Source organism: Juglans regia, chromosome 10, assembly GCF_001411555.2.
Source record: "Juglans regia cultivar Chandler chromosome 10, Walnut 2.0, whole genome shotgun sequence".
In the NCBI taxonomy this organism is placed as follows: domain Eukaryota; kingdom Viridiplantae; phylum Streptophyta; class Magnoliopsida; order Fagales; family Juglandaceae; genus Juglans; species Juglans regia.
In genome coordinates this window covers 37,178,568-37,322,369 of record NC_049910.1, presented here as the reverse complement: position 1 = coordinate 37,322,369, position 143,802 = coordinate 37,178,568, and the positions used below count along the sequence as shown (strand labels likewise).

Sequence of the window (143,802 nt, the reverse complement as noted above, 5' to 3'; positions counted from 1 at the left end):
TTGAAGTCATTATGATAAAATTTTAATAAAAAGGGTTGATTAAAAATTCTCACCTACAAGATAATTTGTACTTTTAGTGGTGTGTACGTGTCTGCTCTATTATTATTATTATGCCTTTTTCACCTAAGGGACTCTCTCCATCCAGATCTAGCTGTTCTATAATGATCAAGTCCATGGACAGCATTGATTAGAGGGCAGGAAAAGTTCTGCTGCGTAGAAATTGCCGTGTAAATGCATCATTGATTAGGGTTTGGCTTCCATCCTATTAAAAATTTATTGGATACTGTTAAAAAGTGAATAAACAAGATTGGTATTATGTTGGATATGTTAACAAATAGGTTTAAGTGGCTTGGATGTGGGTGTTTGATGAATATGATTAGAGTTGTGAACCCCCGTTTGATTTTTGTACCCCTGCCTTGAGGGTTTTCAATATTCCGTTTGGTAGTGAACCGTGAACAACTCGATCTGATACCTAGTTTGCATTTTACAACCAAGTTTGTGCAGAAATCTGTTTCTCAAAAGTAAAAGCATCAAGGTGTATAATACAACCGAAACTTTTGCTTGTGAACAAGATAATTGGTTGAACTTTCTAAGCCATCACACTTACAAAAGAGACTAATGGTTGCCAAAATTACAAGCCTGATGACCCCAAGGAGGGTGTAAACACTAGACAGCCTCAGCCTCTTACACATCTAAAACAAAAGCAGTTATATTGTAGTAAATACACACTCAAACTCCTAATATCAAACAGCAATCTAGTATAATACTGCAGAAGCAAGCAGATTATTGAGCAGAGCAGCCACTAGAAGTTACCAACACCTAATGCAACAGCCGTGCATTATAGCAACTAGGAAAGGCCAATCCCTTGCGGTACTCGTAAAATAAAGTACATCAATACAACTAGCAAACACATAAACATCCCAGCACAAGCAACAACTAGTAGTGCAGCACCAACAAGTAGCACTTGCAGCAACAGATTGCACACCAAGCAACAACCAAAACTGAACCAGGAAAATCTAACACACCACGTTATAGTAAAGAGGCTCAGTTATGAAAAAAATACACCTTCCACGACCCCCATTTACCTGCAAGAGTTTTATTTTCAAGTGACGCAGAAAAACCTAGGAGCATGTTAACTTTTGTAGACGCTATGAAATTCACTGCCAGTGATTTCCAGTAGTACTAACACCATTTTCCTCGCCTATCTCCTCAAACCATCGAACTCCCTCTCTCCCTCTCTCCAAATGGAGTGAATCGAGGCTGCTAATATAAAGTGAACAACTCACTCTGGAGTGACTTACCCTTAAAGTTTCTAACTATCCATTGGATGGTAAACACAATTGAAACCAGATCGATGAAAAATAAAATTAGAAATGGAGCCCTTTGTAAGTGGAAGTTCCCAACCCAAGAGCTGGTGTTCTTACAGTCTATGGCAATTTGATTTTCTCAAAGATATCATATAGTTAAACAAAACAATTAACTAGTATCTGTTCTAACTCTAATTTAGAATGCAAGTTACAGTTTAACCACTCCTTAAGATATAACTATTACGATGGATGAAAAATAGGTGACATTACACAATCTTAATGAGTAGATCTTCAAGGAAGAGGCAAATTGTAGAAGGGTGGTTGGTTGATGGGCTAAGCGGCAATTCTAGTAGTTTGAGGTTCAAATTGCAAAAGTGGCTGTGGTTTGATGCATAAAGTGTAATTTTTCCATCATATTAATATAACTCCATTGTTGAAATACAAGATATCAAATAGCAACTAAGTAGCAGAAGTACATTGACCTATACATCAAAAAGCATTAGAAAAACAATTATGGAAGAGGTGTACGAGATTTAAGTCCTCCAGTAAGCATCAAATCCAATGAAAAAGAGCATGTCAAAGTTTTGTTCTCCCAGATCCCAGCATAGACAGAAGATATTACAAGTGCAGCATTTTGAGCTATAATATCATATGAGATTGAATTCTTAGAAAAGCAGGCTGGCCCAAGCAGCAATAAATGCAAAGCCTCCAAATGGAGCTAAGGTAGAATACTTTCTGTCCTCAAGGAACGCAACGACGTAACACCTACAAAACCCAAAGCATTTCCCAACGATCAATATTGACCTTGAAATCATAAGCAGTCCTTATGAATACTTCATTGAAATTGTTCCATAAAACAGATCATGGATTTATAAACACAGTCGAGCCAACTAAGACATTGGCTTCAAATTTATGCATACACACACACAGTGGGAAAATAAAGTCTCTTATATTCAGAAAAATATGTAAGGATCCTGATATTGCTGTTAAGTCAAAGGCGGCTAAGATGAATTGACACATTTGGAAATGATGTTACTCCAAATGGACTCAGAAAATATCTGCTTTCTTCTTTATACAAATTGACTCAGACATTATAATTGGACATTATTTTTTGTTTCTCAATACTATTTTACTCCTATGCAAGCAAATGCTCCATGGGATTCAGAAGCAACCTCATTATGAATGCACTACTGCACTACAATCACTTTGGAAAGAAAAAAGAGGATTTATACTCGATTACCATATTTGTGATTCCACGAGCAAACTTAACAAATATATATAAGAAATCTTCAACGTCAAGATTTTGATCAAAAGGGAAGTATACTTAAGTCAGAAGACTGTTTATATGATTGGAAAAAAAAAAAATCCATGTATCATATGTTTTGTTTTGTTTTGTTTTGATATGTGAGTAAAGGGTGTAACGGCACTTCTCCTCCCCCCAACAAAAATAAAAAATAAAAATCCAAGAGCGGGTAATCAGCACTTTTCTTTTTTTGATAAGTAGCAGGTAATCAGCACTTACGTCCCAGAGAATGCAATAATTCCGGTTGTCAAAAGCCCTCCAAACTGAAACAGCCGAGAAGAGAAAAAAAAAAGGTTCATACACTTCTTTTATAAACACTGAATATAAAATGTTAGGCAAAATAATACACGTGAAAATTTGCATGGTTCACATATGCAAAAATGTAGAAATCAAAATTTAAAAGATACATTGGATTTTGGACCCAAAGCGGAAACATTTAATACCTGTACTAATCTCAAAGAAATACTTCAACAAGGGCAAATTAATTTTTTTTTTTATTAGTACAAGGGCAAATTAATTGGGAAAGGGAAACTCACGATGTTGGGGTTTTTGGTAATAGGGGCAGAAACCAAAGCAGCAGTGTGAACCAAGTGGTATAGAGAAGCTGTATGCCAAACCTTCCCAACATTCGAATAATATATCAATATCAAAATCAGAACAGGAGAAGCACACAACAGAAACACAATACCAAACTCTACCATGAAATCAGACTAAAATAAAGATGGTTAGTCAATGGAATTAAAAAAAAAAAAAAGAACAAAAAGTAAATCGAAGAGGTAAAATATATACCTCTTTGTAAGTTGGGTTGGCGGGCTTGAAGACATGAGCACCATATGTGCCCAAACCAAGAGCTGCCACTCCTGTTTGCAGCAGATAAAAAAAAAAAATTGAGAGAGAGAGAGAGAGAGAGAGAGAGAGAGTAGGCGGAATTACCGGAGAGGGCAGCAACTTTGTGCCAGAGTTGAGGATTCATTAGATTATTCTTCTTCTTCTCCACTCGATTAATTTGCTTTGCCTCTCTTAGGGTTTTCCTCTCTCGTTGGGGTTCATGCCGCAGCCTCATGGACGGCTTTTTGCGTTCTCCAGCACAAGTTTTAAACGACGTCGTTTACAACTTACGAAGGCACTCTCCTTGTAAACGGTCAAACGGCTTGTAGCTCAGACGTACAGAGATACGGCTAACGACCTGTAGCAAAATGAAGGCTCGAAGCTAACCCGATTGTGGCCCAAGCCTCCGCAGTTTGATGCTGGTTTTGTCTTATAAAAAGGGATTAGAGATACAAAAAGATAACATAAAGTAAATTCACAGATGTGATTTCATAAAATCTATTAGATCTATTTTATAATAAAAATAACTTTATAATCTGATGTTATCACATCAATTTGTTAATTTACTTTATATAATCTATTTATGACTAAAATATTTTCTTATAAACAGCATCCTCAAAGTTCTATAGAGGCTGCTGAGATACTTTGGAAAGAAACTCAAAAGGAATTCATTTCTTAAGAAAACGATGCATGCTTTGAGAAATCCAGAGTACTCCTTAACATGCGCAACACTATCGTTTGGACTTACGTCGCATTAGCAATACATGCTTGTAGACAACAGTCATTTGAATTGACAATAACAATAAATGTTTGTAAACTACATATTAGAATTCAGTTCTTGATTTGCCCAGTACGAGTCATTACGTGTTACAGCGATCCTCGACAATAAATGTCTGTAAACACTGCACCCCCCCCGGTAAAAACCATCTGGGGTTAATGTTGCATTGGCCTCTAGTCAAGTGTGATACACATATTTGTACAGTTAAATCTAAATTTGTCTAAAGAATGCTGAAATAGAACTCCAAACAAATCTTCCTTTCCTCCTTGCCTAGCATGTTATGCGTTTCCTCCTGTGGCAGCATGAAGCAGCTCGTCTGGAGTTGCAGCCGGGTCCAGATCCCAACACTTCCCTGGCAAATTATTCCTACCTTCCTTGAGTGGACAAGATGGCACCTGGTGCGAAAAGCGTAACATCTCTCTTCTTCGGATCCATCGAATGGCATTTTTGTCTGTATTTCTTCGGTATACTGTCTTGAATCCAGCCAACTTCACAAGGGGAGTTACACAAACACCAAGCTCTTCAGAGTAATTCTCAAGAATCTCCACCATTTCATATTGGTGCCTCACTTCATCTGGGGTTGATCTACTCCAGTCTGCTGACCAATTCCGATAAATAGCCCAAATATCTCCACTTCTTGGGTATATCCGAACACATCCTCCCCTACCAGCTTTTTCCTGGCTAAGAACATGAGAGAAAATATTTACACGGTCTACAACATCTGAGTTCCAAACTCTGAAATTTCCACAAGATTTGGTAAACCCACAATCCAACCAGTTCACTAAGCCAAACTCACTATCCGTTTTAGAGTTCAAATAAGTGATATGAATCTTGAATGGTTCAACTGAGATGACCTCCCGGATCAGACAGTACAAGCGAGGCATACCATCTTCTTCATCATATAAAGCCCATATTTGTTTAGGCTTGAAGCATTCTTCTGATCTATCTTTGTCAAAATCATGGAAGTCAGGGTCAGGGACTGTAAGTGAGATTGGTCGGGGTTTCTTTGGCTCTAATTGATGACCAAAAGTGCCCAAATCAGCTTTTTTGGGTGTATATTTGATCCCTCCAGATCTGTCAACTTCTGTCTGTGCTTCTGCCTTCTGCTTAACTGGGGTAGCTGCCTGGGATGCCAACTTTATCTCTTTCAGTTTCTTCTTAATTTCTGTACGTGCCTTTTCAATCAACAATTTTCTAGCATCAAATGCAGGTGGAATAGACAATCGCCTAGTAAGAAGTTCACTCGGATTGTTAGGCTTGGGATCATGTCCATTACTTGCATTATTTCCATCAGCCAATCTTGCTTCTGATGCAGATTTTAAACCCTTATCTTCATACCCATTTCTAAAACTGGCGTCCATAACCACCTTCCTTTTCTTTTCAGCCCTACCAGCTTTAGATCCTGGAGGTTCGCTGCAGCCACCGGATGAGTTTATAGTAGCAACAGCATTTTCCAAGGAATGTTTTCTATTCGCTCCTGATTTAACCTTTGCTCTTGCTTGATTAACATTTCCATTAGCCTGATAGACATCAGTGGATATGGTAGATGGTCCATTAGGACCCACAATTCCAGCAGAAGTTCCAGAGAAAGAGCTCCACTGGAATGACACATTTGAAACGTACTCATATCCATGTGCAGAATGAAATCCTGAGACCCCATTCCCTGTAACAAAGGCAGGGTTGGCTGGGATATAAGTTACCCCATCAAACCCATGACTTCCATACCCATTACCAGGCACATGTGACCAAGGAGAATACGGGAAGGAACCATTTGCTGGGGCTGTCCCAGTTTCCACAGCAATGAAAACACTGCGACAGTTCTTACAAGAGAGTCTTTTATTCACATACTTCCGAAGATACTCGTACTGAACTTTACAAGAGGTACAAACGGTCCAGAAAGTGTCAAGTCTTCCATGAGAGTTCGGCGAATTGGAACAATTGTTGAAACCTGGAACCCCTGTAGCATGAATCGGAGCTAAGTTTGTCTGGTTAACCCCAGGTGCTAATTGTTTGTTTCTCTTGCGATCATAAGAGCTTCTCTTAGAAATGTCAGACAGTAACGTCCATGCATCAGAAACAAGTCTGAATGCCCCGTCAGCTCCCACACATTTGTTCTTATCAGGGTGGAGCAACACTGCCATCTTCTTGTACTGTTTCTTCACTGCATTTTTATCAGCGAAAGGCTTCAACCCAAGAATTGAATAATAGTCCAACTCACCGTTGCATTTAGCTTCAGAAGCAACATAAACTTCAAATGTGGTCAGCATTTGAGATATACCCTCCAATCCCGGATACAATGTTTTGGCCTTTAGTGCATAATTCTTCGCACCTGCAAAGTCTTTCTCTGCAAATCGCTTCTCAGCTATGTCTTTAGCCTTAAGAGCCTCCTCTATGTTCGCTTCCATGTAGGAACCCAAATCACTTCAAGACCAAGCTCTTGAAACAAAAGCTACGACCAGCCCAACATACTTAACCACGCAAAATGCCCAATTCTTGGGTCACATCATTTTCATCTCTGCAAATATTTGCTAAAATTCTTCAGGTTTCCGTTGATATCAAGCTTCTATAGGTGTCTAAGTTAGAATTGTAGTCAACCAAAGCATACATTACTCATGTGGAAAAACAAGATTGAAAAAAGAAATTATTTAGAAACAGTTTCTTATGCTTTAAATATAGCCAATAATCTTCACTGAAAAATTACACTTTATTTTACTACGGGAAAAAATCGAGGAAAAGAACAGATAGTGAAGTAAAACCCTCAAATATCAGTTTTTAAGAATGGGTACGACTTGTTTTTTTTTTTTTTTTTTTGATGAGTAAGAATGGGTACGACATCAAAAAAAGAAATCTCCAAAATATGATATTACTTCACTTTTTTTTTTTTCAATTTCCTCAGCAACCAAACATTCTGAGCTCGAAATCCATAACCCCAATTATTAAAACCCACAAAAGAAACAGAAAGATGCTCGGCTCTCCAAATCAAGACCCTAATCGTTCTTAAGCAACTCAGATTCAAAGCACACCGATAGAATTCTCTAGAAAAATAAATATTAAGCCCATATTGAGCTCAAAATTTTTTTAGAAATATAAAATTGGAGTGCACAGTAACAATTAGCACGAAAATTGAAGACAAAAAAAAAAAAAAAAAGAATTCGGACACTCACTGAAATTTGAGCAGCAAATGGAGGTGCAGGCGATCCAGATCGCCACGTGTATTTAGGAGCTCGAGCAAAAGAGAAAATGAAGACGAGCTACTGGTGAACTTACTGTAGCAAGACACTAACACACATATAGAGAAACCCCATTTTCAATACATGCGCGCGCGCGCACAGATTGAAGGGTACCAAATGGGGAAGGTAAGGGTTTTGTGCAATAGAAAATTGAGGAGTGGGAGAACCGGGTTGATGGGGTTTCCGGATCCGGGTCGGAGGGTGGATCCGTCCCTGACGATAAATTGAAGGTGGCGTCGGATCGGCGATGGGGGGAAATGCGGGCGCTGGGGGTTGGGGGTGGGGGTGGGGGTGGGGATAAGTGTGATTTTTGTGGTAATAAAAATAATATGGTGATTTTCGGTGGGGAGTAAACGGCTTGTTAAATTTTAATGGGACTTTAATGAAGGGTTGGTGCTAATGTGCGCTGTGGTGAGTTATGGCCATTGAGCTGCCAATCTTTTTTGAGTTTGGTGGTAGTTAGAAGTCAGAAGTGGAATTTGTGGTTAATTATTTACTTATATTCTGTAAGGTGAGTGTTTGATCTTATTTTATCTCATCTTATTATTATAATTTTTATAAATTTTTATATAGAATATAATAAAAAAATTTAATTTTTTTAAATCTCAAAATAATAATAATATTAAAAAATAATTTTATAATAATATTTTATTTAATTTTCATCTTTCATCTCAACTTATTATTTAAATCTAACTTAAATATTTGTGCGACAGACAAGTAATTATTCAAGATCACTTCACTCACCAATTAAGGGCTAGCTAGAGTGATCAAGTGCTTGATCTCTTTGTACGGATAGAAAAGAATTAGGAAATTGGCTTTAATTTGTAAGTACGTAATGGAAACATCATGCATGATCAAAGACTAGCATTATTAATTAAGCGATTCAGTGGATGGTGTTGTATTCCAATATTACAAATTAATTAAGTAGGGTTTATGATCAATTTGTTTAGCTAGCAGTACTGATCATCATGATGGGATATATTCTACTACATTTTTTTAATGTACATATTAATTCGTATTTGTTAATTTGGTATCGATCTGCACGATCATATATGGTGTCTCACGAAGGAGTACTCCGTCCTGTGGTTTAAGCAAAGAATATTATAAATTGAGATATTAATATTAGAGCTGTGATAAAGTAGGATCTGATCCCTTTGAGGCATATATATATATATATATATATATATATATATAACTCTCTGTTAATGCATACCGGACTCGGCTAGCTGATGATCAGACTACTTATACAAAATTGTACGTCCATGCATGCATGTGAATAAGCTAGGCCATGTTTTCACTGTTAATTAATTAAGAATCTTCGATGATCAGCAGCATGCTTAATTGGGATATTAATGGAATGACATGGCAGGCTAGCTATATATATATATATATATATATATATATATACTAAATGGCAACGAAATTAATAAGAGACCCGGTCTTCTAAAATTATTGAGAAGTGATCATGAGATTTTCTAGAGATCATTAATATTGTTGGGTCAAGCATGCACTTTTTTAGACATGCCTGCATGTTTTTACGGGAGTTTGTAAAAAATCATGACAGGGTCCACTGGAATTATATAAAGATGTTGGGAAAGAAAGCGATTTTTGTGAGATGTAAACTATTTTTGTGCAGAAAGTTATAAAATAATAAAATTTATTTATTTTTATTAGTTTAAATTTTTAAAATAAGTGATAATTTTACGTGTCTATATATATATATATATATATACATGTTCTAGGATTTAACATTTTTTCAAACTAATTAATTAATCCGCCGGCCATGCATGAGATTGAAAAAGTTTCACAAATTATATATATATATGATCATTAATTCTATCCAAGTTCTAATTAATATCAGTTCAGTTACAGAAAACATACGTTAATGTGGCATATATGTACGTACATATCACGCCAGAAAACTCGGAAATTTGGTTTTGATCTACATTGGAAAAAGAAAAAAAAAAAAAAATTGTCATTGCCATCGGCTGATCCTTAATTAGCTAGCTAGGAACTGATCTTTCGATCCCCCCCCGGGGAATCACTGTTCATAAAATAGCTCATAAACATGATCATCAGATCACACATGATTTATTAACGCATATTGCCAAAATCTAGCTGCTCTCATTAACACCCAAAATCTCTAACGCTGGCCTCCAACTTCTGATCTACTATATATACATGCATGATATTTCTCTCGATCGTATTATATCTATGAGGAAAATATATATTTGCATATTATCAGCAAGCTGCATGCATGCATGTACACTTTTTTTAAAAAATATAATGATCAGTCGATGGAGATGCATGCATATACGCGGCATCATGTTCAGTCCCAACCAGCAATTTTCTGGTCTATATCTGAATATATATAATATATATTCTGATCAGCGGTACCGAGCGTAACAACCGACAGCTCATTCATCCATTTGCTTAACTAGTACTGCTTTATAAACAAATTAGAAATTTGGAGAAAAGAGATTATTTCATTTTAATTTATATCAATTCTAGCTGCAGCTTCCATATATAGTATATATGGGACCAAATAAGAGGCAAAGACAAAGTTTATGATGCTAATTATCTCTAGTCTAATAGAGACAAAAGGCAAGAGAATTTTACCGCCGGCCAGCCAGTAGTATTGATTAATGGCACTCTGATCAAGTACCTTCACTATCGACGACATACGTAGTACCAGGGCTCACGGCCAGCTAATTAGTTTCTATATTTTCCGGTACTACTACTGTCCTCATGACCGACCATATACATTTATTTCTTACATGATCTCCAAATAAATTCTTCTTCAAATTATTTTCCACCAAAGAAATTAATAACAAATATATAATTAAGAAAACAATATTGTTTTTTTTCTAAATAATGAATATATATAGTGAAAGTCGCAATAAAAATAATTAATATAACAATATTTCCATTTATTTATTATTATTATTTTGATAGATTAATGATGGAGTACTACTAGGTCAGACGTTCACGGGCTTGCAGAGGAACATAAGCGACGATGGGGAGGTATCACCGAGCAGTCTTCTCTCGTAGTAATCGACGCAAAACAAAGAGAGGGAGAGTTGCACCTCGTCACGAGTCCAGACACTGCTCCTGACCAGGTCCGAGTGGAGGAGACGACTCAGGACGGGTCGGACGCACACCATGTAGAGCTCCTTGTAACCTCCGAGAGCGACTACGATGGTTCGCAGGGATGATGGGGGTGGGGAGGAGACGTGGCGGAAGCAGAGGTGCTCCCAGATAGAGTCACTGCGGGCAATGGTGCACCAGAGGCGGCAGACGCTGGAAGCGACGCCAAGGGACGGCCCATCCAGGTGCTTGAGGATCTCTATTAGGATGTCTATATGGTCGTTGATGCAGAACTTGGGTTTTTTCTCTCTATCTTCTGCTTTCATCTGCTGCATGGCTTCGTGTGGCCGTGGTGATGGTCGAGGTTGGTGCCGCATCGTTAACATGAATAAGAGAGCTAGTTAGCTAGCTAGATTGAAGTTCTGGGTGTGTGTGTGTGTGTGTGAGTGAGAGAGAAAGAGAGAGTAGTGAATCCTGTGAGAGAGTAATGTTATATAGGAGAGTGCCAGATCGCGTACGTTATGTTTAAGGTGTTTGAACTTTGTAAGAGTAAACTGGCTTAAAGGGATTTGACTTGAGAGAATTAAAGAGAGATAGAGAGTGTGTTAATTTTCTTTTGTATTTCTCTCGATCTGTTGAATCAACGACGACATATAGATCAGGAGATCATGAGATCATGAGCTTTTCAAAATTAGGAAAAAAGAATTAGTAGTTTTAGTTTTTTCATTAATTTGTTCAGTTGATATATATATATATATATATATATATATAAAGAAAAAGAAACAGTAATAATAAGAAGAATATATAAGATAGAAGGGATGGGGGGTGGAGTTGTCATGTGGCAGTACTGTGGGCATCGTGGGGAGAGAAGGGGCCAAAGGAAAAGGTCCAAGGCAAAGAACTGGAACCAATGTTTGCTTCTTCCTTTTGTTGTTTTCAAATATAGTTTTGTGAGTTGAGCGGATTTGCTGGTTGTTGTTTTTTATTGCTTTGGTTTTTGCTCTTGTTTGCATCTTTCCAAGACTCTCGTTTTAGGGCCATTCTGATACTAAAAAATGATCACTGACTTGGGGGTGTGAAATGTGAATGTAGTTTGGCTGTCTGTGCATGGATGCATCTTCAATCTGCAAAGTCTATTTTGTATTCTTTGCAACAAGGAGGTGGACCAATGTATATAATCTATATATCTATTTTATGTAAAGATCGAGAACTAGATTAATAATTATAATATGCATTCGAAATTTAAGACTCTGCAGCTAGCTCGTGATGATACACTATGACCATGAAATCTCTCTCATTTCTCTCTCTCTCTCTCTCTCTCTCTCTCTCTATATATATATATATATATATAGTTATCATGTTTAAAATTAAAGCAATAAACTTTCTCTAATTATGACTAAATTACTAATCCATGTATAATATTGCTACATATATCTTATAATTATGGCATTTCCTTCCTATCAAAATAAGCTATACTTTTTCAATTAACCTGCATATGATCAGAAACGATTTGTACACCAGTTAATTGACTTGTTAGGGTAAATAGAAGTCAGATACAAGCTGTGTCTCTACACCTAATTCTAATTTTAAAAAAAATAATGTTGCTTATCATTCCATAATATGATATTAGATGATTGGAGACTATATATTATATTGTACTTATGAATCTATTCATCTAATATCACATCATGAGATAATGAGAAGATGATAAAAAAATAGATGATGAATAGATTTTTTCAATACGTTATATCGCACCTCCAATATTCGATCGTATGAACTGTTTCATCTTATATATTTAACTGGGAACGACTACTTCTTAATTTACACCAATCAATTAAGCAGCTTGCATTCATTAATCATGTCGGGCACAAAGATCTAGTAGCTAGTTCTAGATCTAAGTAATTAACTCTTGAATATTTTAGCTAGTCTCCTTTCTACATGCTTACCATAAATTGTAATTTACTCGATCGTGAGTCCGTGACTTCTTTTAACAGATATACGTACGTAATATATAGATAAAAAACCCATCGCATCAGATTACGAAAACTCTTTGTATCGCCTGGGAGACTAGTAGAAATTAAAGTCGACCAAATCACAATTTAATAATCTGAAAAACTAGGGAAAGGAAAAAAAAATAGAAAATAGTGTGTCGGGCACACGGGTCACCAACCAAAGTTAAAAACCAAACCAAAGTAAGGGCTTTGAGAAAATGGTCAGGAGCGCAGTATACGTACCCAGGTGGTTTGTCTCATGGAGTTGGAGGTTGGCCCAGAAAGGAAACCCCACCGCCACCTCCCCAAGTAGTTTGAACTTTGAAAACAGAGCGATATTGGAGCATATATATATATATATATATATATATATATATATAATATCATCACTAAGAGACGAGTGGGGTCTGAATTGACGTTAGATTTACAAAAGCTTGTGTATTTTAGAGTAGTGAGTAGTAGTACTGCATGCATGCATGCATGCGTCATGGGGAGTTGTTTTGTAATGTGTTGGACACATCTGGTCTGAGATGGCACTGTTCCCTATTCTTGCTGATCAGAATTTCATAATTGAAAGATTACAAGAAGAAACCCGTAAAGTTCGCAAAGATTTTCACATTTTCACTCACTTCCCCGACGACTTTCACAAATTTGTAGTACTTTTTTGTTGTCAAGTGTGCCTATCTAACAGCTAGCTTAGCCATTTCCATTGAGTTTTCATCATTTCCATATATAGCCTACATATAATATATATATATATATATATTCATTTATATATAATAGCATATATACATGCACCCAATAATGATCTTCCACCTTGATGATCTATGATCACCTTGATCTTTAACTGATCATGACAAAACACATCATCCATCTTTTTTCTTTTTACTTAAATTAATTGGTTGGAATGAGTTCCTGTTCTGCATATATGCATGGTACATTTTTATTTTTTGAGGCTGACCTAATTAAAATTAAGAATTTCGATAATCTTCGGATTAACATGTGCATATATGTTGAAGCAAGCACCGATCAACGTACATACTTCAGTACTGAGTTTACGTACTTAATTATGATATTTTCTTTGGTTTTTAAGGTATAAATTTGAGATTTGTACAGGATTAATTAGTGTAGCTCAGGGGAGCTGGTCAGGGTTAAATACGCTAGCTAGCTTTTGTTTGATCAAAATCTCAAGACACGTAAAAAATTAATCTTTTTGTCATAGCAGCTTGCACATGATGATCATGATCATATATACAAACTAATTATTAGATAACCTAAAGAAAACAAACAAGCAGCTAGCAAGTAGATAGGTAGAATACATGCATGCAAACAGAAGACGAATTGGAAGAAAAACAATGAAATTCAGCCAAAGTTGTAAATCAATCTTCCCTAACTGCTCTCTTAGCTAGAAGCGAAGGATTTTGGAATCTCATCATGAATTAGGTTTCAATATTTTCTGATCTAGAGTCTTGTTCTTGGATGGAGTATCGTTTTGTTCGGCATTCCTTGTTTTATACATATATGCGCTTCGTTTGAAAATAATTACATTAAGTTTCTGATTTAAGATATCGAGTGATTAATTATTATACACAAATACAAACAAAACCTTGTGACAATTAACTCTGACATGGCACGCTTGCCCATGCATTACATGCAATTTTTTCCAAACTATCTAATCCATGCAGGTAACTTAATATAATACGTGCATGACCGGTTAATTAGCAACATTTGTGATTCCCTGGCTTGTGTTAACTCGTCTCAGACCGGATACATTGTGAAGGCTTTGTAGATCGGTGCCAAGATTAATCTTTTTATAAGATTGATGTTTTGCTTATATATTAATAACGCTATATATATATATATCTTACTTGAGTTTTCACAAATAATAAAGAAGTCTTAGATTTATAACGAAATTTTGCATAAAAAGTTTTTTGAACTAGCTTGACTTAATGTAATACGTCGACATATATATATATATATATATATATATATATATACAATAAATTTTTTTTATAATTCGACAGATCACATTAATGGTCTGTTTGGAATTGCGTTAAGAGTAGTAAAAAGTACTTATATAGTCTCAAAAACTCTTTAATGATAAAATTAGATTACTTGGTTGTTATATATATATATATATAAAGGCTAATTAAGTACATGGCTACATATCTTCTAGATGGCCGTATACATAGTACTCCAAAACGAGTATCATATTATTCGACTATCAATCAAATGGGTTTATCCTATGGGAGATCCCGAGCATGTAAAGTGTAGTTAAAATTGGTCAGATCCCGTGGGAACTTAGCTCCCTAGCATGTCATGATCCACCCTCAATCAAATTGATCTCATTAGGTGGGAGCTTGACTCTCGAGCATGTAATCCAACCCCGATCAAGATGATTAGATTACGTGAAATCTCGGTTCCTAAGCATGTGATTAGACCTTCGATCAAATAGATTGGATCACGTGGGAGCTTGACTTCCGAACACAAGATCTGAACTTCGGTGAAATATATTGTATCATGTGGAAGATCAGCTATCGAGCACGTATCCGACCTCCAATCATTGAGCTCCTTTCCCGTTGGGCGAGCAAAGAGATCTCGAATCCTACAACAAGCAACAAAGCTCGAATTCCGGAGTGAGCAACACAACTCGCACTAACCGACCAAAAGTGCTCTTACAATGGGCGAGCAACAACAACGAACACTTTTCTCAGATGTGAGCTAGCCCTCACATACAAGAGGAGAAGTGATAGAATTGAAGGTATGCTCATCTCGTTTTTAAAACACCATGGGAGGTGGTGTAAACTCAAATTGATATAGGATATCTAGGTCTAAGTTCTACATTGATTGCATTGAAGTAATGTCTTAAGATGATGAATCTATATAAATATGGAAGAAAAATCTTAATATCTTCTTTGGCCTAGGGAAATATTAGTTATTCTATTTCAAATCATATATTTACGCTAATTTTTGCCTTATTAGTCAATATTTAGTTTCAAGTTTTGGAAGTGATTATGATTTCAGTTTTGGCCAATTTTTTTGTAGGATTCTTGTTTATTTATATATTTATTTTTCATACAATAATTTAGATTTTCTCATTTTTGGAAAAACATTCATAATTTCAAACTTTGTAGCTATTTAAGTCCGGCTTGTGGGCTTCATTTGTTTTTCGAATTTTAGTATTAATCAATAGTATTCAGATTTTTCTCTGTGTTTTGGGCAAATCTCTTATCTTCTCTTATTCGATCATCTGTTGAAACTAGCCATCATAATTAATCTAAATTATGTCCGGCATCAGTAGACAAGTGCTTGGACTCAGGGATGATCAAACAATGTTCACACCTTGATGTGTGCAAAATTGCTTGAATCCAAGGCAAGCAAGGAGCACTCACAAGGGTGTGTCTGCACCTTGTGTGAGTAAAAGTGTGCTTGGAGCCCTAGACGAGCAACCCCAGGCAAACAAGGACTACTCGTACCTCATATGAGTAAAGTGTGTTTGCACTTGGGCGAGCAACGAGTAATCAAAAGTCCAGGGTGAGCATAGATAGTTCAAACCATGGGGTGAGCACCAACAGCTCAAACCCTGGGGCTAGCATAGATAGCAAAAATACTCGCTACCTCTATTCCTAGGAGTGTGCACAGGGAACTCACACTCCAGGTTGAGGAAATATTGCTCCAACCTCGAGGGCAACCAAAGACTACTCGAACCTAACTGAGTAAAAGTGCTCGCACCTGGGGTAAGGAAATGGTACTGTCCCACTGAAGCGAGCAACAATTCATGCACCTCTCAAAGGCGAGCATTAAAAAAAATAAATGTAATGTTGTTTACTAAGTGCTAATCTTGAGGCACGCAAAAGTAAAAAGTGTTCGCCGCCCAAAGCGAGCAACAACATTCACACCCATGGAACAACCTCTTTGGTGGCATTATATGCTAGGGAATCGTGCCCGATGCCATAAGAGCTCGCACAAATTGTATTAGCGACATGAGATCTAATGCTTGTATGGGAGCTCGGCTCCCAATAATGTAAAACGTACCTCAGATTACGTGAGAGCTTGGCTCACGAGTATGTAAAGTGTACTAGATCGCTAACAGTATTTGATCAAGTCCACGTCAGAAATTCCTACAATAAATCTCCATCTCAGAACCATCAAGCCAACAACACAAATACCCACAAAAAATCTCCATCTCAGAATCATCAAGCTGATGACAAGAATATCCACAATAAATCTCCATCTTGGACCCAGAATAACCGTCATGGGTCATCATTGTAAAAATGAATATATTTTTGGTTATTTCTCTATATTTCCATTTCTGTTATGGCCACGGATCACATTGACACGGTCGTTCATTGTCGACCATGGCTAGTTGATGAGCAAACATGGATATGCAATTTCTTTGGTGAATAAGAAGTTTGAAGCAGAAGGAAGAGAAAGAATAGAAGAATGAAGAACAAGAAGATGGTAGATAGATGGTAGGGAGTGCGAATGAAGATGAAGCTGAAGCTGATTCTAGAGATTTTTGATTGACATTGGCTGGTTTGATTTAGATCAGGGTTGTTTTTGTCTAATTTGATTTTTTGTAAGGTTATTTTAGTCAATTTAGATATGTGAAAGCAGCATATTAGCCTAACCCGGATCACTTGTAGAGGCATCTTGGTCGGATCAACAAAAGTAGCAAAAACATTTTAGTCCAATATGGAATTTGTAGAGAGATATTTTGATCCAATTCATCACATAACTTATTATATTGTAAGGACTAAACTTGCTCATTTAGTATAGATAGTTAACATCAATCAGTCTACTCATTCATTATGCATACCTCTCTGTTGCCTCAAATCATTATTGAGTCATTATATATAGAGGTCTTACACCACGCACCTACAAACGTCTTTTTTTTTTCCCTAACCTAGACACGCTTGTTTCAAAAGCTCCAAAATCATTGCGAAAAGAACACACCAAGCGGCGCTCTTCTCCCCTCCCCCAAATATCCCTAACAGTGCTAGTGTACCATTCTCAAATCGACAATGCTAGCATCGTCCTCCACTGCTTTTAGCCCTCCACTTGAAAACAACATGCATCTTTTTTTTTTTGGCTGAATGTGTAGATGCTACTTCACCAAAGCAATGAGATGGTCTTCCAGATTTGCTCTCACCCCCACCAACAGTAGAAAGTCCCTCAAGAGACCACTGGTCATGCTTCATTGGATTGCAGTAATTTTAACACCACCATGAGAAAGGGTAGAGGCGAAAATTATAAGATAGCTTGGATCACAACTACGGCAATCTTAGGGACGTTGAGAGGCAAAGAAGGCTAGAAATGACTACGCTTTTCACGTCTCTTAGATCCTCACTTCCACTTGAATTAATCAAGGTGAAGATTTAATCGGTATTTTCTTGTTCTTTGTACTTTTTATAATCCCTACTCGGCTACTCCCTAGCTCTTGAATTTATCAAGATTAATGAAGATATATTTCGTTTTGGCCTTCTGTTATACTTTTTATGTATTAACGATGTAATAGCAAAAGTAAAATAGAAAGGACAATACGTGACCATAGGTAGATGATGACAATGGAAGCTACAGGGTTTCCATTGATAATAACTTAGATTTTCGAGAAATCCAAACCTCCCACAAGAACATGACAAATTAGCTCAAATTTCACATGAGGAAATCACCGATTCCCCTTTCCCCCCTTATCTACATGATCCTAATAGAAATACAAGTAAAAGACATAAAGGTCCTTACAACCCAGCTGTTAAAGCAGATCGTTTAAAGCCATTAATCAAAACTACAGCGTTTTACATTATTTTTTTAAACTAAAACCAAGTAACAAAAAAAGAAGCTTGAACGACGCCACATGTCCCTTTCCTCCCACACATCATTTCGACGTCCCTTTTGAAATGCCCCAAAATCCCATTTTGCTCCTTAATTGCCCCAACTCCCTTCGATATCTCTTATTCTCGAATCAAGCCTCCAGCTTTCTTTTTTGTCTTGTCATCGACCCACACTCAACACCCTAACAAATCCCACACACTTACAAGACCTTGCCCACAAGGTGTGGGTACAAGGCTCTGAGATCCTAGAGTTTCTCCCAAGTGTTGTCTTCCATGGAGGCTCTCGTCCATTTCACCAGGACCTCGGTCACGGCACGGTGGTTTTGTTGCCTCATACGGCACTCAACTATCTGATCAGGCTTAGGTAAAACTTACATTTTTTCGTTTGTGGGTGGTAGAGTAGGTAAGATCTGAACTTTTTCATCAATTTTTTTATTCAAGCAGGACACATGAAATACGAGGTGGATCTTGCACATCAGTGGCAGCTCAAGGCGGTACACGACGAATTAGATCCTCTAGATCACTTGTAAGGGCCCATAAAACCTAGGGGCCAACTTCAAGTTGTGGCGCACGACGATAGTCTTCTGTCAGTAGGGCTGAAGACGTAGGTAAACCCAATCACCTACACTGAACTCTCTCAGTTTTTTTCCTGTCAGCAAATAATTTCATACGATGAGCTGATTTGAGGTTTTTCTTTAAAAGTTCCAGTATTTGTGATCTGTTTCGTAACACCTTGTCCATTGCATCATTGTTTGAGGTCCTGGGTATGTAAGAAATGAGTCTTGGGGGAGGGTACCCATACAAAGCCTTAAAAGGTGACAACTTTGTTGAGCTATGGTTGCTCAAATTGTAACACCATTCGGCTAATGATAGCCACTACACCCAGGTCCTTGATTTATGCCCCACATAACACCTCAGATAACCCTCCAAATTTTTGTTCAAACCTTCAGTTTGGCCATCACTTTGAGGGTGATAGGTAGAACTGAAGTTTAATGTTTTCCCTTGTAATTTAAAAAAACTTTTCCATAATAAACTTAGGAAAACAGAATTAGGGTCAGACACAATTATTTTGGTAGAAGTATGCAGCTTGAAAACTGCATCCATGAAAACTTGGGCCACGTCTTGGGCTATATAGGGGTGTAAGAGGGCCATAAAAGTGCCATACTTAGTGAATCTATCAACAACAACCAGAATCACTAAGGCCTGAGGCCTTTTTGAATTGGGTAGACCCTCTATAAAGTCTATAGAGATGTCTGTCCAAGCTTGCTTTGGTATGGGCAGTGGCTGGAGTAGCCCTGTAGGAGGAATATTTTCATATTTAACTGCTTGGCACACTTCACATTCCTTCACCCACCTTTTAATATTAGATTTCATACCAAGTAGTAAAATTCTCTTTTAGCCAGCTGATAAGTTTTGAGGTACCCTGTGTGGCCAGCCATCGGATTAGTGTGGATATAATGTAGCACCTTTTTAATGGAAGGTGATCCTGAAACCAATATCAACCTTCACTTCTTTAGAAGTAGCCCTTGCATGATAGAAATTTCCTTAGGAATCTCCTGTTATACCCCTGCCTTGGCAAAAATATCTATGAACTCTTTTGACAACAGGTAATTCAGCTTCAATTCCTTTACCCAATCTGGTTTTGAAAGTGAAATTTGAGTAAACACTGCTTCTACCTAATAATCACCCCTTCCTTTTAAGAAAGAGCATCAACCACTTTATTCTCTTGCCTCTTCTTGTACCCAATCTTAAATTCGTACCCCCTCAACTTAGTAAGCCACTTTTGTTGTGCTTCCGTGCCTACTCTTTGTTCCAGTAAAAATTTCGGCACTTACTTATTAGTTTTGACTATAAATGATTGCTCCAACAAGTAAGGTCTCCACTTTTGGACAATCGTCATTAAAGCCAACAACTCCCTTTTATAGGTGGTTAGGAGAAGAGCCCTCCACTTAAATACTTCGCTTAGAAAAGCTATAGGTTGTCCATATTGTATTAGGACAGTCCCTATTCCCGTACCACTAGTATCGCACTCAATGGTGAAAGGGCGAGTAAAATCTAGAAGTTTCAACACCGAGGGCTGAGTAACCACTTCTTTCAACCTATTAAAGGCATGTTCAACATATGAATTCCACCAAAAATTATTCTTTTTAAGCAAAATGGTCAATGGAGTTGCAAGCAATCCATACCCCCTAATGAATTTTCTATAGTAGCCTGTTAGTCCTAAGAACTCCCTCAAGACCTTAGTATTCTTTGGTGAGGGCCAATCACTCATAGACTTAATTTTATTTTGTTTCTACTCATACCCCCTCATGAGAATGATGTGCCCAAGGTAATCAACCTCCCCCACTCCAAAGTGAAACTTAGACAACTTTGCATAAAGTTGGTGTTGCTGCAGTACTTCCAGCATCTGTTTTAATTGTTGTAAGTGCTCATTCTAGCTCCCACTATACATCAAAATGTCGTTGAAAAACGCTTCTTGAATACTTGGTTCATAAGCCCTTAAAAGGTGGACGGCATATTGGTAAGCCCAAAGGGCATTACCAAGAACTCGTAGTGCCCTTCGTAAGTTTTAAAAGCAGTTTTCTCCATGTCCTTGTGTACCACCTGAATCTGATGATATCTCAATCGTAGGTCTAACTTTGAAAACACTTTCGCCCCACACAATTCATCCAATAATTCATTTATCACCAAAATGGAGAATTTATCTTTTATTGTGTGCTGCTTTAGTGCACGGTAATCAACACACATGCGCCAACTATCGTTGGCCTTACGTACTAGCAGTACGAGTAAGGAAAATGGGATGGAACTAGACCTAATCACTTTTGTTTTCAGCAACTTTGTCACTATCTTCTCTATCTCGAGTTTTTGGTAATAGGGGTACCCTTTTTTTGACACAATTTTATGGTCATGGCTCCTCAAACACCCCCTTAAGTTGTTTCAACAACACACTAATTTCAATGTTTTGCACAATCACATTCTCCACTTATTTCTCCACTTGAATTTGAAGCAAAAATCCTCTTCTCTTAGTCATTAAGGCCAACATTGCTTTGCTACTACCCTAAATAGAGATTGGTTGGGGTTCCAACCCTTTAAGATCCACCTTATGACCATCTTTTTCAAATTGCATAGATAATTTTGAAAAATCCCATACAATGGGACCAATTTTCTCCAACTAATTTATCCTCAATACAATATCACACCCTCCCAATTCAATAAGATAAAGAGAGGGACATAACTATATACCTTGCACTTATAGGGGCACCAAGTCACAATGACCTTCACTTTGAATAATTACTCCATTTGCCACCCTCACTACTAATTTATTGGACTGATTAGCCTTTAGATTAGCTCTTTTAGCTACTGATGGGTCTAGGAAACTGTGTGAGCTTCCTGAATCTACTAGAATCACCACTTGTTCATCAATAATCATTACTTTCACTCTCATAATACTCGGGCTATGGATTCCATAAATGGCGTTTAAGGAAATCTCAGGATTTCCCTCAACTCTAGTAAGCATCAAGCTGTCATCCTTTGATTGATCCTCTTATTCCCCACACTCGGTTTTCTCCTCTTCCATGTCCTCATAACTTTGCAATAGGTAAATTTTGGGTGACTTACAAATATGACTTGGGCCATTTGTTGTCGCAATTATAGCATAAAACCTTCCGAGGTTTTTCATCCATTTGCGTCGAGAAAATCCTTCGTGTAAGAGTGAATGGTTTAGTACACTTAATATTGCCTTCAATGGAATGCTCCCCCCCCAAAAAAAAAAAAAAAAATCAAAACCAGCCATGAGTAAAACACTCATTTCTCCTCCTGTTTTTAGCCCCTTTCACGTGCTAAGAATGTACCCTTCTTCAATCTTCTCAAGTCCAAACGCTGCATTTAGAAACAACTTAGTTTGTGCACTTCGGAAAAGCCTTTGAGCTTGTTTGAGAGTTCCTCAAACTGAGCTTTGTACGCAGCCGCCATAGAGGTTTGCTTAAGCCTTGTCAAGGCTTCCATTGGGTTGTTGAACACTATGGGTCCGAATCGAATTAGAAGTGCCTGTGTAAAAGTTTCACAGTCGGTGAAATGACCACTATCCCAAGCGTCTTAGTCCCAAGCCATTAATAATTTCTGTAATGGATGAGTTTGGTGAAATTCAAAATAATGATTGACTTTAAATACCCAACCTGCTGGGTTTTCTCCTTCGAACTATGGAAAATCAATTTTGACTCCCTTGGTTAATGCTTTTCTTTGCTCATTCTTCTCACTATCTCTATCATTTCTATTTTCAGGAATCTACTCCAAGAGTGTACGAAGCATTTCAGAAATCTGGTCCACTCTCTCAGCCAATTGTTGAAGGGCATGCTCCTGGTCTTCAGCCTTGCACTGTTTGTTCTCCTGTTTAGATCTAGAGTTATCGGCCATGGGCACACTGGTTGGGTGAATTCCTGGATTGGTAAATACAGTATGGCTTCGGTTGATGGTGGATGGATGGATCTGTATGGTAGTTGGTTAAGGTTTACCGTATGTGGATGGGATGGCTCTGTAGTATCAATATGGGTGTGTATTGGGTTTATATTTAAGGGTTGGTTTATAGTGTATGAAAGGGAAGGACCGTAGGCTTTAAGGATACCTCTTGTTATGCTTTTTCTGTACTGAAAATGAAATAGCAATAATAAAATAGAAAGGATAATACGTGACCACAGGTAGATGATGACAATGGAAGCTACAGGGTTTCCATTGATAACTTGGATTTTCGAGGAATCCAAACTTCCCACGAGAAGATAACAAATTAGCTTAGATTTCACATAAGGGAATCACTAATTCCCCTTTCCCCCCCTGATCTCATGATCCTAACACAAATACAAGTAAAATACATAAAGGTCCCTGCATCCCAGCTATTAAAGCACAACGTTTAGAACCATTAATCAAAACTACAACGTTTTACATTTTTTTTAAAACTAAAAGCAACTAAAAATAGCAGCTTGAACGACGTCGCATGTCCCTTTCCTCCCATGCACCGTTTCGACGTCCCATTTGAAATGCCCCAAAATCTCATTTTCTTCCTGAATCAAGCCTTCATCTTTCTTCTTCCTCTTGTTATTGACCCACACTCAGAACCCTAACTCTTCTATATATTCACACGTTTGTACTTTTGTAAAAGTTCATGGATGGGTAGAATTTTGTCCTGAAATTAAAGCATGACTGTTACATATTTTTTCTCCTAAATTCCTGGAATTCTCTCTCTTTCAAAGCATGCACCCTCTATACGTGAGAGTATACACTCCATGGCTTTCTAGGGAAAGCGTTCCAAATTGGATCACCTAAAAAGAGGCTGAGAATTATATTAATTAAAGACTTGCAGAAGAAGATCAAAGAATTGATTAGCTAAAAAAGCATTCCAAGATCAATGAACGCCCTTTCAACAGATCCTGATCTATTGCAAGGAGGTGGGGAGAGGAGAAGCTCGGGGGAAGAGACCATGGGAGAGTAGATTCGCACGGTGGGGGGCGTTGTGTTGGGAGAATGAGGCCTTACAATTTGTGTGACCCAATGTTGCGTTTTGATTTAAAAAACAAAAAGAAATTAAAAGTCAAGATGACAGTGAAAGATTTCAAAATGAGTGTTTTTATTTCTTATTCTTATATCATATTTTATTTTATTTTATTAAAATTAAAAAAAATATTATTTATTCATTATTTATACATCATATATTTAATAAAATTTTTAATATATTTCTCCATAATTTTTATACCATCCACCGACTTCTCGTAATCTATATTTAATTATATATAATGTGGGGTCCGAGTTGATATGATTCATCGGCCGGGTGGTGAGACACGGTTGGGCCACGCGGGACGAAGCCGGAGTGCCTTTAGGATGGACATGTAAATAATTCTATTGTTAACAATTTATTTTACATAAATATTTGAAATGAATGATCACTTTTATTTTAAGAGAAGAAGGGTACCGAAAGGACACAACCTTCGTCCCCACAACACAACAAAAGCACACATCATTTTCCAATGATAATTTTAACAAATTAAAGATAACTCATTCTTAATGGTTCTTTTTTTTTTTTTAATGTAGATTAAAAAAAATCAATTATTAGTTGATTTTATGGGATATATAGTTGATCCCATAAAATAAGGCTAGACCATATATTTTATTTAATAAGGATGGTGCTACTACACATTTGATGGAATTTATTTTTTCTTAATTCAAATTTAATGATATGTTTTTATATATCATTAACTTGATGATTAAAAGTAAGTTAGTAATGGTGGGGAAGATCGGAAAGCGAGTGATTACTCTACTCATACTCAGTTTAAGGAGAGACCCAATAATGCATCTAATCCATCGTCAATTATTCAGTCCCCTTTAATATCACACACACACACAAGACAAGACAAGACAAGACAAGAGCGCCCAAAATCAAACATCGAATGTAAAAACTTCATACCCCAAATTTTCAGTCAGACTCGTACTGACCATTCCTCTCTCGGTAAGCTCTTTCACTTTCCTCTTTTATGTTATTTTTCTCTTTTCAGAAAAATGAAATTGATGTATAAGGAATATAGTTACACTCGGATCTTACCACTTCATCTCACTCCTATACCTGTTTTGATTGTTATCAGTTACCAGTTTTCTCTCCTTTCATTCTGTTTTCAGGGGAATTTAGCAGAGCCCATGTTACTATCCTATCTTTAATGTTTTTGGTCATGCGCTATAATTCATTTGTATTTTGACGTGTTGAGACTTTGTTTGGTTGCAAATGATTTAGGCGTTTTTGGGGGATTGTTTTCGGAGATGAGCAAAGAACACCCACCGGAGACTCTTGATTTCTTCATTTGGACTGTTGAGGTATTTATCACCTCTCTCTTTCTCTCTCTCTCTCTCTCTCTCTCTCTATGATTCTGATCATTCGGGCCTTCTGTTTCCAAGTAGATCCTGTTTAATTTTGATATGTGATTTGGGTTTCTCGGATCATATGCTAGAATTGCTTGTTTGGGAGGTTTGATCATGTCTGTTACTTGGTAAATTGATTCGCCTTGCTTGATTGCTTGTGTGTACAGTTATTGATTTTCGAAATTCTGGCTTTTTTAGTTAGTCTCTTTGTTTAAGTTTTCTGCTATTTTGGGTTCAATCGGGACTTACTATTAGTTGAGGTTGTGGTTAGTATGTTGGTCGTTTCGATGGTTATGCTGAATGGAGCAAGTATGAACTGGGAAGTTTCAGTTTTGATTGATTATCCTGATGTTATAAAGTCTGACTTAATTAATCTTACAATGGAAAGGATATTGTATTGATTGCGTTTCTATTAACAAGGCTAAACTGTACTTTTGGTCACTGAATGCACTGTACTTTCTCGTTTAGTCCCCAGATTGTATGACGTTGTAATCTTTTTTTCCTGGAAAAAAGCTTTAATTTTGAGCCATGTAGTTTTTCCATGCAAAAAGCTGATGAGCCCAAACAAGGAAGATTTGGATCACCATAAGGGGGTGTTGAAAATTCCTGCAATTACCCTAGAAGAAGATTTCTGTAATTTTCATTTAGTTAGAGAGCATCTATACATAAAGAGCCGAACTGCAGGTCTTCGTGTCTCCTAGCTGAAACAACGGGTTGGGAGAAGGAATTTTCAACATATGCCATTCTGAGCCGACTGGTCAGACTGACAGATTTTCAACTCGAGTAAGAAGATCATCTTGGTTCACAACAGAAATCGGAACACCCCTACAAATGGGAAGTGCAGTGAATGAAGAAATGTAGCAAATCCAAATTAGCAGTGATGGCCATCTCTTTTATTCAGATATCTGTATCATTCACTTCATCATCAATGTTAAGGATTTGTGATGACACGTGGTCTGCAGCCCTATGGATTTCTTATAAAACAATGGGATGAATAGAAACATATGCATCTTCTTTGCCATTCTCAATTCAAAATAATTTAGCTGAACACTATTTTCTGATAGAAATGAACTTGGAAACATATGCATCTTTGCTGCCATTCTGAAGACTTGGTGACTCATTTATTACTTTAAAAAAATATAGAAGCATCAGGATATGTGGCTAACTGACATGCATTGTGCGAAATTCTATTTCTGTTTTTTCAGGATGTTGGTTTGTGGTTGGAAGAGATAAATCTCGGTAGTTACCGCCAGATTTTTAAAGAAAATGGTGTCAACGGAGAATACCTGGAAAGTATGTCCATGTTTACCACTGAGCAGATCCTTCGGTTTATAAGACGATGCCACATGAAATGGGGTGACTTCATCACCCTGTGCAAGGAGCTCAGGCGGATTAAAGGTCTGTGGGGTGTGTGTGTGTGTGTGCGCGCGCGCGCGCACTAACAGAAAGAGAGAATATTAGGAATAATGTTCCTTACTTTCATTTACTATTCATGGGATATTTATACAACAATAAAGAGAATCAAAGCCGTTACATCACAGTAGAGAAAATGTCTACAGTTCTCTACAATTATTCTAGAACTTTACTAGTTTCTGAATTTAATTGATCTAGCTTAATACACTCCCTCGAGTCCAATGGGGTATGGGTATCTAACACAGTGAGACTCGATCTAAAATGAAAGAATTTATCTGAAACTAGTGGCTTGGTGAAGACATCCGCTATTTGATCCTTAGAGCTGAGAAAAGAAATAGTGAGGCTCTTAGAAGCAACTCGGTCTCTGATGAAATGGAAATCAACATCCATGTGCTTTGTTCTTGAGTGATAAACAGGATTTGCAGCCAAAAAGGTGGCTCTCATATTATCACACCATAATATTGGGGCCTTAGACAAAGGAATGCCGAGTTCCGAAATTAAAGTTTGAACCCATATGACCTCGGCAGCAGAGGAAGCCAGTGCTTTATATTCAGCCTCTGTACTTGAGCGTGCCACAGTACGCTGCTTTTTGGAGCTCCAGGTACAAGGTTTTTGCCAAGGAAAATACTATAGCCACCTGTAGAACGACGATCATCTGGGCAACCTGCTCAATTAGCATCTGAGTATGCTTGCAACTAAAGTGAGGATTTAGAGGAGAAAAACAATCCAAAGTTAATTGTGTGCTTAAGGTACCGTAGTATCCTTTTGACTGCACTCCAGTGAGGCTGTTTAGGTTTGTGCAAAAACTGGCACACTTTATTTATAGTGAAAGAGATATCAGGCCGTGTGAGAGAGAGATATTGTAACCCACCCATTATGCTACAGTATTGATGAACATCATCGTGATCAGGTGAATAAAAAATAGAGAGCTTAAGAGAAGCAGCCATGGGTGATGAAATAGGCTTGGCATGAAGCATCTGACTACAAATTAAAAGGTCTTTAATATACTTCCGTTGAGAAAGTAGTAAACCAGTAGGCAAGTAATCAACCTCAAGACCAAGGAAAAAGGAAAGTTTTCCTAAGTCTTTAACAGGAAAGGCAAGTCCCAAATCAGAAACCAATTTATCAGTGGCAGAGGGCAGTGAAGAGGCAATAACAATATCATCCACGTAACAAGCAAATAAATGTGGATATCACCTTGATGAAGGATGAATAGGGAAGGGTCAGCTTGTGATGCAGTGAAGCCATAGCCAATGAGCCATGAACTAAGTTGAGCAAACCACGCCCTGGGTGCCTGCTTGAGGCCGTAGATTGCTTTCTGCAATTTGCAGACGTAAGTGGGATGAACTGGATCAATGAAACCCTGTGGCTGCTGCATGTACACGGTATCATTGAGTGACCCGTGTAGAAATGCATTCTAAATGTCTACTTGCCACAGCATGAGAAACAACAAGAGCAATAATCAAACGGATGGTGGGCATCTTTACTACTGGACTAAAGGTATCCTCATAGTCGATTCCTGGTTACTGGTGGTAGCCCTTGGCTACCAAATGGGCCTTGTGTCTGTCAATGGATCCATCAGCTTGAAGTTTTGTCTTGGAAGCTACAGAGTAGCTTGAAGGAGGGTCGGGAACAGTGACTTGAACAGTGAAACATTTTCGTGAAGGATACGGTACAATTTCGTCTGTGGGTAGACGAGGACGAGAAGATTGAGTGTGAGCGGGTGATGATGGGTGACCGAGGAGGTATAGGAGATGATGAGGGAATCATGGGAATAGGAGGCGAAGGAACTGCGAGATAAGGAGATGAGAGATTAGGGTTAGGTAATGGAGAAGGGGAAGGTGCAGAGGATCGATTTGGAGATGGTGGAAGGGAAGAAGGTAGTGGGCCTGGACCAAGGATAGAGGGAGTTAGAAGAGGAAGATGGGCAGTGTGTTTGTTTACTGGGCTTTGGAGTGGAGTGGGCTGGGTGTGAGGTTTGCAAAATGGGAAGGAAGATTCGGCAAAATGCACATCATGAGAAATGTATAGCCGTTGAGAATTAAGGTCCAAACAACGATACCCTTTATGGGTTGGGCTGTAGCCTAGAAAGACGTAGGAGATAGAACGGAAGTTCATTTTATGATTGTTGTAGGGCCTTAAATTTGGCCAACACTTTCACCCAAAAACCTTCAAGAACTTAGTCAGGGTTGTGATTGTGGACCAAGAAATAAGGAGATTTGTTATTTAAAGTTGGGCTTGGCAACAAATTAATGAGTTATACAGCAGTTTCAAAAGCCTCGGCCCAAAAGGTCATAGGAAGAGAGGCATGGGCCAAAAGGGCGAGCCTGGTTTCAACGATGTGGCGATGTTTGCGCTTAATGAGCCCGTTTTGTTGGTGTGTGTGTGGACAAGAACGACGATGAGTGATTCCCAATTTTTGACATAATGGAGTTAGGGGCTTAAATTCCCCTCCACCATCAATTTGCAATGTTGTAAGTTTGGATTGGAACAATCTTTCAATATATGGCAAGAATTGGAAAAGATATTGAGAACATCAGATTTAAGCTCAATGGGAAATATCCAAGTAAGACATGTGAAAGCATCAACAAAAGACAAATAATATTTAAAACCAGTTCTGGAAACATAAGGGGCCGGACCCCATAAGTCAGCAACAATTGATTGAAGAGGCCGTGTATATTGGGCCTGACTAGGCCGAAAGGGCAATTGATGGTGCTTAGCAAGTGGGCAAGCAGAACAAAAAAAAGTAGACTCGTTGGGAAGAAACTTCAAACGGTTGGAGTGCAATATCTGGGAGACGATTTTGAGAGACGGATGGCCTAATCGATGATGCCAGTTTGCCATGGAGGTTCGTTCACCAACTTGAACGGAAGGAGAAGAACTAGGAGACAATGAGGACGATGCCGGAGGAAAAATGTAAAGACCGTTACGACTGGGACCGGTGAGGAGGATCTTCCCACTCAGTTTGTCCTTTATCGAGAAGGTGTCATGAAATTCAAAGAAGCATTGGTTGTCAGCACATAATTTACAAATGGAAACAAAGTTCTTTGTAATCGACGGAACATGGAGAAGATTTTGAAGAAGAAAAAAGGAAGAATTAGAGGAAAAAGAAGAGTTACCAAAGTGCTGAATTGGCAGAGTTGTGCCATCTCCGACACAAATCTGGTCACTGCCCGCGTACTGTTCCAACGTAAGGTTGAGATTACTGAGGTCATTTGTAATGTGATGCATTGCAGCAGAATCTGGATACCATGATTCATCAGAGAAGGAGCTCGGAGAAGTAATATTCGCCTAGAAGGATGGGGGAGCCTTGAGCTGAGAAGAGTGATCAAAATGGTATTTGCATTGTAGTGCGACATGCCCTTGCTTGTTGCATACCTGACGGGTGGGGCGAGCAGGACTGTAAGATTGTTGTGAAGGACTGTAAGGGCGTCCACCACCACGATTGTTGCCAGTCCTACCACGGCCATTTCTGCCTTGTTTGCCACCACGGTTTGGATCTTGTCCTCGGAAGGAACGAACACCATTAGCAGAGGAAAAATTAACAGAGGGTTCGGAAGATGAGTTATTGTTCTTAGTAAACAAGTGAGCTACCCAGCTTTCATGAACTAAGAGCATTTGGTATAACTCATGAGATGAGAGAGGATCAGTCCAAGTGGTAAGAGATGTCACAAATGATTCAAAGGAAGCATTGAGACCAGTAAGCAAATAGGGAACAAACTCCTTGTCAGGAAGAGGACTGCCTGTGGCTGCTAGTGTATCAGCGAGAGCACGTACCTTGCCAAAATATTCAGTGATATTCTGGGTTCCTTGTGAGAGATGAGTAAGTTGAAAATGGATGTGAAACTCCTTGGCTTGCAATTGTGAAGAGTACATTGCAGCAAGAGAATTCCAAAGCTCCCGAGAGGTGTTTGATGAGAGAACATGACTGGCAATGGAGTCCGAGATGGAGGAAAAGAGGATGCTAAGGGCCAACTGATCGGTACGTTTCCAAACCGTGTATTATGGGTTGGTTGTGGTGGGTTGATTTGGTAAGAATTCAAAAGGAACTGGGCGTGAGCCATCAAGAAGGTAGAAGAGGTCCTGGCCTTTGAGGTAGGTGCTGATTTGCACCTTCCAGAGTGGGTAATTGTCAATCGTGAGCTTGGTGGTCACGATATGGGAGAAGGACGAGTTATGGAAGTGGCAGCGGGCAGAGATGGGGAAGGGGTGGGGTTGGTGACTGCCATGGATTAGAGAGGATCAGAGAGAGACTGCTAGTCGTGTTGCTCTGATACCATAACAGAAATAGAGAATATTAGGAATAATGTTCCTGACTTTCATTTACTATTCATGGGATATTTATACAACAATAAAGAGAATCAAAACCGTTGCATCACAGTGGAGAAAGTGTCTACAGTTCTCTACAATTATTCTAGAACTTTACTAGTTTCTGAATTTAATTGATCTAGCTTAATATGCATGTCTTTTCATTGGGGGGCAAGATGCATGCTCACAGATGTTAGGTTGGTATTGTGTTGGGGGGAGAGACACAAAAGGTGGGGGTGGAGGTGCCACGTGGTACAAAGGATGCTGGCATCATACTTTTGATTAAGGGCCTAAATGAACAAATTTCTGTGCTCGACTAATGCTTTGTATAGCAGTTAGCAGTTTACTGGGTAATTCTTCTACATTACTCCTGATATCTATAGGTGGGTACTTTTAGTTTTTCCAAAATTAGAAGCAGAGTAATATTTAATTTTCTTCTTTTTTTATTTTTGAATTTGTGGGATTTGTATCTCTTTAAAAAAGTCTGGTGTAACTGGTTCATTCATCTCAAGCTCCAAACTTTTCACTGATATGGCACACACCAATATTAGGCATGGTATTAAATTCTCATTCAGCTCCTGTGTTAAAATTTTGTTATTGTACCATTGTTCTTCTTAAAATTTCATTATTCTCCCTTTTATAATGAAATTGATATAGATTTTTCTAGAGGAACAAAAGTTGTGTGCTGAATAAGAGCTTTGTTGTGTCATCTCATAGTGTAATCTAGTTATGAGTTGTATATAATGAAGTCTACTACATCTCCAGTGGCTTGCTTAAAAGGGGATCAAAAGGTCCGCCGGCCATGGTGGGCTCCTTCTTGCCTCTCGATACTCTTTATCAAGGTGGTGAGACAGAACAGACAGTCACGAGTTGTTTCCTTGAAGCTGGAACAGTGATGCAAGATCTGCTTTATGTGTATGTACTTTATGTGTATTTTTTTCCTTTTGTCGGAAGAATGAAAGATAGGAAAGAATTTTTTTCTCTTTTTCTTTTTGTCTTGAACCTGACAGGATTGCTATTTGTTCTCCTATGGAGAGCTATATTTTAAATACAAGCCCTTTGTGTTAATTTATGTTGGTTTTATAGTTGTACCTCCTTTCCTAATCCGTGGATAAAAATAAAAAAAGGAATGCCATGTTTTAAGAAATCAACGTACTTCCTTTCTCTAACGGTATCAATATTCCCCTGATCAGGTTTCACTTTTCATATTACTGGGAAGCCCTCTTTAATATATGGAACATAATTGATGATTGTAATTTCGTTCATATCTAAATTTATTTCTACCATTCATTGTTTAGTAATATTAAAAAAAGAGTAAATTAAAAAAAAAAATTGTGTTTGTGCTGATGGGAATGGTTCAATGTTGGACTACCAATGGACGGACTTTTTTAAAAAATAATAAAAAAAAATTAAAAAAATTCTGGAACAGACTGTAATTATGCTCATCTTTTTTTATTTTCTGTGGAGTAAATATACATTACAGTCTTGAGTTATACCTTTTTTGGTTTCGATTCTCTTTGCTTAGGGAAAAATAAAAAATGATAGTTTAGCAGGATTATCTCAAAAGTAGAAACAAAAATAGAGGAAAAACAATTCTTTGTTACCTTTAGGAATAATTTATCTATATTAATTGATGTCTTTCAGCATGTGTATGTGAATTTCTCTTGAGTTTGCATATGAAGCATTTGCCGCTGTTACCCATATTTTTCTTGCCAGGAGGGTACTTGTTCATGATTATGTATTTAGTGGTGTCAATTGTGCTCGAAGGCCACACTCCAATTCCTGCTATTGTGTTTGGTGCTTCATGCCTAGCTGAATGTTAGCTCATGTGTCTTGTTCTGCTATAGCTGTTGAGGGAGATAGTTGTATCGAATTGCAATTACTCTCACAGAAGATTTTCATGATCGGCTTTTCTTCTCTTTCACCTTTTTTTTTTAATAAGAGTATAAAGAGAGAGAAAATTCAATGTAAGCAAGTCAAAATACAAATAGTGACTTGTTCTAATTTGGCCTTCCCCCCCTGAAATATGCAGGATATTTGGAGCTATTCTGAAAAGATTATTTTTATTTTTGTTCAATGATCCTTTCCTAGATTGTGACATGGTGATATATGAAGGATAGTCGGAGTGGTTGATAAGAAAGTTTGGCCATTTTCGATATTTGAAGCTTCTGTGAAATATGAAATTAGTTTGTTTTCAATAGATAGGAGCATGGTGATATAAGATAGGTTTTGATGTATTTTTATCATGTTTTATTTAATGTAACATACTATTTGTAGAAAATTAATAAGTCTTTGTGACCCTCAGGATTGGGGTAGATCGACCAAATGCAGTTTGTGGTTTTAGCAGTTAAGAGTTTGGTTCGTGAGCATCTATCTGTATCCTTAGTAACAGAACATCTGTATAATTTATTTGTGGTCAGTGTTTCTATAATGTTTTTGTGCCATATTCACTTCAAAGCAGCTAGCTACATGTAATTTTACTCTTCCCTAGTGGTAGATCAGCTGCATGCATGTGGCTCTTTCAATGTTGTTTGCATATATATATATATAGGCACAAAACCCTCCATAGGCTCAGAAGAGATTTTTTCTAGCACGATATGAAAGCTGATATAAAAAGCTTATCCGAAAATGTGACACATGCCAAAGTGTCAAGTCACAACCATGGACAAAAATCTCCATGGATTTTATTGAAGGTTTGCCCCTGTCTTAAAGATTTAATAGTTTATAGGTGGTGGTTGATAGATTAACAAAGTATGGGCACTTCACTCCTTTGGCCCACCCCTTTTCTGCTAAGACAGTAGCTTAGTTATTCACCAAGCACATCCTCAAGCTCCGTAGGATGCCCAACTCAGTGGTCTCTGACAGAGACAATACCTTCACTTCGCAGTTTTGACAGGAGTTATTTAAAATTCAAGGGGTGCAGCTGGCATTCAACACAACTTATGATCCTCAGTCTGATGGCTAGACTAAGGCAGTCAACAAGTGTATTGAGAATAACATTACTCTACTAAAACCACCCCATTTCAGGCCCTGTATGGGTATTGTGGGTGCTCTTGTTGAGTGGTGGTACAATACCACCTAACATTTCTCTACTAAGAACACCCCATTTCAGGCTCTGTATTGGTATCCTCCTCCTCAATTACTAAGATATGTGCCTGAAACAGCAAGAGTCGAAGTAGTGGAAGAAAACCTAAGGTCCAGAGAACAAATGCTAACTATCCTAAAGCATAATTTGCAGAAGGCCCAAAGCCGCATGAAGAAGTACGCGGATCTGTGAAGAAAGGACCAAAGATTTGAGATCGGAGAATGGGCCTATCTCCGTCTCCAGCCATATTGACAGTTATTGGTGGCAAACTGTCAGAACCTAAAACTGGCACCAAGATATTTATGACCTTTCCAAGTTATCCAAACGGTGGGATCCGTGGCCTACAAACTACAACTACCGCCCACGACAACCATACACCCCGTATTCCATGTTTCACAATTAAAAAGAAAATTGGGACATAAGCATATACCTCTCGCCGATCTGCCTCCCATTGATTATGTAGGGGTTTTGAAGCCTAAACCGAGTGTTGAGCCTTCGTGTCCGCAAGAGTAAAAACCTTCCTGTGATAGATTTGCTGGTGCAGTGGCAAGACCAGAACGAAGATGAAGCGACATGGGAGGCGTAAGAGTGGTTGAAGACTTCTTACTCGCACCTTGTGGGCAAGGTGCTCTAAGGGGGCGGCTCTACCACACTTTCTAAGTCTACTGGTTCGTGAAGATGGAAGCAGATGAGTTAGGGCTGTGTCTTGACTATGATCTTGGGCCATTGGGTAGGGCTCTAGTCAAGGGCTTATTAGTTGGGTCGAAAATAAGTGTTAAGTGTAGTTGTTATCAAGTGTCTCTAAGGATCATAGGCCAAATGGCAAATGGCTAGCCCATGGAGTAGTCCAGTCCATTAGAAGTTTGTTTAGTATTCTATTATTGGTTTTGTCATGTTGTGAGTTTCCAGAAGAGGAATCCAAGTGTGCTATTCCTTGTGTCAGCCTAATATGAGGTTAGTCTGTACATAAGAACGTTAAGCAAGATTTTATGAGAATCCAGCTATCAACTTTCTTCCTTTTTCTTTTCTCTGTTTCCCTGGAGGCTCTCACCCTCGAAGTGAGCTATTTCCATTTCCATCATCCATTACATAAATCCATTAAATACTACTAGAGTTATTACAAGGGTGTTACACAATATAACGAGAACCAATAGATATCCTAATCTCTGGCCATCATCTATTTCCTTCCCATTATAATATATATATAATCTCAACCCCTTCTCCTCTATGCTTCCAAATATCAATTTTCTTTCCTGATCGCCTTGCCTCACTTTGTGGCAAATATTACAACACCACCACCTCCAAGAGGCTAATTAGATAATAGATATATAATGGCAACCTCTACCATCCAACAGGTAGCATTCGCCAGCCAGACTGCTTTGAAGCTATCCAATAAGCTTGTCCGCAAGGCTAGAGGAGGTTTTGGTGCTGGTTGTAGTACCACGAGGTGCATCGTGAAAAGTGCCCCACTGAGACCACTCATCCTTAAAAACTATACATAATATGCATGAAATGTTCGGTGATCATCACCAATACATGCATATATGCACGTTATTATTAGAGACCTAGCTAGCAATGAGTTAGAAAATTATATGTATAATTTAATTCTTGGATGAATCGAGTTATTCAATTATCTCCCTCTCTCTCTCATCTTTTCTCATGATCAGCATGCGGTAGTCAATGTATCTTTAATTTTCTTTTCAAATATGTTATCAATTTCAGTCGTACTTTGTTCTTGAATTATTTGATCAATGTACATGATAAGATGCCATGCATTGAGCAAGATGAATTACTAAATCCACTCAAACTCCATTAGTATTACTCACATTAATTTGCCCACAATAGACCAGAATATATATCATGTATATATATGATTGGTGGCCAATATAAAAAAGCTTTAACTAGCTAAGAAGGAAAAACTATTGTAAAATCATGTCCAATATTGGAACTTCCACCATCTAGATCATCATGTACTATATATATCATTTAATTTGGGCAACATGTATAAATGTATACACACACACACATATATAGACAAACACATATTTTTGGGCATGGAAAAGTTGTTTCAATCTCTAGTTAATTGTATGCATGTAAACTAGGTATATATGGCTTGGACCGTCCCAAGTATTTGTGGCCATTCTCGGAGCAAACTCCATCATATTTGATTGGTGAATTCCTTGGTGACTACGGCTGGAGGAATCATGTTTTGGCCAAACAGAACAGGGAGATTGGCATAATGATTTCTCCCTAAAAAAAGATGGGCGCCCTGCAAATTCGAGTTCGTCTGAGTAGAACTAGGACACTCAACAGTGCAGCTACATCCCTGCGCAGCACCTAAGGGGACGCTCATCTTTCTTCTCAGGAAGAGGGGAGCCCAATGACACCCCACCAAAGTTCTCAAGAGAGTGAACTGGGTTCAGGGTTGAGAGGGAGGGGGGCATCCTTGGGAACATATGGTCGGTAGGGAGGCAAGAGGAATCGACTCTGAAGATTTGATTATCCCCTTGAACTGTCTATTCCTATCCTCCTCAGCCATGGCTGTCGTACCACCGCCTTGTTCCTGCTCCATACAAGACTAGTAGGCAGTGAGTTCCTATACAACACTTACGAGGGTTGGCCCTCGTAAGCAAGGGGGCAAGAATAAGCGAGGTATCATAAGCAAAAAGGCAAGAACAAGAGGTATGAGGAGTTTGTTTCTTTTTTGGTATTCAAACTGCTATAACCAATGACAGCCTAAACATCAAAGGAGAAGGCATCGCCCCTCGAAAAACAAGAAAGGAAAGAGGAAGGCCATGGGATATTGCTAAATTTGGAAGAATAAAGAGAGAGGCGGGATGGGATGAATTCCCCGTAAAAGGGGAAGAGTCCATTTTTATAAGTGATAGCGATGTTTAATATTCCAGAGTATCACGACTCCTAGGACCTCCCTGGGCGACCACGTGTCCCCAAAACCTCCCAGATCATCCACGTGCCTTTCATGGGAAATCATAGACCTTTGAGATTCAAAAAAGACAGAAATCTCAACCGGCACATTACACGGAGTTTATGGAAAAGTTAATGACAAGATTAAATGCGGAAATCTCAACCGCCGCATTACATGGAATTCATGAAAAAGTTAATAATCGAGTTAAACAAGCAGGCGTGGCTGCATCGATGGAACTAAAGTAGCATTCGGGCCAAATAGGGTATGAAAAGACATTAATAAATATAGTTTCAGGATCAACATGGAATCAATAGTAACTTAAGACACCCACGTGCGTAAAAATGGTGCTGCACGATAAAACGCTCTATACGTTCGACAAAGAGATTGTTGCTTGGTAAATGCTCGAACATAGGCTCAGTAGTAAAGAACTACAAGATATAACTGGCAGAAAAGGAAGAAAAGTCAAAAGTTTCAAATCAGCCGAACCCAGACAAACTAGAGGTATATTATTTTGTGCGAGTTATCAAAATTACATCGAAAACCAAATACAAGGAAGAGAAGGCAGCACACAAGTTGTCAGCATATGTCCACACAAGTATGAAGACTTAACAGGGGTTAGATCAGTGCGAATTCCAATTTCCATGATGTTGTATTAAATGATTGTAAACTATTTATTATATTTTACTTGTAAGCCTATCATTTAATGTCACTTCAAGAGATGTTGAGAAGATGATAAATAGATTTTTTATATATATATATGGGTTAATTACATTTTTTCCATTCAAACTTTCACTCAATTCACAATATGCATCTAAAGTTAATAATTGCATCAAAGTGGACCCGCTTACTTTCAAAACTTACCAATCCCCAATTCTGTCTATCAGCAGTTTCAAATCCAATGGAAATTTACTGTAAAGATATAATTTTCATCTAATTTATTATTATTGATCATATAAAACATAAAATAATATATGTTATCAATTAAAAATAAATTATAAATCATTAACCATATATAAAATGTATGATATTATTAATAATTATGCATACTAAAGAGTAAAATCTAAATTAGTAAGTAGTAACTATTAATATCATAAATATAATTATAGTAAAATATTTTTTTAACGAGTTAGTTACATAATTCACATTAATAATTCACTTAATTTTAATTTAGTAATTTAAATGATTTTTTTATTAATTTATGTATAGTTAATGAATATAAAAAAAAAAATTCATTTTTTTAATATTTTTAAATATATATATTTTTTAAATTAAAATATTATTAAATAACATTTTCTATACCACTACATAAAAAAAATAAAAAAAAAAATTACTCGGAAGAAAATAAAAAAAAATGTGAACGGGAAAATGAACCTACCATTACCCAAATACTTTTGAAAACCAAACCTCCCTAGATTCTCCGTTTGTTTGTCCGTCATTGACCGGCAGTGGACTTTTTCGCGTGAATTTGCAAGTTTCGTAGGGGTAGAATTGGAATTCAGTCATTTTATTTTTTATTTTCATTTCGTTTTTGGGTATAGAAATAAATCCAGACTTGTATTTTCGTCTGTGTTTTGTGCCCCCAATTTCTTCTCCCAATCCCTCCGATTTGAACTCGGTTTGTTTCTCAGGCTTCGTCCTCTTTCGTTCGGTAAGTTCTCCGCCTTTATTTTCTCGCTTTCTCTTTTCCCTTTCTTTGTTTGGTCGCTTAGCAAAATCGTAGAAACCGAAACAGCCACAGGAAAGTTTCGGATTTCTTTCTTTTTTTCTTACCAACTTTATTTTTTTTCTACAAACAAGCTTTCCTGTTTACGAAGCGAGAGTGGCTGTTTTCGATTAACTTAGTATTTTTCTTCCATTAGTCTCTTAATTTTCGTTTCTCATCTGCTTTGAAGGTGAAACTATTTCTAAGGTTATACTTGCTTTTTGTCCCTTTTTCAGTAACCAAACAGGTTGGGAAAGATTGCTATAAACTGATCCGCAGTAGCGTGTATTTTTTCTGTGATCTATTGATTTTATGTGATTTTGTGTGCTATTTGTTGATTTTTTTTAATTGAGTCTTGCTTTATACTACTTGAATTTATACTGTGTTACTCCGTTGTTTTTTTTTTTTTAAATGATCTGTCGCTTCTTGATTTGTGTTTGTGTGTGAGCTTGGAAGTTGAAAAGTGCACTGAAAGATTGGTCAAAGGTTATTGAATTTATCTGAAGCTCTATTATAGGTAAAAACAATGGAAGCTTAAGAATTTGATGTTTCTCTTCCCATCCTGTTTAACTGACAGTTTGTAGAATTTGATCAGTCTATATGTTACGTGGAATGATAATAATTATTTCTCTTCGATATTATGAATGAACATTTGTGTGTGTGTGTGTGTGTGTGTGTTTCTGTTCTGTGCGACTTTGCTTGCTTGATTGTTTAATCTGAGGTTATTCTGTTTTGTCAAAGTTTGTTACATTCTTTCCGAATAAGTAAATAATCCTTTTGCCGCTGGTTACAGAATAAGTGGGGAAATTGATTGATGGGTACATCGTCTGGTTCTAACATCCACCATCAATCTTCGTCAAAAATGCTGCCTCCACGACAGCAACCACGACCTGGAGGACTACAAACCTCATTGTCCCTTGTCTCTTCAGATGCCCGCCTCTCCCCAGAGGAGCCCAGATCAAATTCTGATCAAATTCGTGAGTCCCCTACTGAGAGTGCCAGTTCTCGAGAAACTTGGCCCACTGCCGATGCCATCATGGCAAAGAAGATGATGGAGAATGGGAAAGCTGAGAATGATTGCCCTGATCAATCGGTTATTCGCAGAGTTTCTATTGCAGATAAGATCTCCCTTCGGGACATAGCAAGAGAGAGAGTTGATATTATCTCTGAAAAGATGCATCGTTTACCTGATGACGTTCTAGAAGAGTTGAAGAATGGACTCCGAGTTATTCTTGAAGGCAATGGTGGCTCACAGCAAAGAGAAGAATTTTCTATGTTGCAGAAACTTGTCCAGAGTAGAACTGATTTAACCGCTAAGACGTTGATTAGAGCCCACAGAGTTCAGCTTGAAATTCTTGTGTCAATAAATACTGGGATTCAGGCATTCTTGCATCCTAGTATCAGTCTCTCTCAGACTTCACTGATTGAGATCTTTGTCTACAAGAGATGCAGAAATATAGTATGCCAAAACCAGCTCCCAGCTGATGATTGTACATGTGACATATGCACTAAGAGAAATGGTTTCTGCAATCTTTGCATGTGTGTAATCTGTAACAAGTTTGATTTTGAAGTAAATACCTGCAGGTGGATTGGGTGTGACTTGTGTTCTCATTGGACTCATACAGATTGTGCTATTCGTGATGGACTCATTTGTATGGGTCCTTCTGTTAAGAGTGGAGCAGGTCCCTCTGAGATGGTTTTCAGTTGCCGGGCATGCAATCGAACATCTGAGCTTCTTGGGTGGGTTAAAGATGTTTTCCACCACTGTGCACCAGCCTGGGACCGTGAGGCTTTGATGAGGGAACTGGATTTTGTTAGTAGGATTTTTCATGGAAGTGACGACCCCCGAGGGATTAAACTCTTTTACAAGTGTGAGGATCTGAAAGAAAAAATGAAGAGTGGAGTAGAGTCAGCAGCAGCCTGCCGGGCAATTTTATTGTTTTTCCAAGGTACATATACTTCGAAGCATTCTATAAATTTTAGAATTACTGGTGTTTTTGGCTTTGCTTTATTTCTTTCTTTCTGTTTTTCTTAATTATGGTATGTATGTCCTTAATGAAGAGCTTGAGGTGGACGGACCAAAGAGTATGGAAAATGGGGAAGGTGGAAGGATGATAGCGCCACAGGAGGCATGCAATCGGATTGCTGAGGTGGTTCAGGAAGCCATAAGGAAGATGGAAATGGTGGCTGATGAGAAGATGAGAATGTTTAAGAAAGCCCGCATGGCTCTTGAGGCTTGTGACCGTGAGCTTGAGGACAAGGCGAGGGAAGTAGCAGAGCTGAAGCTGGAAAGGCAAAAGAAGAATCTGCAGGTAGAAGAGCTGGAGAGGATTGTGAGGCTTAAACAGGCAGAAGCTGATATGTTCCAACTCAAGGCCAATGAGGCAAAACGAGAGGCTGAGAGGCTTCAGAGGATTGCTCTTGCTAAGTCTGACAAATCAGAGGAAGAATATGCTAGCAATTACCTGAAACAACGGTTAAATGAGGCAGAAGCTGAGAAGCAGTATCTGTTTGAGAAGATTAAGCTGCAGGAGAGTTCTCGTGCATCACAGAGCAGTGGTGGGGGTGATTCTTCACAGATGCTGATGTATTCCAAAATCCACGATCTACTTTACAGTGCTCCACCAAAGGCAGACGGCCAGCCAAATGAACGTCACCCTTTCAGGACGAATTCCTGAAGAGTGCTTTATTATAGTATGTGAATTAATGTTACCGATGGTTGAACTAGTCTGATTAAGTGGTGTTTGTTTTTGTGTAATTGTTGAACTTTTTTATCCGTCTGAGGCAAACATATTACTAAAATCTTTTCTGTGAATTAGTTAAAATAGGGAAAACTTCAGATGTAAGCACTTCTGATGTTTATAGTTGTTTCACTTATTTCATTATGACTATTTCTTAAACCTGGTATAAATTATGATGGACAAAGATTTTGCTCGTTCATTTGTCCCTGGAGTACTACTATCTGGAAAAGAACAGGGAGTTATTGGCCTATGATAGCCGAAGCTGATGATTCCATGGCTTGTAATTGAAGAGGTTAGAGATCCCAATTTTCTACAGCTTGTTTTGTTGATATTCTCCTTCAGCAAACATGGAGGAGCCAGAGTTCCATTTGGAGAAACTGATAAAATGGTTGAGCAGTATGAATGGCTGACAATGACATCTTCGAACAGTCCAGGTCATATGCAGCTGCAGATAAATCCTCATTGTTAGGCATGAAGAGTGGCAGTTTCCATCTAGGACTTGGGGGAATTATACAAAACTGCATTCACATGCTGGATATGGTAGCATGCAGGTGATCAGTTTAGTCGATTGGATACATGGATTGAGTTTGCCCGAATTTGAATAGCAGAAGCGTGAAAAACCAGAGCCATATGGTAGAAATAGGAGAACTGGTGTATATTTATAGCTTGGTTGATGGTATGATATTTTTGTTTTCCTTCTATAGGAGTAGGAGTGTTTTCCTACGTAAATCTTGCTTTACAGGTTAGTTGGAAGCTAGTGTATATTTTTCTTCCTCCTTTCCTTTGTGTATATTTTCATTTAGTGTAATTGGCGGCCAAGACCAAAAGAGCAAATTGGAGAGTAATGAAATGAGGCTTCTGCGAAGTTGTCGCTCCAAATGATGTGGAAGCCGTTAATGACAGGGTGAGAAGATCACATAATATTGTAATCTGATTACACTGAAAGATTCAATCTTTGTGGTAGTGGAACACTTGAAGATTTTCTGATATTGATGCTTCTTACCTAGATCACATTTGACTGCTAAATAAGCATATAGTGAACAATAACATATTATATATGAAGATCAATCTTCATCCTTAATTAGTTGATGTTTCTCATCTAGATCACATATAGAATCCATATGCTTGCTCGTCTTCTAAAAGCACAAGGTAGCGTTCAGAAAAAGAAAAAAAAAGGTCACAATGTAGCATCTTTAGGTGAGCAGCTACATCCTCCATGTTTGCATTCTGTTGGCTCTACCTTGATTAGGCTGTCAACTTCTTTATATAACCGTTGGTGAGTGGGTTTTTTTTTCCCTACCTTGTGGCGGGGCCCAGATCCAACAGAATGCAAACCAGAGTCGGTGCTGGTACCATTGAAAGGCAAAAGATCATATAATTGTGCAGCCTAATCAAGTTTATTAAGCAATCGATATCATAATTATTTTTCTCATACTGAAAAAGACATGAGCATGGTACGAAGGTTCCCACAATTATATTATATGATCTAATAAATTGTCATAATAGATTGAAGTAAAAGGTTCCTCTATCCACTATAGAAGTTATGATTTTTCAGTCTACGATTTTTCTCTTTCCCCTTAACGATGGAAAACCTCTTATTTTCTCCGTTATATTTGGGTAGTCTATAACGGCGCGGCCTGAGTTTGTCTGGATGCTGGTGTGTTTTCAAAATGATGTTTTCAAAAGATATTGTGATAAAATCAAAAGCGTTTTCATTTGTGAAGGAGGGGGGTCAGTTGGTTATTATAGAAGAAGCTGGAAAGTGGTGTCAAGGGTGGCTTTGGGTCCTCCAACAGTGCAATGGTTGGCTAAAGTCATGGAAGCTTGCGTGAAGGATGAAAACATAGACTATTTCACCACATTCAAGGAAGGTAGCCGCAGCTTTATTGTGCAATGGTGCTCGAATATTCAAGGTGGTTACATCGCAGTGGTGGAATACGGTGGTGGTGGTAGGAGGAACTTTATTTTCGTTCTTGAGGAGGAGGGCAGAGGGTGGAAAAGGATGGGGGAGGCTCTATGAGAATTTATTCACAATAGGAAGACCACTCATAAGGAAGGACTCTGAAGAGATCAAAGGAGTTGAAGGTTTAGCAGCAGCTTCGCTCCAATAGGGAGGCACTGATGGTGGAGCAACCCCATGATCTGCGTATAGGGGTCGATGGCATGGTAGGGCAGAGTGGTACTGCTGCAAAGTAGGGTATGGGACACGACTTTGACAAAGAGCTTCGCCCAGTACAATGGAAGGGTGGTGGTGGCGGCGGCAAGAGGGGTCTCTGCTAGATGTAAAGTCCCAACTGATTTCACTAAAATCCAAAGTGGATTGGCTTATAAGAGTGGAGATGGGCTCGACAAGAGATGGACATAGCATGGGTCTATCTATTGGAGCTGACCCACTTAACAAGGGCCTTGGTCCGTTACATCAGGGCTCCAGCCACTTGGGCAATGCAAGGCCCCTACCAACAGAGATTGAGCCCGCTTGCGTCCAGCATCACAAGAGCTTCACTAACAGCTATGGGGCTAGGCTTCACACAACTAGGCCTAAACCCAAGTCTCAGCCTGTATAGAGGATATGCAACGGGGTAACCCACTGGCCCACCAACAACAACAATATCACATCTTTGCTGGAGAAACTTGTGCAAGCACGGCGGCTTGAGGTTGGACCATTGACGGTGGCCTAGAAAATGCTAGCGATGGTTGTGGAGACGCCGGCGTCACTACTAAATGAGAAAACAGAGGAGATCTTGCTGTCGAAAGCCCCATCTCTAATCCAGCGTGGCCAGAAACTGCCGATAGGCAGACTGGAACCTCTACCTCCTCCGGTGGAGGCCTTATTTCATCCTGAGGAGCATCTCGAGATGCTGTTGGAAGGAGAACGTGAGTTGAGCATGGAGTTCAATAAGGAAAGTGACGTAGGGCTATCTCAGATGTTTTACCATGGTGTAAGTGAGGTGGTGATGGTTCCTAATACACCATTAAAAACTCCTTTATCTAGAAATGATGTGGAGATCAATTAGGGTATTGTGGTCAAATGGAAGGGAAAAAATCTATTTTTTTTGGGGGGGGGGTGGGGGAGGAGAAGGGGATGTCTTAATATGTACAGTGGACTTTGGGAGATGGGGAGCCTCTTCCTCTGATCTGTAAGTTACCATACGAGTTCAATGTGTATAATTGTGTGCTTCGAAAGGTAAAGGATATTCAACACTGTGTGGGAATGGAGTGTGTAGGGTTTGAGGAATAGTTTATGACTCTTTTCATCGCCATTGAAGTGAGCCACTCTCAGTCTAAAAAATATGAGACCAAGAAATAACGGGAACTTAAGAGACTCAAATGGTCCTTGAACTATAAGGGTAGCTCAAGCTACGATAGATCCAAAGGGAATGGAATTATATATCCTTTATGAAGCCGAAAATCGTGTCTTGGAACGTTCGTGGGTTGAATGAGGCAAATAAGCGTCTTCGCATAAAAAAACTTGTTCAGGTATGGAGGGTAGACATAGTTTGTTTACAAGAAACAAAGTTGAAATTAGTGTCTAGAAGAGTAGTGTGAAGTGTTTGGAGCTGTCCTTATGCAAATTGGATTTAGTTGCCTTCGAACGGGGCTTTAGGTGGTATCTTAGTGATGTGGGATAGAAGGGTGGTGGAGAAAATGGAGGATTTTGTTAGGGAGTACATAGTGGCCTTTTTTTTTAAAGTTGTGGAAGATAACTTTTTATGGACTTTTGCAGGTGTTTACGGGCTGAATGTTGACAGTATCAGAAGATTATTATGGGAAGAACTTGCTGCATTACATAGTTGGTGGGACCTCTCCTGGTGAATAGGAGGAGATTTTAACATCATAAGGTTTCCTAGTGAAAGATCCAGAGACAATCGGTTGCGCCCAGCGATGACAGATTTTTCAGCATGTATTTTTTACTTGAGCCTTGTGGATCTTCCCCTCATATGGGGCTCATTCACTTGGTCCAACAATCAAACGTGGTCTCGGCTGGACAGATTCCTAATCTCACTGGATTGAGAAATCCATTACCCAGAGTTGTGTCAGAAGAGGTTGCCTTGCCTTTGCTCGGATCACTTTTCTATCATGTTGGATGGTGGTGGTATCCAAGGAGGAAGTCGATATTTTAAGTTTGAAAATATGTGACATAAGAGTGAAGGTTTTGTGGATAGGGTAAGAAATTGGTGGTCATCTTATTGGTTTCATGGTACTCATTATTATATACTTGCAGGTAAACTAAAAGTTTTAAATAATGATTTAAAGTTTTGGAACTTCCAATCATTTGGTGACATAAGAGAGCGCAAGAAATCATTAGTGGAGGAACTACAAGGTTTTGAGAGAATACTTGAGGATAGAGCATTATGGTTGAAGGAATGAGACCGATGTACAAAATTTTTGGCATCAAAGTTGGATAAAGTTCTTTCTCTAGAGGAGATCTCTGTGTCAGAAGTCAAGAGTATTGTGGTTGAAGGAAGGGGACCGATGTACAAGATTTTCCACAGGATGGCCAATTCTCATAGGAGATATAATACCATTGAGATGTTGAATATTAATGGTATAGATTGCACGAAGGCTCCTGTGATCCGGGATCACGTGGTGGATTTCTATGAACAATTGTTTACAGAACAAGAGGGGTGGAGGCCAAAACCTGATGGACTTGCGTTCGATTCTATTGAACCACATACAACGTCTTGGTTGGAGAGATCTTTTAAGGAAGGGGATGTCTTTGATGTAGTAAGAGGAATGACTAGTGACAAAGCTCCAGGTCTAGACAGTTTCTCAATGGGTTTCTTCCAAACATGATGGGAAGTAGTGAAGGAGGATACAATGAATGTGTTTCAGGAATTGTTTTTAGTTGGGAAGTGTGAGAAAAGCCTAAATACTACTTTTATTGTTTTGATCCCAAAGAAGAGTGGAGTTTCGGAGGTGAAAGATTATAGGCTCATTAGCCTCATAAATGGGGTATACAAAATTATTCCAAAAGTGCTTGCAAACAGGTTAGGAAAGGTTTTAGGCAAGATAATCATGAAGCCACAAAATGCATTTGTAAGTGGTCGTCAAATTTTGGATTCAGTCCTTATAGCCAATGAATGTTTGGATAGCCGATTAAAGTTTGAGATTGCAGGGATTATTTGTAAGCTAGATATGGAAAATGCATACGATCATCTAAACTGGGGCTTCCTTTTCTTTTTGTTGGAGAGATGTGGTTTTGGGAGAGAGATGGTGTACGTGGATTAGATGGTGTATCTCTACGACAAAGTTCTCAGTTCTTATTAATGGCAGCTCAACTAGTTTCTTCAGCAGATCGCGTGGTCTGAGACAAGGAGATCCACTATCCCCACTTCTCTTTGTTGTTATTATGGAGGCCCTTACTCAGATGTTATTGGCCATGGTTAGAAATGGTTTTGTGGCTGGATTTTTAGTAGGTGACCCCAATAGGGGTTGTCTATCTATTTCTCATCTTTTATTTGCAGATGACACATTAATTTTCTACGAGACAAATCAAGGCACTGAAGGCACTCTTATTATGCTTCAAAGCAGCATCAGGCTTGAGAGTGAACTTTGATAAATCAGAATTAGTACCGGTCGAGAATGTCAGCAACCCTCGACATTTGGCTAGTACACTGGGGTGTAAGGTCGCCTATTTTTCTATGAAATACTTGGGATTGCTGCTGGGGGCAACCTCACGGGCTCTTTCTATTTGGGATTCAGTTATCGAGAATATAGAATGAAGATTGGCAAGGTGGAAGAGATGTTACTTGTTGAAAGGAGGCCTGGTGACTCTAATCAAGAGTACTCTTTCTAACTTACCAACTTATTTTTTGTCTCTATTTCCAATTCCAGTTTGTGTGGCGAAAAAGTTTGAAAACTCCATCGTGATTTCTTATGGAGTGGGATGGGGGACGACTTCAAGTTCCCTAGTCAGTTGGGACAAGGTGTGCAAGCCAATTTCTTCTGGTGGATTGGGGATAAAAAAATATGAGAATTTTCAATAGGATCCTACTCGAGAAATGGCTATAGAGATATAGTATGGAACTAGAAGCCCTATAAAAATTGGTGATTGATTGCAAACATGGAAGTATGTTGGGGGGGATGGTGTACTAGAGAGGTGAACGGGGCCTATGGAGTGAGGATTTAGAAGCACATTAGACGTGGGTAGGGGGTGTTTACCCGCCATGCCAAATTTGTGTTGGGTGTGGGCACTCGGATAAAATTTTGGAGGGACCTATGGTGTGGGGATGACGCTTTAAAAGACTCATTTCCATCTATCTTCTGGTTGGCACGTGACTAAGAAGTTTCAGTGGTAGATCTCATGGATCGATCGGGGGACCAAGTCCAATGGAATGTCACCTTCAGTAGAGCAGTCCAAGACTGAGAAGTAGACAGCTTTGAGACTTTTTTTAAACTAGTGTATTCCGTGAAGTTGAATGGAATACGAGACGAGAAGCTGTGGTGGACACCCGTAGGTAAGGGAGTTTTCTCGGTTCGATCTTATTATAAATTCCTTACTCATTACCGAATACTTTTTTCCCATAGAGGAATCTTTGGAGGAAAAGGCCCCCCCAAAGCACTTTTCTATATTCACTTGGACAGTTACTCTAGGCAAAATTCTGACAACCGATAATCTGAGGAAGTGTCGGGTCGTTATCTTAGATTGGTGTTGTATGTACAAGAAAGCCGGTGAGTCAGTGAATCATCTCTTGCTACATTGTGAGATAGCTAGAGTCTTGTGGATCGAAGTGTTTAGCCGAGTAGAATTAAATTGGATAATGCATGCCACAGTGGTTGAGTTATTGGCCAGCTAGACATTTTTGGGAGGTGCTACACAAATCAAAGTTGTGTGGAAGATGATCTCTATCTGCATTATGTGGTGCATATGGTGAGAGTATAACGATCGGACATTTGAAGATAAGGAGTGGACTCTATAGATTTTAATGGCCTTAATTTACATGATTTTCTTGTTCTCACTTCTGCGACCTAGATAGATTTTTGTTTCTTATATAACATCTTGTATACTTGGGATTTGCCTATTCTTATCAATAATATCGTTTACTTATAAAAAAAAAAATGATTTAATAAATTGTTTTCAAGTTTTAGCAAACAAATGATTAAACCAATCAGCATATGAATACAAACATGCAAGTGTCAAAATAGATTAATGATGTAATGTCACTAATACCTAGGTCTAAGCTTGAACATAATTGCTTACCTAATCTTAGACAGCAAAGTTGGAAGTGTAGTCAGATCTATAAAAATCAGAAGCACAAGAGGTTGGAAAGAAAAGGGGATCGGAGAGGCCCCAGAACTCGTTATCCACGAGATCATGCTGCACATATCTTTGGGGATGTCAGAACATCAAGAAATCCTCGAGACTTTTTTTCTTTTTCCCTTTTGTCTTCAAGTGCAAGGTCATAATGTCTAGTCGTGCAATCTGAATATAATAAGCATACTTCAACATAGTAATGATCGATCAATACTTGGAGAGAATAGAACGTAGTTTATGGTCTCACAAGTGGCCTCTCTCACACCTCCATAGCTTTACCATCATTATTATTGTCCAAGTGTGTTAAGATACATCAAAACAAAATTAGGAGCCGCCTAACACATAAGATCGATAAATCTATGTCCCGTTTGGTTGATAGACTCAATTCAGATTAATTCAATTCAGTCTAGTTTTAAATTCAGTCTAACATCCAAACACTTAATTCTCAAATTAAACTCATCTCAATTCAAAATCTCTTTACATGTAGTCATTCACAACCTTTTTCAACTTCCCATAAATATATCTAAACTTATTTTAATATCTAAACACATTTAAACTCATCTTAGGTAGACCTTACAAAACTTACTCCACAATCTCAACTCACTATTATTTATAAAAAAACTCAATTCAACTCAGCTTAACATCCAAATGCAGTCTACTATTGCTCTTAAAGAATTTGGGACATATTAACTGTTCTCTACTTGCTATACGTAAGTTGTTATAGTAGATGTAGATGAGATATCATAGGATGCAAGAAAAATTTAAAAATCTTAGTTGTAATATTTTCAATCTGACAAGAGTAGTAGTGGCATGGAAAGTATATATATAGTTCACGCTAGCTTACAAATAAAACTTTTTATCTAATAAATTATTAATATTGAAGTGGATGGTACCCGTAATCGTCCAAGACATCTTCCTATTTTTCGTTTTTTTTCTGGATGTTAATCATGCTTAGAACATGCGGGGCTGGCATGCATTGGGTGGAGAGAGAGACTTTCCCTCCCTACGCCACCTAGTAATCAAATGGAACACAAAACCCTACAGTGCAATGCATTCTAATTAAGTAAGAAATAAAGAGATGAAAAGAAGTTTGATTCAAAGTAGGCATCATTGTCTGTATCATATTGATTAATTAATTAATTAAACAGAGAACATGAAGCCCATTTTATGTTTTTAATGGAGATTGTGGGTTTGCAGGAGCTAATAATTAAACACATTTGTTTTGTTATAAATATTTCATTCGTGCTTTGGAGACATGCTGATGCTGTAGTGTAGCTCTGTACCATTTCTTGAAGATTGATGTTCAAAGTGCAAACAAAAAGGCATTTATCAACAGTGGTGGGTGGATGCTTAATTTGCTCAGTCTGTAGGCAATATATAATATATATATATATAATTGGCAAGCTGTCATTGCCACTTTTGCCAATAATGAGTAAAACTAAAGGATTGGTTAATTGTTGTGAAATATCGTCTTGTAAACTTATTGCAAAACGATATATATGTGTCTGCTAAATTGATATTGATTGAAGTCAATAATAATAAATATATATATATATAATCCTTTAGATTCAGAGATGAGTTAAGATAGTTTTAGATGAATTGAATAAAATATTCTTAAAATATTATTTTTATTTTGAGATTTGAAAATATTGAATTTTTTATTATATTTTGTGTAAAAATTTAAAAAAATTATAATGATGAGATGAATTAAGATGAGATGGATTGAACGAGTCCTTAGTGTCGAGTTCTATTCATTTTTGTGCAAGGCATATGCTGGCTTATAAACTTCTAGAGGGTATACACATGAACTAAATCTAATAATCTTCATTGTTTTTTGTAAGAATTTTTTTGGAGGACATGCAATCAAATATTTTAGGAGCCACTCTATTATATCTCTTTTTCTTTCATACATAAATGGTAATGGTATCCTTACCCTACTCTTGTTTTGGTAATTTTCTTAAAAAGCCCACCTTTGTAAGGGAAACATATGACGTTGCTGATTGGACCACATAGTTTGATAGACTACCCGTGACTTTTGCTCATCTAGGAAGAAGTGGAAAACTGACTACTTTAAATATTATAATTATTATGGCATATTCAACCAAAGAAAGAAAAAAAGAAAAAAAAAAAAAAAGAAAAAAAAAGAGAGAAGAAATCTTCCTTGGGAGAATAATATACATAGTGGTGGGTCTAATCTAATGCCAACCGGAGATTGTAATCATTGAGCTAATTTTGTTGCCCACTATGGTCCATAGGAAGAGCATAAAATTCATAGCATTAACTTGGTAACATTAACAACTGAAAATAAATAAATAATTAAAAAAAGTAACAAAGCTTCCAAAGCCATCATGTGGAAGTGGGTTACAATTTAGCTTGGCCCTACCTCCCAATTTAAACCAATAATTTAGCAAACTCTTATATGGAACAATGTTTTTAAGCATAGGGTGGGAGTGATAAGGGACGTTGAACTAAAGTCATAATTTTGCAGAAATTTGGAAAGAATTAGTACAAAAGCTGAGTATGGAAGAATTGGACATAACTGCTATGATTACAAAACTGATTTGGTTTAGAAGGAATTCTGTTCTTCATGGCAAAGAGTTTCATCATCCTAGATTCCTTATAACCAAAGCTACAGAGGATTACCATTTGTTCTAGATGGCTCAAGAGAGGAAGTCATCACTAGGTGTTACTGTTGCTCAGAGATTTGCTTGGACTAAGCCACCTGTTGACTGGTTTAAAATGAATTGGGATGCATCATGTGCTCAATCTAGAGGAATGGTAGGCATTATAGTGATTATAAGAGATACTAGTGGCCAGGTAATTGGATGTTGTCGTGCCTCAAAGCCCTTTGTTGCTAATTCTTTCATGGATGAAGCTATTGCATTGCAAGTGGCTGTCAATTTTTGTAAGGATATGAGGATTAAAAGGGTGATGCTAGAAGATGATTCTTTGCAAGTGGTTCAATATTTGCATAAAGATAGCCGCATAAAGATAGCCATGATATGAGACCAGTTGGCCTGCTCTTGGAAGACACATAATTGCTGCTCAAGTCATTTGTTCAATGATCTATTCATCATACAAATAGGCTAGCAAATGAAGCTGTACACTACCTTGCTCAAGATGCTAGAGATGTTGTGTTAGATGTGGAAATGATTCCTGATTATATTAAGTCTATTTTTTAAAGGAAGCTTTGTAATGGTTGATTGATTAATAAAGCATCTTTCTTTAAAAAAAAAAACTTTATCCAATCTACATTATTAGAGATTATTGTTTTTGTATAAATCTGTACACTTGAAAGAAAAAATTTATCTCTAAGTTCATATATTAACACATCCAACATACTACTGATATAAAAATCGACTAACATAAGAAGTATTTGTATTTGTATTTTATTTTATAATTATAATGAGTCTTAGAATAAATAAATAGTACATTAATGCAGGCTTGTAAATAGTAATTGATAATAGCTAACATGGAAAGTACAAATTTGCACATCTTTTTTGCTCTATAAACCCAATTATTGTTCATCCTCTTTATCCAAATAGTAATTCATCCCTTGTAAATCTAAATACTATTAAAATAGTAATCAAGCAATTCACCCAAGTATCTATATAAGCAAGGTAGGGTCTATCTGTTTTGATGTGTCTCTGTTTCGATTTAAAATTTATAATTTCATAAGAAAATTCTAAAAAGATTTCTATGAGAAAAAGAAAAAGAAATAAATATGATAATAGATGGCCGGAGAGTATGCACAAAGATAATAGAATAGGGATGTTGATGTTACAGTAAAAGAAAGTCTTTTTTATTAAATAAGATAGTTTTTACACATTCCACTCACAATATTCCTTCACCACTCCACAAATAATTATTTTTTTAAATATAAAAAAAATGCACTGATATGTATATCTAGGATGCACATTTGTATACACCCAAGAAATGTCTTTTGTCAACCTCTCTCTCTCTCTCTCTCTCTCTCTCTCTCTCTCTCCCCTTGACTCTGCAGACTAGCAGTAAACAAGTGTGTCCATCTTTAATCCCTTAACAGTCTTTCAAATTCGCAACACCAAAAACAAAATAGTAAATATAAATACAAAAATTAAAATAAGGAACCAGAGTTTGAAAATAAAATAAAATATCACTTTATAAATAGTCACTTTTTTAATTATTAAAAAAATAAAAATACTCAAAAGATAATTTTAATGGAGTAAAATCATGAGCCAAAGATCATTTTTTATTTATTTATAAAGGTTTTGGTTTGGTATTTTCTTTGGACAATGCTACTTAGTCCATCATTTTACTTCCTCAAAATTATTATAGTGCAAGTGTAATTTTTTTTTTATTTTAAATAATTTAAAAAATGAGAGAGCGGGGTAATTTAGCATTTTTCTTTTTCTTGTTCTTTTTCTTTTTCTTGGCGGTTTTGGTGTGTTACTGGACTTGGTTTTGTTTGCTACTGCTTAATTTCCCCCCCACATGATGATATAATAATCATGCGGCTCTTAACCTCAAGATCAAGAGCTTGACACCAAACTGAATAGTAACAGACGCTGGGGGGGAGAGAGTGTGCTTGTTTTTTTGTGTTGGTTTAAAGAGGAAAAAGAAAGGGTCCACTTTTTTTATGCCAGCCTGATTGTTGATTCCATTTGGGTTGTGTTTAACGCAAATTTTCTCGATGATGGTGTTTGCTTTGAAGTCGTTTCACTCTTGAATCTTGATGTTTCTTTTAGGCCGTACAGTGCTTGGGGAGGCAGAAAGAACCAGTTATAGAAAAAGGCCAGCTGTTTTCTCATCTTCTTGATGATTCCCTCACAATTTTGTCAAAATAACAACTGGGTTTGGTTCAACTTGATGTTTGGCATGATTAGTACTCCTTAGTATCCTCCAAAAGAGGTTGCGTCACTTTGTTTTCTTGGCATGGTGAATGATTGGAGCCGGGTTTGTCAAGATAGGAACTGAGTTTCCTGCATTTTCACCCTTTTTCTTGTGGCGGGTTTTCCATAAAGCATTGGTCTTGTTGAGCCTGCTAAGGTGGGTTTGGTGAAGAATCTTGTGGATTTTCTGCAATTTTACCCTTCTTGTGGAATTGTCAATGGTTTTCTTATAGAGGCATGTTTGGATGACGTGTTCTGCCGGAGCTGTGGTCTTTCTCAAGCTTTCAAGGCTCTTCGTGAAGATAGTCAGATACATAGGTGTGCTTTGGTTAGGATGTCGCTGAGTTGCGAGCTTTCTGGCTTGACTGGAAGATTACCGGCCTGTTCCAAGTTGAAGACGGCCACGGAACCGTCGCATGGGCCAAACTCCGCCAGACAATGGAGAAGGAAGTTTCTGTTTCTCTTGCTTATACTTGTTGCTCTTGGAAGCATTTGTTTTTTATCAAGGTTTCATGGTTGGACTTCGAGGGCGAAGAATAAGACTCCTAATTCTTGTAAAGGAAAAGCTCAAATCTTGCTACAAGAATTCAATATCAGCAGGAATCATCTTCACGCTTTGGCATCCTTATTCTCTACATCAGATCAGGTACTGTGTCTATAGTTCTTAAAATTCCGTCTTTAGTAGGTTCCGGACTCTTCCTGTTTTGGTCTCAACTGTCTCATTGTAGCCTGAAATGTTTTTTGCTTTGCTTTGTACATTTTAATTCTTTGTGGAAACTTGTCTGCATTTAACACATGACATCTTTGTGGAACCTAGTTTGTAGGAAAAATCGGTTTCGAAATTAGAGATGGACTAGGGATGCAGGGTAAGGCATGAAGCTGAGTATATGATAAGAATACAGCGAGCGGCTTCTCTCCTATGATTATTTGTATTTTTATTGCTAGGATAACCGAGTGTGAAAACTATCTGTATCTTCTTGAAATCGAATTAGGGTTAGTATGTCATGGTGATTTTGTCATTGTCATCCAAGATTGATGGATCGACTCCTATTGATTTGTCCCAGTGCTCAATGCTTCGTATTTAAACTTTTATTTGTATGCGCAGTGTTGCTTTTCTTCTCCCCTCATTCCCTTCTCTTTAAAACTGCATCGATTCGAATATGTTAAATTATTTTGGAAATCATGCGCAATGAGGGGTGCAAAGAAATGTGAAAGTATAAGTGGACTATAGTAGGAGCTGCTTACCTGTCCGGGTGTTAGTACTCAAAATTATCCGTATCTTCTTGAAATTGAATTAGGGTAAGCACGCTTTGGATGAGCTGTCAGCTCAGACATCTTGGTTTATGATTCCACACTAGAAGTTCCCTTCGATTACCTGTTCCCTTTTTCTTTAAACTACATCGATTGGAATATGTTAGAATTATTTTGGAAATCATGCGCAATGAGGGGTGCAAGGAACTGTGAAAGTTTAAGTGGACTATAGTAGAAGCTGCTTACCTGTCCGGGTGTTACTTAGTACTCAAAACTATCTGTATCTTCTTGAAATCGAATTAGAGTAAGCAGGCTTTGGATGAGCTTTAAGCTCAGACATCTTGGTTTACGATTCCACAGTAGAAGTTCCCTTCAATTACCTGTTACACAATTCTGGCAGGTGGATTCGTGTATCCTGGATTCCAATAGATGGGTCAGAAGGGCCTGCTATGCTGAGGTTCCTTGTCATTAAAAAAATCATAGTAGTGTCAAAAATTTTTGTGACTAGACAGATGAAAAATTAAGATTTCTAGGCTGGCTTGGGAAGGAGGATCACAGGATGATAATCGGCATATCTCTATGATTTTATGTGATATATATTTTGAGATTTTAGTTATTTAACCATTGATCACACCATGTGAAAGATTTTTTTGTTGAATTGACTTCCTACATATGAAACCACCACTTGTCCTAAAAGCTTAAGCTGGTAGGCAGAGGTTTATTACGATATCTTTAACATATCTTAACACACTCCCTCATGTGCGGGCCATACTCCCCCTTAATAAGGGACCCAATGCACGGAATAATTAATTAGTTGGGTGGAGTGTAGAGTCAGGGTTTAAACTTGAGACCTCTGCTCTGATACCATGTGTAACCATCACTTGTCCCAAAAGGTTAAGTTGGTAGGAAGAAGTAGATTACTATATCATTAATATATCTTAAACACTACATACTTTCTCCCTTCTGATAATGACCCTATGTGAATAAAGGGCCTGAGACGACTTTCAAGATATATTAGGTGAAAAGATGCATGGTTTTGTTGTCATTGTGTACTTCTTGCTGCATTTGATCAGTTCCTCTCACTAGTTAATGTGTGGCAGATAATATCCCTCCACTGTACCAAAGAATTAGGGCCCAAAATGCTGTTAAGTGATGGCATTACTTGTGCTCTGAGATTACCATGTTCGGAGGTAGAGGCATTTCACAGGCAGCATAGATGGATTGCAGAAAATGATGAACATAGAGACCAATGCCCAGTTCGAGATGAGTGCATCACCAGGAAGGTTGGCATGCCAATGCTAGACGACCATTCTGTACCTTTTATTTCACCATCTAAAATCTCAACAACACCAGCAAATCATCAGGTTTGTGGAAAGAAATGACCATGTTGCTGTAAAATGACATACGAGTGTTTCATGCTTGAAGGTTTCAATCTTGCCATAGAATTTTCTTCCTATTGGCTCGCGTACCCATAAGATAGTGTGAGAGAGAAAGAGACAGAGATAGAGAGAGAGTGAGAGAGAGAGAGGAATAAGAAGTAATAGGTATGGATACTGAATGTGCAAGCATATTCCATCAATATACTTAATGTAGAACGTATGCTCTTATACACAAGAGGATAACTATGTGCACACCATGCCTACCAACAGTTTAATAGTTCTATGGGAACCATGTACGCAAACAAATTGACCATGTTGCTGTAAAATGGAATATGAGGGTTTCATGCTTGAAGATTTCAATCTTGCCATAGAATTTTCTTCCTATTGGCTCGCATACCCATAAGATAGTGTGAGAGAGCATGAGACAGAGATAGAGAGAGAGTGAGAGAGAGAGAGGAATAACAAGTAATAGGTATGGATACTGAATGCACAAGCATATTCCATCAATATACTTAATGTAGAATGTATGCTCTTAGACACAAGAGGATAACAATGTGCATACCATGCCTACCAACAGTTTAATAGTTCTATGGGAACCATGTATGCTCTAAAAAATAGGTTACTTTTCTGCACAAAACAACATAAAAGGTCGATGATAAAATTTAATAAAGCAGGCTGTCTTGGCCTTTAAAAAAACAAAAGGTCGATGATAAAATGGATAAAGAACAATTGTGTTCTAGTTTTTGGTAAACTCTAATTAGGTTATCCTCATGTATACTCCCTGTATACTTGGGCTTTGCCTACTTCTATGAATAAAACTTCTTGATTACCTATAAAAAAAAAAAAAAAAATTGTGTTCTACTTTTGGTGGTGGGCTGTAATTTAGCTTCTCCAATTTGGTTGAATTCATCGACACTGGTACATTCCAAGATTGAATTTATTTTCAACAATTGGATAAAATATTTTCGTTCCTTTTTTTCTTATAGTGTAGTTTGGAGAGGGGGTGAGCTGTATTCATACATCATGAGATGTTTCCATTTCTAGATCATGCATTTAATAGACTTTTATACCTCAACACCGTACTTTAAAATTTGAAAATTTGAGCTAGGGCTTTATGTCTTAGGAATACTCGTGCATCAAAATTCCTTTTTATGCTTTCTAAATGAAGATTCATATATATATATATATATATTTATCTGTAAACAAGAATTTTATTGATGATATAAATAGGCATAGCTCAAGTACAAGGGATATATACAAGGACGACACCTAAGAGCTTCCTGATTCAAAATTCATATTGAGAGAGATAAATGTTTGGACAATGCAAAAGTTATAACCATGAGTGATGATATAAAAAGAAAAAAAAAAAAAAAAAAACTAATTTGCTTCTTTCTTTGTCTCCAACCAGAATGAAATCCTATCAGAGACACTGGCCTTCTTAGAGAAAGAGTACTGTGTAAGTTTCTGTACTTTTGTAAAAGCAACTTGGTTACTCCTGGTAGTTGCAGTGAGTTGCAAGATGTCTGGTTTGCAATTGAAATTATGGAGGAACCAAAGGAAGAAGGTTATCAATCAACCTCCAGTGGCTCAGCAGCAGCAGCAGCAGAAGCAGCAGCAACAGCAAGTGCATAGTCCTCCTAAAGGTGCTGGGAAGTGGAGAAAGAAGCTCCTGCGTGTATTTATGTTACTTGGAATTGCTGTGTCAATTTGGTTATTTTGGTACTTGAATGAAGAAATAGTTTTGAGGAGGGAGGAAACACTAGCCAACATGTGTGATGAGCGAGCCCGGATGTTGCAGGATCAGTTCAATGTGAGCAAGAACCATGTTCATGCCTTGGCTATCCTAGTCTCCACATTTCACCATCGAAAACATCCTTCAGCAATTGATCAGGTGAATATCCCATCTTCCTTTAAATTTTTCTTTTTATATTGCTTGTTTAATTTAATTTTATTATGATTCTATATCAATGGTTACAATCACACTCAATGCCCTATAGGTTTGTGTAATGCTGGTTTGATGATATTACTTGTATGTTAACATTTTAGAGCTTCTTTTACAAATTTCTCCCTCTGAATGTTAACTGAGAATCCAATGAAACTAAATAGTTACTTGGACGTCAAATAGGAAGAAGAGTATTGCCGCATCCCTAGTAAACTCATCAATTCCGAAGTGATTGATGTAGGAAACAAGTCAAAATTGTACTCTTGATCGCATTATGTTAAGTTTGAAGTTTTATCTTTGATTGCAGAAAACATTTGGTGAATATACTGAGAGAACAGCTTTTGAGAGACCACTTACTAGTGGTGTTGCTTATGCTTTGAAAGTTCTTCACTCAGAGAGGGAGCAATTTGAAAAACTGCACGGATGGGTGATCAAGAAAATGGAAACAGAGGACCAGACTCTAGTACAAGATTGTATTCCAGAAAATTTGGATCCTGCACCCGTTCAAGATGAATATGCACCTGTGATATTTTCTCAAGAAACTGTCTCCCATATTGTCTCTATTGACATGATGTCTGGAAAGGTGTGCTTCATTTAGTTAATGGTGATTCCGCATTGAGTACACTCCTTTCTGGTTAATTTTTTTGATCAGTAAATAAGAACTTTACTTGTAAGAAAAGTAGGCGTAGCCCAGCTACACAGGACATAGACAAAAGCAACACCTATGCATGATTGTCTAAAGATACAATGAAATCATGAATGTTCATGCCATTAAAATATATTACTATAGACCAATGGAATAAGGTCTGGTTCATCAAGAAACTCATACTTATGTTTACAATTTTAGCTCTGGGAAAAATCCAAGACTCCTTGAAATAGATGTGCTATAGAGCTGCCAGTGGATCTTGTTTAGTCTCTTGTAAGATTCTGTGTAATGGAGCTTATCCCAGTCGGTTTCATGGACTTAGACATTGACCAAATTAGATGAGACTTGGACATTGACCAAGTTAGATGGTTGAAATCATTTACAAATATTTGATATAAAAAATGTTTGGTCGAGGAATTTAAAGCATTTTATTTATGCTGTCTTGGAATGCAGTGTGTTTAGGATGTCGTCAGTCAAAGTTATGCAATCATTACATATGCATGAGCAGGTTGGTTCTTATTGGGCTAATTAAAATGGACCTGTACTTCAGGACTGTACTCAGCCTCGCACTTTCAAAGATCTACCATTTGAGATTTTCATCTCCTTTTATCATTAGGGGTCAAGATTGGAAGTACTTTAAAATGATTGATGTTTAAGCATGTCTCTTTAAGATTTATGCTCACTTCTCTTGAAGATCACATCATTTTCCACCCATATATCTGATTTCATTAATATGAAAACTTGATATGTAGACCTATAAAAATATATGCTATTTATGTTGTAAAATAGAAAGATCGTGAGAACATCTTGCGAGCAAGGGAAAACGGAAAGAGAGTGCTTACCATTTAAGACCTTCATCTCATTTTATCATTACGGGTCAAGATTGGAAGTACTTTACAATGATTTATGTTTAAGCACGTCTCTTAAAGATTTATGCTTAGGCACGTCTCTTGAAGATCACATCATTTTCCACCCATAGATCTGATTGCATTAATATGAAAATCTGATATTTAGACCTATAAAAATATTTGAAAAATTGCTATTTATATTGTAAAATAGGAAGATCGTGAGAACATCTTGCGAGCAAGGGCAACCGGAAAGGGAGTGCTTACATCTCCTTTTAAGCTATTGAAATCCAATCATCTTGGTGTTATACTCACATTTGCTGTTTATGACACTGACCTCCCTTCAGATGCTACGCCAGAGCAACGTGTTGAAGCTACTGTGGGGTAATATTCTCTTTTCAGTAAACTCATATATGCCTAGTTGTGGAATATCAGTGTTATATCAATGAGCTGGAACTAACTCTTATGCTGGGGATCTCTCTTTAAAAAGATATCTGGGTGCGTCTTATGATGTCCCATCACTGGTGGAGAAGCTTCTGCACCAACTTGCCAGCAAGCAAATGATTCTTGTGAATGTTTATGATTCAACTAATGCATCTTCTCCCATCAACATGTATGGTACTGAAATCACTGATACTGGCCTATTGCACGTTAGCAACCTTGATTTTGGGGATCCACTACGGAAGCATGAGATGCATTGCAGGTTAGGTCCACAAGTTATTATGTCCACACATCAGCCCAAGATGTTGAATCATATTCTCCTTATTTAATTCCTCCTCCCTTCCGTCTTGTTTGAACCTGTCCCAGCTACAAACGCCTTCCTACCACAGCACATAATAATGTTCCTCTTGTTGCAGGTTCAAACAGAAACCTCCTTTACCATGGACTGCAATAAATGCATCAGCAGGACTCCTAGTTATAACTTTGCTTGTTGAACATATATTTTATGCCGCCATAAGTCGAATTGAAAAGGTGGAGGATGACTATTGTAAGATGGAGGAACTCAAAGTTCGTGCTGAAGCTGCAGATGTGGCAAAATCTCAGGTGCCATTTATTTCTGGTCCTTCTTTTGTGGTGGGTGGGGGGATAATTGTTGTCATTAGAAATACTGAAAGATGACGCACTATGTTTCTCGTACTAACATAGTAACATGATTTTTGCATTCACAGCTTTAGATAATAATATCATGAGGTTCAATTTTCTTTTTCATTTTTCCTCTTATCCTTGCTAGTTTATTTGTTACATAATGTTTCTTCAAGAGATTGTGTCACTGAGGTTTTCTCTCCCTGCAGTTTCTTGCAACTGTTTCCCACGAGATCAGGACTCCAATGAATGGTGTTTTAGGTACAAGGAGTCTTTTAGTTACAAAGTATGTTCTGTGACGCTTAGGATTAAACAAGATACGATTTGCAATCTTGTTACAGGTATGCTCCAGATGCTCATGGATACTGATCTTGATGCAAACCAATTAGATTTTGCGCAGACTGCTCATAACAGTGGGAAAGATCTAATATCGCTGATAAATGAGGTTCTTGATCGAGCTAAGATAGAATCAGGGAGGCTTGAGCTTGAAGCTGTACCTTTTGATATCCGTGCTGGTCTCGATAATGTTTTATCACTTCTCTCAGGAAAATCTAAAGAAAAAGGGATTGAGGTAAATCAAGTTACTTCCTTTTCTTCTATTGCTTTATTCTTCTGCTACTCTTGTTGATATCGGTTAAATAAACTTGATTGTGGGTTCCCTTGTGTGAGAGAAGTTGGCAGTTTATGTCTCCAATCAAGTACCTGAAGTCATTATTGGTGACCCTGGACGGTTCAGGCAGATAATCACAAATCTTGTTGGAAATTCAATTAAGGTACAGTTGTTTTTCTTGCTAGTTTTTCTTTTGAACCCCCCCACCCCAAATATATATATGTATGAAAAATAAAAGTTGAAGGAAAAAATTAAAATATCCCTATTATTTGGAATTATCATGAAAGAGATTTCCCTTGACTTGCACAACATATGTGAGTTGAGGCCTGCCATCACATGGAATCATGATCTCCATGCATTTTCACACACTACACTTTTTTATACTCAGCATGCCAATCAGATGAGAATTTTAAAAACCTTCTATTATGCACGATAATGCATCATTTAGGACCTTGTTTCTGAATGCATAAGTTTGGCCCGCTAATGTTTTACATTTTTAAACTGTGCAGTTCACTAATGACAAAGGACATATATTTGTCTCAGTGCATCTGGCAGATGAAGTGTTGGATGCCCCAAATAATATGGATGAAGTGCTGAGACAAGGCTTGAGTTTTGTTCAAGACAACTATGACAAATCTTGTAATTCATTGAGTGGGATTCGTGTGGTTGAAAGAAGGAAAAGCTGGGAACATTTTACAAAGCTAAGCAGCAGAAACTCCATGGAGGAACCCGAAATGATCAGATTACTAGTAACGGTTGAGGATACAGGTGTAGGAATTCCTCTTGAAGCACAAAGCCGCATCTTCACACCTTTCATGCAGGCTGACAGTTCCACTTCACGAACATATGGTGGGACTGGAATAGGATTGAGCATATGCAAATGTCTGGTGGATCTCATGGGTGGGGAGATCGGGTTTGTGAGTGAACCTGGCATTGGCAGTACTTTTTCATTTACTGGACCTTTCAGAAAAGGAGAAAAAACTTCTCTGGATACGATGTGGCAACAGTATGACCCAGCTGTTTTAGAGTTCCAAGGATTGAGAGCATTGGTAATTGATAACAGAGCCATCCGAGCTGAGGTCACAAGATATTATCTGCAGAGATTGGGTATAACCGCGGATATAGCTTTCAGTCTGAAATCAGCATGCTCTTATCCATCAAGTGCTTGCAACACAAGGTAGATCCCTAGCTTATTTGTAGCCTCGGCTACTTTTTTTGAACTCTTTTGTTTTGTGAGCTGGACTCTTTACATCAAATAGTTTTTCTTGTCAGAGCACATACCTTGGAAATGTCTAAAGGAACGTTTATTATCTGCCTTAGCACGAAATTAGGAAAAAATAAAGGAACTTATCATTAGTTAATCAAATTATAAAGATTACTTACAGTTTTACTGTGTTGTTAATGCTTGAATTTGCTGAAACATTGTTGTTTGTCTGGTTTGCAGAGTATCAACAAATTTGGCCATGGTCCTTATTGAGAAAGATGCTTGGGATAAAGAAACTGCTCTCTTATTCTTTCATTCAGTCAAAGATCACATACAAAAAATCACGAAGGAGGTCCCCATAAATCATCCAAAGACTTTTCTCTTGGCTACAGCTATTAGTCCCACCGAATGCAATGAGCTCAAATCTGCTGCTTTTGTAGATAATGTACTGATTAAGCCTTTTCGGTTAAGTGCCTTAGTTGCCTGCTTCCAAGAAGCCCTTGGAAGTGGTATGAAGAGGCAGGTAAACAGAAAAAAAGCATCTGCTCTTGGAAATTTGCTAAGAGAAAAGCGAATTTTGGTAGTGGATGACAATGCAGTTAATAGAAAAGTGGCAGAAGGTTCTCTTGCGAAGTGTGGAGCAATTGTGACCTGTGTGGAGAGTGGCAAGGCTGCTTTAGCAATGCTTAATCCCCCACACAACTTTGATGCTTGCTTTATGGATCTCCAGATGCCAGAAATGGATGGGTAGTCATTTTTTCTGTTCTTTGCACCACAATTTCCTACTTAATTTAGTAATGCAAACGGATTTAGTTTACTCATCAGACAAAACTGGGGACCTTGATTGTCTACCAGTAATTTTTTTAAGCCATATAAAGTAGAGAAATGATACTTGCAGTCGTGTAGTGCGCAAGCATCGCGCAACCCTTTTGAAAAAAGTGAGTAAATATGTGACCCATTTGAAAAAACTAATTTTTTAATAGTGGACCCTACTCTTTTTCAAAAGGATTGTGCGGCGCTTGCGCACTCCACGACTCTGTCTAGCATTACTCATAATAAGATTTTGTTTAACCCTTGTCTATAAAAAAGGGAGTTTGTTTAACCAAGTCATTAAAAAAGAGTTTATCATTATTTTTTGTTGATTGGATTTTATGCCCAATAATCATTAAGTTTTCATTGAGCTTGGAAAGTGCTATATATTTGGATTGCCTTTAATTGTAGCATCTCATATGGCAGGATTTTCACTTATTAAACCCTGTCCTATGTGCGGGTTCAATTCTTATACTTTTACAATTATGTAGGTTTGAAGCGACAAGGCAAATCCGCTGTGTAGAGTGTAAGGTTAATGAGAAAATTGCATCGGGGGAAGCATTGATAGAAATTTTTGGGAATGTAGCACATTGGCACACTCCAATATTAGCAATGACGGCTGATGTTATTGAAGCTTCAATTGAAGAGTGCATGAAGTGTGGGATGGATGATTATGTGGCAAAACCATTTGAAGTGGGAGACCTTTACTCAACATTGGCACGTTTCTTTGAGACTGGTTAATGAGCCGGACTAACACATGACCATGTTCATCAGTGTCAAGCCAAGAAGTTGATCAGCATAACCTGTGGGATTGACCCTCATACATTAGAGTTCTCCAGCTAATGTCAAGCTGGACTGCTATGAGCTGGTGGTCAAGCCAATACCAACTGCATTTTCCCCATCTTCTCAGTTCTGGTAATTTCAGCATTGCTATAGCCTGGTGTTTTGAATGTGAGCATGCATATATATTGTAGGTCATGTAATGTACTGCATGATTCATGTTAACCATGTTCAACTATATTCTACGTTCTGTACACGAGAATATGGTACTTGTGACCTTTTTCACCATACTAGTTATTTGTCTCAGGAATCTGGGTTTGACAAATGTAACATGTTCAACTATATGCAAAATACTTGAGGAGATCGATCAAGTGCCTACCAGTTTATCATCAATGCCACATGTCCTGATCACCCGCCAAGGACTGTATGACCTACTGCTCTGTGTATATAGGCCCCTTTGTTTGTATATTTGTGCCCCTGTTTTCTTTTCTTTTTCATGCATTGTCCACCGAAGGAAGTTAAGGATAAAATGTAATGAAACTACAATCATTCATTTTTTAGCATCTGCTGAGATAGATGATCTATCTTTCACCTTCACAGGATTTGTATTAGTGTGTTACCTGACTTGTAGCGTATTTTTGGCATAGTGAAATAATAACTAGCTTGCTTAATCCAGGAAAACCCTGTTATTTAATAAGCTTGTTGATCAAACATTAGCTCCCCAACAGGAGTTCTAAAGTGTTTGAGAGGTACTACAATGTACAAAAGAGTATTGGTGGCACATAAAGCCCTGTGAAAATGTATGCTAAATACATATACTGGTGAATGAATTGGGGCACAGACAAAACCCATGGCTTGCCCAGTTGCTACTCCAAAGAGGAGAGAAAAAATACGACCTTGGAACCTACCGTTGTAACCAGATTTGAAGATGTATATTACAACTCCATAACCAATCATAGAAATGCAATTTGATCGTTCAGAAACTTCATGTGGCTGATTATCAACAGAGTTTATTACTCGCAGAGGGTGACTATCAATTCTTGCATCTAATTTTTGTTAGGACGTAATAGCTTATCTGGAGCCCATTAACTTTCAAATCCTCCATGTGCTGACATTTACAGGATTCCCACTTTGTTATTTTGAAAAAGCAAACAAACAAACCATAAAGAAGCCTAATATTTTTAGTTTATTTTTCTGGCACAATTTGTTTTTAAAGATAAGATGGGTTGAGATTAAAGTTAAAAAGTTGAATAAAATATTATTAAAATATATTTTTTAATATTATTTTTATTTTAGAATTTAAAAAAGTTAAATTGTTGATTTTATTTTGTACGAGAATTTGAAAAAATTATAAACGAGATATTTTCAAAGTTTTGAATTTCAAAGGTTGAGATTAATTTATCTATAAATGACGGTAACGAAACTTCACAGGATAGGTCCCTCGTCCTCAGTGAGCTCACTGAGCTGAGCCCTCTCTCTCTCTCTCTCTCTCTCTCTCTCTCTCTCTCTCTCTCGTGCGCGCGCAGACACAACAATGTCTAACGTCTTGCTGATGATATTTTTTGCCGTGCTCTTTATGTCCATAGTTCCACAGAAAACAGGTAAATTAAGCAATACTCAGCAGAGTTCCCAGTTTAATACTTTTAAATCTTTCCTGTAACTCTAGCCATTGCGAAATGGCAAAGTTAAGGTTCCTTTCTTTGTGATGATGTTAAAATTTGACTACTCCAAGTCCCATTGTTTTCTATATTCCTGCTTAATTCAAAGTTTAGAAAACTCCAATATTGTAACTCACATATACAGCGATTCAATACACATTACATATTTTAGGAGCTTTTGTTGTCCCCTGCTGTATTTCTCATTGTCTGCCTAGAGAAGAATATGAAAACTCGACAAAGTCTCTTACTAACAATGTGGTTCGATGTGTATCCTTTGTTTATCAGATGGGGAATTTGAGCAATGGTGCATAGCAGATGAACAGACTCCAGATGAGGAGTTGCAGGTGGCCTTGGATTGGGCATGTGGAAAAGGAGGTGCAGATTGTATCAAAATTCAGGTCAACCAGCCCTGCTATTTTCCAAACACTGTGAGGGACCATGCTTCCTATGCATTCAATGATTACTTTCAGAAATTCAAGCACAAAGGTGGATCTTGCTACTTCAAAGGTGCCGCCTTGATCACAGAACTTGACCCAAGTAAGCAGTTAACCAATCCTTAACATCACTTGGTGTTGAGTCAGGAAAGGTGCATCCACCCACGTGCCTAGAAATCGGCTAGGCTAATAAATAATTTATGTCAATGAAGTGAATGCTTGTTTCTTATTTTAAAGGGAGGCATCAGTCATATGAATCATACTCAATCTTCATGGTTCTTTATACGTTATTGATTATTCTTTTAAATGTTTGCCTGCAGGTCATAACTCTTGCCAGTACCAGTTTGTTCCTTGATTCCAATTGAAGCAGTGTAATTCGAGAGCTTTTCAGCTTGTCTCTAGCTTTGCCTTTGTGGTTTTATTTTTTTGTTTGTTTGTTTTTGAGTTGGGGGAGAAGGAGGTTTCGAACTCTAGACCTCCTTTTGGCGCTTTGCCTTTGTAGTGAGTAGTGAGAATGGTTTTTCTTAATGGAAGCAAACAGATAAAAAGCCTACAAAGTGAGGTTGAAATCATTTTGGGTTCTGGTTAACCATGGCATGATGTTTGTGTGCCCACGATCTAGTAGTGCTTGAATCTTTTGGCTCAAAATACACACCAACAGAGAAATATATATATATATATATATATATATATCATTATGATACTAATGTTGTCTAAGGCAAAGATTTGTGAGATTTCCAGATCTACATCATTCTCACTTGTCCACAAATATAAAAGATCACCAGCAATGACATCAAAGATGTGTGGTTGGAACTAATAATAAATCTCACTGATTGCATGTTTGTGCCCGGCTGGCAGACAATTAGAAATGGGTCCCAAAAAGCCTCCCAATGAAAGTAGGAGCCCATTTTGTACCCACCACTACTTAATTAACTTATGCTGCTACCTCAAGATCCATTTTTTATTGGTTTTGTAGAGCAAAACTATAAATAATAGTTGCATGTCACGACTAGAAAGGTCACAACAAAAACTTGTACACAATTTATCTTAAAGAAAAATATTACAAATTAAAAGATTAATATTGCATGGTATTATAGGTAACAACTATATATTTATCTAATATTTTTTTCCCATGGCATGACTATATATATATGTTTCTCGAACACTCAATAATGTTAATTATTTTCAATGTAATTGGTAATTTATAATAAAATAAAGAAAAATTCTTCTTATCAACTACTATTTACTATACTACATTCTATAAAAAAAAAAAATTATAAATATAAAATATAAAAATAAATAAAGATTGATACATAAAAGCTCACGAAGATTTGGTCATATATAGAGCCCTATTTTAACTTTAATGCCGCAAATATTATATATTTGTTTGAAGTCAGCTTGCAGCTCCTTGATCAGGACCATGCAGCTTCCTAGCTTTTAAGGTAGACGGACGTTGTTCAAATAATTAATATTTTTAAGTTGATTATTAATTATATTCTTAGGTCTTCCAGTGAAGTCAAAGGATTATATAGATCGACGAGTTGATCAGCGTGGAATATTCAAACGTATATTATCGTTAAAGATACAGTAATTGGTCAAACAGACTGACTGACATTTTTCTGGTTAAGACAAATTGAATTGTTTACTTTTGTTGCATTTGAAAAGTCGAGGGTAATTTGAGAGGACCATGATGGATGGGACTTTGAATTTTATTTTTTCTTGTTAATGCATCGATCTTCCTCTTCTTCTTCTTGATCTTCATGTACGTTCTGCAATAATATTAATTGCAAGCTTGCATGCATTAGTAATTAAACATCATCTTATTTATCTGACTGGATATTAATTAAAATTAATGAAAGCTAGCAAACGAGTTTCACGACCTTGACTTTAGGTTGAGAAATTAGTTACACTCGGCCATTACTCATGATTTTCCAAAAGATCAAAGATCGAAACGTCGTTATACAAATTAATTTCATTACATTAATATATATTTATATATATATATATATATATGCTCGAAGCATGATGATTATCAGTAATTTTGGAGAATCTACTCTACTTAGTAAAATAATTAAAAGCTCAAAAATTTATGCAATTAAAGAATTATTCAATAATGATGTAAGAAAATAGTATTGTACATATACGTACACAAGTGCCATTAACGGCTACAAGTGTCGGCCACATGTGGTGGCCTAACATGCAAAGCAAAATGGGTTGTTGGAACTTTTCGAAGTTTGCGAAGGCCTCTGATCCTTTTGGCAGATGAGGAGAAAACCTGCAAATGGCAGGGCAGGGCATAAAACTTGGTGGGATCCATCAGAGTAATTAGCTAGCATACATTCAAGGTCGAGGTCTTATAAGGGCATTTGGCCCTCTTCCTTAATTAAGACTGTTCATCCAATTTTTCCTCTGCCTAGTTCACAATTCGGATAACCGAATTCTAGTTATAATTTTAAGTTTGGTACAATTTGGATCGAAAATTGCATTACCCTAACTGGCCCTATTCGGACCCGTTAGGGTACGACACCTGGATTTTAAAATTTGAAACTTAGATTTTAATTAGCAAAAAAAAATTTTGACCCGCGTATTATACTCACTCTCGTACTCTATCTATTCTCTCTCTCAACTAATGAAACCCTAGGTCCTTCAAGTTCTGCCGTCGTTTCTCTCTCACCGCCTCCTTTTCTTCTGTGTCTTTTGGTTTTTTGTTTCCCCTAATTAGGTTTTTCTTTTATTTTTTCGAGAAAATTTGAAGTCATTTGCACCCACTGTTAGAACCGCCCTAGTATTCGATGATTGATTAAGATTGCTTATAAGTAGCTAGCTAGTTCATATATATATGATTTAGTTCAAGTTGTAGTTTAGATGTTATTACTTTTGCTCCATATCTGCATCTTGGAGACATTTTCATGAATTAATACATGCTGCAGCACATGATGATAGTCATAGAAATACTTAGCTATCTAATTAATTTCGCCACAATAACCCTTATCTACCTACTTGTACAATCCTTTACACCTCATTTCAGTCATACAAATACGTACGGTAGCTGGTAGCTGGTAGCTGAGGGACATATCAGTGCATGGATTTTTGAGGGGCAACATGGTAGTCCTTGGTTGTTTACTAGTTTTTATGGCCACCTTGATGTCTCCAAAAGAGCTGGTAGCTAGGATTTGCTTAAAGATTTAAAACCAGAAAATGACTCCCATTGGCTGTGTATGAGAGACTTTAATGAAATCAGTTGCCAAAGTGAGAAGTGGGGAGCTGCTGAGACCTTTCAAACATATGAGAGATTTTCAGAGAAGCTTTAGAATTATGTGACCTTAGTGAAATTCATACAAGGGGCTCAACATTCACTTGGTCGAATAATAGAGCTGATGGAGGATTTACTGAATAGAAGCTTGATAGAGCTGTTGCTAATTCCACCTGGTACCAACTATTTAGCAGCTCTATTTGTTCTGTATTACCTGCTATAAAATCATATCATAGTCCCCTCCTCTTGAAAATTTATACAAATTCTAGGCTTGGGATTGTTTATAGGAATAGCACAAAAAGAAACTCAAAGATGCTTGGACACTATAAAAGGGGCATGGAGGATGGGGTCCAGAAGTGATATTAGTTACTCGTCTTTCAGAGGAAGGTTGCAAAGATGCAAGCAAGCTATTATGAAGTGGAAATCCTTCTCCCTGAGAAATAAACAGAACTTTGTTAAGAGGAAAACAAAGGTTATTGCTAAGTTGCAAGAATATGGAACATGAGAGAATTATAGGCCTACTCAAGATTTACAAAAGGAAGTGGAGCTTTACCTTGAAGAGGAAGAATTGAAGTGGAAACAGAAGGCCAAACAAACTTGGTTGCATCAAGGGGACAAGAATACTTAGTATTACCACAAGTATGCTAATAGGAGAAAGTCTATTAATTCCATAAAGGAAGTGGAGGATAGTCATGGCCATCTTATAACTGATCCAATCTTGATAGGAGAGACTTTTACAGGTTACTTCTCTGACCTATTATCCTCTACTAATCCATCTGATTTATCTAGTTGTGTTTCTAGTTTAACAGCTTGTGTGATAGTAGAAATGAATTCAAAGTTGTTGAGTGAATTTACAGCAATTGAAGTTAAAGATGCAGTGTTTTAAATGACCCCCCTTAGTCACTTGGCCCAGATGGATTTACCGCTCATTTTTATCAAGAAAACTAGTCTATTATTGGTGATGAGGTGTGTCTGTTTAAAGTTTTGCAACATAGTTGGTCTTTGCAAGACATAAATGATACCTTCATCACTCTGATGATACCAAAGGTTAAGCAGACTAAGAAGGTGATTGATTTTAAGTCCATCAATTTGTGCAATGTGCTATACAAGATTGTGTCCAAGTTCTTGCTAACAGGTTTAAAAGAATCCTGCCTGAGATCATTTCACCAAACCAAAGTACATTTATGCCTAGGCGACTGATCACTGATAACATCCTAGCAGCCTATGAAGTTCTTCACTCTATGAACACCAGAATGCTTGGAAAGTCAGACTTCATGGCACTCAAGTTTGACATGAGCAAAACCTATGATCGTGCGGAATAGGATTTTCTTGGAGAAGTCATGCATAGGCTGAGATTTGATAAAAGATGGATCTCCCTTATGATGAGTTGCATTAAATCAATCTCTTATTTCATACTGATCAATGGAGAACCATATGCTTCTTTCATCCCTTCTAGAGGACTTAGACAAAGAGAATCCCTTTCTCCTTACTTATTTATTCTATGCTCAAAAGCCTTGACCTCTTTATTAAATCATGTAGAAGTTGTGGGAAGCATTTCAGGTGTACCAATTGGGAACAACAATCTTTTCATCAATCACTTATTGTTTACTGATGATATTCTACTAATTTGTAAGGCAAATTCTCTTGAATGGAGTCGTGTTCTTCATTTGCTGAAAATTTATGAAAAAACCTCGGGACAAATGCTTAACAAAGAGAAAAATTCTTTATTTTTAGTAGAAACACTCCAGTTTATGTCAGAAGTAATATCTTGCAGATTGCTGGTGTTAAGTCCTCAGGGTTTTTTGAGAAATATTTGGGACTTCCTGCTATCATTGGTAGAGCAAAAGCTGCTGCATTTCACACTCTTTTGGGCAAGATTTGGAACAGAATTACAAATTGAAAAACTAAAGTATTGTCAGCAGCAAGTAAAGAGATTCTCATGAAAACTGTCCTAACTCCATTGTGCAGAAGTTGAATAGAATGCTGAAGAAATTTTGGTAGGGCTATAATGATGAACACTCAAAGATTTGATGGATGAATAGGAACCAGTTGGGTGCTTCAAAAGAGTATGGTGGCTTAGGCTTAAGGGACTTCAAGAGTTTTAATTTAGCTATGCTTTCAAAACAAAGCTGGAGAATTCTCAATCATCCTGACTCCTTACTTGCAAGACTTTTTAAAGCAAAGTATTTTTCTCAGGATGATTTCTTGAAGGTAAGGCTAGGATCAAGACCATCTTACGTGTGGAGAAGTATCATGGCAGGGAAAAAGTTATTGAAAGATGGCTTGTACTGGAGAATTGAAAATGGCAAGAAGGTGAGGATCTGGAAAGACAAGTGATTGCCAACCTCTTATAGCCATAGCATTAAATCTTCCAATTTAGCTCTTGGAGAGGAGGCAAAAGTTGCAATATTGATTGATCCTGATTTAAAATGGTGGAATGAGCAGCTGCTGAACCAGACTTTCACACTTTAGGATGAACATCCTTAAAATCCCCATTAGTTTAGGAGGCAAAGATGGTAAACTAGTTTGGTTCTATTCTAACAATGGCCAATTTATTGTTAAGAGTGTATACCATCTTCATAGGAGCTTGTCACCAGGTTTAATGCAAGTGCTTCAACAGGGAGAAGTAATTCTGGTTTTTGGAAATCCATTTGAAAATTGAATGTCCCCAATGCTATCAAAATATTTATTTGGAAAGCATGTAGAAATGCCATTCCCACATATTCTAATCTCTGCAAAAGGAAGATTATGGAAGATGACATATGTTATTTTTGCAATTCTTTTATAGAAACAATGGGGCGTGCCTTATGGAATTGTATGGCTTCACAAGATGTATGGAGTATGAACTAGTTCAAAAAATGAATAAGGAGGAATTGGATATGGCTGCTATGATCACAAGACTCATTTGGTTGAGGATGAACTCATTTCTTCATGGCAGGGAGTTTCGTCCTCCTAGTTATTTGATCAATGAAACAAAAGATGACTTTAATATGTTTCAAGTGGCTCAAGAGAGGAAATCCTCATCAGGTAATTCTGTTACTCAGATCTCTATGTGCTTGAAGCCCCTTGCAGACTTCTTTAAAGTGAATTGGGATGCATCATGTGATCAGATCAGAGGCAGGGTTGGTATTGGAGTGAGAATAAGGGATACTATGGGCCAAATCATAGGTTGTTGTTGTAACTCTAGATCTCTGTTTGTTGAATCCTTTATGGCTGAATCAATAGCACTATAAATTATAGTGAATTTCTGTAGGGATATGAGGATTAGCATGGTTATATTTGAAGGTGACACTTTGTAAGTGGTCAAGTGTTTACAGAATGAGATACAAGATATGAGCTTAGCTGGTTTGATTATGGAAAATACCAAATTGCTGCTCAACTCATTTGCTCAATGGTTCATCCATCACACGAGAAGACTAGCAAATAAACCAGCATACCATCTTGCTAAAGATGCTCTTAATCACAGAGAAGATGTATTAGACTGTGTTAAACCTATTGTTTTACAAGAAATTTTGTAATGTTTGGTTGAGTTAAAGCATCTTTCTTTCAAAAATAATAATAATAATAATAAAACCATACGATAGACTGCCAAACAACTGCTAGCTAGCTAGCTAGCTAGGGTCATGATCTGGAGATGAGGTTAATGTTATGTAGAGTCTAGACGTACAAAATCATGCATGAGCTGCATGCATATGCAATATGGCAATATACCTTAATTAATTGTGAAGTTACAAGCAGCTAGCTGCATTCATGGATTCAACATGTTGGTAATTAATATTTCAAGTTACCCATGCAGAAAGCAATCCGCCTAAACATGTGGAGCTAGCTCGATCATTAATTGCATGTATACGGTGAATTTTTTATTCCTTAATTAAGAGGGAGTTATTTCTAATAGTGTCAAATCGTATTAATGGATCGTGTTTATATCGTATCAAGATATGTATATTATACTATATAGGTCAATCTTAATCCGACTTGTTAAGTTTATCGTGTCAAAATCTCAAACCCTAACACAACCCAATAACATAACGGGTTGTGTAATGTCAACCCGTTTTGACTTATTTATGTAAATGGATTGAAACAAACTCAAAATTAACCTCTTTAATCTAGTTAAATTTAGCATAATTTTATATAAATATTAAAATCGTAATATCTATAAAAAAATATAAAACTAACTATAAGTATAAAATTACAATTTAAATAATAAAAATATCGAAATTAAAATCTTAAAAATTTTATTTTTTAAGTATAAGGGTATAATTGTAATTTTAACTTTCCTAACGGGTCATAACGGGTTGACCCGTTATCAACCCGTTAAGTCGTGTCTTAACAGATTAATCTGTTTTGATCCGAACCTGTTAAGGGTAAACCCTAATCCGCTTTTATCGTATCGTGTTCGTGCTGAGTTAATGAATCATGTCACATATTGACATCCCTATTTATTTTCCATCATGTATTTATGCTTTTTTTTAATATTGGAGGGAGCTGATCATGGCCCGACTGGATCAGCGCATATATATATATATATATGTTAATTAGCTAGCTAGCTAGCTCAAGCGTAAATCAAGCACTTTATAATTCCAACTGTCATTTAATTCTAGCATTCTCTCTGCTTAATTAACAAACCGTGTGGGTCACTGTCTTTAGACTGGATCCCATCTTAAATATTCCAGACTTCCACCCTTCATTTTCAACTTTCAACCCAAAAGGAATCTCTATTTTGAACACATAACCCTATATTAGACTCTTAAATTTCCCAAATCGGATTGCCTTTCCCCTTATAGCCCGATAACTCATGTACTCGTTATTAAATTAATAATGCTATATATAGTTATAAAGTATATAAATATTATAAAATTATTTTAAAAAAATAAAAGTCTCTTATTAAAAAATTAATTTTTTTTTTATGAATCTCATATTTATTTATTTTTTTAAAATGATTACACAATACTTACATACTTACAATTGTATGTATCATTTTCTTATTAAATTATCAACCTGTTCATGACTCTTTAAAATCTTCCACTAGAATATAATGTTACATTGCAACAAATAGCGCGTTGATTAATTCTATAAATGATGCTCTGTCCTTAACATTAATTACCAACTCGTCTCAATTCATTTTAATTTGTTTGATAAATAAATTCGTCTCAATTTATTATTATAATCTTTTAAAATTTTAATATAAAATATAATAAATAATTTAATTTTTTAAAATTTTAAAATAATAATAATATTCTAATAATATTTTATCAATTCAATTCAATTCATCATCTAAACGATATTTCACCATACCTTATGACAAGGACAGGGCATCAACGGTGTGAAGGAAGAAGATAGGTCAAGCACAGTTCTTATTTCCTCTGTTTTCTTATATTTCTACCGTGCCTTTGCATTGCTTATATAGAAATAGTCATATAGAAAAGTTTACAATTAACCGTTTTTTACGACCGAAATGTTTTGGTTTCTGAATTTGGGGTTCAAAATGTATTTTAAATGAATTTTTTATTTTTATTTTATCAAATGATTAAAAAAATATTTTTTTAATAATATTGTAATTCTTTTACTTTTTAAAAAATATTTATAATGATTAAAAAAATATATAAAAAAAAATTATTCGAACCACATTTTGAATCCGAATTTGGGATCCATCACAGTTCCCTTTTTAGAATTGTAGGATCAATTGCCACCTGTCCCACCGGAAATGTATTTTTCATTCTAGAAGATTCTTCGTTGCTCTGCTGTGCATTTCTTGCTTTTACTGTGCATGTAGTCGACTTGATGTGGTGCATCTGCTGTGCATGCTTTCTTCTTCTTGTATTGACTGAATGATTGCTTGACTTATCTTCTTCCTTTACAAACGGGACCTCTACCCCGGTCCGTCCGTCCGTCCGTCATGTGTCCCGCCTGACCCGCATGGTATCGCTGGCTTCTTTATTGAACCTAATCTTCATTAAGCTGTTTGAACCATACTTAAAAGTTGGCAGATAATATGGACAAGTAACACTAATTAATATACATCAACATCTAGTGCTGCTGCTGTATCTATTTTTTATAAATAATGATAGAGTTATTATTTTTTTATTATTTTTTTATATGATATATTTTTAATTTTTAATTTTATTTAATAATTAAAGAAGTAAGTATTAATAAAATTATATATTTTTTTAATGATTAAAAATATGATAAAAAAAATATAAAAAACTTTGTACCCAATTTTTATTATACCAACAAAAAGCAAGTACTGACCCTAGTCATTTAATACCAATGGCCCACATATATAGACACGTGTAAACGGCCTTTTATATCACTTTGGCTTCGTTTGGTTTCAAAAATCATCTCAACTTATCATTACAACCTTTTCAAATTCTAACATAAAATATAATAAACAATTTAATTTTTTTAAATCTTAAAATAATAATAATATTAAAAAATAATATTCTAACAATATTTTATTATCTCAACTCAACTCATTTCAACATCCAAACACAACCTTTGTTACCTTGAAATGAAGAAACAACAGCTATTAATTGTGTGCTATGTTGTTTTTTTTTTTTAGCTATGTCTTTTAGTAGCACTTATACGTAGATTGATAAAATTACTGTTAATAATTTCACAATTTTGATAAAATATTTTTTAGCTAACTTGTGAGTTACTTTATTTGTACTCCTCTTTACATATCTTATCTCATATCTTATGTCTATCAATAGAGAATGAACATCAGGTATAAAACATTGAAACATCTCATTTTCCTTCACATGCTGTTTTACTGCATTTATCACCTGTAGTGAGTCTCTTTCAAAAATTACATTCTACAAATTAAGTTCTTTACCAAGCTTTACAGTAGATATTAAGGCTCTAAGTTCTGCTATAATAGGTTGTGAACAGAATTGTAAAGATTGCATGTATAAAGCCAGTATTCTAATTAGGTATGGACTTAACAATACTATACTAGTCTGATTATTGTTTTCTTCTCCAATATAATAATTAGGTTTGACTGTTATTAAATTATGAAAAATACTATATATAACATTAGATTCTATTTGCTATAAATTTATCATTTAAAAATAATAAAAAATTTAATCTAAAAATTAATAAATAATCTCACTTGGGAGTGTAATTTTATTTGGAAGGTTCATTTTCACAAAATTTTTTATTTTATTTTATTTTATCTAATTATTATAATTTTTTTAAATTCTTATATAAAATAAAATAAATAATTTTAATTTTTTTAAATTTAAAAATAAAAATAATATTAAAAAATATATTTTAATAATATTTTATTTTCATCTCATCAAATCTCAATTACGAAAAGAAACGAATCGTTGGAGTTCAAATGGAGGGGTAGTTACGTAGTTTTACTTTAACCGCGGGGCCTTTGCGATTGCGAATCCTCCACTATTTTCTTTATAAAATAGGTCCCCAGGTGGCTTCTATTCTTGCTCTGTACTCTGTTCCCCGTCTCTCTGAAAGACGACTCCGATAGTGGAACTTGTGGAGGTTCCTGAAACTAAGGTGCGTCTGCAAACAATTGATCTGATGCTCAAAAACCCACACTGCAGTTCCAACCATGATTCATTTGCTATTATTGCTTTTCCTTTAAGTTCTCTGTTTCCCTCCCATGTCAAAGGGTGTGTCAGAATCAGTTCCTTACTGGGAAAATTTGAAGTCCAAGTCATTCTCTCATAAATGTTTGATTATTTCTGCAAATGGGTTGGTGGAACTTACCAAAAAAAAAAAAAAAAAGACAATAGAAAATGCGTCGGTGATGTATCCTCAAAAGATATTCTGCACTTTTTTCCTCTGGATTTTTGTTCTCTCTCTTGAATCTCTTTTCATGATGTAAGACTGAAGGCTGAACCTTTTTCTTCTCTGTGTGTTCCTGAAAGGAGGGGGGGGGGGAGAGGGATTTGAGACCAATTCATGGAATGTGATTCTGAGTACTGGACTTAATTTGTTGAGTGTACTTTTTTCCATTTGCGAAGTTGGATTCGCTTGTTTATGAAGGTTATTGTTGGCTGCTGACATGTGGGTTTTTCTAATTCATTATATGTTTGGGAGGGGAGGGGTGGGGTCGTGGTCGAGGTGAATGAAATTAATTCCAATTTAATATGTAATGAGGTTGGGATGGTTGTTTATTTCGTGGCTTAAGAACGCTGTTAATTATCTATTTCATCTTGTAGGATATAATCTATATGTGATCCTGAACTTTATCAGTACTTTTTCTAATGTTATGACCTTTCAAAGTACTAATATGCTTTGTATTTCACTTTTGTGATGCATTTTGATGTGTTCTTTTTACATTATATGTGGCTGCTATAATTTTGAAACCAATTTCGATGAATATTTCGGGTTAACCAAATATTTGGCAACCTCTAATGCAGAGTGAGTATGAAGCAGCATACCATGGTAACGTGTTAATAAAGAATTTAAGAATGCCTGGCCTTACCAGTTTTTACTTCTCGACCAGTTTTAGAGACATCTTATGATGTATAGTTGACTTATGACTCCTATCTACGATAATCATAATATTGAGATTGTTTTCATTTTCTGATATTTTTCTTTGAGATCTCAACCAATTAATTGCTTTCCTTTCTTTTTCCGATGGTTTGTGAGAGCTTGCAACTTACCAATTATCTGAGGTTCTACAAGTGATCAAAACTTGTAGAATGTGCATGTTTGATATTCTAAGACCACAACATACCCCTTCCACATTCTCATAGTGATATTTCAAATTAGTCAGTAAGTCATCTTCCTTTCTCTCTACAAGGAAATCTTAACTCCCACCCCAAATCAAGGACTTCCCCATTTTCTCGTATACTGCCACAGAATTCCATTAATATGATTTTTATGCATTCTTATTTTAGTATATGACTGGCATGATCCTGTTACTCTATTCCGATTACCTCAAATCTGTTAGTATGTATTTTCCTTAGAAGTCATCTGAATATTTAGACATCTGAATATGTATGCAGGTTCTGATAAATTTGCTGCCATGAAAACCAAATAACAGCTACAATAGCCACCTAATGGAGCCAGTAGAGCACATCCACCTTCAACAGTTGTAGTAAGTGGTCATTTTAGTTTTGTTCCAGAAACAGTCCTGCCCTGAAAAGACTCGTCAGTCAGATCTTTAGAGAGGGACGTGGCAGACCATGCTGTAGATTATTCTTAAATGCATGCATCACAGCAGCAAAGAAGGTCAGGCATGTCCAATGGATTGTACTATCATTCAACTCAAGAAGTTGGGGCCTATTGCTTGCCTCAGTTCCAAACATTTGGCCATCAGCTACACTACAATGATAGGAGCCAAGGGACCAACTTTTTGACTCAGAATTCTAATGAACGCTATTGCACCTTGGAGTCCTCCTCAGCAAATGGTAGCTATGCTGTTTATACTTCCCCATCAGCTACCAGTTTCTCACCCAATGGAAGCCCAATGTCACAGCAAGATTCTCAGTCATACAATACCTATGGCTCTCCAATAAGTGGATCCTATGTAATCAATGAAGTAAATGACTTCAAGCACAAGCTGAAAGAACTGGAAACTGTAATGCTAGGCCCTGATTCCAATTTTCTTGATAGCTATGACTATACCTTCCAGAATAGCACAAACAATACCTCCCTGGCAATGGACAGCTGGAGACAAATAATGGAGGCAATTTCTAAGAGGGATTTAAAACATATCCTCATCTTCTGTGCAAGAGCAATATCAGATAATGAACTATTAGTGGCACAATGGTTGATGGATGAATTACGTCAGATGGTGTCGGTTACTGGCGAACCAATTCAAAGGTTGGGAGCATACATGTTGGAGGGGCTTGTTGCGCGGCTCACCTCCTCGGGAAGTAACATTTGCAAAGCATTGAAATGTAAAGAACCAGCAAGTGCCGAACTCCTCTCCTACATGCACATTCTTGATGAGGTTTGCCCTTACTTTAAATTTGGCTATATGGCTGCAAATGGAGCCATTGCAGAAGCCATGAAGGATGACAATAGAATTCACATTATCGATTTCCAAATTGCTCAGGGGAGTCAATGGTTGACTTTAATCCCAGCTTTTGCAGCTAGGCCTGGTGGGCCACCCCACATCCGTGTAACAGGTATAGATGATTCTATGTCAGCTTATGCTCGCGGAGGAGGCCCAAATATTGTGGGAAAGAGGCTATCTAAGCTTGCGGAGACCTTTAAGGTGCCATTTGAATTCCATTATGCTGCCATGTCTGGCTGTGAGGTTCAGCTAGAGAATCTTGAGGTTCGACCTGGGGAAGCTCTTGCGGTGAACTTTGCTTTCATGTTACACCACACGCCGGACGAGAGTGTGAGCACTCAAAATCATCGGGACAGGCTACTGAGGCTGGTCAAGAGCCTGTCTCCAAAAGTGGTGACCCTTGTTGAGCAAGAATCTAACACAAACACTGCTGCATTCTATCCGCGAGTCCTTGAAACACTAAACTACTACACAGCAATGTTTGAGTCGATTGATGTGACACTTCCGAGGGAGCACAAGGAGCGGATCAATGTTGAGCAGCACTGCTTGGCAAGGGAGATGGTTAACATAATAGCCTGCGAGGGGCCTGAGAGGGTGGAACGGCATGAGCTCCTTGGTAAGTGGAGGTCGCGGTTCAAAATGGCTGGATTTACTCCATATCCTTTAAGCTCCTTCGTGAATGCCACCATTAAAACTCTGTTGGAGAACTACTGTAGCAGTTATAGGCTTGAAGAAAGGGATGGAGCTCTTTATCTTGGGTGGATGAACAGAGATTTGGTTGCTTCTTGTGCTTGGACGTGAAAACTGGGCACCCATTTTTATTTTGTAAGCCGCTGACAGCATGTTAAAAAGGTGCTTTCAGGTGTGTATCTTTTAATATCAATCAACCCCCGAAATTTTCTTGTTTGCTGGATGAGGGAAACTGATTTCTAGTGAGATTTGCAGGCCTCAACACGGATGTATTTTGAGTAATTTGACATAAACGTCATTTTCCAAGAAAAGTTGAAATATTGGTGACAGTATACCGTCAATTTGTCTTATACAATCAAAATACTAGTTTGTCCACACTTATAGGCATTTGCATAAAATCTCATAACAGCATCACGTATGTATTCGCCCCCCTCCTGCATTACACTTTGTTGTCGTGTCATTCATTAAGACTTATTTCTTTCCGGGATAAATAAGAAAGTGCTAATGCTGTTAACAAGATATTAGTAAAAGGAGCAATCATATTCATATATTCAGTACTTGGCGAAATCTACGTGTTATTTTTTGACCCAGATAAATCGTCTACATGCTCACCCCCCAAAACCCCAAGAAAAAGAAATGGGGTAAATAAGGAGGAAAACCCGCTACTAGTACTAATCACTTGCCGTGCCATGTCAAGAGATACCATTACAAGGGCAACGGTGACTTTTCTGCAACAAGAGTTTTATTAGTCAGCTTTGGACAGGTTCTCCAGTAGGTGTTTGTTGCTCGTTTATATTAGCCTCAAGCCCCGGAGTATCATGAGCGACCATATCATGGCAGACAGCGTCACTTTCTTCTGATTTGGTACTTGACTCAACAATCTGCTTCCCATTCAATTGGTCATTTGATTTACCTTCACCAGCCACACTAGAATGGACAACCATATGGACACCAACAAGGCTACTTACGACTGGTTCAGTCCTCGATTCGCCATTCAGTAGCTCATTCGATTTAAACTTGGGACCTGAACTGGTATGAATGACCATATCAAGGCAGACAGCATTGTTTTCCTCTGACTTAGTGCCTGCCTCAAAATTATCAGCCACTGAAAAAACATTTGGCCCAACTGTGTTGTGGGTAACGGTCCTCGTAGGAGGCATATCATGGTCATGTTGTCCCTCATATGTGGCTATAACCACTTTTGGATCATGAGACGCCCTCTCAACGTGTTTCTTAACCGGGCATCCAGGACTTGAGCATCTATAGTAACTCCTACAAAGCATAAGTGCAAAACTAGAGTAAGTACAAAACTAGAGTTAGATCAAACCTCGAGTGCAAAATAACATCACTAATCTAACCATTACCACACTAGAATTATTTCAATTTGTCGATAATGGCAAGCTAAATTACTTATTCCGAAAAAATTGCAAGAGACTAAGGTAATAGGTGTTATTGAGATTGGCTTGTAGCATAAGAAAAAAAGTTGTCTGAATACCCATCTAAAAATAAAACCACATAAGAAAATGACTAACTGACGGCTACCAGCTTTCTGATTAAATTATTACAGAGATCTCACGTTGCACCACCACCATCACAAGTTGCCAAGACAAATTAGGGCACTTGATTCTAGCACGGGATTGACAGATATTTCTGATAATATCTCAGGATGACTTGGTGATGGAAACTCAATAAGATTTTGATAACGCCAAGTAGTTGACATAAGCAAACTGGCTAATTTTCTTTTACCCTTTCCCAGTCTAAGGAAAATACAGAAACATCGGATTTATAATTAGTCAAACTAGACAGACATCTGACAAGGTATACTTCCAGTCAGCAATGGGCAGAGATGCGATGCAGGCATGGACCCAAATCTGAAGAGTCTGTAACTGTTTATTAACATTGAAATTGTTACTTACCTTGGGTTGGGATTGCCTTTCACAAATTTCTGCCCATATTTGCGCCAGCGGTACCCATCATTTACAAAATCAACCTCACTCAACGTCTGAACAACAAGACGTGGTTCGCTAGCTGGCTTATCAACTGGAACAGCATCGACATAACACTTTTCTTTTTTCCTGTTTAGTAATTTTGATTTAATTTTTAAAAAGGGTTAGCTCACATATCACCCAGTACAGAAAAAATAAAGTAGCTAGTGCATTAACATACTGTCTTTTTGAGCCTGTATCATGATCATGATCATCATTATCAACCCCATCTCTCATCCTACTTGGTTGTGAAGGTGGAGGGGCATCTACTGGTTCCATATGATGAGATGTCTGGCTATGCTCAATAAATGGTTGGTCTTCAAACATAAAGTCATAAAAAATAAGCAATTTGCCATTTACGGGAAAAAAAAAACTTTATAACAATGTAAGTTCCATTCTCACCTCTTGCACCAATTAAAGAGGGCTCACTTGGTCTTTCATCTGATATGGACACAGCAAACCCAACAGCTACAGGGACATTAAGTTGAGGTCTAGGATGATCGTGCTGACCAAAGTATGTAGTATCTCTAATGTGCCCATCATGTGACCGTTCCAGTTGCTTTTTCACCTGGCAGGTTGGATTTGTACATTTGTAATAACTCCGTATAAATTCATTCCCTTTAACAAGCTTCTGTCCGTATTTTCGCCAATTATATCCATCTTCTGTCACTTTCTCACGTATTGTAGAAGGTGTGGTCCCTTCTCGACCAGATTGCGAGACAAGAATACTAGTGTCAGGGGCCTGCAACGCTTTCTCAGAAATGATGAAGGAATTACTTCCTTCATGATCTGATTGCATTGTTGGGACTGCAGCATCAGGTAACTCTGAAGCTTTCTCAGGAATCAAAGAGGAAGTGGTTGCTTCTTGCTCTGTTTGCTTTGCATGAATTTCATCATCACATTTCTGTTTGGAAGAATGGAATCTGCCATCAGGTATCGGCTGTGATGGAACTCCACCACCAGAACTCTGTCTCTGCTGCAATTCATCAGAAACAACTGCATCTGGTGCACGTTCCCCCGAAGAAATCATGTGAACCTGAGAACTGGTAGCAGAAAGACTTCAGTTTTAACTCAGGGTGTCATTACTATTTGACTGCCTTTGACTTGACAAAACTCCACTTCCTACATTACTACTAGTTATTCATACCTGACAACTCATCAGAAAACCAAGTCAAGCAAACAATGACATATTCAGGAGTTCTCAATGGCGGAAGACATTCAGAATTTAGCAGTTCAGTGAGAAAAGGAGATAACGTTTGGTCATTTCCCCCAAAACTCTTGCGGCAGACTTTCAATATTCCACTTTTAAGCCTTTAACCATCAAACTATAGTTATGATTAGTCGATGAAGTGAGGCTGCAACTACCAAGTGCGGGTGCAGCAACTAAGGTTTGAGGTCAGGCGTCTGAGGGTTTCGAAAAAGATAACAATTTTGAGATTTAGACTAGTAAACACACCAACTTCCCCATTAAATCATTTCGAGTTAAAGCCAGAAATTCACACAATTACCATACCATCAAGAGTTGATAATTTTCAAAATTTATTCATTTCCAAATAAAAAAATTAAATAATACCTAACGATTACCTACTAAGAGGGGAAAAAACCCCATCAATCCCGTCTTTTGCAGACGAGGAAACAAAGAGTGAAAAGATACAGATAGAAAGTAAAATGATAAGTTATCCGACTTTGTTGTATATTGACACAAACAATGCTACTAACAAGGCACCCAGTTCTTGAAAAAAAAAAAAAACAAGGCACCCAGTCAAGTAGAAGCCTGTAGATTAATCGGGACATCAAAAATTTAAAAACAGAAAGTGAAAGTCACAATTATATAATCTTTCTCGGCGGACGTAAGCTCCCGGTTACGATTAACAAAGTAAAATATTCAAAATTATCAAATAGGAAAAACAAACCTCCAATCTCGAAGTTCCAAACCACCACAACTCCCCAGAAATCAGTAATTGTACGCTCGAACCTCACGTCGGCGATTTGCACTTAAGATTCTAAATTTTTAATATGGGTTTGGGGATTGGAACTGGTGCAGCCGAAAAGTTAGAGTTGTGGGGTCCAGACTCCAGAGAGAGAGAGAGAGAGGAGTCGAAGCTCCGAGGTTTCGGAGCTTAATCCGAGCTGGGGGAAGAAGAAGAGCGGGGGCCGGAGGAAGGAGTTCTGTGTCCAGGACCATAATAGTTGGGCTTTGGGCTTTGGGCTTTGGGCTTTGGGCTTTGGGCTTTGGGCTTTGGCTCGGGCACGGTCGTAATCCAAATTTAATTTTGAGTAACGTTAGTAGGTGTGCTAACGTTAATTTTTACCGTCAACGTCAATTAATTAATTAATTTTTTTTTTAAGGATATATGTGCTACACGATTTGCGAACACGAATCATACGCTCATACGTACGCACACCACCGGCTTCACAACGCGCTTCGATCGATCAGTCCCCAAAGGCCAAAATCCAAACCCTAACCCTAATTCCATTTCAAGCTCTCTGTTTTTTTCCTATCAGAAGCATAACACATATTCTTCAGCATGCTTCTCTCCCCGGGTCACTCTCCGCGCCACCTCTCTTCCCCTTCCCCTTCCGCAATTTCGGATGATACCCGAATAACCAATGGAAATTCCAATTCTTCAACCGCCCCCAAAAACCATTGGAACCACCCGAAGGTGCTCGACGAAGACACCTATGTTGCGGCGATCGAGAAGATCATTGAGCGGGACTTCTTCCCGGACATCTCGAAGCTCCGGGACCGGCTCGACTGGCTCGAGGCGATCAAGACGGGAGACCCGGTGCAAGTCCGCGATGCCCAGTTGAAGATCATGGAACGCCGCGGCGGAAAGGTAAAAAATCCCAACCCTGATGGAAAAACCCAAACACCCGGTTCCACATTCTCACGACATTTCACTCCGTTCGATGAATTCAATTCTAAAACCCCGAAAAGCACGAGGAATTTGAGTGCTTCCAATGGGGAATTATCCGGTGGTGGTGATTCTGCGGATTATAGCGGTGAGATCGACGTGTCGTTGAGTCTAGATCAGTTCTTTAGGCGGTATACGAGCGAGGACAATCATAGTTTCTCCAAAATTGTAGAGAAAGTGAATAGGAAAAGGAAAGAGAGATTCGGATATTTGTTAGAAGGCCAAAAGGAAGAAGATGTTAACGCAATCGAGGGTGTGAAGAGGGAGAGAATTACTACTGACGGATATGGTACTTCAGACCAACCAGTGAGTACTCTGGAAGGGTGGAATTATACGGCGAAGAATTTGTTGATGTATCATCCTACTGATAGGGGCGAGGCCCCATTGACAGAGGAGGAACGGGCAGATAGGATGAAGAGTCTAACGAAGGAAATCAGCCGTGCCAATACGAGATTTCATGGTAAACTGATGGATTCTAGGCCGAAAGATGATGGGAAGTTTGAAGTGCTTTATACACCAGTGGCAGGGGCAACTCCAGTTCCGGTGTTTGATAGAGATGGGGATAAGTCGAAGAAGTATGATTTGGATGATTTGAGGAAGACCCCAAATCCGTTTTATGTCGAATCTGGTAAAAAAGCGACAGACGGGTATAGTTTTGTTAAGACTCCTTCACCAGCACCAGGGGTTGATGAGTCACCATTTATTACGTGGGGTGTAATTGAAGGTACACCGTTGAGGTTGGATCTGGAGGACAACCCCCTTGATATTGGGGGTAGTGGTGAGGGGCCTCAGTATAATATTCCACGAGCAGCTGCAAGGGATGAGAAGGCTCACTCCCTGTCGAGGGTGGCTGCACGCAAATTGAGAGAAAGGTCAAAGATGTTTCAGAAGCCTCCTCTGCCATCTCCTGTTAGAGGAGGAAGTGCTAGTCCAAGTGTGCGGACACTTTCTCGTGCTGCTCAGAAGTTTGTCAGGAATGCAATTGCCAAGTCATCATCTACTGTTGATGAAACTCTCCGTGCCAGTTACCGAGGTGCGAGCCCTGGTTTGGCTACTCCTAAAAGTGGAAGGAGCGTTTCAAGGTTTGGTAGAGATGGGAGTACGGGTTCCAGGTCACCTTCTATAAGGGAGGGTTCAAATCCTCCTTGGTGATGTTCTTAATTTTTCTTTGTTATGATGTTATGTATAATCGTTCAATACCTTGAAGTAATAAAATGCTTTGTTGACTGTAGCTTAATTGCAAGTTTTATGGCTTTAATATGGCGATTTGAATTTCCTTTTGCTATCTTGGTTAGTTTGCTGAGCATGATGAATGAAACAAATATGCCATGGATGGCCAATGTCCTGTTTGCTTTATTCTGCAAGGTTTAACTAGAAGACCATTATTATCTTTTTTTTCCTCCTTTCAGTTGTTTTTGTGTATAGAAAGTTGGGTTCCTCCTGTCTCTTAAAGCTTCTGTCTTTAGACTTCGTTGCTTCCCTGCCCTTGGCCTCCATACAGGCTGATCTAGTTGCTACTGGCTGTTCTTAGTTGAAGTCTTGCCTTGCCCTTCAGCTGGTGTTGTCTGTGGAGATGACTACTAATAAGATTGACTACGGGAGAAGACCTTCGATTTAAGACTTCTCTACTAATTCTTCCCTTATTTCTAGGTCTGGACCAATGCTTCCTTACATCTGTCACAGCACAAGCTGCGTGTGGGCGTGTCCACAACGGCACAATACCTAGTGAATTACCGTGCGATGCCATGGTGACATAAGGCTGCGAAATAGCATCTAGCGTTTGCTTGGGATTATAATATTTAGAATTGTGATACGGTTTTCTTTCTATGGCTGCATCTTTCGACCTTTCCACAAGTAAGCTTTTCTGGTCAGTGTTGTCCCTTAAACATCTTTTCTGCTCATCTTGATTCGTAATTGGTTTTGTTGTTCAAATGGAATGTAGAAGAACTCTTCATTTTTTGTAGGTTATACTCTGAATCTGGATTGGCATGGCTCGTTAAAGCAGATTGCCATCCAGGATGAAACCCACCCATTTCAACACTTGCTTGCTGTACCTGAACTGATTAAGTTGATCTCAATTATCAATTGCTCCAAAACCTTGCTGTCAATTATGCTTTAGGTAATTCCACATGAATACATATTGACAGGCTGACAAGCTCTGAGGAGCTAAGTTGCGGCCCCTGTCATGTTCTTCGCGACTTTTTAATACATTGTTATTGGTTGTTAGAAATGTGCTAAGAACACTATTGTTTTATTTATTTGTGGAGAGTTTGAAACAGCGAGGAAGGGCATGCTGAGATTTTGGCACGGGTATTGCAAAATTTTACATAAACTTCTGTAAGAACTAAGAAGAGATTTGGGGTTCATTTAAGAATGACCAGTGATCTCATCCTTCTCAACCGTCCCAGCCACCTTCTCTTCTTGCACCTCACCTCCTGACTTTATGATGATGGGCAGCTATTTTATTGCTTTTTTATTCTAAAGATTTTCGAGAACCCGGTAGAACTAATGATCCTATATTTCCATCACGAGCTTCACCTGAATGGATGGCAGTGTTTTTCTGTACAACCCAGATTCAGTTCCATGACATCTTTTTCAATTTCTTCTTTTTTTATTTTTTCCTCTCTTTAAGGAAAAGATGACATCAACGAATAGATTTGTTCATGAGACTAGTAGAGGGTTTTATTTATTTTCTTCACGTCTACGGGCGATTACAGATGTTACTTGAACGGTTATTTTGCTATTGCTGATCTTTAATTTTTTTCGCAGGAGATGTTTCTTGAAAAATATTTCCCAATTATATGAAAAGGAGAAAAAAAAAAAAATTTATGGGAGGGCTGTGGTTTATCACTATATCTGTCAATGAAAAAGAAACTCTTAAAGAGGAAGAAGAGTTTAAAAACTAGAAAGAAAAATGAATACCATCTTACAAAAATAGTCGTTTACAACAATCAGTGGCTTTATTCTCTTTAATTGATTAGATAATCTGTGTTCAAGTTTTTCAAAATCGCAACCCTCATGGTAGCTTTATTATTTAGTAGTAATTATAATTTATAAATAGTTTTTATTTATATTACTAATAACAATAATAATTTTCCTTTAAGGATTTGGTTGGAAATAGATTTCATTCTAAAATTTTCATTTCATCTTATCTCTAGCCCAAACATAATTCAAATATAAAATTTTTAAACTAATCATTACAACTTTTCCAAACTCTCAAACAAAAAATAAAGAATAATTCAATTTTTTTCAAGTTTTCAAACAAAAATAATCTTATAAAACTATATTCTAATAATATTTTAATTTTATAATATTTTTTATTTCAATTTTCTCTCTCCTTTTCCAAAATTTAAAAATACTCAATTCAAACTATCTTATTATTATTTACAAATTATCTTTTTATTATTTACAAAAAGAAAATGAGAGTTACTATCATCTTACTATCCATTTATTATATTTTTTTATGTTTCATTTTTTTAAAAAATTTTTATTTTATTTAATGGTTAAAGAAATGATTATTAATAAAATTATATATATTTTTAAATTTTTTCTTAATGATTAAAAATATTAAAAAAAATACTTAAAAGATGATGATAAAAAATAAAAAAGTTTCAAATACATATAAGTAATGAATAGATAGTAATAAAGTAGTAACTTTATCATTATTTTTTATAAAATTTTCATTCATCTCATTCTGTAAACGTATTTAACGACGTCGTATGAAATGCGCGTCTGCTATAAATATAGCCGCCGCTCCCCCGTCTACCCTCATTTCCAGCGCTGGCTCCAGCGTTTCGTTCTTTCACGCAGTCTCTCCGGCTTGCTCCCATTGTCGAAAAAAACTGTCTCTACTATACAATTATATATCCGAATTGCTCTCGAGCGATTCCCTGGGCTTAGCGTTTAACAGACTCTCCCAAGGTACTCTCTCTCTCTCTCTCTCTCTCTCTCTCTCTCTCTGAGTGTGTGACTATTTTCTCCTATACGCATTTACGGCTACGTATCAGGTATCTCCCAACGAATATTCGAATGCTGAAACCCTAGCTTCATATTTTCTCTCATACCCGATTCTTAGTTCCGCTCTGTTGTGTGTGTGTGTGTGTTTCCTCCTTCCGTTCGTATTATAATTTTTTTTTCGTTTTCAAACGGATATTCATATATCATATTTTGAAGCTTTGACATCGTTAATCTTGTTTCGTATTGTTATAATTTTGCTTCTTTATGTTATGATTCCATATCGACTACTAAGTATGGGATTGATTGATGGTTTATAAACCCCTGGGCATCCTTCTCTTGTAAGTTAGTTTTCAAGGATGAGTTATACCTAGTGGGTTCATAACAAATGGTATCAGAGTCACCCCATATCTAAGGCCATGTTGCGACAGTTGCAGTCGTGCAGCACGGGGGTGATGCCGGCATGATAGTGTTTGTCCGGAGCTAGGAAAAGACCTAGTGCACAGTCAGCCCGTGTGAGCGCCGGGACTGCCGTGGACGTCGGCTGCGGAGCGTGGTGGTTGTTATGATTCCACATCGACTAAGTATGAGATTGGTTGATGGTTTATAAACCCCTAGGCACCATTCCCTTATAAGCTAGTTTTCAAGGGTGAGTTCTACCTAGTTGGTTCATAACAATTTATGCATAATTTTCTTCTTGCGGATTTGTTTTTGCATGTGTACCTACTAAATAAAGGTTAAAAGGATTTGAATTTTTCATTTTAATTATCAAAATAGCAAATGTAATAACTAAAAAGTGCTCTTCATCATTGTTACTAATGTTTTTTATAATATATTGGTTGTGGACTTTTATTAAGTAATTCAGGTAGATTGTAGCTTTATTAGTAAAATGGAATTTTATTGCTTTACGCAATGGTCTGGTGTTATCATTAGAATTTACAAGTTATGATTGTGAATCTTTGTACCCTGATAGTGCGTGGTCACGGATATGATTGGGAGTTTCGAAGTTGAAACCCTAGGCTGTATCTGATACCTATGGTCGATAGCTAAACCTTTTCTTTTCTTTTTCCCTCTAAACCCTTTAGCGTTCAGCAATTTCCTATGTTTGGATATTCATACGACTGAATCGAGGACTGGATTTAAAGTTTAATTGTTGCAAAAGAAATTAGTTTGAGTTACCCTCAAAATTTTGGAAAGGTCATTGTTTTTCCTAACTTTAACTGGTTCTATATGTTTATCTTTGAAGATGCCTGCTGAGAGTCCGAACACATCTGATCGTGATACTGAACCATTTGTTGAGGTTGATCCGACTGGACGGTTTGGGAGGTATGATGATCTGCTTGGTGCTGGTGCTGTGAAGAAAGTTTACCGGTCTTTTGATCAAGAGGAAGGTATAGAGGTGGCCTGGAATCAGGTTAGGTTGAGGACTTTCAGTGAGGATCCGGTACTCATCAATCGGCTTCACTCAGAGGTTAAGCTGTTGCAAGCATTGAAAAACAAATATATCATTGCTTGCTACAGTGTATGGAAGGATGATGAGCATAACACTTTGAATTTCATTACTGAGGTGTGCACATCCGGAAACTTGAGGGATTACAGGAAGAAGCATCGCCATGTTTCCATTAAGGCCTTGAAGAAGTGGTCAAAGCAGGTGCTTGAGGGATTGGAGTTTCTGCATACCCATGAGCCATGCATTATTCACAGAGATCTCAATTGTAGTAACATCTTCATCAATGGAAACATAGGCCAGGTAATAAGTCCTTTTTTCCTTTTTCAATTAATGTGCACTAAATTGGGTTATCCTGTTTCTTTGTTTTTGTCATTATACTCAATTTGAATGTCGTATATTCGTCTGGAATATTGAGTCCGTTTCTCTGTTATTTGGTGTTTTTACAGTCACTTGATTTCTTTTATGGCAACATTTAATTTTTAATTGTTTGGTTACTGAGTAACTTATAAACACTAGATGACTGGTTATGAATACTTGAAAATAATCCACAAGGTTTTGGGAGATTGGATGACTTGGCATACTTGATTGAGACAAAATAAATAAATAAACCCAATCGTCAAGCTGTACTAAACAGGAGTTGGTGGTTTCTCAAATTTCAATCCAGTTCTGGTTTTCCTGGATCCATACAGCACCCTGCATACTTTGGTTCAGGAGTTGAACATCAATCAAAAGCAACAATCCTTCAATTTTATGTCCCCAAAAAGAATTATTTAATGGGGTTGCATATTCCCTGAAGATCTAAGTTATTTTCTGTTTAGCATTTTATGATTCTGTTACCCTGAAGGATTATGATATCTCCATATAGGTGAAAATCGGTGATCTGGGGTTTGCAGCAATTGTAGGGAAGAGCCATGCAGCACATTCGATTATAGGAACCCCAGAGTACATGGCACCGGAGCTGTATGAGGAGGACTACACTGAGATGGTTGACATATACTCCTTTGGAATGTGTCTGCTTGAGATGGTGACAATGGAGATCCCATACAGCGAATGTGACAGTATTGCCAAGATATACAAGAAGGTGACAACTGGAGTCCATCCCCAAGCTTTGAACAAGGTAATGGATCCGGAAGTGAAGGCATTCATTGACAAGTGCATAGGCCAGCCAAGGGCAAGACCTTCAGCGTCTGATCTTCTCCAGGATCCTTTCTTTTCTGAAGTGGACGATGAAGAGAGTGGGCCAATTGGTTGATGTCTTTCTGAGTGAAAGATATGCTTTGAGCTAGCCATTAGCTCTTGTTTTGTACTGATTGATGATGGGCTTTCCTGCTAAGCATATGCCCACAATTATCAACTCTTTTTTTCTTCTTCTTGACATATTGCCGTTAATACCTATTGTGCACATAAATACTAGAATGAAGTAATGATAATGGTGCTGTCTAGTTGACTTCATTTGTTGATCTCTGTGATCTGATTATTTTGTAAAATAAATTCTACAACAAGATAATGTCTCTCCAATTGATTTTCCTAAAGGGAAACAACAATAATTTGGGTCCCTCCCTACCTTTTGTTTTGGATACTCTACGTGGACCATAAGCCAAATATACCCATCATCTATAATGGACAAGATGCATGAGCACTTGTATAAAAAAAAAAAAAAAAAAAAAAGCTTGAGCTCTTTTATTAGCACCTGTCTTTCCGCGGACATTTGATGATACGGGGTTTTTTTCTTTTTAGCGACTCATGAATGTTTGAGATAAGAGATGAGATTATAATTCTGTAAATAATAATAAAATGATTTGAATTAAGATATTTTATTGAGTTTTGAGAAATGAGAGAAAAAAAAATAAAAAATTATTAGACTATTTTTATAGCTTTTTAAGAATGAAAAATTATTTTTAATATTAAAAATTAAGAATTCTATATTATTAGAATATAGCTTTTTAATATTATTTTTGTTTTGAAAGTTGAAAAATTATATTATTTTTTGTATTTTGTTTTAGAGTTTGAAAAAATTATAATAATTACATGAAAAAGTTAAATACTTAAAATTAAATAGTGTTTGCATTGAAGTGATATTCGAAAAGAAAATTATGAAAAAATTTAGAATAAGAATTTTATCGATGAAAAAATTTCACTTATGATAGAGTAAAATTGTAATAAAATAGCATGCATCTTTGACAAGGACAAGGCCGTGTAAGGTATAATTAAAGTCTATCTATAGACTATCTATACACAAGTAATCTCATTTGAGCCGAAGGATCGGTATATCCAATTTGTCTATTCTCAACATGCGAATTAAAACTTGTGGAAAAATCAGAACTGTTGAAAGAAAACATCCTCCCTTGTTTTACCCAGAAATCCAGTACTGCTTGGTTGATTTTTTGAAGAATGTGTTTTAGGAGAAACTCATGCGTCGTGAGCCCACTTCTTAGACCAATTCCCAATGTTCCCAAACAGGTCTCATGATCTTGAGACACATACACTGGTTCCATCATCTTCAATTTAGCTCAAGAATTCAACTTTCCACCACTCGAGAAACGTTTTTGAAGCCTCAAAATATGGATATCGTGTTTCGCTCGATCGTGTGCATTAGACTTTGACTACAATATGAAATGCACGAATGTGTGTAGACAAGCATCTCAAACTACCTCTTTTTCCTCTTCCATTCTATTTTATTCCCACTGGTTTTCTGAATTCTAGAAGCTCTAGAGACTAGTTTCTAGCATTTATGGCCACTGATAGAGAGGGAGATTCAGTAGCGTATCTTTATGCTTTTAGTGAAAATAACTTGAGTGCTTCCACTTTCTGTGATCAATTGTTATAGTTTTATATCTCTTAAATCAGCTTACTAATGGAAGTTGTGTGCCCAAATGATAGATCAGTGGTCACAAGTTCTTTCTCTTCACCTAATATCGGGGCCTTGCTCAAGATCAAAATCATCTCATAGTAAGATTATTGGTTCATAAGAATTATATTTGCAAGTGTTCTGAATTCCTGATCGAAGCCGGTTGGATCTTTCTTTGTCTCAGGAGCCAAGAGACTGGTTTGCCGATTTCTGTTTATGTTCGAGTTGATGATAGAATATTCAACCTTCACAAGGTATGAGAAAAGCTGAATATAAAGTCAATCCACCTAGGAGTGTCTGTTATTATATAATAAGTAAAGAACATTCATCTCCTTACAAATCTTACAATGCCTCACAAAGCTGGGTTTCCTGATTTCTTCAGAATTTTGCACAAGATTATATATGCATTGAAACGTGAAAGGACTGAATTTAGTAAGCACAATTTGAAGTTTTCTTCTTTATTGTGTTACAGTACCCACTGTCTTCAAAGAGTGGATATTTTAACAAGAGATTAAATGACTAAGTACCGATGTTGACCTACCACCAGGCTTCCCTGGGGGACCGGACACCTTTGAGATGATTGCGCTATTCATCTATGGCTCCTCCACGTTAGTTGACCCTTTTAATGTATGGCACTGCGATGTGCAGCAGAGTTCCTTGAGATGACAGAAGATTACTGCTCCAGCAACCTCTGCGACCGGTTCGATCTATATCTGAATCAAGTGGTTTTGCAAAGTTGGGACGACACTCTGATTGTACTTCAAAAGTGCCAAGCATTGCTTCCCTGGTCTGAGGAGTTGCTAATAGTGAGCCGCTGCATTGAGTCTCTTGCCTTCATGGCTTGCATGGAGATCCTTGACCCAGAGAGGCGACGGGACCAGCCAGTAGTCACGTTGGAGGCATTGGCTAGCCAAGCTTGGAACTGCGAAACACTCGAGAAGATCGTGAGCAAGGACCTCTGGATCAAGGATCTGATAGCTTTACCATTTGGATTCTTCAAAAGAATAATAGGATCCTTGAGAAGACAAGGTACGAAAGAAAAATATGTAAGCCCCATCATTGTTTTTTACGCAAACAAGTGGATACTATACAAGAAGACGCACCAATTTTGGGAGAACTCCAATCAGAAAATTGGGAATGATTGTACAAATAACAAATTTGCAGCAATCCTTCAAGGTGTACTTGATCTGCTGCCCATGGGGCGGAAAGCTGGGAGAGTGTTTCCTGTCGGGTTCTACTTTGCATTGCTTTCTAGATCCCTTGAAGTTGGTTTGAGAAGTGATACTTCTTAAGAATATTATATCAGTTCAAATTACTCTCAACAATATCTCAATAGAAGAACATGTGTAAAAGGATGGCAGCTGTCAATAGTCTATTACATATTTAATTATATTTGAAGAATTGTATTCATATTTTATCTTATCTTTCTGTTGTAATCATGATACTTATCATATTGTAAACACTCTATCTATAAATATCAAGAATACCAAGCAGGATAATTATTCTAACCAATTCAATTATTCAGACGTTCTTTTTTGGTAATCAGAGCCTCTCAGTTTTCACCTTTTCCATGGCCACTTCTGCTCCATTTTGCATTCCCAATATGTCTCATCCTGTTTATACCAAACTTGATGACACAAATTACCTTGCATGGGTGTGCTAATTTACCCCCATCTTGAGGACAAATGGGCTTCTGGGCATTGTAGATGGCCCAGAACCTCCTCCTCCTAAACTCATTGCTGATCCTAGTCAACCAGACCAAATGAATCCCAATCCTGCTTATGAGATTTGGGAGAAGAAAGACCAGTTTATCTTAAGTTGGTTTATAGCTGCACTGTCTGATAAAATTGTCCCAACAATGTATGGCTTAAACACCTCTAGGTAGGTGAGGACATCATTATCTACTAGGTATGCTTCACCTTCAAGATCCTGAGTCAATCATTTAAGGAGACAGCTTCAAACCACCAGACAGGAGTCACGTACTTGCAGTGATTTCATTCACTACTCCAAGAGTATAGCTTATCAACTTGCCCTTGTAGGCAAACCAGTAAGTGATAAAGAGCTAATCGCTTATATTGTGGGAGGTCTCAACCCTCAATATAATTCATTTGTCACTTTCTATTCCTTTGCTACAAAGGATACTGCTATGAAATTTGAGGAGTTCCAATTTGAGCTACTCAGTTATGAACAACTGTTGGCAGCACAAGCACCAACTATTGAGTCAAATGCCTTTGCTCTATACTCCAACAAAGGACCTGGACAGTACAGGAAACCCAAGTATGGGTCCTCTCCTAAACCTAACTTTGGTAAAAATTCTGCACAAAAGAAACCATTCCCTTCAGCTAGCAATCCACCTCGAGGTAAACCATCCTCCAATCAGTTTGCTATTAATAAGCCTCCTTGTCAGATCTGTGACAGGACCAACCACCAAGCCTTGGACTGTTTCCATAGGATGGACTATGCATACTAGGGAAGACACCCACCTAAAGAACTTGCAGCAATGGTGGCTCAATCCAATCTTTTTCATGAGGATGAAACATGGTTGACAGACAGTGGGGCTACGAATCATATCGCAGCAGACTTGGAAAACCTTGCATTGCAGCAACCATATCAGGGTATTGAGATTGTGATTGTAGGAAATGGTAATGGTTTAAACATTGCACACACTAGTTCCACTACCTATCATCTTCCCAACTCTGATTTACATCTAAATGACATTTTGCATTATCCCAATGTTTCCAATAATATGTTGTCTATCCAAAAATTCTGTCAAGACAACAATTGCTACTTCAAGCTAATTGATTCCTATTTCTTGGTGAAGGACAACTTGACAGGGGCAATCCTCCTATAAGGACCCAGTGAAGGTAGCTTATATCCTGTGCATCTCAATAAGTTTGTCACAAATAAAAGGGCATCTATAGCACTGATTGGAATCAAGGCATCAACAGATATCTGGCCATCCTAATTCTCAAACTCTTCATCGAGTTCTTAAATACTACCACCTACCTGTGTCATCCAATAAATCTCACTCAGGGCTATGTATGCCCTTTCAATTAGGAAAAAGCAAACATCTACCTTTTAATAAATCTGACCGTGTGTTTTCTAGGCCTTTAGAGTTGATTCACAATGACGTATGGACCTCACTAGTTTTATCAATAAATGGATTCAAGTATTATATTATCTTTATTGATTATTTTTCAAGATATTCTTGGTTATTTCCTCTAAAGTTCAAATATGATCGGTGTGATTGTTTTGTCAAGTTTAAATGCATTATTGAAAACCAACTCTCTTGCAAAATTAAACAATTCCAAATAGATGGTGGAGGTGAATATACCGCAAATTTATTTACCAAATTTCTGAATGACAGTGAGATTTATCATCGATTTACCTGCCCTCATACATCCCAACAAAATGGGATTGCTGAGAGGAAACACAGGCATGTGAGTGAAACTGGTTTTACCCTTTTAGCACAATCTCATCTTCCATCCAAATATTGGGTAGATGCATTTCATACAGTAGTTCACTCAATCAATAGACTTCCTTCGTCTGTCCTACAATTTGAGATACCTCTCACTAAGTTATTTAATAAAGAACCAGACTTCTCCTTTCTAAAAACTTTTGGTTGTGCATGCTATCCTCTTCTCAAACCATACACCAAACACAAGCTGGAATTCAGAAGCAAAATATGTGTCTTCTTAGGCTATGGTTCCAATCAGAAAGGTTATAAATGTCTAGATTTGCAAAATAATAAAATTTACATGTCAAGACATGTAGTCTTTGATGAGAACTTATTCCCTGCACAGGAGAAAGGCTGCACTCACTACCCTGCTCGAGGACAATGCTCTCCATCAGATACTGCCCTCTTACCCTTTCATTTTTATTCACTAAATTCTCCCACTGTTTCAATGCACTCATCTCAGAATTTGATCACAAGCAATCACATTCCCTCAGATCAACTCAGAGTCGAGACTAATCCTATCACCAATTCCACCCCAAACATTGAACCCACACCAGCATTCAATCCAGTTGACTCTGAGACAGCCCCCACTTCTAATTCTCAAACCTCAGATCTGTTACTTGCATCCTCTCATGCACAAACCCTTACTCATGACTAAGATCTAGTCTCCACTCCCACTCCAATCTCTGATTCTTTACCTGAATTCCTTCTTACACAGATCATCACTAGATCTATATTTCGTACGGTGATCAATAGTTGTAAGTGATTGTAAACTCAAGTTTTATTTGATGCATTCTTCAATAATAAAGACTCCTAGACTGTTCCTGCCGTGGATGTAGACCATTAGGGTCGAACCACATAATTTCTTGTGTTGTTTTCATATTTCTTTTATTATTCTTGCTTTTATTTTGATATTGCATGAATATATACTGTGATTTTGGGTTTTCTAATTAATTTAAATAGAAAACTAAACCGATCACTTTAATCATATATTTTCTTGGATTTGGTTGTCTGATATTCAATATTAAATTGCATATTACAACCACTTGTTAATCTTGTTTTTGTTTTGAGTATTTGTTTGTGAGAGGCTAAAAATATAACAAGTGGTATCAAGAGCTTTGGTTCGATGGGGACTGCAAGGTTCGATATCGAAAAGTTTGATAGAAAAAATGACTTTGGGCTATGGAGGATCAAGATGAAATCCCTTCTCACTCAACAGGGTCTTCAAGAAACTCTTCTTGGAGAAAAGAAAATGGAATCTGTTGAAGAGAAGGATAAGAGAGAAATCTTGAGGAAGGCTCACAGCACACTCATTCTTTCTCTCGGAGACAAAGTTTTGAGTGAGGTAGCCAACGAAGACATCGCTGTTGGAATCTAGCTGAAATTAGAGAGCCTCTACATCACAAAATCTCTGGCCAACCGACTGTACAAGAAAAAAAAACTCTACACAATTAAGATGTCCGCTGGTATATCGATTTTTGACCATCTCGATGCTTTCAAGAAAATTATTTTAGATTTGGCTAATATTGATATTAAAATTGACGATGAAGATCAATTAATTTTATTGTTGAGTTCTCTGGATAATTCTTATACTAGTTTGAAAGAGACCATAATGTACGGGAGGGAAACACTAACCTTAGATGAGGTTCAGGCCGTATTACACTCTAGGAAATTACAAGCCATGTCTGAAATAAAATTTGAAGCTGGAGAGGGCTTGACTGTGAGAGGGAGAGCTGAAAAAAGAGGTCAAAAGGGAAAGAATAGTAAAAACAATGTGAGTGGTAGGAATAAGTCTAAAAGGAAGCAATTAAAATGTTTCCTATGTCACAAAGAGGGGCATTTCAAAAGAGATTGCCCCAATAAGAGAGCTTACACAGGAAATGGGTCTAAGGAGGAGGGGGATGCCTCGGTTGTGAGTGATGGGTATGAGAGTGTCGAGGTTCTAAACGTGTCCAAGATTGATTCAAGAAAAGAATGGGTCCTTGATTCAGGATGTTCTTTTCACATGTGTCCTAATAAAACATGATTTGAAACTTTTACTAGTTTAGATGGGGGGTTTGTGATGCTAGGCAACAATAAGTCTTGTAAAATCCAGGGTATAGGGTTGGTGAGACTAAAGCTCCATGATGGTATTGAAAGACTCTTAATTGAGGTTAGATACATACCTGAATTAAAAAGGAACCTAATCTCACTAGGTGTGTTAGACCAATCAGGGTACACCTTTAGATCTGAATCTGGATCTTTGAGGGTTGCTAAGGGTTCACTTATCGTGATGAAATGAGTCATTAAAAATGGCTTGTATACCCTCATTGGGAAAACTGTTATAGGTGAGGTTTCTTCTATCCTTGAGAAGGGTGAGGATATGGTTGTTCTATGGCACAAAAGGTTAGGTCACGTGAGTCACAAGAGACTTTTAGAACTCCATAAACAAGGGTTGCTAGGTGAGAAAAAGCTGAAAAATTTACCTTTTTGTGAGGATTGCATCCTTAGGAAAGCAAAAAGGGTAAGCTTTAAAGTAGCCACTCACATTACAAAACAAACCCTGGACTATGTGCACTCGGACCTTTGGGGTCCAGCTAGGGTCAACTCACATGAAGGGGGAAGTTATTTCCTCTCTATAATTGATGACTATTTCAGAAAAGTGTGGCTGTACATTCTTAAAAATAAGAGTGACACTTTTGAAAAGTTCAAGGAATGGAAGAAATTGTTAGAAACTCAAGTAGGAAGGAAGGTTAAGAAATTAAGAACTGATAATGGGCTTGAGTATCTCTCAAGTGAATTCAATCAGTTTTGTAAGAAGGAGGGTATGGCTAGGCATAAAACAGTAAGGAAAACCCCTCAACAGAATGGTCTAGCTGAGAGGATGAATAGGACCATATTGGAGAGGGTTAGATGCTTACTGTCAAACTCAGAACTTCCTAAGTCTTTTTGGGCTGAAGCCGCCACAACTGCAGTCTATTTAATTAATAGGAGTCCTTTTTCAGCCATAGGGTTTAAGACTCCTCAAGAAAAGTGGACTGGAAAACCTTCTAACTATGACTACTTGAGGGTGTTTGGGTGTGTTACGTATGCTCACACCCGAACTGACAAACTGGAACCAAGAGCTATGAAGTGTATCTTTGTAGGGTACCCTGAGGGAGTAAAAGGGTACAAGTTATGGATAGATGAGCCAGGGATACAAAAGTGTATCATTAGTAGAGATGTGATCTTTAATGAACATGAAATGGCTCGAGTTAAAACTAAAAGACTTGAACCCACTCAGGATACTAACCCTGAGAAGACAGATCTTGAGGTGGAGCAAGCTGACAATAATTTGAGAAAATTAGAAGGCTAGGATGTTGAGACTCAAACTTCCACTTTAGGTGATGAGGAACAAGGTGGAGTTAGTTCATACAACTTGGTTAGGGATAGAAAAATGAGGGTTATAAAACCCCCCAAGAGGTATGGTCAAGCTGAGATGACTGTTTATACTTTGACTGTAGCAGATGAAGTTATAGAAATGGATTCTAGATCCTACAAGGAAACCATGGAAAGTATTGAGTCTTATAAATGGGTACAGGCTATGAATGAGGAAATGAATTTTTTGAAAAAGAATCATACTTGGGAAATGGTTGTCAAGCCTGAAAAGGCTAAGCTAGTAGGGTCTAAATGGATCTATAAAAGGAAAGAGGGCATACTAGGAGTTGAGGGTCCTAGGTATAAGGCTAGGCTGGTAGCAAAGGGATTCACTCAAAGGGAAGTGATAGATTTTAATGAAATTTTTTGACCTGTTGTTAAACACAGTTCAATAAGATTAATTCTATCCTATACTGCTTATGAAAATTTACATTTGGAGCAATTAGATGTAAAAACAGCTTTCTTGCACTGTGAGCTAGATGAGACTATTTACATGCAACCCCCTGAGAGTTATGTAAATGAGTCCAACATTGATCATGTCTGTTTACTTAAAAAATCATTGTATGGACTTAAACAGTCCCCAAGGCAATGGTACAAAAGATTTGACTCTCATATGTTGGACAATGGGTTTAGAAGGAGTCATTATGATAGCTGTGTGTACTTTAGGCATTCTGGGGACCACATTATCTACTTACTCTTGTATGTAGATGACATGCTTATAGCATGTAAGGATGCCAATGTAATTGAGGAAGTCAAGTGTATACTGAAAACAGAATTTGAAATGAAGGAACTTGGGCCAGCTAAGATGATATTAGATATGGAAATAGTTAGAGATAGGAAAAGAAGACTTCTCTATTTATCTCAGAAAAACTATATCATCAAGATCCTCAACAGGTTTGGCATGTCTAATTTAAAATCTGTTAGCACACCAATAGGATAACATTCAAAACTGTCCATAAATCAAGCCCCTAAAACTGAGGAAGACATTAGATTTATGCAAGATATACCCTATGCAAGCATGGTGGGAAGCATCATGTATGCTATGGTGTGCTCTAGACCTGACTTAACTTATGCTGTTAGCATGGTAAGTAGGTTTATGAGCAACCCTGAGAAGCCACATTGGCATGCTATGAAGTGGGTATTACAGTATTTAATTGGAACTCAGTGTCTAGGTTTGAGGTTTGGAGGGGATGTGCAACATGGGAGTGAGTTAGAGGGATTTGTGGATTCTAACTATGCTGCTAATTTGGATACTAGAAAAAGTCTTTGACTGGGTATGTATTTACATCATTTGGAGGGGCTATTAGTTGGAAAACTAATTTACAATATGTAGTTGCTTTATCAACAACTGAAGCTGAATATATTGCTATGACATAAGCAATAAAGGAGGCTATGTGGTTAAAGGGTTTTTCACATGAGTTAGGCATATTTAAAGGGGTTAATAACCAAAACACTATACATCTTGGCAAGAATTCAGTATACTACGAAATGTCTAAACATATAGACATTCAACTTCATTTTGTGAGAGATGTAATAGCTTCTGGAGAGGTTAAAGTAGAAAAGGTTCCAACTAAGGAAAACCTTTAATATGACGACAAAATTCCTACTAGCTACAAAGTTTAGGCATTGCCTAAATTTGATTAATATGAGGAGCTATTAGAGCTTGGATTAATTTGCAGGAATAGTCTAGAGGAAGAAGAAGATCACTTTGCAAGGATAAAAGACTTGTCAATGTGGAGATTTGTTGAAGATGTGTCAAACTTTTAAGTTTGTATTTTCATTAATGGCAAAGTTGTAATATTGAGTGATGGCAAAGTTGTAATATTTGAGTTTATATAAAAGGCTATTGCCTATTGGACGTGGGACGTAGCAGAAGAAAGAAAAGAACTTTACCCTTTTCATTCGACGCCGCACGCATCTGGAGAGAAACGAAGGGGTTTTTTCAAACTCTAGATTTTCCAAGATCAAATTGAAGCTTGAGGAGATGATCAAGTTTGGTTTTATGGTGTGGTTTCGTTAGAGGATAATACAAGGAAGCCAGTCCATATTTCGTACGGTGATCAATGGTTGTACAAGTGATTGTAAACTCAAGTTTTCTTTGATGCATTCTTCAATAATAAAGACTCATAGACTGTTCCTGTCGTGGATGTAGACCATTAGGGTTTAATCACGTAATTTCTTGTGTTGTTTTCGAATTTCTTTTATTATTCTTGCTTTTATTTTGATCTTGCATGAATATATACTGTGATTCTGGATTTTCTAATTAATTTAAATAGAAAACTAAACCGATCACGTTAATCATATATTTTCTTAGATTTGGTTGTCTGATAGTCAATATTAAATTGCATATTAATCTTGTTTTTGTTTTGAGTATTTGTTTGTGAGAGGCTGAGAATATAACATTTTCCATGAGAATATTTTCTATGCAACCAATTCAAACTATTTTTTGTTTATTTGAGATTCAATATCACTTTTAACATGCTTTTATTTGTTGTTTAAGAGATTTACATGCTTTTATTTTTTGTGTGAGACATTTTGTAAACACATACAGTTGTGAATCTCTATGTTGGTTAATGTCTGGTAATGTTAGTGTTCAGGTTTCAATTTGATTTTAAGGCTCAAACTAAGTAGTTCCAAAGCTCAGACTTGATTCCAAATGTAAGGATGTGAAGTTGGTCGCAGATTAGGCTAGCATACCAGCAAGTTGCTTGCTGCTGAACTGAATGGCATACCCTGCATCTGGGACAAGCTCCTATGAACTGTTTTTAATGCTTGCATGTTGGACTGATTTAGTGAGGTTGATGGAGATCATTTATCGTTGTATTCCTTTAGACTGTAGTCACACCAGTGTCTTGTGCTTAAACACAACAGCCACTCAGATGATAATGACTTGCTTTATCAACACTGCTATCGTTTTCCCCAAAGAAAAGTTATCTTTGTTCCGGATTTCCAGATGCATGCATTTGATAGTTGGGATAGCTATGGTTTTTATAAGCTCAGCATTTACTATATACTAGCTACTTCTCCTGAAGTAATCAACAATGAATTATGTTTGGGAAGCAGGACAGTCCTATATGTTACTTCATTCATTTCATGGTGTGCAAGATCATGTTCATTAATGGCCAATATCATTAACAGGTAGTCTCACTTGTAGCAAGTGAGGCCTACAAGTCACGGCCAGTTACGGATTAATCTGAGACCTTTGTGCAGAATATAAACATGCATGTTTTTGGAGATTAAGCCCATCTTTTGGATGCTAAGTGAAAGTCATCTACAGTAGAATAGTTTTCATCGACAGTAATTTTTTTTTTCTGAACTTCCCAAGTATACAAAGAGGAAAGCCAAGCCTGCCAAGGCATGCGCATGCAGTTGTTTGGTTTTTCAATAAATCAGTTCTATATTGCTGACAGTGACTTCATCCCCATTGTTCAAGAGGTAGCAATAAACTAGTGGTGATATACATACAGCCACAGAACTCGAGCACACACTTACACTGTCACACGTCAGGGTCTCCACCAACGGATGTCTGAGAGTGACCGCATGACATGCTACGTTAAAGTAGCATTGATTTCTCATATGCTGGATTGTTACACGTTTGTGGTGTTGATAGTTTGAGGCTTGCTTGTCGGGTTGTTGTTGGAGACCAGTACGAGTTGAGCTCATGTTTGGGATGACAACATTGACAAGGGATGTATTCTGAACATCGATCAAGCTGTTTGGGATGATATTGACAGGATGACGGTCGGGAACAGACCGGAATATTCTCTAATGGGATGACAACATTGACAAGGGATGTATTCTGAACATCGATCAAGCTGCTTGGGATGATATTGACAGGATGACGGTCGGGAACAGACCGGAATATTCTCTAATGGACCAAAAGTGCAAAAGTGAAGAGAAAGGTTGTGGAACATTACCTTTCTTTACCTTGTTGCCTCATGCCTGATAGTTTCTCTATGAATCGAATTCCAGTACTTTTACATGCTGTAAATACTGATCAAGATCTCAACCGCGCAGAAGCAAAGCTCGAAATCAGAACCTGCCGGCAACAGAAATTGGCTGCATTACACGGATTTACATGCCAGATCACAATTATTGTAATCAATGTTGAAACTTGAATCCCATATTAAGCATCCATCCTCTCTTTCAACAAGACGGGCGGTATAAATTCAATTTATAGTCCATATTTATCTTATCCCATGTTTGACAACCCATTAAAGCTTAAACTCCTGAGAAACATCTAATCCCAAACTAAAACTACATCTTGAGCGTGTTCTTGAATTGTGTCAAGAACCCTAGAAGAACTGATGAAGTGAATCGAAGTGAGAAGGATTCGGAAGTGCGAAGTGGAGTTCAAGTGTTCGAGACAGGTACTCGGGACGGCGTCGTTGGAGGAAGCAGTAGAATAATTGAAGACCAAAGCTCACCGTTTAATGGAGAAGGAATTATTGTCGTTTTGAGTATTTTAATTAGTGTTGTCGTTTTTCAGTTTTATTGTGCAACGCACCGTTTGGGGGAGTGTCCTAAACGGAGCAATTTTACTGTCATTTACATTCGGTTGGGTGATGTGATTTTATCAAAGGGGAGGAGTTTGTTAGAAGGGAATATAGTCTGACAGTGGGGTGGTGGGGGAGAACGTTCAGAATCTTGTAGTGGAACTTATTGGAGGAAGGGAGACCTCGAATGCTCCCAGCGTGATTAACAGTTTATCCCTTTGAGGAATTTCATCATACATCTTACCTGCGTTCATTTCATTCTCATTTCTTGACAGATTCTTATACATTCATCCATAAAACATTTCTGCATTTATTCCATCGCTACTCTTACATTTTCACATCATCATTAAGCGAAGGATCCTCGTTAGCCTGAAGTATTCTAGGAGGAGCTAACAATTGGTATCCTGAGCATTGATCCTACCCAGAAACACCTTCCGCAATACGCACTCAACACTCATTGCAAACTAGAAATTCATTTTAGTCTCATACAACCACTCACAGCATGGCTGAGGCAACTCTTTCCAAGCAGAACAATCTGGAGGGTCTTCAACGCCAAATCGACATTTTGGGCGAAGAGCTACATGAGATACGGGCAAACCAGCAGACAACTGATACTCGGATGGACCAGTTCATGGATATGATGCGTACGATGGTAGCCAATCAGAATACCCAGAAAAATGTCCATGCAAACAGAGACCTGTATGAAGCACATGAAGGAGATCAACATCAAAATAGAGGGGGATTTCAGAGAGGAATCAGATTAGACTTTCCCCATTTCAGTGGGGAAAATCCATCAGCATGGGTATTCAAAGCTTCTAAATATTTTGAATATCATCAAACAAACCATGCTCAACGCCTTCTACTTGCTTCTTATCACATGGAGGGAGAAGCCTTAGTGTGGTACCAGGATGCTCTTGATACAGCTCAGTTTAATAGCTGGGACACCATGGTTAGAGCCTTGCTGGTCCGTTTTGGACCCACAGCTTACGACGATCCTATGGAGACCCTTACTCGTCTTAAGCAAACTTCGTCAGTAGCTAACTACAAAGCACAATTTGAGGCACTATCCAACAGATTACGAGGCCTTTCGGACCATCATAAGTTGAGTTGTTTTCTCAACGGACTGAAAGATGAAATAAGGTTACCCTTACGTATGTTTAATCCTCTTAATCTAAACGCTGCATTTGGCTTAGCTAGGGTGCAAGAGGAATATGTAAGTAGCATTCGTAAACCCATTAAGCTGCACAATGAGAGAGGCATGATACCAGCAGGCCATGGACCTAGCTACTCGATGGTTGGAGGTGAAGGTACTAGTAAGGGGCCGAGAACTTTCCAGAGAGCAGTTTCCTCATTATCAATGGATGAGAAACGAAAGAAGAGCCTATGTTTCCATTGTGAAGAAAAATGGAACCCAAATCACATGTGCACGAAGCCCCGGATTTACTTATTACAAGGGTATGATGGGCTGGAGGAAGGAGGGGAAGAGGAAGAGGTAGCTAAGGAGTTGACTAAAGAAGCTCCAGCTTTGGTCCAAGAAACAATCCTAGAACCCGAGATTTCATTAAATGCTCTCACAGGAACTCCTAGTGCCAAGACAATGAGGTTGAGAGGAACCATTGGGGGAGAGTTAGTGGTGATTCTGGTGGATTCGGGAAGTACACACAATTTCCTCGACCCGGCGATCGTGAGGAAAACCATGTTGGCAGTGGAAGCAACACAGAAAATTGCCGTGAGGGTTGCAAACGGACAGCTTATATATAGTGAAGGTTATTGCAAGGCAGCTCACACAAAAATACAAGGTACTTATTTCAACTCTCCTTGTTACATTTTACTTCTTGGTGGTTGTGATTTGGTGTTAGGAGTAGAGTGGTTGGAAACTCTTGGACTCATTCGATGGGATTTCAAGAATCTTACAATGAAATTTGAGTATGGTGGAAGGGAAGTTTCCTTGGTGGGGCTGACTTTGAAGGAGTCCACCTTGGTGGAGAGCAACAAATCCTTGTTTAATTCGATTAACAAGGGAAAAGGGCTGTTGTTACAGCTATTAGTAAGGGAGGATGAAGGAAATGTGGGTTGTTTGGGAAAAGAGATGCAGAATCTGCTCAAACGGTTCAAAGGGGTATTTGAAACACCTAAAGGCCTACCACCCTCACGTGGACATGATCACAAAATCACCCTCATGGAGGGAACCAAGCCAATTACAGCACGACCATATCGATATCCTCATTATCAAAAGGAGGAAATTGAAAAAATAGTTGCTGAATTACTAGAAACAGGGGTAGTAAGACCTAGCGCCAGCCCTTTTTCATCCCCGGTGTTGTTGGTACGGAAGTCGGGTGGAAGTTGGAGGATGTGTGTCGATTATAGGGCACTTAATAAGGAGACTATAAAAGATAAATTTCCGATTCCCGTCATTGATGAACTACTAGATGAGTTGCATGGGTCGGTTGTATTTTCCAAGTTAGATTTACGATCCGGTTACCATCAAATACGGGTAATACCGGAAGATGTGGAAAAAACAGCATTTAGGACTCACGATGGGCACTACGAATTTCTAATTATGCCCTTTGGACTAACGAATGCACCATCAACCTTCCAAGGGTTAATGAATGATGTGTTTCGACCCTATTTGAGAAGGTTTGTACTAGTATTTTTCGATGATATACTTGTTTACAGCAGGGGCTGGGAGGAACATTTGGGTCACTTAGAGAAGGTGTTGGAAGCATTACAGCAGCATGAGTTGTTTGCTAAATTATCAAAATGTCAGTTCGGAGTGTCTGAAATTGATTATTTGGGTCATGTGATAAGTGAAAAGGGAGTGGCAGCAGATGTTAAGAAAGTAGCAGCTATGCTACAGTGGCCTAAACCGAAGAATGTAAAGTCATTGAGAGGGTTTTTGGGGCTGACTGGCTATTATCGCAAATTTATTAAGAATTATGGGGTGATAGCAGCTCCCCTTACGGATTTACTAAAGAAAAATGCCTTTGTGTGGTCGACCGATGCAATGGAAGCCTTTAACAACTTGAAGTCAGCAGTGGCACAACCACCGGTCCTAAGACTTCTAGATTTTTCACAAACTTTCACTATTGAGTGTGACGCGAGTGGACGCGGAATGGGGGCAGTACTCATGCAAGCTGGACAGCCACTAGCTTACATGAGTAAGGCCTTAAAGGGAAAGGCATTACTACTCTCTACTTATGAAAAGGAGCTGTTGTCCTTAGTCACAGCAGTGAGGAAGTGGAGGCCTTATTTGCTGGGCCAATCATTCGTAGTTAAAACCGACCAACAAGTTTTAAAGTTTTTATTGGAACAACGAGTCGGTACTGCAGCTCAACAGAAGTGGATCAGTAAATTGATTGGTTATGATTTCTCTATCATGTATAAGAAGGGGAAGGAGAACGTAGTGGCAGATGCTCTATCACGGGTGGAGGATCAAAAGGAGGATGTGGGGGCTGTTCTAGCTATGATATCATTTCCTACAGCTGATTGGGTAGAAGAATTAAAGGCCAGCTACACAGTTTCTGTCGAAATGCAGCAGTTAATGCAGAAATTACAGCATGACAGCGACCCTCCAAAAGGTTACCAGTTACACCAAGGACTCTTACTCAAAAAAGGTAGGATTGTGATTGTGGCTGATTCAGCCTTCAAAAACAAGATAATGCAGTACATACACGACAATCCAATGGCAGGACATTCCGGGTTTTTGAAAACATACCAAAGGGCTAAGAGAGATTTTTTTTGGAGTGGTATGAAGAAGGACATTAAGAGGATGGTAAGAGAATGTGGGGTTTGTCAGACTATTAAGTACGAAACTTCTTCCCCCGCGGGTCTCTTGCAACCCTTACCTATTCCGAAACAGGCATGGACGGACATTTCAATGGACTTTATTGAGGGATTGCCTAAATCCCAGGGATTCGATGTCATCTTAGTGGTGGTTGACCGTTTCACTAAGTTTGGCCATTTTATTCCACTGTCCCACCCATATACTGCTGCAACAGTGGCCAACTTATTCCTAAATCATGTCTTTAAGTTGCATGGGTTACCAAGAACTATTGTCTTAGACAGAGACCCGATCTTTGTGAGTTCATTTTGGAGAGCCTTCTTTGCACTACAAGGATCGACTCTCAATCACAGTTCAGCATATCATCCACAGTCTGATGGACAGACTGAGGCCTTAAACAAATGTTTAGAAAATTATTTAAGATGTTATGCTGGTGTGAAACCCCAGAAGTGGGTGCAGTGGTTAGCAATTGCAGAGTGGTGGTATAATACATCATACCACACCTCCACAAAAATGACCCCATTCGAGGCCCTGTATGGTTATGCGCCTCGACCTCTGTTAGGTATATACCAGGAACAACAGCAAACAACCAAGTTGACCAAACATTACAGAATAGAGATAAGGTGTTACAAGTGCTTAAGGAGAACTTAGACCAAGCAAGAAATTGTATGAAAATTCAAGCAGATAAACATAGATCGGAGAGACACTGAGGTTGGAGATTGGGTTTACCTAAGGCTTCAGCCTTACAGACAGAAATCGGTGGCTAATCGAAGAAATATGAAACTTTCTCCTCGTTTTTATGGCCCGTTCAAGGTACTGCAGAAGATGGGAGAAGTTGCTTATCGGTTGGAATTGCCGAAGGGGTCCAAGCTCCACCCCACTTTTCACGTGTCTTGCCTCAAGAAGAAGATTGGAGTCCAAACGCAGCCTTTAGCCACTCTACCTCCAGTCGATACACATGGCGAAGTCCAACCTGAACCCGAAGCTGTTGTTGAAAGGCGGATGAAGCGCCATGGAGATCACGCGATTACGGAAGTTTTAGTGAAGTGGGTGGGGGCAACGGAGGAGACTAACACTTGGGAGAAGCTGTGGGAGTTGCAGCACCTGTACCCGCACCTTGTGGGCAAGGTGCTGTGAAGAAGGGGGCAGTTGTCAAGAACCCTAGAAGAACTGATGAAGTGAATCGAAGTGAGAAGGGTTCGGAAGTGCGAAGTGGAGTTCAAGTGTTCGAGACAGGTACTCGGGACGGCGTCGTTGGAGGAAGCAGTAGAATAATTGAAGACCAAAGCTCACCGTTTAATGGAGAAGGAATTATTGTCGTTTTGAGTATTTTAATTAGTGTTGTCGTTTTTCAGTTTTATTGTGCAACGCACCGTTTGGGGGAGTGTCCTAAATGGAGCAATTTTACTGTCATTTACATTCGGTTGGGTGATGTGATTTTATCAAAGGGGAGGAGTTTGTTAGAAGGGAATATAGTCTGACAGTGGGGTGGTGGGGGAGAACGTTCAGAATCTTGTAGTGGAACTTATTGGAGGAAGGGAGACCTCGAATGCTCCTAGCGTGATTAACAGTTTATCCCTTTGAGGAATTTCATCATACATCTTACCTGCGTTCATTTCATTCTCATTTCTTGACAGATTCTTATACATTCATCCATAAAAGATTTCTGCATTTATTCCATCGCTACTCTTACATTTTCACATCATCATTAAGCGAAGGATCCTCGTTAGCCTGAAGTATTCTAGGAGGAGCTAACAAATTGTCACCGTCCAGGAATTAAAAACAAAGCAAAAGAGAATAAAATAGGCAAATCTTATATTCTTATTATTCTTTGCTCTGTGAAACCAAAGCCTAATTAACCCTCTCCCCATTAAGATATTTGGTCAGATGTTAGTAGCCATTCTTGAAAAAGTAGATTTCAATGGTTCCTGATGAGGCACAACTTTCTTTTTCCGAACATAGCTTTTCTGTTGGCTTCCGACCCACCAAAAGTTTTCGTTGTGGTTATCAACGGAATCATTTGTCAAACAGTACTAGATCTCTTCATATTTCAAATCTTATAGTAGCAGCATTAGAAATTTAAAAACAAAATCCTCATGTATTGAATACGAAGATGATTCACACAATTAAGTTACATCAGAGCAGCAGAAGGTAAGCATTAAGAAGTTTTTAAATGGCACAAAAATTGATCGGGTCATTTTATCAACTGTGGCTTCCACTCCCTTTATCATATTTATCAGTTAGTCGTTCTCTTCTCAGCCTCTCTTCATTTGCTTTTCTAAAAAAAATAACCCATGAATTTACCTCCAGAGCTATGCTTACACCAATCAAGGTAGAGAGCCCCAAACAATAACCCAACTTAGCATAAGACCTGCTCGCTCCCATTATCTCAAAACCTTGAAAAACATTCACAACCCCAAGCACCACACAAGAATACCCAACAAAATGGTGGTAAGATTTCCAATACTTTCTAAACTTGTTTGTAGTTTTAGGCCTAAACAATAGTGCAAGTGTCTGCAACCCTCCTAAACAAAATGCCGCAAACCCAAGCTTCCTGTGAAGTCCATATTCCACGCCCGGTGACTGCTCTCCAAGTCGAATTCCTATCGCAAACCCCACGGTTCCAAGGAAAAGTGCAAAAAGTTGCATGCCTGCATGAGCATAAAACCATGCGGGCCCTAGTGCTTGTATGTGCCTTAGGTAGCGTGCCGTCACTGCTCCTATAGGCAGTATAAGCCCCCACGAGATGGCGTTTATGATCCCATGCACGATTTTCAGAGTTTTGATGTTGTCGTGTTGAGCCATAGCTAAGCCCGACTGGACATCAATGGTGGCATGGGAGGAAAGGTCGTTAGAGGTAGTTGGATGGATGGTTGGTGAGTAGCCTTGGACATAAAGGCCACGGTTCCACACGTGGTTGATCTTTGTCTTGTTTGGTAGAAGCTTCAATGTGGCATATATTTGGATTGTAGCACCATTGTGAACTGTGGCAGTTTTGCCACCGTAGAAGGTGGCAGACGTGGATAGGAGGCTGATATCAAGGGGGCGAGAAAGGAGAGGGTTCTTTTGGAGCTTTACAGTTGGGTCAAGGATGTATGGTAATAGGACAATTTGGCCGGAGTTTGGGTCCTTAAAGGCGATTAAGGCACGAGTTCCAGTCATTTCTGAGGAAGCAGGATTGATGCCCCATCCAACCCAGCCAGAGGGTGAAATGAAGGTACCAAAGAAAACGAGGTCTAAAGTAGCATTGTGGGAATGGAAGGTCCATGCTATGGAGGCTTGTTGGGAAGGGAGTGTCATGCATTTTTGAAAAGTTTTGGTGGCGGTGACTGTGGTACAATGGGCAGAAAGTGCGGTATGTATATTGGAAGAGAGGAGGAGGAAGAGAAAGATGAAGAGGAGCATGGTGGTGGGTAGCTAGACAGTGATGATCAGGAGTAGATCAAGTGGCTTGAATGGGGATAAGGAGGGCTAGCTTTTGTTGAGATTTATTTGTATGGTAGTAATACATTTTTTAGAGGGGGATGGAGCTTTCTGGTCAATCGGTCATTATGGCCATTAATGAGCATTTTAGGAAAATAAGAGTATGATAGCTTCAAGGTAAGGCAAGACTTGAGTGTTTGTTGAGTGGAATTAGAATATATAGAGTGTTTTGGTTTGTAAAGCTTTTTAATTAGTAGATCAGAGCTTGCCCTTTGCATGACCTCCTACATGCTTAGCTAAGAGATGTAACTTTTTTTTTTTTTTTTTTTTAATTAGTTTGTCTCCTTTCTTTTTTTCTTTTCGAGAAGTGGATGATTCATGATTGAGCTTTGCTTTGAAGCCAAGCGATCATCGGTGAGTGAAACAGTGATCAATAACGACATGCATTTGCGTCAATTCAGCTACCATTATTTATTATATGCACACATATATATATAGTTTTTTATATGGTAATCTACTTCTCCATTTCAAATGCTAATTTTGGACTCATCATCACCTAAACTCTAAATTATTATTTTATGACTTATATGTTATAATTAAGTACATGATCAAAATTAGAACGGGCATGCACGGACCCTAGCCTATTTTCTGCCATTAATTGAGATCAAGATCATGCCGACTTTTTTCATTGTCCTCTACTACGTACCCTTTGGTGATTTCCCGTTTGTGGTGTTAGTTTTGGGATCATAATTCGCAGTTTCACTAGTCACATTATAACCCAAACACTTTCTTCAACTAATTCTCGGATAAGATTGTATATATAATGTACGTACTGTTAATAGGATTGTAATTATAATCTTGTATGTATGTAGATAAACACCGCAACAAATGTATATTCATGTATATAAAAGTTAATACAGTATCACTCATGTTTTGCTGTTGATGAATCCAAAACATTTTTTCGAAAGAGTACTTACCGTGTCCATACGAACACAATTAATTCACTTACATTATATTTGGAGATGAAAAAATTTCGTCTCAAATTTGTCTCAAAAAGACCATCTCAAAAAGTTTTTGAAGACGAAAATCAAAATTTGTCTCAAAAAATCATTTTTAGAGACGAAATTGGGCGGATCCAGTCGAAACTGTTCGAACTAATTTTTTTTTAGACGAACCAATTTCGTGTCAATATATTGTTTGAATGGAATATTTCTCCGTCTGAACTGAGATCTTCATTCGAACAATATGAAATATTCATTCAAATTAATGTCCATATTTGATCATGCTCGAACGAACGGAGTGTTCGAACAGATTTTATGCGTTCGAACTAATAAAATTTTCAAATGACTTGTGTTCGAACAAAAATTATGTCTCTTTGAACAGAAATTTTATTTTCGGAAATTATATCCGTTCGAACGGGGTTTTGTACATAACTGTTGTTTGAACAAATAATTTATTGTTCAAACGTCCGTATTTCTCTTTTGTCGTTCGAATGAGTCTGTTTTGGTTCGAATGTAATTACAAATAGTAATTTACCGTTCGAACTGGTTATTTATCGTTCGAATTATATTAATCATACATATCAGAATTTAATTAAAAATATCATATTAATATTACACAATTTGTAATTCAAACATCAATTGTTTAAATATTTTGGAACATCATAATATAAAGGCAATGAAAGAAAAGATAAATTTGAAGACTATGGTGGTGGCATAGAGTTTTGGGACATCATTGACTGGAATTGTTCAAACATTTTTTGGTTATTCAATTGCATCCTCTCTTCTAATCTCGCCTCCAAATCAGCTGCTTGATCTAATCGGGCCAGCAGCTCTTTTTTCTTGGACCTCAATCGTTCTATCTCAAGTGCTGCTTCCTCCAATTCCTTAGTCTTGTCGTCATTCGATCTGGTTCGAGAATAGGATGATGATGATGAGGATGATTTTATGCAACGTCCTAAGCCTCTCAAATATCCAGAACGTGATCCAAGAACTTGAGAAATGATCTGAGCATTGTTGACAGATGATGCATCAAATGGATTCGCAATAGTTTCCTTAAGAGATATTATCTTGTCCTACAAAAATAAAAACATTAAAGTTAGTATAAGTAACAAAAATATTATGTGACAATGGAATTAAAAAAACTTAAACTTACATAATTTACCTCTACTTCGGGACTAGTCCAAACACCATCACGATTTTTATGTGTTTTAGCATACATTTGGGTCAAATCATAGTCAGCAAGACTTTCTTCTTTTTGCAAAAACAAAATTTATATTAGACCTTAAATCAGAAAATGGGTATTATATGCTAATATTTTATGGGAACTAAAATAACTTACCATTTTGTTAGATAAACGATGGAAAAATCGAGAACCTGCATGATGATTTATCTTTAAATTTGATCTATTTGCTTTGTTCACAGTACTCCGTTGCTAAAAAAAAAATATTAGTCTATATGTTTAATACATCTGTGATATACTGTTAAAAAAAGATAATAGCGATATTACCTGATAAGCAGGATCTTTAAACATATCACAAACTTTCACTCATTCATTTGGTGGAATTGCTTGGAATAGATTTTGACGCGCCTCTATTGTAGTACTGAATTTCTTATAATGTGCATTGCATCGACTTTTGTACTTTTGAAATGCATTTGACATCAATTCCTCAACTGTTAATCGATCTTCTCTTCGGCCAAAATTAAGCTCAAACTCATCATTTCAAAAATTATAAACAATTAGTATAAATACAAAGTAACTTGAAAGTAACATGTTATATACTTAATTGCTTAAGATGTAACTTATTACCGAACAACAATTTTTTATGTGGTCTTTCATATCTTGGGGAACTTTAGACCAAGAGATTGTAGCAATCGATGCATACGTGCGAGTGAGTGTACTAACATAAGAAGCAAGCCACGCTGCCGAATCTCCGGAGCCACCGGTGTGATCATTAGGAATATCAACCTTGATTTTGCCAACTTTCCTTACTTTTTCTATGCAGACACCCCTCGTAGTGCCTCTACCTCGGCACTTGCTTACAACAACTATATATACAGTAATTAAAGAATAACTTTTTAATTAAATTAAATTCTTTTATAGATATATTATTTAAATTGAGAATAAAATATGATATGTTAATTTGATAAAATACCTTGTTCTGAGCCTGGTGATGTTGGCTCATTATTCATGACAGGTGAACCACTCGGGGAGTCAGTAATGGATGGGGATGGCACACGTGTTGCTTTGCGTTTGGGAGGCATATCTATTTGAAATTGCAACAAATTTTTATTCAAACAAACGTTATCAAAACTTTTATATGTTAATATTACTTACAAAAATTCATATTTGAAATTCATTTACTATCCATTTTGCTGGACTAGTCACCCTCATCCTCATTAGACACTTCAGTTGATTCATCTTTTTCCCATATTTTACCCTCAATTATTTCAGGTTGAACATCTTCTCTACGCAATGGAACCATATCATATTGGCTTAGATCAACAAATAGATTGATGCCTACTTCATTTTCTTGATGTGTTTCTTCGTTTGCTGGACTATCAACTTCTTCATGTGGTTCGTCTGCCTCTGGAATGTAATCATATACATTTCTTGGTGCAAACTTTTTCACTACCCACCATGGGTTTTCGTACTCCGGATTATCTAAATAAAAAACTTGATTCATTTGGCAAGTGAGAACGAAAGGATCATCCTCATACCATGTCCAAAATACAATAAATGTCGATGAGACTCCCATCTCTCGCCCACCTTCATAATTTCGGTCTAGTCTTGTAAATCTAGTATTAGCCCCACGAAAATACATTGAACAAAAGGTATGCCATTCATTATCAATGTATGACTCTGCAATCGAACCTTTTGGACGAGCTTTATTCCCCACAGATCGCTTAAATTTTTCCAAAAACCGTTCAATAAGATACATCCATCTATACTGAACCGGGCCAGCGACTAAAGCCTCACGAGGTAGGTGCACAATCAAATGAACCATTACATCAAAGAATGAAGGTGGGTACAAACTCTCCAATTTGCACAATATTACTACAATGTCAGCTTCCATTTTTAACAATGCATCAACTTTCAACGTTCTACTACAAATATTTTTAAAAAATCCCCCTAATTCTGTGAGAACTGTACGAACATCTCAAGTAAGCTTTCCATGCACACCAACCGGCAACAGACGCTGTAGAAATACATGACAATCTTGACTTTTAAGACTAGTTATTTTCCAATCATGTGTTCGAACGCATCTTGTCATATTTGAAGCATAGCCATCGAGTAATTTGATTTTCATTAACTAATCACAAAATTTCTTTCTCTCATCATTTGAAAGTGTATACCATCCGATGGGCATATAAGCTGACGACCGATTATCTTGCAAATGCAACTCCGGTCTTATCTCTAGCTTCTTTAAATCTTTACGAGAGTTAGTTGTATCTTTTTTCTTCCCTATTATTGACATCAGAGTGCCCGATATATTCTCACATATATTTTTCTCGATGTGCATAACATCTAAATTATGGCGCAGTGTCAACGTATACCAGTATGGCAATTCAAAGAAAATACTTTTTTTTGTCCAATTAAACTCCACTACTTGTCATTTTCTCTTTCGAACTCTTATATCTTTCTCAAATCTATTTTCTAAAACATTCTCCAATTGCGTGATAATATCATTCCCAAACAACTTTGGCGGTGATGCCCTGCGCTTAACCCTTCCATTAAACATCGTTTTATTTGAACGCCATCTATGATCATGTGGTAAATAACGACGATGTCCCATAAACATTTCCTATCATGACTCAACCACTAAGATTGTGTATCTTTATTGCAAACAGGACAAGCCATTTTACCTTTTGTACTCCACCCAAACAGATTTTCATATGCTGGAAAATCATTTATTGTCCACATCACTGCAGCATGCATCTTGAACTCCCCCGACGTGGCCGCATCATATGTACTGATACCCTGATCCCACAACTCTTTCAACTCTGCAATTAGTGGTTGCAGATATACATCTAATTCATTCCCTGGTGACCTTGGCCCTGATGTCAGTAAAGTCATCATAAAATATGGATCATTCATATACTTCCAAGGTGGTAAGTTATAGGGCATTAATATGACAAGCCAAGTACTGTGAGAAGTGGTCATGTTGCCAAATGGATTAAAACCATCTGTTGCTAAACCAAGAAGTACATTGCGAGGTTCTTCAGCAAACCATGGATACTTGACATCAAGTTTCCTCCATTGTAAGGAATCTGCAGGATGTGAGAGGAAGTTTTCATTTTTTACTCTTTCTGTGTGATGCCAAGACATATCTTTGGCAGTCAACCGAGATGTAAACAATCTTTGAAGTCGAGGAATCAACGGAAAATGTCTTAATACTTTTTGGGATACATTACGTTTATCGGATGTCCATCTTGACTCATGACACACTGGACATGAGTCAAATTCTGCATATTGCTGTCAGTAGAGAACACAATTATTTTTACAAGCGTGGATGATATTATAATCAAATCCTAGCCCTCGCTTCAATTACTTCGCTTTATAAAAATTACGAGGTACTATATTATCCTGAGGAAGAGCCTCTTTAAATAAATCTAACAACATGTCGATGGGCTTGGCAGAAATACGACAAATAGACTTAATATGAAACAACCTCACCGTGAAAGACAACTTGCTATGACGAGTGCACCCCTCGTACAACTCTCTTTGTGCATCCTCCCACAGTCTTGCAAAATTATCATTTCCCTCAAATGATTGTGCAGATGTTCCTTCTCCATCCCTCGTCCCAAATATTCCTGCCCCCAGATCACCTAATATCTCAGTCATATCCTCTCCATTATCATCAATGTCATCAGGATCATCCACATTAATGTCGTCTAGGGCTGAGCTCGAAGTCGGAGTTATCGTTTCCGACCTCCGACTAGAGTCGGAGCCAAATTGTCCCTCCGACTCCGATCGGAACTCCGAACGGAAGTCGGAACTCCGACTTCCGAATGGAAGCTCCGATCTCCGTTCGGAGTCGGATCGTTTATTTCTCTACATTTCTAATAGATCGAAATGTATTTGGACGGCAAAATTATATGGTGGGAAATATATAATAAAATACTTGTTAATGTCAAAGGTAGTACTTCGATCTAATTAAAGAGTACTTATCCCGCGTCTTTGATTGGGATATAACTACATAAATATAACTATATAAATATGATCACCAAAGCCGAAGTCCAAATCTATCAAAATTTTGAAAAGATAAAAAAAAAAAAAAACCTTAAATACAATAGTTTAAAAAGTATATAACATGTATGATGTAGCCATAAGTTATAACAGTCTCATTTATAACGTAATAACAACATTGACTTAGCCTTGAAATATAACTACATAAAAATTAAACATGGATTTCACTAAAATGCTTTTTGTTCTATTGGTCATGCCTGAAATGAAGATAGAAAGTTGCAATCAATAAATGAAAAAAAATTGATAATAAGAAATTGAACATGGTAAAAGTATAATTTGATTCTTACTAAGACTCTCAAGGGGCGTCCATTCCAGACTCTCAATCATCGGCAATTATGTTAGGGTTCACAATTAGATCTATAAAATCATAAAAAGTAGAAGTTAGAAACATTAAAAATAATTAAATCATCATTTTAAAGTATATAAACTTACATGATTCAAGCCTATAGCTCTCGGCATCAATGCCAACGGTATCTAGTCTGATGAGCGTTTCACTTATCCAATTCTGTGTGCAAACGAGGGCCTCCACGGTTGACGGTGACAATGAACTCTGATAAGCATCCAACACGCGACCTCCAGTGCTGAATGCCGACTTTGAGGCAATTGTAGTAACAGGAATGGCTAGCACATCTCAGGTTACATGAGAAATGACTGGATACTTGGTGGAATTAACTTTCCACCAAGTTAATAACTGAAATATATCACTAGGAGCTTCGACAACTTCCATAAAATATCGTTCAACCTCAAATGTGCAATGCATAATATTCCTTGTTGACATGAGTTGATGATACTGCTGTATAATACGATTGCCTCTAACCCCTACAAATGGGTCAGTATCACCTGAGGAAACTGTCAATCCCGTTGGCCTCAAATGTGAGGGGCTACCAGCTGTGGATAAAGGCTGACAACTATTACTGTAGTGATTATATAAGTCATCAACATCACTTTTTAGCAATCTAATAAACTATGCAGCCTTCACTATCCCAAGGACGAAATTTACCCAAAATTCTAAAACGACCAACTTAACTCGAGAGTCAAGGATTACAGCCACAAATAACAATCTATTTATCTTCTCAATATTCTCCCAATATTTATCATATTTGATCTTCATCCTCGTAGCTATAGCAGATAACAATCCATCAGAGTCAGTATAACTATTTTCAACTGAAAGTGAAGCTCCGAAAGCTCGCTGAAGAATGAGTTCGCAGTCGTATATTTGGATCCAGATAGCCGCATGGTTATGTCATAAAAAATTCTTAAAAATTCAACAAAGTAGCTCACACTGGTCCAATCATGTGCGTCCGGCGCATTGAGCCCCTATCCTGCTGGCTCCAACAAAGCATATCTCAGGCCCCCATCCTCAACCTCCATCCGCTCGAATGCTTTTTGGTACTTCTGTGCTACATCCAACATCATGTATGTAGAGTTCCATCGAGTCGGAACGTCCAAGCACAACATACTAGAACATTCAATCTTAAGATCTTCTGCTATTGCCTTAAACTTGGCAAGCCTTTGAGGGGAACCCCTCACATATCGTACAATGTTGCAGACTTGGGTTATGGAATCATCAACATCTTTTAACCCCTCAACAACTATGAAGTTGATGATATGAGCACAACATCAAATGTGAATAAACTCGGGGGCCCGAATGACATCATCTCTCACCGTCGTGTTCCACTTAAACCAATCAATTGTTGTTTCATTGGCACTGGCATTGTCAACTGTAATACACAGCACTTTTCGAATTCCCCAGTCCTTTAAACAATCATCCATCTTCGCCCCAATGGATGCACCTTTATGATCCACAATATCTTTAAAACCAATAATTTTTTTTTTGCAAAATCCACTCACTGTCAATGTAGTGTGCTGTGATACATATGTAACATACGTTCTGTATGGAAGTCCATGTGTCAGTCGTAAACGACACTCTCTGGCCAGTGGTAATAAACATATTCCTCATCTCCGCCTTGTATTTCGCATGCCTCTTCATATAATCTCACATCACCGTATACCGTGATGGAATGGGAAATCGTGGCTCAACAAAATTTAGAAACTTTCGAAAGTTTTTTTTCTCGACTGTGGTAAAGGCATCTCATCAGTAATTATCATATCTACAAGCATGTCCTTCAACATCTTCTCACTGTATTGAGAGATGACTAATTTCTTAGTCTGTGTACCATCAGTGGCTTTAGAAGTTTGGTAACTGAGGTTGGTCTGATCAGTGGCTTGCAATTCCTTCTCTATCTTATATCGTTGTCAACCATTTAGATGTGCTATTAACACACTGGTACCTTGCTTCTTCGAATGGCATCCACAAAGTGATCCACAGTAATGGCATCTTGCTACCGGGTTCGCAATATCACCAGGAATTTTGGTGAAATGCTCCCATGTCCATGACCTCTTTTTAGAAGGCCGTGGTGGTTGATACTGCTCAATGGGCATCTCCTCCTCTTCGTTGAACATATCCCCATCCTCTATATCAACTGGGAGTGGGAGTTGACTACTCCCACAAGATGTAGCTACTCTAGATGTAGCTGCTCTAGATGTAGCTGCCTTAGATGTGGCTCTAGGGGTGAAACTACCCACCGGTGTAGGAGTTGTAGCATTGGCATCCTCCACATCCCCTGTGGACGATCATCTCCACTACGTCTAAGATCCATATCACAATCAATGAAACTGAAAAAATAAATTAGAAGCACAAAATTAGTTTAAAAATAAACTAGGCTATATTAAAAATTTAAATCAACGCAAAGATATAAGACATGTATTATTGTATCGATGTATTGTTACATCGAGGTTCGCTCGATGTGTGCTCGACTTAGCGTTCGAGCGAAACCCATACAGAGAGGTTCGCTCGAAGTGCGCTTGACGTGGCGCTCAAGCGGAATCCATACAGAGAAGTTCGCTTGTATTGCGCTCAACTCAGCGCTCGAGCAGAACCCATACAGAGAGGTTCGCTTGAAGTGCGCTCGACGTGGCGCTCGAGCAGAATCCATATAGAGAGTTTCACTCGTATTGCACTCGACTCAACGCTCGAGTAGAACTCATCCAGAAAGGTTCGCTCAATGTGCGCTCGACTCAGCGCTAGAGCGGAACCCATGCAGAGAGGTTCGCTCAAAGTACGGTCGACGTGGCGCTTGAGCAGAACTCTTCCAGAGAGGTTCGCTCGACTTGCGCTCGACATCTCGCTCGAGCCAATGTTTAAGACAACGTGCGCTCAACTTGCACTTGAGACCTCACTCGAGCCAAATATTCAATACAACTTAAAATTTAGGATTTTGAGCGCCGTGATTTGTTGGAACTATATATAGAAAGCTTATTTCTGTTCTTTGGTGTGGAGAAACAGAGCAAAAACCGTAGGTGTTCTGTTCTTGATTCTCTTGCACATTTTATCAAACACGTTGCATGCATATAACACAACTTACAAACACAACATACAATTTATCAAACACATTTCCTTACTACAAATTTACAAAACCAATTCACAAGAATCACAACAAAATACCAATTCATAAGAGACGTGCTGTAGAAAATTAAGTTGCTTGAATTAAATTTAGGGCTCGGAAACCCTTACTCTCACCGTAGGTGGAAGCTGAACAGAGGAGCAACGAGGAACGGCGGCACGGAGGAGCAACAACAAAAGGTGGCACGCTGGCAACAGAGACCCGAGATGTGAGACGCGAGCGGCTAGACAGCTTCACTGGTTTAGACGGACTCTGTGAGACTTGAGAGATAAGGGAGAAGCAAGACCGAAGAAGGAAGAAGGAAGAAGGGGGTCCTGGGTTTTGGACCCCCTGGTGTGATGAAACGACGCCATTCCATATAAGTGGAACGATGTCGTTTAATTAGAAAACAAAAACCCAGCTGTAAAACGACATCGTTTTACAACTGGGTTTTTGTTTTTAAAAAAAATTGGAGTCGGAGTCAGAGCTCTTTCGAGCTCCAATTCCAACTTTGACTCTGATTATCTATTCGGAGCTACTCCGAATTCCGACAACTCTGACTCCGTCGTCTATGTCGATGTCGTTACCCTCGTCCATTTGATTGGTCTGACTGCTAAATCTAACTCTTTTTGGAAATGGTTCGCCATGTAAGACCAATGTGAGTATTTAGGATCAATTCCATTTACAAATAAATGATCCTCCACTATCACCAAATTATAAGAACTATGTTTTTTGTACTTTTTGCACGGACATCTTATTAGTATTATTATATACTACTATTAGTAATATAATTATAAATATATTAATATAATAACCGTTCGAACGGATATTTATCCAGTTCAAACGAGACGCCACGGTCATTATAGATGTAGTTCGAATATAATTCCACAAAACTCTCTCATTCGAACCAGCAACTGCCGAGAGCCTTCGAGTTTGCCCCTTATCTCCTCCGCGAAAACCGCCGTAGCAACCCCACATTTGAACTTCTAAGTGGTATGGGTTAACTCTCCACCTCTATTGTTTAGTTTTTTAGATGAATGGGTTGTGTTTGGGGGTATGGATTTCGAATCCGAAATCCACCCATTTTGGTGTATTCCGTAGAAATAACATCAAAATAATCGGTAGAAATGATTGGGCTTCACTCCATAATCATTTATACCGATTAAAACAAATGATAACCTTTAGATAGGAAGTTTTTCAGTTTGGGACTGAATCGACTTAGCCATGGCTATTTGGCTTCTTCCTGTTCGAACTAATTTTAATCCGTTCAAACGCTTAGTTTCCAAACAACATTATTTCTGTTCGAACAACACAAATTCGTTCGAATGAACAAACTTTACCAGTTCGAATGAACATAACAGTTTATTCGAATAGATTTGACTAGTTCGAACAGAATATGTCCCATTCGAACGAATTATTTCAATTCATTTCAATATAGTATAATTCTTCAATAATATAATTTAAATATTATGGTTAATTATATTCTTACATTCCTTATGGTTAAACAGTATATCAATGGCATTCAGCAGAAGAAAGCGTGCGAGCGATCAGCCCAGCCAAAGTAGTGGATCACCAGCTCATGCTCAGGAGACGAGGCCGATACTTGTCGAGCGTCTAGTCATTTTGTCTGACTTCTCCGATCTTTCATGGGAGGGATAGAGCATACAATCCATCTTCACCGAGCGGAGATGGATACCGATCTGTGAGCAGCGGGGGACTGCATATTCAGAGATGGTCAGTGAGTTCTACCCTGCCATAGGAGAACTTAGTGCTGATGCTCTGTTCTACACCCTATCGGTCCTGGGAGTGAGTATTAATTTCTGTCCCCGCATTATTTCTGAGTTCCTTGACATCCCGCGCGTGGTCGACGCATATTCTGCAGCGGCTACACGAGGACTAGCGGCTGCACCATCTGATTCCGACACATCGGCCGCATCCTCCACACTAGCCCCCAATGTAGATTCGAATGGCTAGTGAGGATGGTAGTGAGGATGAAGATCTACCTGATGATGGTCTCACAGACGATCAGGTGCATCAGCTAGTACGAGACCCATCGGCTCCTCCATATGATGGGAGCAAGGTGATCCGATAGGCCGATTGTATAGCATTTTCTAGAATGCTTAATTTGATTGTTGGCTATAACATCAATCCGAAAAAACACAACACTGATTTCGGGATTGATTGAGCCAGATTTTTGTTGTAGATAGCATGGGGGGATCCCACTGATCTGACATTGTATTTATTCCTCTGCATTCAATCGGAGTCACGATTTTCCAGTGGATGCAGTCTACTATTTGTACTGATGATATCTAACCTCCTACTCCAATCGGGGGTTACAGTGTCGGCCATAGAACGGAGGTCACCACAGATGGTGCCCTTTTACAAGATCACATTCAGCAAGAGCAAGAGGCACTTGCAGAAGGCTGCACCAGAATAGCCTAGTGATCCTCCCACAGATCTAGCTTCTAGTAGTGCTGCTGCTGTTGAGAAACAGCCTCCTGGAGCTACCTTGGATCAGGTACGAGCTCTGTTTGTGGAGTTCGTTGAGCCTATCATGAAGAAGCTTAGGGATCTGGAAGGATCTATTAAAATGTTGTAAGAGGATGTTGATCTACTAAGGACCCAATGATCGTTTTAGTTATTATTTTTCTTTTTTATGTTGTATTGAACATTATATATTTGAGATGTAATTAATGTATGGTTTTAATTTTTCATGTTTATTACTTTGATTATTTTTTCATTTTACTTGCCGTTCATGATAATATAAAAATTATACCATCTTTAAATTTATATTTATATAAAAATATAACATAAAATAAATCACTATAAAGTTTTGAAGTTAATTACATAAAATTAATTTATGAATTTATAAATATTTTAACTCACTGCAAATCATAATATATAATACATACACATTTTATATTTTGATCTAGATAACAAATTAATGGAAAAAATATATGCACAAATCCATACTAATAAAAAAAATTAATTGATAAAATTTCCGTTCGAACAAATAAATTTAAGTTCGAACGGCTATTAACTTTTCCCGGAAAAAATAAATTAATTTCCCGGCCAATATTATTATTCGAACAGATTATATACTGTTCAAACGGACATTAATTCCATGTTCAATCTATTTTGTTTTATTCAAATGGTTGTCTTTTTTTTAGACGATTTTGTTCGTCACAAAATATCTTGTTTGAATGGATAATTTTCCGTTTGAACGAATTTCGTAGCTCAGGCATTTTTGGAGACGATTTCATCTCCAAACATGACTTTTAGGGACGAAATTAAATTCGTCCCTAACAAATTTTGTCCCTAAAAGTCAAATTTCTTGTAGTGCCTGATCTATGATGACGGGATTGCTGACATTTCTCATGCAATGCCAAGAAGGGAAGCAACCCATCATGTTTTGATTCTTACTCCATTAATCATATTTCTTAGGATGCAATCAAGAACTTTGACCCCGACCACAGACTCTTCATTCTTGTACTTACCAAGACTTCCTATGCTGATTCCATGGCCAGGTCCACAGGCTACTTTCTGGATAAGTATATCTCGATTGCCATCACCAAGAGAGATACAATCATCACCGGTTCCGATCTTCGAATCAATTATATTGATTCCAGTTGATCGCCCCATGTGGATTTCATCTGTGTTGAGGCTATCTCCAGGTGCTTTGATATTTAAGTGGAATAGGGTAACGTTTTTGCATGCAAAAACATGCAAGTGGAACTGTTTGCTATTCAACGATGTTATGCCCCGAATCATTGAAATAGTGATAAAGTTGAACCTTATGTTTTGTTCATTTTTAAAAGATTATTAAGCTCCACAAGGTCAAAGTGTAAACATTTCTTTAAGGGTAAGACTTATAAGAATGGAATGGAAAAGTTAGGCAAAGATTAATTAAACATAGAAGTCATGAACTTACAATTGGGAGGGCACCACTATATTTACCCCAAACAGATTTTCCTTGGCCATCAAAAGTTCCATTGCCTGACAAAGTTAACTGGTCGACACGTTCAAAACAGACCCAACTTCCCCATTTGAAAAAAACTAAGGTCTCTTGGGGCCTCTAAGGTGCCTCGAACTTTAAGGTCAATGGGACCCTTACATGAACCTTTTTTTTTTTATGGTAAAACATTTTCATTATACTAAAAGTAATTACAGATATCTATCAAGCCAAAGAGCTTGAGAGAGGAAATTTGGAAAACAATCATACCACATATCAAGTGATTTAACATTCCTAGCATGTCAAGCTAGTCTATGAGCAACCTTATTTCCTAACCTACCAACATGCAGGAATTTATATTTAGTAAGCAAGGATAACAATTTCCTAGTTTCTATAATCAGAATACCACGCATAGATGACAAGCTAGCTTCATTTTGAAGATCCTGAATCAACAACAAACAGTCACTTTCAACAATAATCTCCTAGATTCCCATATCAGCACATAGTTGAAGAATTCTGAAAATGGCTATCGAACAGGCTGGTTCATTTATAGCCCTACTCTCAGCCTTCTGTAGTAAAGCAATCAACCCTTTAGTGCATAACAAAAATAAGTAAGGCGAAATAAGATGTCCTTGCCTCAGCCCTCTACTAAGGACAATTGGTCCTTTTTGCTCTCCATTGTAGGCTTTACTCATATATAGTTTAAGTGACATATACCCTTGCTTACCAGCTATTTTATGCTTCAAATAATGGATCAATTCATAGGCTACAAGATCATTGTCAATAATAAGTCTCCCCGGCACAAAAGCACTCTAAGAATCAGAAATGACTGCTGGAAACATTATCTTCAATCTATTAGCAATAACCTTTAAGATCAGCTTATAAACCACATTACATAAGCTGATGGGTTTGAAATCAACAATCTTTTCAGTGACTCTCTTCTTTGGGATCAAAGTAATGAAGGTGTGATTCAATGCAGAGGAAAACTCACCAGTTTGTAGAGCTTTTAAGACTGCTATTGTCATAGCTCTGCCAACTACATGCCAGTATTTCTGGAAGAAAATTGGGGCCATTCCATCTGGTCCAGGGGCCTTTGAGGGGTTCATCTTTTTTAGTGCATCAACAAACTCCTTTTCAGTATAAGATTTGTCAATTCTTCATTCATTGAGGAGGTCACCCTTCCAGCTAAACTATCTAAGAAATTTGTTTGAACCCTCTCCTTAGCAGCTGAGAACAAGTCCTGAAAATGCTCCAAAATGATCCTATCTTTTTTCTCACCTTGCGGCCATACACCACTTGCATCTTTTAATCTCTTAATTCCATTTCTCCTTCTTCTATGAGAAACTTTTGTATGAAAATATCTAGAATTCTGATCCCCCTCTTTAACCATAATGCTTTTGAACATTGCCTCCACATGGTCTCCTCTCTCTCTCCAACCATGAACCTCTGCTCTTGCTAACAGGTGTGACTCTTTATCTCCATGGGTAGAATCAGACTCTTGTAAGTATTGAAGTTTCTGCTTGGCCTTTCTTAACTGGTACTAGACCCTTCCAAAGGACACACGATTCCACACTTCCAGTTTCTGGTTGCAATAAGATATCATAGCAATCACCTCTGCTATATCATTCCTTTCAGCATCATTCTTCCATGAGTTTTCAATAATCCTCTCACAATCTTTCTCCCCAATCCACATGGCTTCAAATTGAAACAATTTCTGTCTTGGTCTTGGTAATGCTCCCCCTTCTAACTCTTACCAAATTGGGAATGATCAGAGTAGGCCACAGAGCCATGAGTGACATTAGCATGTGGGAAACAATCACTCCAGTGAGAGTTAGCCAGGAAGCGATCTAACCTTTCACTAATACACTTCTCCCCCTCTCTCCCATTACACCAAGTAAACTGTGGTCCTCTATAACCCAAATCTCTTAAGGCACATTCATTAATCATATCTCTAAACTCCCCCATCTATTTTTCAAGCCTTCTCCTACCTCCCCATTTTTCATTAGGACCAACTATTTCATTAAAATCACCAAAAACTACCCATGGCTCCTCTCTCCTGTATAAGGATTTAATCAAAGCCCAAACCACATGTCTATAATTAGTATTAGGATGCCCATAGACAGCTGTGATAAACCAACATTCATCTCCATTTCTACTAGACCCCTCAGTTTTAATACAGGCATCAATATAATTCCTTGAATAACTCAGAATAGTAAGATTAATCTCCTTTCTCCACAATAAAACAATACCTCCATTCTCTCTTCACAATCAATAGCTAAGCAATTAACAAAGCCAAGTTTAAACTTACATTTCTCAATATCACGAGCTTGCAGTCTGGTTTCTTGTAAAAAAAAAAACATCTGGCCCTTCCTTCGTGACTAGGTCTCAAAGAGATCGAATACCTCATGGGTTCCCAAGCCTTTGGGCATTCCGGTTGAGGAGTTTCATGGCACCAGCTGGTGGGGCTGAAGTTCAGCTACCACCGATATCCTTTCTTGTTACTCCCTTTGATCCTCATCAACCTTCCTATGTAACTAGTTCTTCTTCGTAGCTCTGCGCTCTTCTTCCTCTAACTTGCACACTTCTTTTCTTTTTTTGACCGTTATTTTTTTGAAACAAATCTACTTCTTGGGTCAAGGCTGGTTTGCTGAAGTGGGACAAACGTTTCCACTTTCGGGCTTCCTTTTCATTGGGCTTTTGCATACTTAGATTTACTTGACTCTTCTCCACTACTCCTGGGCTCTTCCCCACAGCTACATGCCGTTTATTTTTTGGCAAAGACAACTCATCTCTCTGCATCCTTCCCTCCTCGACTTCTTTCTTGCAAAGTATAGAATCTTTGGGCCCAACCTACTCTGACCCGGTGTTGCACATGCATCGTTCCAAGCATTTGTCAAAGGCTACATGCAAAATGATTAATCATGAAACTGAGTTTAATTAGCATAGGAAGCAATTAGCAGAAACCATATACATTTTTTTTTAATCTCAAAGTATTATATAAGTTGGTTGGAATAATGCATGAATGCATACCAAGGTGATATCCTCATTAACCTTTCCTCCATACTTCTTGACTCTTGGTCACAATATTAAAGACGGCCGGTTTGGCATTGGCAGTCGATGTTAGGAAGAACAGATCAAGTACTCATAGGGTTGCAATATTCAATTTCAAACCGGCCATATTGAAATTTTTGAATCGTCTGAGGTTGTATGCAAGATCAATGATCAGTATTGATCAGTAATTGGTATGACATGATTTTAAGTGTGGATTGGTTGGGGATACATGATATGGTGGAGTAGAGAAGCTAATTAGCACCATTAAAAAGTACTCGATCGAAAACCAATTACTTGCTAATTGTTATATATGCAATATCTGATGATCCAAAGCCTGCTCGTACGGTTTCACCTAATTCTTCAAGTCTGACGACGTTGATCCATCATTAATATATTTAATTCACTCCACTTTCTCATGTTTTAGATGGTTATTATATATTAATTGAACATCGCATGAGTTCAAAATGAAGTAGTGGATCGGACCGTACGTTAAGTTGTTCTTGAATTAATATGCGATGAGGCCGGGTAATTACTTGCTGCCCCAAAAGAAATTCACAACAAATTAAGAGCAATTATTAGAACTGTTTGTTTCTATATATAATAGTTTTCGTGATAATTATATAATATTTCTTAATTAGTACGTACGTAGTACTGCTAGCTTGTATATATGTTGTGTCCACATGATTTATAGCTTATATATATATATATTGCAAATACACGTTAAATAAATATAACAGAGCCTAAATTAATGTGGCTTTTGATTGGAGAATTATTCTAGCTATAGCTAGCTAGCACATGAGTACATCATGTACTGGTAAGAACCGAAATACATGGAAATTAATTAAGCATCGCACACCAACGACATGCGGCCTGATGGCACAAGATCCACATTTTCAAAATGAAGATCCAATGTATCAAAATAAATTATGTAATGTCCCGGTTCTGCACGGATCGAAGAGTTACTTTCTAGCACTTAAACTCACATTCCAACAATATAAAAATAGACTCCAAATTCCTAATATCATTTAGAAAATTCGATTCAATCTAATTTCCTCAATATAATCAATTTTTTAAAATGTCAAGTCATCACAACACAATAAAATTTCTTAATAAAATCCGACAATACTCATAAAAAACTTCCTATGCTTGAACCACTACACTTAAATCATCTCACTCGATGCCTCATAATTTTGATCTTCAGCTGAACCATCATAATATCTAAAAAATATTGTGGAGATAAGGGGGTGAGTTATCAACAACTCAGTAAGCAGAGAGCATATACTAGCATGTAAACATGAGCATTTATAAAGTTCAGTATGCAGAACAAGACATTTACTTTCAGAATGCAGAAACAACATATTTTCTTTCAGAATGCAAAAACAAAACTTGTTACAAAACATCAGAGCGAAATTTTTCAGAAAAACAAACTTGTTCTCAAAAAGAAAGTCCTTTGGCATATCCAACCGAAACATTATATTCTTATCATCTCATAGCATCACATTGGGACAAATACCATGTTTAACCCCCGTGGTAAGGTTATAAACCACCATTATACCCGTGGTTGGGTCGTATACCATGTTTCACCCCCGTGGTAGGGTTATAAACCACCATTATACCCGTGGCTGGGCCGTATTCCATGTTTCACCCCCGTGGTAGGGTTAGGGTTATAAACCACCATTATTCCCGTGGCTGGGCCGTATACCATGTTTCACCCCCGTGGTAGGGTTATAAACCACCATTATACCCGTGGCTGGGTCTTAACAGAAACAGAACAGAACATCATCGGAACCATATCACATTCAAATACAAAATCAGAACTTCATGTCAAGGTTTTCAGATGACACATCATATCAAAACAAAATACTGAATAGTTTCAGATCATTTCACATGTTCGAAATAAACAGAGTCCAAAACATCTTCATTTAGTTATAGCAAAAACTTTTAGATTATTCATATTCGCTCCTTTTGCATAGTTCAGAAACAGAATGTGCAAAATTAGCTCATGTCTACACCAGTCATGACAGAAAATAATTTCTTTTATATAGAATTTCTGCATATGCAGAACAAACATTTGAGGTCGTTTCATATTTCTGTTCAAACATGCATATTTTCAAAGTCCCTCATTTCATTTCTTTTATGCAAAACTAGTACATGAATCCCGCTTACCTGGGCAACTTAGCTTTTCAGAAGTTTCTTAAAAAATGTCGAGTCGACTATAAATCGTCACCTATAAAAATAATCACATAATTTTCGTAAGTTTTCAATCAATCATGGATTTCGATATTTAAGCCTAAGCTTCTTAAATAACATATTTTAATTCCTCAAAACTTAAAACGTTCATAATCCCAAAATATATCATCACTTCCTAAAATCATCAATATTCACCATGATCAACGTCAAACTCAAAACACCAATATTTAAACTCGAAACAGCCAACAAATGTCATAGCATAAACCAATCTCACACAAACAACTCCATCATCAAATCCAACCGACCCCCTTACTCCTCGGACTCAGTCCGACACAACCAACAAATTCACAGTAAATATGAATTAGCGCAGAAATACATTTAAATCTCAAAATTTCTTTGGGAAAAATACTTACAATGCTATAATATAATTTTTGAAAGATTACGGAGGTGTTAGAAGCTGCAATGCAGCAAAAAAACTGTGCCAAATGCACTGTGGCCGTGGGTCTCAAAAACCCACTTTTGAACGGGTGTAAACGAAAACCCGAGATTGATAGGGTAGGGCTTAGGGATGTCGATGAAGCTAGTGGTGGTGGTGGTTGGCCGTAGGTGGCGGCGTAGAGGGCGGTCGAAGGCTAAAATACCCAAAACCGAAATATTGATGGTGGGGCTTCACCGGTGACAGATCAGAGGTGGGGTTGGGTCTATTGGGTTGCTAGGGGGTCAAGGATGATGTGGTGAGAAGATGGTGGCTGGAGGTGGTGTGACGGCGGCACAGCAATGCAAGGAGTGCCGCGGCTTGGTGTGGTGCGTGGGGGATAACGGCGGCGCGAGGAGGGTTGAAATTACAGGGAGGTGGTCGCCGGTCGAAGGGGAGGTGAGAGGGAGGGGCGGTGTCGGTCACCACCAAGGCACGACGGCGGGCTGGGGGAGAAGAGAAACGGACGGTGAGAGGGAGGGGGGGTTGTGGCGTGCGAGAAGCAGGGGAAGAAAAAGAAAAAGAAAGAAAGGAAAAGAAGAAAAGAAGAAAAATAAAAGAGGAAAGAGAAAGTGAAGGGAAAGAAATGAGGTCCAATCCTCATATCTTGGGTCACAAAAATGATCCAACGGAAACGATTTTAAAAATAATTCAAACGTAATGATTAAAATGAAAATAAATAATTAAACCCAACGATAAGTTAATTTAATATGAAAAATAATTTAAATGTATTACAATAATCAATTATAAGAAAGCACTTTAGAATACTTTTCACAAAATTAAAATCATAAAAATAAACCCACTAAAAATCCAACCCATTTTAAAACAAGAGAATAAATTTTTAAATTAATAACAACTAATCTTTCAATTAAAAAAATATACTAAAATACGGGGTGTTACAAATTAAGCACGGCATGCATTTGTTGTACATTGTGATATATCATGATCTTATATAATACACATGAATTAAAGCTAAAGTTATAATTAAATGAAAATTAATATATATATATATATATTTATATATTGAAACTGTTAATTGATCATTGTGATTATAATCTGGTGCTATATATATATGTAGATAAGCTGCATGATAATTAACTCCCCCTCAAATGTATAGTAGTGTATGTAAAACTTAATACAATTAATATCACTCTTTTGGTAATTATTGATCATCAATCGAAAACAGATTTCCCTCCACTTACAGTGTCCATACAAACACAAACATGCAGTTCGCTTATAGTACAAATACAGATATTCAACTCTTGTCACACTTAGCTAACAAATTATTTCAGACTACAGGCAGGAGGATTCTGTTTGCCTGAAATGGTGGGATTGGCATTAGTACATTGGGATGTTGCAGGGCCATCGCTTCCTTGGTATGCGAGGTCTATGTCACTAATCTCCACATTCTCACATGGTACTTCATTACTGCATAAAAGTTTCACGGCCTCCTTAGTTTGAGACGTGCCTCGTATATTTTTGAAGCTAACCTCACTGATCTTAATCTTCGAGGGAATCTAGAACCAAGAAACACAACAAAAATACTTATGATATGGGTAATATTTCTTAAATTTTGAATATGAAGATAATAACATGAAACTGGTTCTTTATCATGATGTAATCACCTGTGCTTTGCATTGATTCCATGGGCAGTACACCTGATCTATGATGACGGGATTGCTGACATTTCTCATGTAGATGTTCTCAAAATGCATATCAGAGGCAATGCCAGGAAAGGAAGCAGGCCAAGTTTTGATTCTTACGCCATTCATTGTATTTCTTAGGTTGCAATCAAGAACTTTGACCCCGACTATAGGTTCTTCATTCTCATACTTACCAAGACTTCCTATGCTGATTCCATGGCCAGGTCCACAGGCTACTTTCTGGATAAGTATATCTCGATTGCCATCACCAAGAGAGATACAATCATCACCGGTTCCGATCTTCGAATCAATTATATTGATTCCAGTTGATCGCCCCATGTGGATTCCATCTGTGTTGGGGCTATCTCCTGGTGCTCTGATATTTAAGTGGAATAGGGTAACGTTTTTGCAAGCAAAAACATGCAAATGGAACTGTTTGCTATCCAACGATGTTATGCCCCGAATCATTGAATTGGTGATAAAGTCGAACCTTATATTCTGTTCATTTTTTAGACATTATTAAGCTCCACATGGTCAAAACATAAACATTGCTTTAAGGATAAGACTTATAAGACTAGAATGGTAAATTTAGACAAAGATTAATTAAAGATATATATATAGAAGTGGCAAACTTACAATTGGGAGGGCACCATTGTATTTACCCCAAACAGATTTTCCTTGGCCATCAAAAGTTCCATTGCCTGACAAAGTTAACTGGTCGACACGTTCAAAACTGACCCAACTTCCCCATTTGAAAAAACTAAGGTCTCCTGGAGCCTCTAAGGTGCCTCGAACTTTAAGCTCAATAGGACCTTTGCACGGGCCATTTAACTGCACTGGACCCAACCTGTATGTCCCAGCTGGTACCACGACTTTACTCTGACCCGGCATTGCGCATGCATCCTTCCAAGCATTTGACAAAGGCTACATGCAAAATTATTAATCATGAAACAGAGTTTAATTAGCACATGAAGCAATTATATATAAGTCGGTTGGGAATGCATGCATGAGTGCATACCAGGGTGATATCCTCATTAACCTTTCCTCCATACTTCTTCACAATATTAAAGACGGCCGGTTTGGCATTGGCAACCGATGCTAGGAGAAACAGAATCGGTAGGGTTGCAATATTCAATTTCAAACTCATGTTGAGATATTTTTTGTTTCGTCGGAGCTGGTTGTATATATGGGAGATCAGTATTGATGAGTAATTCGTATAAGATTTTAAATTTGATTTGGTTGCATGGGGATATATATGGTGGAGTAGAGAGGCTAAGCACCTTTAAAACTTGAAACCAATTACTTGCTAATTGTTATGCAATCTATGATTCCAAGGCGTGCACGTACGGTTTCACCTAATTCAAGTACGTACTCCGTTGATCCATCATTTATATATATATATATATATATATATATATATATATATATTTAGCTCCAGTTCCACTTGTACGCGTACGTACGTTCATGTTTCTTACAATTAAGAGGAATTATTAGTACTGTTGTTTCTATATATAGCCAGTAGTTTTCGTGATTAATTCTCATGAGTACAGCTTGTACGTTGCATGTTTCCACATAATTTATATTTCAAATAGACGTAACACACGCGCACACACATATATCTAACATGTTAGCCTATATAAATATTTCGTTTCGTTTTATTAATTACCCATAATATAATAGAATAGAATATAATATATAGACCATTAATTAGCTTTTAATTAATTTGTCTAATCCCAAATTAAACAGGTCATGATGATGTTCTCTTATCATCTTTACCCATTCTAAATTAAAGTCAAGACCCTTCTTCAATTCTCTTAATTGGGAAGTTTTGCTCCTATTTAGCCACATCATCATCATCCACTGATCATCTTATTATATATCATGTGATCATGGAATTGATCAAGTTAGATTATACATATATAATTAAAGCTAAAGTTATTAATAAACGATCGGGAAATAATTAATATATAATATATCCAACTACATTATTACTAATTTTCATTCAAGAACTGAGGTTGTATAGGATATCGGTGTAATTGAGTATTTCGTACGATATTTTGGTTTGGTTTTGTTTGATATAAAATAAAATAATTACAATTTTATTACAGTTTTCCTAAATTGAGTATTTCATTAGACATTTTGGTTCGGTCTCATCTCATCCCATCTAATCATTATAATTTTTCTAAATTTTCATATAAAATAAAATAAAATAAACAACTTAACTTTTTTAAATTTTAAAATAAAAATAATATTAAAAAAATATATTCTAATAATATTTTATTCAACTTTTTAATTTTAATCTCAACTCATCTCATCTCATCTACAAAAATAAACGAGGAGCTGGACAAATTTGCATGTTTTCATGGCCTAGTGTAGGGGTGTGCAGAATTCTGAGAATTCTGACTCCGTCCGACCTCCGCTCCGATGCCGACTCCGACGGAGTCGGAGTTGTCGGAATTCGGAGTCGGAATTCGGAGTAGCTCCGAATAATTATTCGGAGTCGGAGTCTGAGTCGGAGCTCCTTCGAGCTCGACTCCGACTCCGAATTTTTTTTTTTAAACCCAGCTCCAAAACGACGTCGTTTTGGAGCTGGGTTTAAAAAAAAAATTATTGAACGACACCGTTCCACTTAATATGGAACGGCGTCGTTCGGAAGTTCCTTCTTGAAGGGGCTTCTTCTTCAGAACGACTCGTTCCTCACTTCCTCTTCCTTTTCACTTCTTCTTCTTCCTTCTTCACTTCTTCAGTTCTTCTTCCTCCTTCACTTCTCTCTCGCGTCTCCCGTCCCAGTGCATGAACCAGTGAACCCTCCGTCTCGCGTTCTTCAGAACACCGTTCGTCGTTACTCCTCCCTGCCGCCATCCCTCTGTTCAGCTTCCACCTACGGTGAGCCCTAAATTTATGAGCCCTAAATTTAATTCAAGCACGTCTCTTATGAATTGGAGCCAGCAGTTGTGATTCTTGTGTATTGAATATTCAATATAGTCCCCAACACGGCGCTCAAAAACATGAATTTTACATTGTTTTGAAGACTTGCGCTCGAGCGAGGTGTCGAGCGCAAGTCGAGCGCACGTTGTATTGAACATTGGCTCGAGCGATATGTCGAGCGGAAGTCAAGCGAACCTCTCTGGAAGAGTTCTGCTCGAGCGCTACGTCGAGCGCTCATCGAGCGAAACTCTCTGTATGGATTCTGCTGCTCGAGCGCGACGTCGAGCGTCGAGCGCAGGTCGAGCGATCGAGCGAGCGCCACCTCTCTGGATGGATTCTGCTCAAGCTCCACGTCGAGCGCACATCGAGCGAACCTCTCTGGATGGGTTCTGCTCGAGCGCTACATCGAGCACACGTCGAGCGAACCTCTCTGTATGGCTTCTGCTCGAGCGCACGTCGAGCGCATGTCGAGCGAACCCATTTGGATGGGTTCGTCTGAGTCAAGCGCACATCAACCGAACCTCAATGTAATAATACATCGATACATGTATTATTATGATACAATAATACATGTCCTATTGTATAATACAATAGCCTAGTTTATTTTAAACTAATTTTTTGCTTCTAATTTAATTTTTTCAGCTTCATTGATTGTGATATGGATCCTAGACATAGTGGAGATGATCGTCCACAAGGGGATGTAGCGGATGCCAATGCTACAACTCCTACACCGGTGGGTACTTCCACCCCTAGAGCCACATCTAGGGCAGCTACATCTAGAGCAGCTACATCTAGAGCAGCTACATCTTGTGCGAGTAGTCGACTCCCACTCCCAGTTGATATAGAGGATGAAGATATGTTCAACGAGGAGGAGATGCCCATTGAGCAAGATCAACCACCACGACCTTCTAAAAAGAGGTCGTGGACATGGGAGCATTTCACCAAAATTCCTGGTGAAATTGCGAACCCAGTAGCAAGATGCCATTACTGTGGATCACTTTCTAGATGCCATTCGAAGAAGCAAGGTACCAGTATGTTAATAGCACATCTAAATGGTTGCCAACGATATAAGATAGCGAAGGGATTGCAAGCCACTGATCAGACCAACCTCAGTTACCAAACTTCTACAGCCACTGATGGTACACAGACTAAGAAATTGGTCATCCCTCAATACAGTGAGAAGATGTTGAGGGACATGCTTGCAGAGATGATAAATACTGATGAGATGCCATTTATCACAGTCGAGAAAAGAGGCTTTCGAAAGTTTCTAAATTTTGTTGAGCCACGATTTCCCATTCTAAATTTGGTTTGGTTTTGTTTGATATAAAATAAAATAATTACAATTTTATTACAGTTTTCCTAAATTGAGTATTTCGTTAGACATTTTGGTTCGGTCTCATCTCATCCCATCTAATCATTACAATTTTTCTAAATTTTCATATAAAATAAAATAAAATAAACAACTCAACTTTTTTAAATTTCAAAATAAAAATAATATTAAAAAAATATATTCTAATAATATTTTATTCAACATTTTTAACTTTAATCTCAACTCATCTCATCTCATCTCATCTATAAAAACAAACGAAGAGCTGGACAAATTTGCATGTTTTCATGGCCTAGTGTTCATGTAGGCCGGGAAAGATTGAAAGTGTTTGGAGTTGAGTCAAAGGATTCATGTGTGCTGGTGAGGCTTATGTGTCCTCCATGTGATCATCACAACACAAGCGCGCAGGAGTGCAAATAGAATTTCTCACTCGTAATTGATATTTTCGAACATGACATAATTTATATCTTTTGTGATGGAAAAAAACTGTCACTAAAAATGCATTTTATGATCCACGTTATCATGAGGAACCATCATATAAGAAAGTAGGCAAAATTTCTCTAACAGTATTCGAACGTACAATATTAGGAAAGAAAGTTCTATACAACAATAATACTTTTTGTGATGATTTTTATTGTCAATTTGTCAAATATATTGTTTAAACCTATATTATATACTACGTACCATTAGAGTACGATCGAATTACAAGCGTTCTAGATAAGCGTTAAAGGAATCCAATTAACTCTTAGGTTACCTCTGGTTACGACATGGTTGAAGGAAATAAACCTCTTGCCCTTATATTTCAGATTTACTATCGTCTTTTAAAAACGAATTTAAATCCAAAAGTCATTGCAAAATCCACTGCAGGAAAGACTCTTTTGATCCAAAGTTCTACCCCATATGCCAATATTCAAGTTCCAAAGATGGTTTATTAGAAATATATTTCTCTTCCCAATGAATGGACTTTAGAACATGAAGCTCCCCCTGTCAGAAATATTCCTAATGATTGTAATCTTGATTACATTCAGCAATATTTAGATGGGACTATTAAAATTAGTTTTGATCAGACTAGTACTCCAAGCTTAAGAAGACATTCTTTTGCTGGGTCTGGATCTTCTTTCGCTGGTTCTGTTTCTGAAAATCTAGTAAGAAGAGACCAAAATCTCAAACAATTTATAGAAGATTCTATTAAGACAGCCCAGCTTGTTAACCCTGTTTTAAAACTGAAAGGATTGTCTACATCCTCTCAGGTTACCTCTGCTTTTTATTCTGCCAAGGATGCTGAATCCTCTAAAGATAAATCTGTAAATGAAGAAGCTAATAAAGAAGAAGATAATTCATCTTTATCACCTACTGCTTCGGATATGACAGCTTTTGTTGCTCCTATTCATCACAGTTTAACTGTTTTAAACAAAACTTTTGAGTTTGATTTGGTTGCTCTTGTGAATGAATATAGTTCAAAAGAAAATCGTGATAAGCGAAAGGCCTGTCACGCAAAATTTTCTTCTGTTGAAAAATTACGTGTTAAGCATAAATGGAAAGAAGAAATGAATAAGTTTCAAAGGCATATTATTTTCTTTGATTTTGTTGAAAACTATTATGTTTCTAAAAATACTTTAAACGTTGTTAAAACTGATTTTGTCAAGGAAGAAGGCAAAATGGTAGTTCAATCTAGCCATCCGCCTTTAAAGACAATACTTATTCCTTATAAAGGATCTGAAGTAGCTGCTTCCCCTTTCAAAATCTCCGAAACTGTTTCTAGAGATCTTGAAAATGGCAAGGTTTTAAAAGAAAGAAAAAAGGTTATTCGCCAGAATAATTTTGTAAATCTTGATCTTCATACAATTAGAAAACAGTTAGATCGGATAGAAGAAAAGGTTGAAAAACCTATTTTTACTTCAAATATTGTTTTCAAAATAGAAAATCCTTTGGTTCCTCCTAAAGATCACCCAAAGAAAAATTTGCAAACTATTGAACAACCTTTGATAGTCTTACCATCAAGTCAGCCTAAAATTGATTTTCAAAATCCACAGGCTAAGACTCTTGATAAGATTGATTAAATGCTAGCTGATCTGAAAAAACAACAACCTTCTACCAGTAGTCTAACGAGTACAGGAAAAAAGGAAGTTCTTGTAGAAACCACAAAAAAATCATCTGATGATGATTCATCTAAGGATATTGATTTACTTGAAAATAATTTTCAAGATTTTGATTTTAAACCTGAAATTGCCAGATTTTCTTCAAAAGGACCCAAACCAATAAGTCTCACGAAGAATTGGCATTCCAGACCTACTCCTCTTGATTTACAATTCGAATAAAAACTTTTCCAAAACCAATCTTCTTACTCTGCAGACAAAGTTTACGAATGGAATATTGACGGGTTATCTAAATAGGAAATCTTCAATACCATGAGTAAAATGTCTTTAGTTGCAAATGCTTATATTAACAATAATATCAGACAACCTGATATTATTATGATTTTAACCCAATGTTTTTCTGGTGTACTTCGTCATTAGTGGGATAAACATCTCACAACAGACATGAAAGAAACCATTCAGAATGCTGTCAAGCATACTGATGAAGAATTACCTATTTTTTATGACACAATAGAGATGGCACATCCTGATGGTGTTAACACCTTAATTTACACTATTTTAAAACATTTTATTGGCACACCATCTAATATCACTAATCGCATCAGCGATCAGTTGAATAATCTTCAATGTCACCAGATGTCAGATTATAGATGGTATCAAGATGTTTTCATCTCTAGAATAATGCTTCGAGATAATAGCCAGAAGCCTTACTGGAAGGAGAAATTTATTGATAGTCTACCTCGTTTATTTGCTTACAAAGTGAAGAAAGAACTTACTGATATCTCGAGATTTCTTAATTACGAAAATTATACCTATGGTGATATTTTTAGCGTAATAAATAAACTTGGTATTAGTATGTGCAATGATCAAAGAATGCTTCATGAACAGATGAAAAATAGTAAGAAAGCCAAATATGAAATGAGAACTTTTTGTGAATAATTTGGCACTCCTTCTATTGCTCCATCTAAAAGAAAGCATAAACATTTTACTAAGTTTTCTAAACCTCATGGTGGTACAAGGGGAAAACCCCATGATGATTTTTATAAGAAAAATTCTAAAAAACCATTTTTTAAGAAAAAGAATTTTCAAAATTCTTCAAAAGAAAAATGTTTCAATTGTGGCAAATCTGGTCATTTTGCTAATAAATGTCCCAAGAAGCCTAATAAATTGAAAAGAAGCTTAACCAATTGAATATCGATAGCAATGATCAAGAAGAACTGTTTCGACTCCTAAAAACAGGACCCTCTTCATCATCTGATATCCAAGAGATTAGTTCTAGTGATTTTGAGTATCACTCAGAAACTGAATCTCCAGTTTCTCCTGGTATTAAGCATGGTTGCAACTGCAATTGATTATTGTTGCAAAACTTTGAGCAAAACAATCAATATTTTAACCAAAACAGAAGAACAAGAAAATATTTTATTAACTTTGATTTCACAAATCACAAATCCTAAACTTAAAGAATAATATCTTCTTAAACTTAAGAAGACTATGGTTCGTCAAGAACCATAAACTTCTAAACAAATGATTAGTTTTCAAGACACTTTGGAAATATTTCAAAAGAAAAAACTCAAAAATGTTTTTACCTCTAATTTACAACACGAAATAAATTCTATTAAAAAAGAAATCGTTGAACTCAGAACTGAGATTAATAATCTTAAGTCTGAAAATGAAATGTTGAAACAAGAATTTTTGTGTTTTAAAATGGATAAACAACTTGATCAAGATGTTCCTTCTGACAATGAGCAAACGAATAAATCTGATTCTAACCAAAATGATAAGGCTAATGATAATCAGATATGTTTGATCTGTCATACTATTCCTCCTAAATGGTTTTCACGAGTTACTATTGTTGTTTATCGAGATTTTCAATTTTCTGTAGTTTCTATGATTGATTTTGGATTAGACTTGAATTACATTCAAGAATGATTAATGCCTAGCAAATATTTTGAAAAATCTACTCAAAGGTTATTTTCGACAAATGGATCACAGATGAAGATCAATTATGAGCTTAACAATGCTTATGTTTGCTAAGATAATGTTTGTTTTAAAATCCCTTCTGTTTTAGTCAGAAACATGTCTGACAAAGTAATCTTAGGGATTCCTTTCATTTCCCCTTTATATCCTTTTTTGACTAAAAATGATGATATTACTACTGACCCTTTTGGTCAAAAGGATAAGTTTCAATTTACTTCTTGTTTTGAAATTGATATGGATAGAAGTTTGAAATCTTTGTTTTCTGTAAAAACCAAACATTTGAATTTCCTCCAACAGGAAATCAAATACAAAAATATTTCAGAACAATTATCCAATAATTTATTGATTTAAAAAATTGCTGATTTTAACGAAGGTTTGATTTCAAATGTTTGTTCTGATTTATCCAATGCTTTTTGGTATAGGAAGAAGCATGTTGTTACTCTTCCATATATCAAAGATTTTGATGAGAAAAATATTTCCATTATAACCTGTCCTATTCAAATGAATAGTCAGACTTTAGAATTTTGTCAAATTGAAATTGTTGATCTTCTTAAAAAATGGATAATTGGACATAACAAGTCTCATTGATCTTGTGCTACCTTCTATGTCCAGAAAAATGCTGACCTAGAAATGAACAAAATGTTAGAGTGGATTAGGTACCTTATTCCCAATAAAAATGACTTGATTCATAGATTTAGCAATGCGATTGTCTTCTCCAGATTTGACCCAAAATCAGGATTCTGGCAAATCCAGATAGTAGAGTCAGATAAGTATAAGACTGCTTTTAACACCCATTTTGGTCACTATGAGTGGAATGTGGTGCCTTTTGGCCTAAAAAATGCCCCTAGTGAATTCCAAAATATCATGAACGATATTTTCAATTCGTTCACCCATTTCACCATTGTCTACATTGGCGGTGTCCTTGTTTTCTCCAAATATATTAATAATCACTGGAAACATTTGAATTCGTTTCTTAACATCATTAGATTAAATAGTCTTGTCGTTTCTGTGAAAAAGATCAAATTATTCCAAATCAAGATCAGATTCATTGGTTATGATATTTCTGAAAGCAAAATCAGACCCATTCAATGGGCCATTGCTGACAAATTCACTGATGTCATTACTGATAAAAAATAATTGTAGAGATTCTTATGATCTCTAATTAAAATAAGATTTAAGATCTTTAAATTAAAATACAAATAGTTAAGATTTAATAACACTTAAGCAGTTAATTCTAAATTAATAAGATTTAAGTATTTAAATTAAAATACTATTAAATCTTAAATTAAAATAAAAATAGTTAAAATTTAATAATACTTAAATACTTAATTCTAAATTAATAAAATTAAGTTTGTAAATTAAAATACTACTAAATCTTTAAATTAAAATACAAATAGTTAGGATTTAATAACACTTAAATAGTTAATTCTAAATTAATAAGATTTAAGTATTTAAATTAAAATACTATTAAATCTTTAAATTAAAATTCAAATAGTTAAGATTTAATAATACTTAAATACTTAATTCTAAATTAATAAAATGAAGTTTATAAATTAAAGTACTACTAAATCTTTAAATTAAAATACAAATAGTTAGATTTAATAACACTTAAATAAGTAATTCAAAATTAATAAAATTAATATCTAAATTAAAATACTATTAAATCTTTAAATTAAAATACAAATAGTTAAGATTTAATAACACTTAAATAGTTAATTCTAAATTAATAAAATTAACATTTTAATTAAAATACTATTAAATCTTTAAATAATACCTACTAATTATGTTTTTGTTGTATTGTTGTATAAATAATATGTTGTTATTGTTTGACATATGTTAGCATATCTTGCATTATTTGTTTATCAAAATAAACCTTAGACCCGTTCAACAGTTATTAACCCAGATGAATGCTTGATTGATAACTCTTGAATTGTCCAGAATGGACAATTTGTGATTGTAAGATCATTCTCGCAAACTATCGAACTATATCTATTGTCGTCCAATATTATTATTTTGGTAGATTCATCCCTTGTTCTCCGAATATGCAGTTTCGTTGATTAACACAACGACGTGTTAATCAACCCCGTCGAGACGCGCTGCTTGATATTCTGCATGTATTTATCGAGAAAGTAGGTATCACACAATGGATTGAGATTGTTATAGGAAAATCCAAAATAGTGGTGTCCTAGTCGAAAAAAGTCATGATGGAGAAAATATTGATTTCTATGGGGTTATTGTCGATATAATTGGAATGAAATATTTGGGAGAGCTTGCGGTGTATTTGTTTAAGTGTGATTGGTAGGATTTAAGCAATCCTCGTACTGGAGTCTGTGATGGTGAATATTTTTTGAGTGTTAATATATCAAAAAAATGGTATGAAGATGATTATTTTATTTTGGCTTCTCAAGCATCTCAAGTATTCTACTTAGATGACCCAAAGTTAGGAAAGCAATGGCGAGTAGTACAAAAATATTCTCTAAGAAATATATATGACGTTATCTCTCAGGCGGAATGACAACATGAAGAAAAAGATGACCCCTCTACTCAAGAACCATACCAAGAGAGTCAACCCGCCTTAAATTTGTCTGTAGATTTGAACCAGTATGAGATGATTCCATTAAATAGAGAAGATATTGA

The 143,802-nt window shown here is 37.4% G+C and overlaps 12 protein-coding genes and 2 pseudogenes across 17 annotated transcripts; 8 read left to right on the top strand and 6 right to left on the bottom strand.

The window, feature by feature from the left end:
* Positions 1-1,696: 1,696 nt before the first annotated feature.
* On the bottom strand, positions 1,697-3,713 carry LOC108994045 (transmembrane protein 256 homolog). Its single transcript, XM_018969111.2, has 5 exons — positions 3,544-3,713; positions 3,400-3,470; positions 3,147-3,227; positions 2,830-2,873; positions 1,697-2,072 (listed from the first exon to the last, which is right to left on the bottom strand). Exons 1-5 carry the CDS (start codon positions 3,671-3,673, stop codon positions 1,973-1,975), a joined length of 426 nt encoding a protein of 141 aa, XP_018824656.1. The 5' UTR covers positions 3,674-3,713; the 3' UTR covers positions 1,697-1,972.
* Positions 3,714-4,209: 496 nt separating this feature from the next.
* On the bottom strand, positions 4,210-7,724 carry LOC108994043. Its single transcript, XM_018969109.2, has 2 exons — positions 7,381-7,724; positions 4,210-6,731 (listed from the first exon to the last, which is right to left on the bottom strand). Exon 2 carries the CDS (start codon positions 6,619-6,621, stop codon positions 4,495-4,497), a length of 2,127 nt encoding a protein of 708 aa, XP_018824654.1. The 5' UTR covers positions 6,622-6,731; positions 7,381-7,724; the 3' UTR covers positions 4,210-4,494.
* Positions 7,725-10,416: 2,692 nt separating this feature from the next.
* Positions 10,417-11,227, bottom strand: LOC108994034 (F-box protein SNE-like). The gene has a single exon (XM_018969104.2). It carries the CDS (start codon positions 10,917-10,919, stop codon positions 10,425-10,427), a length of 495 nt encoding a protein of 164 aa, XP_018824649.1. The 5' UTR covers positions 10,920-11,227; the 3' UTR covers positions 10,417-10,424.
* Positions 11,228-24,707: 13,480 nt separating this feature from the next.
* On the top strand, positions 24,708-33,417 carry LOC108994080. Of its 4 annotated transcripts, none has more exons than XM_018969171.2 (5): positions 24,717-24,848; positions 25,128-25,207; positions 26,458-26,650; positions 31,739-31,888; positions 33,279-33,417. In XM_018969171.2, the coding sequence occupies exons 2-4, from the start codon at positions 25,154-25,156 to the stop codon at positions 31,867-31,869; spliced, it is 378 nt and encodes a 125-aa protein (XP_018824716.1). In that variant the 5' UTR covers positions 24,717-24,848; positions 25,128-25,153; the 3' UTR covers positions 31,870-31,888; positions 33,279-33,417. The 4 variants fall into 4 exon arrangements, with proteins under 4 accessions (XP_018824713.1, XP_018824716.1, XP_018824715.1 ...); XM_018969170.2 differs by having other exon boundaries at positions 24,718-24,848; positions 33,006-33,417; XM_018969169.2 differs by lacking the exon at positions 33,279-33,417 and adding an exon at positions 32,690-33,265 and having other exon boundaries at positions 24,718-24,848.
* A 5,103-nt stretch (positions 33,418-38,520) lies between these two features.
* LOC108994057 (OBERON-like protein) lies at positions 38,521-41,626 on the top strand. The gene is made up of 3 exons (XM_018969134.2): positions 38,521-38,632; positions 39,480-40,635; positions 40,748-41,626. The coding sequence occupies exons 2-3, from the start codon at positions 39,501-39,503 to the stop codon at positions 41,362-41,364; spliced, it is 1,752 nt and encodes a 583-aa protein (XP_018824679.1). The 5' UTR covers positions 38,521-38,632; positions 39,480-39,500; the 3' UTR covers positions 41,365-41,626.
* Positions 41,627-53,255: 11,629 nt separating this feature from the next.
* LOC108994077 lies at positions 53,256-64,959 on the top strand (annotated as a pseudogene).
* A 578-nt stretch (positions 64,960-65,537) lies between these two features.
* On the top strand, positions 65,538-66,791 carry LOC108994031 (glucan endo-1,3-beta-glucosidase 4-like). Its single transcript, XM_018969101.2, has 3 exons — positions 65,538-65,704; positions 66,047-66,298; positions 66,516-66,791. The coding sequence occupies exons 1-3, from the start codon at positions 65,638-65,640 to the stop codon at positions 66,548-66,550; spliced, it is 354 nt and encodes a 117-aa protein (XP_018824646.1). The 5' UTR covers positions 65,538-65,637; the 3' UTR covers positions 66,551-66,791.
* A 10,089-nt stretch (positions 66,792-76,880) lies between these two features.
* On the top strand, positions 76,881-80,559 carry LOC108994062 (scarecrow-like transcription factor PAT1). Of its 2 annotated transcripts, none has more exons than XM_018969141.2 (2): positions 76,881-76,963; positions 78,424-80,559. In XM_018969141.2, exon 2 carries the CDS (start codon positions 78,624-78,626, stop codon positions 80,238-80,240), a length of 1,617 nt encoding a protein of 538 aa, XP_018824686.1. In that variant the 5' UTR covers positions 76,881-76,963; positions 78,424-78,623; the 3' UTR covers positions 80,241-80,559. The 2 variants fall into 2 exon arrangements, with proteins under 2 accessions (XP_018824686.1, XP_018824688.1); XM_018969143.2 differs by lacking the exon at positions 76,881-76,963 and adding an exon at positions 77,835-78,190.
* A 95-nt stretch (positions 80,560-80,654) lies between these two features.
* Positions 80,655-84,259, bottom strand: LOC108994063 (WRKY transcription factor 1). Its single transcript, XM_018969146.2, has 5 exons — positions 84,028-84,259; positions 82,517-83,157; positions 82,296-82,431; positions 82,046-82,204; positions 80,655-81,401 (listed from the first exon to the last, which is right to left on the bottom strand). Exons 2-5 carry the CDS (start codon positions 83,142-83,144, stop codon positions 80,879-80,881), a joined length of 1,446 nt encoding a protein of 481 aa, XP_018824691.1. The 5' UTR covers positions 83,145-83,157; positions 84,028-84,259; the 3' UTR covers positions 80,655-80,878.
* A 228-nt stretch (positions 84,260-84,487) lies between these two features.
* Positions 84,488-86,301, top strand: LOC108994066 (splicing factor ESS-2 homolog). The gene has a single exon (XM_018969151.2). It carries the CDS (start codon positions 84,643-84,645, stop codon positions 86,179-86,181), a length of 1,539 nt encoding a protein of 512 aa, XP_018824696.1. The 5' UTR covers positions 84,488-84,642; the 3' UTR covers positions 86,182-86,301.
* A 2,501-nt stretch (positions 86,302-88,802) lies between these two features.
* On the top strand, positions 88,803-91,885 carry LOC108994092 (probable serine/threonine-protein kinase WNK11). Of its 2 annotated transcripts, XM_035694650.1 has the most exons (4): positions 88,803-88,950; positions 89,415-89,632; positions 90,230-90,733; positions 91,299-91,885. In XM_035694650.1, the coding sequence occupies exons 3-4, from the start codon at positions 90,230-90,232 to the stop codon at positions 91,683-91,685; spliced, it is 891 nt and encodes a 296-aa protein (XP_035550543.1). In that variant the 5' UTR covers positions 88,803-88,950; positions 89,415-89,632; the 3' UTR covers positions 91,686-91,885. The 2 variants fall into 2 exon arrangements, with proteins under 2 accessions (XP_035550543.1, XP_018824729.1); XM_018969184.2 differs by lacking the exon at positions 89,415-89,632.
* Positions 91,886-93,287: 1,402 nt separating this feature from the next.
* LOC108994008 lies at positions 93,288-98,116 on the top strand (annotated as a pseudogene).
* A 12,402-nt stretch (positions 98,117-110,518) lies between these two features.
* LOC108986539 (cytochrome b561 and DOMON domain-containing protein At2g04850-like) lies at positions 110,519-111,865 on the bottom strand. Its single transcript, XM_018959181.2, has one exon. It carries the CDS (start codon positions 111,814-111,816, stop codon positions 110,614-110,616), a length of 1,203 nt encoding a protein of 400 aa, XP_018814726.1. The 5' UTR covers positions 111,817-111,865; the 3' UTR covers positions 110,519-110,613.
* Positions 111,866-132,477: 20,612 nt separating this feature from the next.
* Positions 132,478-133,984, bottom strand: LOC108993483 (polygalacturonase-like). Its single transcript, XM_035695273.1, has 4 exons — positions 133,856-133,984; positions 133,474-133,761; positions 132,820-133,335; positions 132,478-132,711 (listed from the first exon to the last, which is right to left on the bottom strand). The coding sequence occupies exons 1-4, from the start codon at positions 133,982-133,984 to the stop codon at positions 132,478-132,480; spliced, it is 1,167 nt and encodes a 388-aa protein (XP_035551166.1).
* Positions 133,985-143,802: the final 9,818 nt, after the last annotated feature.

Bases quoted from the DNA above. Each gene is read 5' to 3' on its own strand.
- LOC108994092 (XM_018969184.2), top strand. From the start codon at position 90,230: ATGCCTGCTGAGAGTCCGAACACATCTGATCGTGATACTGAACCATTT. The intron at 90,734-91,298 runs GTAATAAGTCCT...ATCTCCATATAG, and splicing joins TCAATGGAAACATAGGCCAG to GTGAAAATCGGTGATCTGGG.
- LOC108994031 (XM_018969101.2), top strand. From the start codon at position 65,638: ATGTCTAACGTCTTGCTGATGATATTTTTTGCCGTGCTCTTTATGTCC. The intron at 65,705-66,046 runs GTAAATTAAGCA...TTTGTTTATCAG, and splicing joins CATAGTTCCACAGAAAACAG to ATGGGGAATTTGAGCAATGG. The intron at 66,299-66,515 runs GTAAGCAGTTAA...GTTTGCCTGCAG, and splicing joins GATCACAGAACTTGACCCAA to GTCATAACTCTTGCCAGTAC.
- LOC108994080 (XM_018969168.2), top strand. From the start codon at position 25,154: ATGAGCAAAGAACACCCACCGGAGACTCTTGATTTCTTCATTTGGACT. The intron at 25,208-26,457 runs GTATTTATCACC...CTGTTTTTTCAG, and splicing joins TCTTCATTTGGACTGTTGAG to GATGTTGGTTTGTGGTTGGA. The intron at 26,651-31,738 runs GTCTGTGGGGTG...CTACATCTCCAG, and splicing joins GGAGCTCAGGCGGATTAAAG to TGGCTTGCTTAAAAGGGGAT.
- LOC108994045 (XM_018969111.2), bottom strand. From the start codon at position 3,673: ATGAGGCTGCGGCATGAACCCCAACGAGAGAGGAAAACCCTAAGAGAG. The intron at 2,874-3,146 runs GTGAGTTTCCCT...CGGCTGTTTCAG, and splicing joins TTACCAAAAACCCCAACATC to TTTGGAGGGCTTTTGACAAC. The intron at 2,073-2,829 runs GTAAGTGCTGAT...TGGGTTTTGTAG, and splicing joins ATTATTGCATTCTCTGGGAC to GTGTTACGTCGTTGCGTTCC.
- LOC108993483 (XM_035695273.1), bottom strand. From the start codon at position 133,984: ATGAGTTTGAAATTGAATATTGCAACCCTACCGATTCTGTTTCTCCTA. The intron at 133,762-133,855 runs GTATGCACTCAT...TTTTGCATGTAG, and splicing joins TTAATGAGGATATCACCCTG to CCTTTGTCAAATGCTTGGAA. The intron at 133,336-133,473 runs GTAAGTTTGCCA...AAAAATGAACAG, and splicing joins ACAATGGTGCCCTCCCAATT to AATATAAGGTTCGACTTTAT.
- LOC108994066 (XM_018969151.2), top strand. From the start codon at position 84,643: ATGCTTCTCTCCCCGGGTCACTCTCCGCGCCACCTCTCTTCCCCTTCC.
- LOC108986539 (XM_018959181.2), bottom strand. From the start codon at position 111,816: ATGCTCCTCTTCATCTTTCTCTTCCTCCTCCTCTCTTCCAATATACAT.
- LOC108994034 (XM_018969104.2), bottom strand. From the start codon at position 10,919: ATGTTAACGATGCGGCACCAACCTCGACCATCACCACGGCCACACGAA.
- LOC108994062 (XM_018969141.2), top strand. From the start codon at position 78,624: ATGCATGCATCACAGCAGCAAAGAAGGTCAGGCATGTCCAATGGATTG.
- LOC108994063 (XM_018969146.2), bottom strand. From the start codon at position 83,144: ATGATTTCTTCGGGGGAACGTGCACCAGATGCAGTTGTTTCTGATGAA. The intron at 82,205-82,295 runs GTATGTTAATGC...ATTACTAAACAG, and splicing joins GATACAGGCTCAAAAAGACA to GAAAAAAGAAAAGTGTTATG. The intron at 81,402-82,045 runs GTAAGTAACAAT...TATGCTTTGTAG, and splicing joins AAAGGCAATCCCAACCCAAG to GAGTTACTATAGATGCTCAA.
- LOC108994043 (XM_018969109.2), bottom strand. From the start codon at position 6,621: ATGGAAGCGAACATAGAGGAGGCTCTTAAGGCTAAAGACATAGCTGAG.
- LOC108994057 (XM_018969134.2), top strand. From the start codon at position 39,501: ATGGGTACATCGTCTGGTTCTAACATCCACCATCAATCTTCGTCAAAA. The intron at 40,636-40,747 runs GTACATATACTT...TCCTTAATGAAG, and splicing joins AATTTTATTGTTTTTCCAAG to AGCTTGAGGTGGACGGACCA.